Raw genomic sequence first — 121,896 nt, 5'->3', positions numbered from 1 at the left:
TCGCTGACCCTTCGGTGGAAAACGTTACTAGAGCTGCTCGAGTTCGAATGAAATCCTGACCCCTCTACTCACAGCCACCTGACCCGACCTTCCTTCCCTTCCCTTCCCTTCCCTTTCCAGTACAGGACAATATAACTGAGGAAAAAAATTGCGTTAGCTTGGCGGGTCTGTCTCCCACCTTCTCTCCCCGTTTGTTTTTAAACGTGGAGTCACACCCGCATCCCCTCGCTGGCTCCCGCCGCCTAACACACTCCGGCGCACGTGGCCCTTGCCAAGCTCGGTAGCGCTAGCGCAGTGGCATCTGGTTCCCATTAGAGGCCTAGGGAGTGTTGAGTTTCAGCGGTTTCTGGGGGTTGCGATGCCAGGCAGCATCCAAGCCAACATTTCCCCCCCCCTCTCCATTCTCGCTTCCCTTCCTTTCTCTTCTCTGGATCCCGTCCCGGGTTGGGTTGGGCTGAACCGGGTCCTCCCCCGTTTCTTCTGAATCGGATCACCAGTAGAGCCCCTCCCGTGAGCCCCGCGGTTTATGACTCATCGTGAGCGAATGAATGCTAGGGGAGAAAAAAGAGGGGCGGGAGGGGGTGCTAGACCGGACAGAGCTGGGATGGGAGTGAACGTGCATGCGTGTGTCAAATGGAAATGGAGCGTCTTGCCCGCTTCTCCGCGGCGAAAGGTCTCCACGTCGCCCACCGCCCGATCTCCTTTCTTCCTCCGTGATCCATCCCCGCTCTTCATCGCCCGGCGTGCTCTGCCTCCTCCCCGCCACCCATGGGGTGTCCATCATCCCTCATCTCTTGGCTCCTGCTGCCATGACAACGTGCCCTGGATGGTACACCAACAGCGGCGGCAGCCTAGCAAGGGGGGGTGGGGTAGGGGAGAAGGAACTAGGGCTCCGTGGCGGGGAAAAGGCCACGAGGTGCTCGAGTGGGATTCAGTGACGAAAAGACGTGGAAGGGGGGTGGGAGAAACACTAGGAGACGCAACCGCATATGCACTCTCTGGTTTACACACACAACGGTGCAACTAGTGTCTTTAGGAAGCGGCGATTCTCGTTTTCACCGCCAGAGGGCGCCTTCTGCACAATGTCGGTGCCCAGACGGCTGAAGACACTAGTGGGATGGGATGGAAAGGGTGTAAATAGGGAAAGGATAAACTAAGGGGAAAACAAACTCATTGCTCGCATCCAGCCATCTTCCGTTTTTCTTTCGCGAGGTCTGGAGCGTCCAACTGTTTCCTCAGGCGCCTTCCTTCAAATAAATGAGTTAGTTCAAACCAGAGCAAGAGACATCGTTATATAGACAAATGTGCCGCTAAATTAACGCTCCGCTTGTGCAATCCGAGCTTCGTCTCCCTCGGTACAGCTGAAGGTTTCCTCTTGAAGCCCGAATCCAGTTTTTACAAAACAAACGGAGAGCTTGAGGGAGCCCTGCACACACTCAGTGCTAGATAAAGAGTTCAGTCTAGTTGCCTCCCACATTGTACAGGGATCTCCCCTGTCCCGCGGCTGCCTTCCCTCTCGACTCTTTCAAGCACAGAGCTCAAGCTCAGCCTACATTGAAGCAACCCCGACACCCCGACTTTCCAACTGGCCTCAGCTCAAGGGTCGGGTCTGGATGAATGAATGCCCGGGCAATACCACTTCAGAGTCCGGGGGCGCCCGTGCACGGCGACTATTTGGCGGGGAAGAGAGAGAGAGAAAAGTCCCCTGCCTTTAACCGAGGACAGGGGCGGAGGCTCAGTCCCGGAGAGTCAGGAAAGAGAGATCCACTAGGGTGAGTGGAGAGAGGCTTCCACAGCCACCCTTGATGTTTCGCCTCCCCCTCCCCACCTCAAGTGGTTCTGGCCACATTTAAAGGGTTCAGACCGGTTGGGACGGGCGCAGACGCCGAGCGACCGCGGCGGCCGGTCGTCTTCGCGGGCGGGCGTGGAACCGGCTGCAACAGCGGCAGGTTAGAATTCGGATTTGCGCGAATCGCAAAGCAATCGGGGCGGGGAGAGTCGGAGCGCGGCGACGAATAGAGCAGGCGGATCGGCACCTCTCATCCTCCCCTTCTCCTTTCCGAGCAGACGCCGTTTATGAGGCGCCGTAAGCGGAGGAGCTGGTCGCGAGGGTCCGCGGTGTGCGGGGGTCTCCGAACGAGGCGGGCAATTCTTCCCGTCCCCGCCTGCGTTGGGTCTGTGGAAAACAGGGCGGGGGAGAGCCTGTGCTGAGAGCAGACGCCCCCATCTCTTGCCCTCTTATCTAGTGGTGTTTTTGAGGAGAGGGGAGTGTTTGCACGGTTTTCTGTCCCCCTCCCCATTCCCCTCTTTCGTTATCGCTACCATTCAAGAAGATCTCTAGTTTCCCTCCTGGTCTGGTTGGGAAAGAGGTTCTTATTGCAAGCGTGCGGCCGTCACAGGAAGGAAACAGGGCCGGGGGCGTGGGGAGGGGGCGGCAGGACGAACGAGACGAACAGGTAAGATAATATGTGTGAGAATGCAAAATGAAGAGGAGGCTACCGTTTTGAGCTGCTATCTCTGGATCAGGGCGAGGTGGTGGTAGTGGTGGTGGTGGTAGCGATGGGGAGAGCTTTGCTTTTTCCCTCCCCACAAAGGCTTGGTTTCTTATTCTGCTTGAGCCCAAGGAGGGGTGGAGAAGGCTGGCTAACGCCCATCAGACTCCAGCTGGGGTTGATTCGTTGTGGGGAGGGGGGCTGCTTGCTCGATAATATGCATCGCCCTACCACCACCCCTTTAATCTTGTGGTTTCTTGGGATTTGCCCGTCAGTTTGTTTCTTGGTATTTTGGTGCTTGGCTTTTGTACGCAAAGAAGAGGATCTCTCGCTACCCCATTCTTTTGTCGGAACTCCAGACCCATAATCAGATTTAGGAAAATGTTCACATGCCTTATCTTAATAGAGCTGTAACTTATGCTGGCAGCCAACATCGCTAGTGCCTTGCCATTCAGAGAAGGGAATTTATTTATTTATTCATTTCAAGAGAAGGGATCTTCTTGTGAGAATTGGGTCAACTTGATTGATGATGCGTTCTTGGAAGAAAAGAATTTGAGATGTTCTCGTTTATCTACAACTGAATATATTGCTAGAAGCGCTTTTTTTTTTTAATGCCATGGATCAAATGAAATTATCCCCATTTTACAGACTGGAAAAATCGAGAGATCAGCTTCATCCTGGAGGAGCCCTGCTTGCGAATTCTGTTGTGACACAGGTTGTCCAGTCTGGAGTGTTCCAATGGACTGCTATGAAATGCATGTGTAACAGGTTGGTCTCCTTCTCTGTCAACAGAAAAATGGGTAGATCTCGATTTTCCAAGGTGTCTCACTTGTGAATGAATTTTGGATTTTAAGGTATCCTTTCTTGGGGCGGTGTGGGGAGATGGCTACAGCTGCTCTTCTATCCAATGGTTATGCTTTTTCCAGGCCTCTCTGGGAAAGAGAGGAAAATATGATATATTTGGATAGGAAAATTTTACTGCAAGGTGGATAATAGAGAAGCTTGATTTAAATAGTGTATTGGAGAGTTTATATTCTGAATAGTGATTTTTCTACTTCTAGGAATTCTTTCTAAGTGGCCATGGGTAGCAGATCCATTTCACTGAATAAAAAGGGAAATTTGTATATATGGATTGGATTAATCTGAAGGCAAAGTATTGAACTTTAGACTAAGGTTCTAGTGTAATCCTATATAGTTATTTATCAGCATCTATTGTGAGAAACCATAGTGGGTGGGTGTGGAGGATTGAATATGATTGAAATGCAACAGAGGGTACTGTAGGTATGAATATATTCGTGGCAAGGGAGTATATTCTGTGTCTGTGTAGAGTATTGCAGTCTTAGTGGCAATGAATTTTGTTTGTTTTCTGTGCATGTTTGAATATTGTGGAGAAACCTCACAGTGGATCCTTCTAAATACCTTCAAACTTCAAACTCTTTCTTATCTCCAAATTTGTTCTATAGGTCAACCGTAGTGACTGGTATGCTTCTGTGGAAGATCCCATACTCTTGATTTATAAAATTTGATTAAACCAGATTTAAGGTGACTAGGGATTGTGTTCTACCAATTAGAATAGGCAAAGCAGAGAGACCTATCCTAATCTGACTTCTTCCCCTCTTTACTGAATGAGTTGTGTGGGGTGGGGTGGGGGTGGCACACAATCTTAGGAGTACACAGAAGCATGTTTGCATGGCTGACCTACTTCTGAAACTTTTGAGCTCCTTTACAAACTATGTGATGTACAAATACCTCTTGATTTTAGAGCATGAATTCTTTGTGTGGTCCATAGACCATTGATAGTCCAAGGAAATAGAGCCCCCGCCTCCCCACTCCATTGTTCACAGGCAAAAGTCCACTCATTGCCTTAATTTCTATCTTTCCACATACGCTGGTTTGTTGGATCATTGGCTGAAAATTGGGTCATTGAAGTGAAGTGGGTACTAAAATTCAGAAAATAGACTGTAACAAACATGTCTCAAGTGCAGCTATTAACTTCAGTCCATATTTGCTGTGCTAATAGCAATTTGGCATAAAGAACCCCAACATAAAAATGCTAATAAAATGATAAATATCTAAATAGATTTAAACATCCATTCACCTCTAGAGTATTGGTACTCAGAGATATCTACTAAAGAACTTTCTTGACCAGGAAATTTATTCTAACAGTTGTTAATAGAATACATACATTGAAGTAAAAATAAATAAATAAATATTTAATTTAGGATGTGTGCAAAATTTAGTTTTAAAAAGCTTTTAGAAACACCTTTTTGAAACTAAATTTTAAATGAGAAACAAACTTTAAATGAAAAGATAAAGAATGGGTGATTTATATTCTCCCTATTTTCCAAAAGTTTGTTCAGTGGTCCAGGAGCAGACTTGGCCTAAAGTGTTGAATTTAGAGAAAAAGAATATGAAAGCAGGATATTGCTATCTTTCTTGACTTTTGTGAAAACTTTTTTTTAATGTGAAGGAATGCATGATATTTACTGCATGAACTTAACTTTTGATAGGGCTTCGGGTGGATGGATTCTGAGCTACAGCTGTCTGTTTGTTGGTTCCTATAAGCTGTAAGTACATATTGTACTTTAATTACCAATTTGTAGGAATGCACTCCTGCGGTTCTCTTTCTCCAGAACCCTCTCCTGTTACTTTCAATGTTCACAGTCAGATTCAGTCGTCTTTGTAGATCTGAGGACAATGTGTATTGTGAATTAATGCAGTTGAAAATTTAAAAGTGTGAATTTGTCCACATTAGGTGAGGAAAGATTTCTTTCCAAGTGTTTGTGGAGATGGTGTAATACTGAGAAAGGTGAGAAGAGAAATGGGGAGAAAAAATATCTGAGTGGCATAAAGAGATTGTGAAGGCTATTAGCATGCACCTTGCTTGATTTCACATTATTTAACTATCTAGCTGTATGAATAAAACTAATTTAGTGGAAAGTATTGTTGGAGTGGATAGGAAAATGTGGCATTTTTTCTAATGGTTCATTCACACATGCAAAATTTTCCCTTGCTGATGGAACCCATTAAGCAATGGAGCTGTTTAGCTGAATAGTTCTTTGAGGTCTCATTGTAAAGTATTGAAGGCAACACCATCCCCATCTCCATTGTGATCATGCACATCTGCTAGTGCACATGCACAGCATTTAAAGTGGGTATAAACCTGTTGCAATATGAACTGCTAGCATGTGAGGGATCTGCAATTATGCTGCTGTAATAACGGTGCACATATGATAATTGTAGGCTGTGGGTATAAAAGTGAATGCACGATGTGCAGCACAAGAAAGTTCTTCCTACTTCATATATTTAAACGAAGACCCCGGTGTGTGTACTGAGAAGCCATGGCATTGGAGGGCTTGTAATTGGGACTATACATGTGCATATCTGTAGTACTGAGAAGGAAACAGCTGCTTAGGTGGGCCGTCTTTGCTCCTTTCACATGATGGGTGCCATTGCTGGGTTTGGCTTTTCGGAGTTGTTGCAGGTACGTGCAGGAGAAATGCAGCACTGGCTTTCCTTCTCACTCTTGCATGCCGATACTGATAGGTGCTAGATAGCAGCTGGAAACAGATGCTGTATGGAACAAGAAAAAGAGGGTTTTTTTTGAGGCAGTGCCTGTTCCTTTGGAGAAATGGGGCTCCCTAGCTTAAGTTTTATGGGGCTGTTATGATGCATTCAGAACCTCTTGGGGCATGTACCATGTTTCCCCCAAAATAAGACCCATCTTATATTTTTTTTGAACCCTGAAATAAGCGCTTGGCCTTATTGCTATGTGCTCAAAAGCCTGATTGGGCTTATTATCAGGGGATGTCTTATTTTGGAGAAAACAGGGTAGCTCTTTAGAGGAGTCCCAGATTGGTGGGATGAGCCCAACAGACCTTGTAGAATGGTCACAGTTTACTGAGCTGGGTTAAGGCTGTATATGCCATTCAGCCTTGAGAGCTATGCCGTGCTTTTTATTTTTATTTTTCACTTGCAACACACATTGAAGCTGGACCTTAATCTCTGTCTCCCTTGCAGGCTGAATGATCTGCCTGTGCCTGGCCCTGCCTGACCCCAGGCAACTCCCCAGTGATCATGTGGTGGCTGCTCCTTCCTGTCACCCTAGTAGCTGGTGTCCTGCTCTCCTGGCCACCCCCTGTTTGGGGCACCCGTGTTGTCTTCACGGTCACAGACATGGCCCTTACCCATCTGGCTGTGCACCATGAGACCGGGGAGGTCTACTTGGGTGCCGTCAACCGCATCTACAAGCTCTCAGCCAACCTGACCCAGATACGGGCTCACACCACAGGGCCAGTGCCGGATGACCCCAGATGCTACCCACCCCCAGGCGTCCGGCTCTGTGCCCATCGGCTGTCCCCTGCTGACAATGTCAATAAGCTGCTTCTGATTGACTATGCTGGCAACCGTCTCGTGGCCTGTGGCAGCGTTTGGCAAGGAGTGTGCCAGCTCTTGCGGTTGGAGGACTTGGCCAAACTAGGGGAGCCTCACCAGCGCAAAGAGCACTACCTTTCGGGGGGCCGTGAACCAGACGCCATGGTCGGTGTGATTGTGGAACAGCTGAGAGAGCCCAGCCAGTTCTTCGTGGGCACTTCAATCGGAGGACGTTCGGAGTACTTCCCTACGCTCTCCAGCCGCCGGCTTACTCCTGATGCCACCAGCCCAGAGATGTTCAGCCTGGTGTATCAGGACGAATTTGTCTCTTCTCAAATCAAGGTCCCTTCTGACACTCTCTCGCTCTACCCTGCCTTTGATATCTATTACGTGTCTGCATTTGTGTCTGGTGGTTTTGTGTACTTCCTCACTTTGCAGCTTGACACTGCTCAGACGCCCCTCGAGCCTGCCGGAGGTCCCGTTGGTCCCGGCGCAACGGGTGGGGAGCGCTTCTTTTCATCCAAGATTGTGCGCCTGTGTGCCAATGACACAGAGTTCTATTCTTACGTGGAATTTCCTCTGGGCTGCTCCAAGGACGGGGTGGAATACCGTCTAGTCCAAGCAGCTCAGCTGGCCAAAGCTGGCCGACAATTGGCTGAGTCGCTGGGCATTGCAGAAGGGCAAGATGTACTTTATGCCGCTTTCTCGCAAGGCCAGAAGAACAGGGCAGCACCACCCCGGGAGAGCCTGCTCTGCCTTTTCACGCTGGATGAAGTCAATCAACGCATCCGTGAGCGTATCCAGTCATGCTACCGTGGTGAAGGGCGACTTTCTCTACCGTGGCTTCTCAACAAAGAGTTGCCCTGCATCAACACGGTATTACACTATCAAGTGGTCTCTGCTTCCTCATTTTCTACCTAATAATTGCCCGTTTCCATTCCCTTCTAAAATAAGAATCCCAGCTATCCCGGCCCTTGAAAATTGTTTTCTTTCTCTTTGCTCTTTGCTCTTATCTTATCCTAAGACTGTAGCTCAAATCTGGGAACTTTTGTTTGGGCCCTTGTGGTTAATGACATACTTCGATAATGGGGGCACAAATATCTGAGTAATATACACAGACAGGGGGCTTGTTGGATAACACTGTGTACTTAAGTTACTCATTCCCATGTGATGCTGACCCTCATGTCCCTTGTTTTGCGTCTTTCTAGCCCATGCAGATCAATGGCAATTTCTGTGGGTTGGTACTGAACCAACCCCTAGGAGGGCTGCAGGTCATCGAGGGACGCCCGTTGCTCCAAGAACAGACCGAGGGCATGGCCAGTGTTGCTGCTTATACCTATCGTGGCCATTCGGTCGTCTTCATTGGAACCCGTGCTGGCAACCTGAAGAAGGTCAGATGTTCTTCTTGGTGCCTGGGAAAGGGTTTGGGGTAGAACCTGGAAAGAATCAGTGGGAGGATGAAGATGATGACTAAGGGCTGAACATATACAAATGTTCAAGGGCTTTCATTTCCCCAGTATTTCTATTTACCTCTCAGTAGGAGTAAAGAAACTTGTGTTTGTTCCCAGCTGGTGACATGGCTCTGTCTCAGTAGACATCATCACTGTCTGGGCTCAGAGAAAAATGAGTAAAAAAAATTTAGCAGCAGTGAAGCCCTATTACCTACCTGTCAAACCATTTATTTAATAGCTTTGTTTACAATGGGCTGAAAATACTAGTAATAGTAGGGTGGGCTGAGTAATATTATATTCTTTAAGGGAGCAATTGGATCAAATTTTATTTTCCTGCTACAACACATATGTCAGCATATGGATTTTTCCTCCTGTCTCTTATAATCCTCCAAAAAAGCTTCATAGGTGACTCAATGACAGAGCACACACTTTGCATACAGAAGGTAAAGGAGTCCCTGCGGATTTTACTCTGCTAGTCATTGCCAACTATAGAGGGCGGTACTTCTCTCTGTTTCAAGGCCATTGAGCCAGCACTGTACGAAGACATTTCTGCTGGCATGATATCACAGAGTGCAGTTTCCTCCCCACCGAAGTAATATCTGTTTTATCTATATACTTTTGCATGCTTTCAAACTACTAAGTTGCCAGGAACTGGGGCAAGGATGGGAGCTCACCCAATCGCGGGGTGCTCGGATCTCAAACCTGGTCTGCTGGCTTTCCAGCTGATAAACCCAGTGGCTACTGTGTCACAACAATGCTTACAGAAAATTCCAGTCTTAACCCTAAGTCTCCAAGTAAGCCTGAGCTTCTGCCAGTGAGTGTAAACCAGGTGTGTCTGATGTGGTGCCTTCATGAAGCACTGGGGCTACAATTCCCAGCTGGTGTGGCTACTCATTCTGGAAGCTATAGTACCATCATATCTGAAGGGGAAAACAGTTGAGTTAGATCAGCGTTTGTAAACCTGAAAATGAAACCTGAAAACACTCCAAATTCTCAGCCATAATTATACTGGGTAGGAAATTCTGGGCATTGAAGTCCATGCATCATTTAAATTGCCCAACTGTGGAAACCCTGAGCTAAATGGAACAATATGATGACTAAGGGGCGATGTATGATGATAAATAATATTAATAACCTAAATCAGAACTTTGTAAAAAAATTCATATTCCCCAGAAGCTTCACTTCCTGAGGGAGATCTTCTGATACACTTGGAATTCTGAAACTTGTGGGTGCCCTGACAAAATGGCTGCCGCAACATGAGAGGCTACTCAACAGGCGCTCTTTTTCCAGAAGGCAAATTGTTGAGGTTTCTCCCCACTGAACTTGTAGGTGGAAGGTGGCACGGAACAGCTGAGTAAGCACAGATAGTTTCTCCTATTCCCCCTCCCCTGACACCTTTGCAGAAGCCCCAGTGGCTCCAGTCTCAGAAGGTTCCAGAGGAACATCTGCAGTGGCACACTTGCTCTCAGGCCTTCTCTTCTCTTCTCTTCTCTGCTTGCTGCAAGCGAGAGAGGAATCCTGGTGGTTACTAACATCCCCCTCCCAGCTGCCATTAGTTACCACTCTGCACAGTGTTGTGCCCAACAGACTTGTCACATTAAATATTAACTGGGCAGCGAAGGAGTCGGCACTCCCCTCCCCTGTCTATCTGGGCAAAGGGAGAGATTGGGAGGGAAGATAAGAACAGCCGAGTGGGAGATGAATGGTGTGTGCCGCACAAGAGCTGGAAAGGGGGTGTGAAGTCCAGACATTGGGCTGGGAGAGGCTGAAGCGGAGGGTCATGGATACAGTTGGCAGAAGGTTCAGACTAAGAGGTGAATGAAATGGAGAACGTCTCTTTGGTTTTGAACCTGAAGCTGACTGAGGCAGTCTGGAGGCTCTGCCAAAGCATTCCAGGTTGGCCGCAGCACCTCCCCTCCCTCAGCTGCTGCCAGTTATGTCTCAGGAGACATGGCCCACTGGCTCATCTGCCCCCACTCCTGATCTCCTCGGCAGGCCCTCATTCTTCCTCCCTTCTCTTCTGCCTCTCTGTTGGCCATCGAGCCTGTTCTTTCCTGCATTGGTCTTAACAGCCAGAGACCACACCCCAGCAGGGCACATCCCAATGGATTAATTCCCTCTTCGTCTCCTCACTGTCCTGTCTCTGCTCAGCCATGGCCACATGGATATGTGTAGGCCTCTTCAGGCTTGGATTTTTTTTTCCCACAGAACTCTGCCCAGACCAAGTACTCCTTTGTCAACATCCAGATTGTAACTCCTATTTCGTTTATGGCACCCGGTCCCTCAGAAACTTGCCGACAAACTGTTCTTGAACCATCCCTAATTCAGAGCTTGCAGAGTTAAAATGCAATTTCCTTCTCCCAGAATCATTTTGCCCTGAACTCAGCATTTTCTAACCCGATTTTGCAGCTTTTGAAGTATGTATGCATGAGGCTGAGAGAGGGGATGGGAAATAGGTACAGAGTAGAATAGCCGTTTGGAAGAAGAGAGGCTGATGTGTTGGATCTGTCAGTACCGAGGAGGAAAAAGGAATGTGAGCTAAAACTGGCACAGAAATTATCCACAGTTTTCATACTCAGGATTCAACGTGCTCCGAAGTCTTGGATTTCCAAAGCTTCTTTTGGATGATAGATTCCATCACTGAAGCATATGAACCTATTTAGTGGCTATTAACATGAGCAGATGTATTTTCCCATCATTACTGTTCCGTTGTTTGCAGTCAAAGGTGTCTTAGAAAGCTCTTCAGCTTAATCAGATCAGCTTATCACAAGGCAAATATGAACTCCAGTATATCTCATTATAAAAATTAAATGCTGGCTTAGACGAGCATGCGTCTGGGTTTTTTTGTATACATAGCTTCTTTGACAGTCCAGATTTTAACAATTAATCTCTTAGCTTTTCATTCTGCTCAGTCAGATTGATCTCTAAGGAGGAGGACCAAGGTGCATTTTTTGGCTTCTTGATTGAACTGGTTTGGGAAAAAAGCAACCCAATTCCCATCCCTTCTACCCCTTTCATCCCAGCTGTGGATTCAGTTTTGAAAGTGGGGGGGAGGGAGAGTTTCCCTGGAGGCTGTGGCATCTGGTCACATGGAATTAAGTTACAGTTTGCTTATATGTGTATTGGGGGTGGAGGAGAAATGCTGTTTAAACTTTTGAACCTCTAGCAGGGAGCATGAGGGGAGGTCATGACCCCCTTCTGTTCCTCATGCAAATGGTAGAGATTCAATTAGGATGGCAGGAGGCCGGGTGGTAGCCTGCCCGTGTGTCTTTGCCATTCCCAGAGCTCCGTCAGTTGTCTTCAGTACACTAATTGCCTTGTTGCCGCCTAGCCTGGAGCCTTATGCTGGAGGTGACCTGCCTGTTCCCTCAATCAAATCTGAAAAGGACCATTATCCTACTCCTTGGGGTGGGGACAGGGGGAGCTGAATCCAAATTCCCAGCTCTATAACTGTACTGACCCAGAGGTCTTGTTCTTATATGTGTGGGAGGCTCAATGGAGCTTTGTTGGTCAGGATGAAAGACCCTTTGAGCTTTCTCTTCCAGGCCAGTATGTGTCTCCTTCCCATTGTGAGTACTATCACCTTCAAATGCAGACGAGGCAGATAAAGTCTACTTTCCATCTTAGTTGATGGAGATACCATGCCATGTAGGATCGGTGTAGAAAGTAGCTCCATCCTATCACCCATCTCCTCTGTAAGGGAAGCTACTTTCTCCCCAGACTTGCTTATATTGACTTACCTGAAAAGGTTATGGATAAATACTGAAGTTTTATCAAAATGGGGTCCTAGCCTAGAGCGCCACTTCCTGCAACTGCAAGGAGAAAGGAATGCAACATTAAGACAAGAACCAGGCAGAATTGCATGGCGTGTTAATATGTTAAATTAGAAGTATAGATGCCAATTTGGAAATATGTAATGTGAACGCCTATTATACTTTAGTCTGATGTCCAGAAGCTGACCTCAGATGGACAACTTCAAGTTCCCACTCTGTATTCTACGTTCTTTGTCTTTAAATTTAATTTGCACACATGGCAGCCCTTCAAAAACTGAACTGCCCTGAGTAAAGTAGAATAATATAATAGATAGTCCAAACCTGGGCTAAGAGGATTGAATTCTTAGTTTCCTTTAGAGCTCCCCACCCCCATTGTCTGTGGGTTAATTTTTGGGAGATTACCTACATGTTCAGAATCACAACTTCTCTTTCTCATCTAGCCTTAGTTAATCTAGTGCCCTCTATACATGTGTTGTGACCGAGGCCCAAGTAGTGATTACCAAACACAATTCAGTCCTGAACAAACTTATTTTATTAAAACAGCTGAGCATTCATTCATTCTCAGCTTAGTCCAAAACAAATTCTTCATAAACAGCCCTTCGGTCTTATCACCATCCTTTGTTGTCTTTGGCAACCTGCCAAAGGCTTTTCTCAGCAAAAACCCCACAAAGTTCAAGAGACGCTGTCAAGAAGCAATGGAATCAATATGGCTCATTGCTGCTCTTTTAAACCTTATGGGAGTGGCCAAATCTTCCGGCCTTACTCCCGAGTTGTCCTTTTTGCTTCAGCTGCTCTTGCCTTCTGGCAGCTCTTCGCATGCGTGCACTAGAAATAGGCTCCTCCTGTTCCTCTGCCTCTCTGCTGGAGGCGCCGGAGTCCACGCATCACTCCCAGATGGCCGTGGCCCCATCTCTGCCTCAGACACAGAACCCTTGTCCGGGCCTTCCCCTGACTCCAGGACTGGCCCATTGTCCTCCCCAGCCTCCTCACTGTCCGACTCCACTGCCAGGTCCGCAGGCTGCTGGCAGACCACAACAACATGTTGAGGTTACTAGATTTCTCAGACAGTATGCCTATCTTCACCACTGGCATTGCCTTCTGGGTGGCTGGGAGGTCTGCTGTGATCCCTACACCTCTGAAGAATTGAAGAGTCTTTTTTTAATAGAACAAAGCTTAGGAAAAAATGATGCTCCTCTTCTCTCCTCTTCTCTCCTCCCCTCCCCTCCCGTCTCCTTCCCTTCCCCAGCCATTAAAGCTGGACTTTTTTGATGCTGAAGAAGCATGTAATTTATACTGCCTTAATTTATTGGGAAGCTTTTTTACTGTTTAAGCCTTTCCCAGTTAAATTACTCTTTTGCTTTGTTGGAAGTGGTACCCTCCAGATGTCTTGGGATACAGCCGATTGGAGCTATTATTCAACACATCTGCAACATCACATTGTGGAAGGCTTTATTAACGTCCATCAAGTTTTGTTCCCATTTATCAGGAGCTGGATCTGTGCATTTGATATGTGTGTTAGGCACATCTGGGCACACAGCGCCACAGAATAGCTACTCTTCCCTCCAGTAATAGTTTCTCCAGCTCATCAACATGTCTGAATCGGATTAAGTTGCAGCTGTTCTGTAATATACGAAATCTTGGCTCTACTGCATGACTGCACTTTTTTTATTAAGTTTGAGAGAAAGGAAGCTATTATGTTCCATTTGCTAACACCCTGGTTCAGAAGACATTCCAGGCCTGGCTATTTATTAGGGTTGGTCATCCCTTTAGATCCAAAGGGAGAAACGTGATTTGGAGCACATTACAGACAACATTGTTTAGAATGCCTTAAACCAAATGGATATTTTCCCAGGATTGTTTGACAGTTGTGGAGGTAGGAGTCCAGAAAAAGAGGTAGTTGCTTTAAGGTATCTCCAATAGGTACTGCGTACAAGCTACATATGCCCACAATCAAACTTCTCCTTACAAATCTGGAAAACTCTATAGCTGTTTTATTGACACACATTTTAAAAGAATATAAATAGAACAGACAAGTAAAGAGATAAAACAGATCAACATAAAATTTTATGAGTAACTCCCCATGCAGATACCAAAGTTACGATTTTTTTGATTTTATAGTTGAGATGTTCACCAACTGCAGCCCAGTTATTCTCTAAGCATGTTGTGTTTTCAGTGCAACTTTGAATTTAAATAACCCTGCACAAAAGCTCTTAGGAGTATAATCAGGTGTTTTTGTACATTGAATCTAATCATAAGGATGAAATTATTTGTGTATTTTCAAGCTTGTCAGCTTCATATGTGTCCATTCTTTCCTGAAAAATTATGCAAGTTAGGAATGCATAAAATGCATTTCAGTTGTAGATACTTTCTCTAACAACTTGCCATTTATTAACACATGGGGTTTTGTTTAGAAAGCAATGCAAAATTTGGAGATGTTTTCAATCCATTTGTAGTCCAGCTGATTTCATTAAAAATACAGGTAATTTATGACCACAATTAACCCCATTTCTGCTGCTAAGTGAGACAGTTGTTAAGTGAGTTTTGCTCCATTTTACATCCTTTCCTGCCACAGTTGTTAAGTGAATCACCGCAGTTGTTAACTTAGTAACACAATTGTTAAGTGAATCTAGCTATACCATTGGCATTGCTTGTCAGAAAGTTGCAGAACGTGATCAGGAGGCACTGCGAGATTGCAAACATCATAAATATGATCCAGTTGCCAAGCATCTGAATTTTGATCACATGACCATGGGCATGCTGCAACAGTCGTTAAGTAAGTGTGAAAAACTTTTATTCCAGTGCCGTTGTAACTTTTGAATGATCACTAAACGAACTCTTGTAAGTCAAGGAATATCTGTATAATTTCTCTGTCATCCAAGGTTAAGGCAAAATTCTGAAATCGTACGTGGAGAAGTTGGACAGATTAAGGAAGGCTAGAAGGTCCTGAGGATTGAGCAACTGAGTCTGCTATTAGAGAACAAATGACTATAATATGCTGCACTGATAAAAGCACTTCTTCTGCCTAGTGTAATTTAGGAAGATGAGTAGGATGGGAGATTAAATAATGATCATTAGTGCGAGAATAAGGTATCCCAAGGACAAAAGTGGTTCTCGCAGCTATTTTATGCAATGTGGGAGGAGATAGTAGCTGCAGAGAATCCTCTCATTCCTCCACTGTTTCCCTTTGTAAGGGCTGGTTAAAAAGCAAGATATTTTGCTTTATAAGGTATTACGAAGCTTTAAAAATATTGTTCGGTGAAATGAGGTATTTCCTTACTGAACCCAAAACAAAATCAGATAGCTAAGAAATAAAAAAGCTAAAATCGGAGTTTATTAAGGCCCAGGAACTTGAAAGAAAAGTATTGGGTTGCCAGATGGTATCTGAGCTCTCAGCTTCCTGAGAGAGCCAGTGGAATGTAGTGGTTAAGGTGCCAGGCTAGAAACCATGAGGTCATGAGTTCTAGTCCTGCTTTGGGCATAAAGCCAGCTGGGTAATCTCAGACCAGTCTCTCTCAGCCCTAGGAAGCAGGCAGTTACAAATAATCTCTGAAAAACATTTGAAAATGCATGGATTGTCCATGCAAATTGCCAAGAGTCAAGATTGACCTGAAGACGCAAAAATAAAATAAAAAGAGTGGAGTCCCACTGTCAAATTCTGGGGCCATTTTGAAAAGTATCTGCTAAGCTCCATCTGAATTCTATGCAAAACGGGAAGAGGCTTTTGGGAATTTGCCAACTCTTACATGCATTCAGCTTCCCCTTTGTGATATATAGCCAGGGACTGGAAGATAACATTTTTTTTTACAAACAATGGTGTAAACCTGAGCTAACCTGTGTTTTTTCCCTGACTTTGGTTTAAACAATTAAACAGCCCTTTATCCAGGGCTACCGTTTTACAGGAAATGTGTGAAGAATGGATGGGGCCCCAACCGTTGGATTTCTGAAAATACTGGGATAGTATACTTCAGTGTCAAAAATCAATCTCTTGAATTTACCAGTAACTGCTAGAAATTCAGATTGTGTAAGCCTTGGAAAGAATTGATGTTTAATAAAAACCAGCTTGTTTTTCACTTGCCATGGAGCTACTTCCTCTCCAGAACTGGCACAATGTAAAAAAATGTGGGAGTATTAATCACCCCCTGTTGTCACACAGAAGTCACTTTGGTTAACTTCTGCAATTCTGTTAGTATCTAAATGTTTTGCTTATTTTTAATTTGCCAAGCCAAGCAGCGTGCAAAGAGCAAGATTGCTGGACTGAATTAAATCACACTAAAACAAACCAGAGAGAGAGATAATTTCACTCCGTTCCTGTCACTTCTTCTCCTGCTCCTCCCTTGTGCAACCATGCTGTTTCCCAAATGTCTAAAAAACACCATGGTGGGGCTCTTTAGAATAGCAATTTCAACTTTAAGTGTCTTGCCCTTCCTCAAAATTGCTTTTCATCACCTCTTAATGCCAACCCAAATGGTGGAGGCTCACTTTTTCCAATTGTTCATCTGCTATTTATCAACGGCCTCCTTCCTTATGAACACCAGATGTTGTAGGGATGATTCAAACACCTGTCAGTTCAGCTTCCATAGGATCAAACTTCAACCCTTCCCCACCCCCGCAAAAAAAAAAGGAAAAGAAAAAGAAAATTTGTCATGAAAGCATGTATAGTTTATTAAATAAAAATAAATAAAAGCAACAACATTCATTTATTTAAATAATCAAAAGTCAATAAAAATATGTTCAAAAATTGCAGATTGGTTATCTCACATCAGCTCAATATATTTTAGAGCTGTTATAAAGACAAATGCTATCTTGTTTCTATGAACAGTAAGGGTTGAGATTAGTGCTCCCAATTGCATTGATAGTTCATGCAATCCTTGAATTAGGAGAAACACACAATACACAATAACTTTTTTAAAAAGTGTGGTGGCGGGTGATGACAATCTTGGCTGCTTGCATGTTTTTCAAATGGGAAAGCTATTAAATGCACATGATGGTTGTAACTCATAAAGCAAAAAGTGGAGTGTACTTTGTGAACTTGTAAAACAGGTCATATAAAAAAGCTTGGAGATAACTAGATTGCCAAGGAGTGCGGCATACACATTTTAATTTAGATTTGTAACTTGTAAGTTTGTTTCACTTATTTATAAAGTGTTTTTAAAATAAAGAATTTAATTTTAATTGGCTGCCAGTGTCCTTGGATCGTACAATTTTAATCCATAACTTCATAGAGGAAGCCACTACACATCCCTCAATTGCCATCATATGCAATTTGTTTCATTATCACAACATTATTATTTTACTAAAATTTCTAACTCCTGGGGCCAGCTATAGTGAAATGTTTTGTGTTTGTGACAACTTTGTGAGGTAAATCATTGTTCTCATTTTAAGATGTGTAAAAATATAAGATTATGGAATCTATTTGTAAAGTGCAATTAAACAAAATGAAGAGTAAGCTGCTTTAGGTTTTAAATTTGATCCATTGAATCTATTCTTCCTGTATGATAGACATGGAAAAACTATGACCATCTAGAAGTTGTCAGAAATTATCAAAATTATAAGTCTTGCTGATGGAATAATGGAATTTGGGAGTCCAAAAATACCCCAATTATGTACTTGCTAAATCAGTCCTTTAAAAAATTTATAGTGACATACTACACACACACACACACACACACACACACACACACACACACACACACACACACACACACACACACAGAGATTTCATTTTCAATAATCCCTCCCTTCAGATACAGGATTTTTCATCAGGACTCATTCTTTTCTTAAAGGTCTAGACTATATTATTTTCCATTTGTAATCCTGTACTTTGCCAATATTTCATCTTTTTTTCTTTCTTGCCAAGAAAATGTTAGAAAGAAAAAGACAAAATAGCTGCACTATCTTTTGAAGAGTGGCTTTAGGAGCCATCTTGTCAAGAGACCCCCTATTCCGGTAAGGATGGGGGAAAACCACATCCTGCTCTCCATCTTTCCAATTTGGAGAGGGAAAAAGAGTTGTCATTATACCCTACAGGTTCGTGTGGACAATCCGGATGAGGCCCATCTTTATGAGTCTGTGCCAGTGATGCCTGGAGAGCCTGTGCTGCGTGACATGGTCCTGAGTCCTGACCAGCGCTACCTCTATTTGCTCAGCCAGAGACAGGTCAGCCTAAGGGATATATGGGACAGGGAGCAGCTTCTGTTATACCTTAGCTAGGAAGGAGAAGAATAAGCCACTGGTGGGAAATTGATTGATGACGACTGAAGAAAGTCTATCTATGTGGTCACTAAGAATAGACCTAACTTGATGGCACTTAATCAGGAATTTTGAGACTCTCCATGTATGCAGTATTGAATTTCAACTCCCATCAAACCCCACCAGTGTGGCATCTGGCAGGGAGAGGGAATTGTAATTCAGACCAACTAATAACTTACCTGTTCTGGGGGAAAGGGCTTTTGTTTTTGTTCATTGATTGATTGACTGACTGACTGACTGACTGACTGATTGTTGGTTGCCTGGCTAGCTGCTAGGTTTTATTCCAGGAGCAGAAGACAGAGAATGCCTGCAAAGAAATTGTTTGCTTTAGAGAGATTCCTGAATGCCTTTTTGCATGGAAAGGCAGGTTTTAAATCTTATCACTAATGATGTTGTCTAATAATAATGATATTATCAATATTACTGTTAGGCAACATCATTAGTGGTAGGATTTCTGCTCCACCTTCCCATTCCCATAAAACACATCTATTTATGTGTTTTATATATAGATATAATTACATTTTTAGAAAATCCATATCTGTGTAAATAATGGCATTTATTTATTGCTCTCTTTTAAACTTTTTTTTCTCTTTCAGCAGATTTATACTTGCCTTAGAAGAGTTAAAGCTTAATTTTAGTACCTGTTTTAATTTTTTTAATAGCTGCATTGCAACTCAAATGCGTTTAAGCTTTAGGGAAGTGTGTGCTTTACATCAGCAATAGAAATTGGGGCAAGATAACTGCATACATTTCAATGTGTTTAAAATGTGAAAATGAAGAGTGACTGTGAAGATTATTTCATTTTTCTAAGTGGGGTGGGAAAATCCTTTCCACACTGTTATGGCCAATTAAGGTCGGGAGCATAAGATAAGGTGCCCTGGGCAGGACTGAATACACCAATGAGATCTCTTCTCAATAGACAAGATGCCTATAAATGTAGGAAGTGAGGGATGCCGTGAATGTTGTATTTTCTTTACCGTGAATGAATTATTCAAATAGCAAAATGCAAAGAATGTATAAAACGCAGATGCTGAATTTGAAGGAAGAAGGTTGAGGGAGATTAGCAAATGTGAGACGGAGGGCTGCTGGGTATGTGTGTATTTGCTACCTGTTTTCCTAGGATAACCAGATCTGAGCTGTAAAAATCTGGAGAAGTACTTAATGGCAGCAAAAAGGGAGACGGGGATACCGAAGCCCCCTTTCTCTTTCCTGCCACATTTGTACAATTGTTCAAACTTGCCTCAGGCAGGACTCACTTTTTCACACCTGAAGCCCAGGCAAGAATTCAACAAGTGCCTTTCTGTATAGCAGGGATCTGTTTCTGTTTCCTTCATTTTGAATCTTTGTGTTGGGGAAGTAATCCCTAGCCCGATATACCTGGAGAGTGCCAGGCTAGTGAAGACTGTGGGGAAACTCCAAAGTGGATGAATGAAAGGGGGGGGGAGGGGGTCTGGGATGAATGAACAGGAGGGGGGGAAGGTCTGCAGATGTATACTGAGACAGCTCTTCCCTCAGGTGGTGCAGCTTCCTGTGGAGAATTGTGGGCAATATCTTTCCTGCGCTGATTGCTTGGGCTCCCGAGATCCACACTGTGGCTGGTGTGTCCTGCACAATAGGTGAGAGATCATCCTCCTTTCTACCTTCCACTATGCAAGCTGGGAGAAAGAACCCTTGATCTGCCATTCCTATCCCCCCCATCCCTCCCCCCCCATTCTTCTTGTGCTTTCACCCAAGTCTGGGGGCAAAGCAGGGAGGAGACAGCCAGTTGCACTCTTTCCTCTCCCCTGCCCCTTTTATCTGAACTCTGCAGGAGCTTTAATCCTATTAAAGCTGCCAGCACTCAGCTGACTAGGCGGGAAGAGTAAGAGGAGGTTGGAGGTGCAGGGAAGGGGGCCGAAGCAGCTCTCCTTCCCCAACTTGGAAAGAGAAGGAGGATTTTCTCTTTCCTTCTGCTCCCACTCCTCCCCCCACCAATCCTTGGCTGGCTATGGCATTGCAAAGGATGTGGAAGATGTTTCTGTGCTCCCTTCCGAAGGAAAGTTGGTCCTTGCTTCCTGCATCAATGGAAGAGGCAGTGCATAACATGGGTTGAGAGGGGGAAACAAGAGGCAAGAGATAAAGAAGCAACCTTTTCCCCTGCCCTGCAGAAGCCCCCACTCTGTGTTTCTCTCAGCAGATGTTTTTCTCCCTTCTTCCCACCCTCCATCTCCTCTCCCTGTCTCAGCACCTGGTGCTGCAGCTTGCACCTCCTTCCTTAATATAGACTATGTGATAACACTTAGAAGGGGGGAGGGCTGAAAGCAGAGGTGACACTTCTCCCCCACCCCCCAAAGCAATGGTGCGGTTGGGAGAAGGAGCAGGAAGCGTGCAAAAAAGTGAGAAGTCCTTATGCCTCCCATCATCAGCAGAAGCCTTTCCACTTTCTTTGCAAGCCGTGGACTTTCACCATCCTTTCCTATCCCAAGGCCAGATCTCATTCCATCCAGGATGATCCCTCTGATGTTGTCCCTTTTTATTGGGATGGGCGGGTGGGGGGAGGAGAGGATAGGGATTACTTGCATGCTGCCCTTCCCCACCCCACCCTGCTTGCGAGAATGTATAGTTGCTGTCATCATTTCTCCAGGCAGGCGCCTCAGTCCCCAGATCCCTAAGCATCCTTGGTTCCTTCTAATGTTAACAAGCCTCCAGGGCCCCTGAGCGGAAGCAGCAGGTCTGCATTACAGTCCCCAAGCTGACTTCCTCCCGCATCCCCTGGTGGGTGCACTCTCACATGCTTAAATTACCGAGCCTTGCTTTTATTGCCCCCTCCCTTTTGATCTCAGTTCTGCCAACTTTCCCACACAAGATGTCCTTCCTATGCCTGGATTTAGTTATGAGTTGGGCTGGCGGTCTGGCGATTCCCCCCCCCCTTCCCCCCCGCCACCCCGGGGGAGATCTCCGATATACATGTCTGTCTCACGGTCCCTGCCTCTGCCTGACCCCAACTCACAGGAGCTTCTGCGCCCCACTAAAGAAGAAGCTGTTAAGAGGAACAGAGGAAGTTGTAAGGTTGTGCAGACTTCTCTCAAACCCTTTTTGGTTTCTGTGCCCTCAGGTGCTGTAGAGAAAGCGAGTGTCCCCGTGCTGCAGAACCCCACCGCTTTACAGCAACTCTGACACAATGTGTGCAGTTGCTGGTTGAGCCCAGTAATATCTCAGTGACAGAACCTAGCATTGTGGTGAGTCTCTGCTCCCTCCTGCTGGCCTTTTTGAACATCTGGCTCCCCCCCCCAATCCTGCTGGCTAATTATTCTTTATCTCCTTTTTGTTTTCTCTAACTGTATCTTCTCTCTGTTATTGGTCTCTTCGTCTTCTGCGTTTTTGGTCAATTGAGCCTCAACATTCTGAGGCCAGCTACCACTCTGAAAGTGGAAATTTGACCCCACACCAATCTATAAACAAAACAGGCTGTGAGTATTAGGAGATAGGAAAGCTAAGTACTTTTTTAAGGTGAATTTTGGAAGACCATGACCTCTAGCTGTAATCCATATCAGCAAGTCACTAAAGAAATAATTTTTTTTTTGCTGCTGACATCCTGTAAGAAAGTCAATCATTCAGTGTGAATATAGAATTTTACAGTCATTTTGGAACTGAATTGAGATACTATTATATCTCTTGGATCTCTATATCCAATTTTTTAATTGGATATATTCAAATTAGTAAATTATTATGGAAGACTGTAAGCATTATATTCTGTGGACTCATGGACTATGGGGTTATATTTTGAAGATGCCATGAAAAATCACTCATTAACTTCAGAGGATCTTTGATTAGTGATAAGATTTCTTATGTCTTGCAAACTACCTTGAGTATAGAATCCTTTGGGAAACAAGAGTAATTGGTTTAGTGCTTTAAATTGTATTTATGTAGGTAATTACTGCTCTTCTTCAAGGTCATCCCCAGCCTTCATATTAGCGACTAAAAGCATAGCGGAGGATAGCTTTGATCCATAATCTATACCTCTGCTATGTCCGTGGTAGGGATAGAGACTCCATGGCCCTCTAATTTAAGGCAGAAAAACATGTGGCCTTCCAGCTATTGTTGGACTGCAACTAATCACCTCTCATTACTAACTATGCTAGCTGGGACTGATAAGAATTGACATATAGCAATACAGGAGGGCTGCCTGTCTATCACTGCTCTAGATGAGGCCCCAAGGGCCCTCGCCACGTGCAGCCATTGGTGAGGGAAGCTGGGTGTTGCAACTCAGAGCATCTGGAAGGTCACAAGATCCTCCCTAGCAAACAGAACCATAATGATGAGTAAGCTGCGCCCGAATAATATGATATTCACTATACCATTCAGCTTTGTAAGAATAACCGTTTTCCTTCGCTTTGTGTGCATGGTTTTTTTTTTTTTTAAGTAACTGTTCAGCTTTATGATTGCCAAGATATGCTTGGATAATGGCTGGTAGGAATTCAGAAGCCAGATAAACCGCTGAGTAAAATTTCCAGTAGTCAAATTTCAGTGTTCTGCAGGGTTTTTTGTTTGTCATTCGTCAACCGTGGCTATTGCAATGTAGGAAAAATGCAGACTAAATCAGATTAACCACGATCATTTTATCCGTGTCACTGCATTTAGGCTACTGTATGTCATAAAACTTGAGAAGTGTCTTATATTTATGTGTACATAGCACACGTTATGGCTTCCCTTCTTTTGGCATAATTCTCAAACACACTAGTCCATCTAATGACATCATTCTTCTGTGCTACGTTTCCAGCTTCAGCTTACAGTCCACAATGTCCCAGACCTTAGTTCTGGTGTGACCTGCTCCTTTGAGGGCCTTGGTGAGAGCGAGGGACAGCTTCAGGTAGATGGAGAGATCCACTGCCTTTCACCTACTTTGAGGGATGAGCCCCCTGGAGAATATGGTAAGTGCTTGTTGATGGGAAGGGAAGTAGTAGTGTAGTATTCAGATGGAACAGAGCTAGAAAGCAAGATATAGTCCACCTTTCTGACCTTACCTTGCCTCTGACAGAAACTTGTTGATGGCTTCAAAGAAATTCTCCTCAGTCCTGATCCTCTCCTCATAACAAGCCTAAAGTTGTATGCAATTTTTTTTAAAAAGCAGATGATGATGCTCAAGATGGAATTAGAATTATGAGTCAAATGGTGCTTTGTCAGAGATTTTGGCCTCCTGCTTTTTGCTTTCCTGTTTCTCCCATGGTCATTAACCAGATTGGTTGCCACTCTATGATGCTGGGTTTTTGCATGCTTATAACTGACATGTTGAAACAGTGGTTTCAATGCTTCTCTCTCTTCTGCAAAACTATGTTGATGGGGGATCATGGAATTCTAATTTTGCTTGATGATTCTGAATGGGGAAGCAGAAGTTGATTGTGTTGGAATTCAGGAATGTGACCGTGTAAACACACCATGACTGTTACTTGCTCTTCCTTCTTCCTGTTTCCCTATAACTGTCTCAGGTGATGTACGGACTGTTAGGATCCAACTTCTGTCCAAGGAAACTGGCATGGAATTTGCCAGTACAAACTTTGTCTTTTATGATTGCAGCCTTCTACGCACGTGAGTTTTGAAACTGGACACAGGCTGTTAGTGGGGGAGGCGGGGAATGGCTTTCTTTTTCAATCCCCATCAGTTTATTTACACCTAAGATGTGTGATCCATCATTGTTTACAACTGTCGCAAAATAAGATTTAATCTCAGCTTCCAACTACTGTTAACTACTTTCAAAAAAAAAATATTCTTCATCTTTACACTTTGCTTATAGTTAAAACATACACACTTGGTTTATTTAGTGATTTACTGTCATGTTTTTTCCTCCGTTAAAAATAACCCCTAATCAGGATTTCATTAATTCAAAACAAACAGCATACAATTGACAGTTAATTAAATTTCATTCTAGCAAAAATGAGAAATCCAGTGGTGGGATTCAGCCAGTTCGCACCACTTCGGGAGAACCGGTTGTTAACGTTCTGAGCAGTTTGGTGAACTGGTTGTTGGAAGAAATCATTAGGATAGAGAACCGGCTGTTAAATTATTTGAATCCCACCACTGGAGAAATCTGTCAAAATCCCTATAAAAGAGCATATTAAAAATTGATGGCCACTCGTGCACCTTCCCCTAACCGGCAGCAGCCACTTATCTGCCTACTGGCCTGCTTGGGAGCTGCCTGGGACTCGTGACTCCCTACTGGTTTACTCATTTTGTTTGTTGGAAGCAGCAAGGAAGTCCTTACTTAGCGACTCACAACCCACAATCCTTGCTTAATGACAGCACCGGGGAGTGCCAGGATAGCTCTCGCTAAGCGATGCAGTCATTTGAAACTACACTTTACAACCGCATCACTTAACAACGGAAATTCTGACCCTAGTTTCCACTGTATTATGAGGACTACCTGCTCTTCATTAGCGTGAAAGACATTTCCAAACTATATGAGGAAGACAGATCTTATCCCTAAGGTAAGAGATGGAGCAGCTTAAAAGGATAGGTTTCATCTGAGATAGAAACAGTGACACGTTCACACTCAGTTGCACTAAAACATGATCTTGTTAATTGCAACTTGAATGCAACATGCAGTATACTAAGCCATCATTAAACAAACTTCACAATTGCTTAAGGTGGACGCGATTATCCAGCTGCTGAATGATTTAGGATAGTTAATCTATCCTAATCCTGAATGATTAGGGATAGTTAATCTACCTGCCTTGTAAATAGATTTTCAGATTATATGGCAGTCTCAGTGTATACTATGTGCATCAGAAGAACCTGATCATCATCAAAAGCAAAGGGGCAAGTTGTTCACCTAGATTTTCAAGTCTGGCACCAGCTGGGATCCCAGGGCAGGTGGCAATGGTGGCACTTGTCATCCAGGAACCCCCCTGACTTTCAGCAGCAAATTGCTGCAGATAACCAGATCAGGGGCGGGTTTCAAAACCCGTCGCTACCGATTTGCTTGTGGGTGCTCACGCGCTTGTGCACTGTGCACTTGTGCACATGCGCAGAAGCATCTGGGCAGGTGGGCAGAGCCTCTCGCCGCCGCCGTTACCGGTTCGCACGACCTGGGGCAAACTGATAGCAACCCACCACTGAACCAGAGGTAAGACCCTGGAATTGAAGTTGGGCACTAGGAAACAGCAGAGTTGCTTGCTGCTGTATTGGCCTCTGTGCTGTACCATGACATCCCACCCTGAGTTGTGGAAATAGCGGGTGGAAAGCTAGTTCTGGGAGATTTTAACCTGATTTGAGTTGGAGATGGCTTGGGAGTTCATTCCATACAACAACCATGGTTCTGACCGAGAATATTCAGGACCTAATTAATGCAGGTGGCCACATGCTAGGACTGATAAGAATTAGTTTTCCAGGGAACTAGGAGTTAAAATGGCAGAAGAGAGGCTTAGAATGCCATTTGAGGAAGAAGAAGAGAGAATCTGATTACACATGACTAAGAGACCATGTTAGGGACTATGTCATAGTAATAAGGAAGACCCACAAAACATAACTATTTTTCCACTCTTACTGTGTTCACAAATAGCTGAGCAGTGGCCCTTTTCAGAATGACCTGCTCTCTGCTGGGAAGGGATGATCAAGAAAAGCATTTCCAGGGCCACTGGGAGAAATATTTCAGGTATCTGAAAGATAAAATCATTTGTAGTTGGACTCTGACTGTACTTGTCCTATTTGGTTGCTGTACCAAACCGAACGTTATAGAAGTAAAAATAATAGATTCAATAATTCCTCTGTAAAACCATATCAACAGCTCCTGGGGAGTCTGAATAAGTCATCTTAGATCCTGAGCTGAAGCAGGAAAAACATTCTTTGTTGTGTCTTTTTAATGAGGGTTCTAACGTTAAGCATCCATTTCAAGTCCTGAAGGACTTGAAGGACTCTACTGCTGATACCATGCTTTCAAATACAGTAAGAGGAGGTAAAATAGGAGGGCTCCTCCTAAAATCAGAGGTGGGCTTCAGCCAATTTGGACCAGTTCGGACAAACCGGTTGTTAAAATTCTGCCCAGTTCGGCAAACCAGCTAATCCCACCACTGGCTGGCCCTTCCCCCGTCTGTTTTTTGGCCCGAAAAATGGCTGGAAAATGGGCTGGAAAATGCCCCCCAAACTGTCCATTTTGGGCTGGTTTTTGGCCCATTTTTTGGCCATTTTCAGGGCCATTTTCAGCCATTTTGGGTGGCAAAAATGGCTTGGAAATGGCCCAAAATTTCCCAAAAAACAGGCCAAAGAAGGAAGGAAGGAAGGAAGGGGTTAATCCATCTTTAGCTTATTCTCTCACAGAATTGCCTGCACAGAAATATTTTCAATCCTTCTCCTTCTGCTATTTATTTATTACTTTTGGGGTTTAATTGTAAATTGCTTCCGAGGAGTCAGTGGGATTTATTGACTCTGTACCTCAGGTGTGAAAAGTTGGCTGTTATGACAATATATTGTCATACTTTTAATAAGCTCAGCCTCCAATGTCTTACTTTCCTTGGTGATGGGAGAAGAATGCCTTGCTGGTCTCTCCCCATCCTTTCACTGGGGGGTGGGATTTGCACCAGGAAACTGAGGCTTGGTTAACCCTTTCATTTCTGGAGGTGTTGCCTATAGGCCCAAGGCCTGGGAAAAGGGAGTGGCTGAGAGGCGGGGCTTGGTGTGATGAGTGATGTTGAGTTGGCGACACCCACCCAGTCACATGACCACCCGGACACTCCCACTCAACCAATCACTAGGGCAAAGAACCCACCGTTAAATTATTTGAATCCCAAAACTGCCTAAAATCCACTCTCACCTCTACAGTTTTAAGCATGTTCAGCTCCAGATTGTTATATGGCTGTATCCCAGGGCCATTTGTTCAGCCTCCCATATATATGCAGACTCATCACTGTCTTGAATGAAGCCAATGCAGGGGTGAAATGCTCCTGGTTTGGACCAGATCGGCTGATCCGGTAGCGATGGCGGTGGGTGGTTCAGAGAACCAGTAGCAAAAATCCCTGCCCCCACCCTCTGCTCATGCCCAGCTGAGCCATGTGATCATCAGAGCCTTTTTTTTACATTTAAAAGCATTTTTACAACCAAATATGTTGTATAAAATGCTTTTAAAAGGTTAAAAAAGGCTCTGACGATCACAGCTGAACTGCGTGATCATCAGAGGCTTTTTTTTTACTTTTAAAAACATTTTTTCTACAACCTCTTGGCCGATAAAAAATGTAAAAAAAATGCTTTTAAAAGGCTCTGATGATCCCAGTTGAGTTGCCTGATTGTCAGAGGCTTTTTTTTAACTTTTAAAAGCAATGCTTTTAAAAGTTAAAAAAAAGATTGCGCACCACAGCTGATCACACCCCCCTCCCCGCGCTGTTCTACTTACCGCATGCCTCCTTTTGGCATGTACTGCACATATGCACCTTGCCTTTGATGTGGGCATGCGCAGCCAGTGAACCGGTAGTAAACCAGTTCAGATTTCACCACTGAGCCAATGACTGTTGATATTGTGGTTGTTCTCCTTTCTCTTGGCTGGTTCCAATAACTATTGCCTGGAAAGGAGAGGCTGAAACCTCTTGATTTGTAGAGTACCACATCCTTCCTGTTTAATAACTATATGAAGTCACTGTCTGAGTCATTTGTTGACACGGGGTCAGTTATCATCAGTGTGTGATGATACCCAGCTGGTTCCCAAGTCTTAGCCAACCAAATGATGCTGTTGAAGGTCTTGTCCCAGTACCCAGAGGCTGTTAAGGTCAGATGGGGAGGAATGGATTTAAGCCTGATCCTAGCAATTCTGAGTGTTAATGGGTTCATGGACCATCCTGGCCTCAGGAGTTCCTATTTTTAACTTTGAATGGAGTTCACTTCCCCAGTTAGAACTGGTATACAATTTGGGGGTTCTCCTGGACTTGCAGGTTGAGAAGGAGATGGTAACTGTAGCCATGAAGACCTTCACGCAGATTCATCTCATCTATTAATTGTACCCATTCTTGGACCTGGAACACCTTTTCATTGTCACTTGTGCTTTGGTCAACTTATGTGTGGACTTTGCAGTACCCTGTACATCAGTGGTGGAATTCAATTTTTTTTACTACCCGTTCTGTGGGCGTGGCTTGGTGGGCATGGTGTGGCTTGGTGGGCATGGCTTGGTAAGGATACTGCAAAATCTCCATTCCCAATCCACTCCAGGGGAAGGATACTGCAAAATTCCCATTCCCTCCCCACTCCTGGGGGAAGGATATTGCAAAATCTCCATTCCCATCCCACTCTAGGGCCAGCCAGAGGTGGTATTTGCTGGTTCTCCGAACTACTCAAAATTTCCGCTACCGGTTCTCCAGAACCTGTCAGAACCTGCTAGATTTCACCCCGGCTGTACATGCAACTGACCTTGAAGACCACTTATAACTTTTAGCTGGTGCAGAATATAGTGGAATAAGGAATTATGAATGTGTCACAGTACATCTGCGTAACACCTTTGCTCTGCATGCTGCACTGATTATTATGGTAGTAGGCTTCCAAGTGCAATTTAAGATGTTAGGTGTCATCTACAAAGCCCTATATGACAAAGATACTATTTATTTGAGGGATTCACTCTACCATTGTTTCTGCCCATCCCATAAGCTCAGACAGAATCAGCATGCTCTGGGTCCCTTCCATTAATCAATGTCATCTGATAGGATCTAGGAAGTGTGCCTTCTCTGTTGAGCCCATCTTCTGGAACAGTGTTTCTCAGAGTTGAAGTCCACATATCTTAACAATGCCAAGGTTGTGAAACCCTGCCCTAGAGATTTGAATAGTCCTGACTCTGCTCTGCTTTACAGGTGTTCTGATCTGATGTTTTCCCCCGGCTCTCATCTGGGCTGGAAAGTGGGCTGCTTCTGTGAAAAATTCTCTATAGGCATTTAGTGGATATGTGTTTCCCTGGACAGCCATCTTACATTTCTGTCTGACTTGATGTTTTGCACCACTCAGAGTTGTTGATGAATTGGGAGGCCTTAGAAATATAAACAATTAATCAATTAAGTCCTTGCCTGGGGAGATTGCAATCCCATTTATTTCCTTAGAGGAAGTTTGGAAGAAGAGGCAAAAGATTTCTAGATTTTAGTCCCAGAATAAGTCATCCATGTTGGAGGCCTGACCCTAAAGGTGGCTGGACTTAGGAACATTTTTTTTTACTAGGACTTGCAACCTAGATGAGTAGGCAAGGCCTTTTTCAAGCCACAGCCCATGAGCCAGCCTTATATTCTTCTTATCGGAAACAAGGTCTGATATATCTGCCAAGGCCCAAGTAGTGATTACTAAACACAATTCAGACAGTCCTCAACAAACTTATTTATTAAAACAGCTGAGAATTAATTCATTCTCAGCTTATTCCAAAACAAAATTCTTAATAACCAGTCCGTTGGCCTTATCATCAACCTTTGATGTCTTTGGCAACCTGCTAAAAGTTTTTCTTGGCAAAAGCTCCACAAAGTTCAAGAGACGCTGACAAGAAGCACGGAAATCAACGTTGCTTTTCTACAAAGAACCCAACGGCTCATTGCTGCTCTTTTAAACCTTATGGGAGCAGCCAGTCATCTCCTGGCCTTACTCCCGAGTCGTCCTTTTTTCTTCAGCCGCTCTTGCCTTCTGGCAGCTCTTCGCATGCGTGCATTAGGGACAGGCTCCTCCTGTTCCTCTGCCTCTCTGCTGTCCTGGAGGCTCCATAGTCTGCGCATTGCTTCCAGATGGCCCTGGCCCCATCTCTGCCTCTAATGCAGAGTCCTCATTTGGGCCTTCTCCTGACTCCAGGACTGGCCCATTGTCCTCTCCAACCTCCTCACTCTCCGACTCTGTTGCCAGGTCTGCGGGCTGCTGGTGGATCACAACACTACCCTTCCAAATATGGTGCCCTGGGTTTCCCACTCAGAGCATGCATGTACTTTTCCCTCACTGTTATGTAAAGTAGAAAATGCCACACACCATGTGGACACCTTCATCTCTCAGTTTTGGGGCTCTCTTAGCTTATATCAGCTAGTCAGTAGGTGGCTATAGTTTAGGTTTGCCTCCTTCTGGGCCTTGTCTCCACAGTAAGCAGATGGGTTGGACAAGATTTGAAGATCTCATTCAATCAGTGTTTCACTTCCTCCGTTTCCTTCCCACGAATTTCATATCCTTAAGCAGAACAAAACCTTCAGAGGAATAAAAGTGAAGGAAACAAGAGGAGAGAGAATTGACACCTGTGGATCAGGACATGCATTCTTTCCCCCTTTCCTGTTTTCTTTTTTTAAAATTTTCCTCATTCTACAGGTGCTTGTCCTGTGTCAGCAGCCACTATCCATGCCACTGGTGTAAATACAGGCATACGTGCACCCACAATGTGGCCAAGTGCTTCTTCCTAGAGGGCCGAGTCAACACTGCTGAGGTAAGAAAGTCCACTGGAGTGCTATCATCTCCAGAGAGTTTCCTGCCAGCCATTAGGATGATTTTTGGACATGAACACTTTTCATCTTTTGTTTGTGAAACCTTTACCACTGGGGAAATCAATGGCAGTTTTATTTCCCTTGCTGACCTGCAGGGCAGAGGGAGTTGGGAGAGAGATTTCCCCATGTGCCTTGAATCTACTCCTCTTCCCAGCTCAACTTCCTTCCTTGCATTTTCAAGAGCTCCCTGTTTCTGCATAACAGCAGAAATAGCTGTAGTATTTCATAGCCTACTCTTCCAGCATTGGAGTGAACATTTGGAAGCCAAGTTTCCATTTCCATGTTAATGCAAGTTGTGCAACTGCATGCATACATTTAACTGGAATATTTTTCATGGTGTCTGTGCAATATTTTGACCCTGTGCAGAGTTCAAACTGCTTTGCTGAGCACTGTATAGTGTTAAAAGGGAGAAAAAGCAAGAAATAAGAATCATGAGAAGGGAACATTCAAGATACAGTATATCAGTACTCTCTTTCCTTTAAAACTCTTATCTTCCAACTCTGGCAACATCACAGTATGTTTTCAGAAACTTGGTTCCACTCGCAGACTGAAAAGGAAAGGCTTCTGGAAGTCACATGTTTAGGTTTACCCTTATGTGCAGCGTCCCCTACAGGCCTTGTATAGAAGGAATCTCAGACCGGGGAATCCCAAGCAATCAGAAAAGAGTCAGCAGGTGGCAGATCAACAGCATGGGGAAATGATAATAGTACTAAAGTGCCTTTATTCGGGTGGGAGGCTGGATCGATATGGGGGAGGCCAGAGTGTTTGCTGGTAATGGGGCCAGTGGCTCACGATCAATCGTCTGGCCCAGGCAGCGGGATCAATAGACCTAGAGACGCCCGGGGCTCGTTGTGGGTAGGTAATTGATAGCAGCTCCCTTAGAGGGGCCAGCGTTTGCGGTTGGATGTGGTGGCTGCAGTGGGAGGAGGCTGGACAGCAGTCTTTGAGGCTCTGGGAAGTGAAACGTTGCCTGTGACTCTTAGATTAGGGAGCCAGGGCAAAACTGTTGTCCTCGGGACTTCTAGATCAGTCTGTGTGGACTTTGTTTTCAGTCTAGACTCTAAAGAATGAAAGAGCTAGAAGGGAAAATTGCTTGGCGCTTCCAGGCTCCTCTTCCCACAGGCTGGGCCTTTTGTCTTGACCCCATTGTCTTAAGCCTCCGTAGGAAGTTGCACCCGGGGTTTAATTGTTCTCCAGGTCAGGACTACGTTTCCTGTATTGCTTGCCAGCGTCATGGCCACCCTGTGTCTTTGCTAGCCCCATAAACAGAGCAGCCAGCCCAGCAGGCCTCCCCCGCCCTACCTTTCCTTTGGTACCAAGGAGCAATTAACCAGACTCTGGTTTCCATGGAAACTCTGAGCGCCCAGCAGGCTCTTTCATCTCCATCTCTCTCAGGCGGTCACCACAGGCAAAGGAGAAGCCGGGAGCCAGACTCCTGGGCTTTACCCTTGTTCACTGTGGAGCTGTTGGGATATGAAAGGTTAGGCAGCTGTTTCCCCCTGGGGGAGAAGGAACCTCGGCCCCCCAGAAGGGAGCGACTTGTTTCCTATCCCCAAGAATGATTATAGGTGTCTTCACACAGGAACACACACACACACACACACACACACACACACACACACACACACACACACAAAAGGAAAGCAATATCACTTTAGGCAATGTACTTCCTTCTGGTAAGCATGGGTAGGATCAGACTGTTTTTTAGAAAAAGTGTTTCGTGTTCCCTTTACGGCTACTTTGAAAGCAGTGCCAGCCTCATTTTGGGTTTAGGACTATTTCCCTTTGCAATCCTGCCTTGAGAATATTCCTGCCATAAACAAACAAAACACACGCCTGCCTGCCAGCAAACGGCACAAGTGGCACTTGCCAAAGCTTTCAAAGCTTCTGAGCACATGGTTTGAATCTTTTCCTTTGCACCAGGGCTGCCCAGAGCTCCTTCCTGGTGGGGAGATCTTGATTCCTGTGGGAGTGTTACAACCCATTACCCTGCGTGCCAAGAACCTTCCACAACCTCAGTCGGGACAGAAGAATTATGAATGTGTCTTGGGAATCCAAGGTCGCCAACAGCGGGTGCCAGCTGTACGCTTCAACTCCAGCAGCGTACAGTGCCAGAATACCTCGGTGAGAATCACATCTTTTATAGCCATATTTGTATCACAACTATTCTGCAATCAGGAGGACTGAGAACTTCCTGAAAACAGAAAATAGCGTCTCAGCTTTCTGCAGGTGTTAACAGTTCTTCCTTTGGTTTCAACTTGCCTATGAATTACGAATTTTTAAACTTTCTTGAACATCTGTGGTGTTACTTGTTAAGGGCAGCCACCAGAATTTGTAAGCACATCGCAGATCATAGTAACATGGTGGTTGCAGTGTCGGATTCAGTTTGAGCCATAGACTTGCTTAGATCGCTACTAATCGTTTACGTGTAATAAGGGAATACTGACCTAGATTACAGTTTTTCTGAATGCAAGAATTCATTGAAATATTTGGTACCCTCAGTAGTAAAGTCTTGTATGGTTCCATAAATGAGTTACCATATCACTAGATTTAAAGAAGCTGGGTGTTTTAACTGAAGTTCCCTGCTTCCCTGACCCTTGCAACATTTAGTTTATTTTCTTTATCTAATTTTCTAATCATATTTTCCAGGATAATGTTCCTTTTTCCTAATTGGAAAAACAGAATGCAGAGAGTTGTCAAATCAGTCTGCAGCTCATGCTTATCTACATAAATACCTAGCGCCATGTTAAACCTTGGTTGAACGCACTATGTGCTGAATGTAACTAAATGCAGACTGGAATTAATAATAGTCTGACTGGGTCAAAGAAGAAGCCATTTGTTCACCCCCCCAAAAAAAAGCTCTACTTTTGTTGCTTGTCAGGGTCTCAGAGCTCATATTGTGGATGAGAAAATGGGACTTTTGCCTTGCTAGCTCTTAAGGCCACACAAAGGGCATGGGGGTCCACATGTAGCCCTGCTACTTGTACAAAAATACTCTGGGCGATACTAATGCTCTGTAGTATATTCTTGCTTTATGAGGATAAAGCTTCAGTGGCTGTACGGATAGACCTCAACTTACGATCACAGCTGGGACCATAATTTCTGTTGCTAAGCAAGAGTTGTTAAATGAGTCACAGCCTATTTTTATGAACTTTTTTGCCATGGTTGTTAAGCAAATCACTGTCATTGTTAATTTAATTATGCAGTCATTAAGCAAATCTGGCTTCCCCTGTTGGCTTCGTGGTTGGAAGCCAGCTGGGAAGGTTGCTACCCCATGACCTCAGGACACTGTCCTAAACACATGCTGGCCATCAGGCAACTTAATTTTGGCTAGGTGACTGTGGGGATGCTGTGACAGTCATAAGTGCAAGGACCAGTTGTAAGTCACTTTTTTCAGTGCTGTTGTAACTTCACTAAATGATTGGTTGTAAGTTGAGAACTACCTGCAGCTGCATGTTATTTCCAGTAAAAAGCAGAAGCTGTCAAGTTGTCAGTCACTGGAGGAAATGGTACAAAATACTATTGTGTTGCAGAAGCATCTGGTTCAACTCCATCGGAACAAAATTTTGAATTAGCTGAGCCTTCATCATAACCCTTTTTTTTCATTCTCACAACTATCTTGGGACACGATCATAATGGGGCAGATTAATTGCATTTGTCAATTTTTTGGTAGCGGTGGTAAAAAAAAACATTTCGGCATTAAGATGATTGAAAGGGACAGAAGATTAATAGTATTAACCAGAATACCTGTTGAATTATCCAAATGCTATATTCTTGTCTTCTCATATCTAGAAGATATTTAGAAATGAAAATTAAATGATAGATGAAATTGAAGTAGACATGAAGCCCTCCAGATTTTATAGTACATGTAATCTTTCATGATTCCCCATCTGAAGAGCTGCATGTGGCCTATTCTTAAGTTAAGAGACATGTTAGTAGGAGAAACTAAATATATATATATATTTAAAATGTCTGTCAAGAGAGTTTACCGCCTTCCTTTTCTCTCTCATGTAATAGTGTGTTTGAGACCAACTAATACAATTGGTTATGGAAAAAAATGGGGAGGGGGAGAGAGATAAAGTTTTTACCCCTCTCACGTTATGCTAGAATTATGGCCCATTCAATTAAATGGATGGGCATGAGATCTGAGGCATGCTGAAGGACATGCCTTTTTGCCCAGTGTGTGCACTGATGAATTTTATTGCCACAAAATGGTGGTGAAGGCCAATCACTTAGATGGCTTTAAAGCAGTTTCAAAAAAGCTTGTCTCTGTGCATTTACCAATGGCCATTAATCATCGTGTTTTCATGGAACTACCCATGTTCAGAGGCTGCGTGCTATTGAATATGGGGGCCAGCACAGCACAAGGTTATTTCTCCTCATTCTTGTAGGCGTCAGGTTGATCCCTGTTAGATTCGAGGTGCTGGAGTACGAGAGCCTTGATTTGTTCTTTTTGCATATGATTTCAGATGCTAGAGACAAAAAATGAAAGGGAAGTCTCCTTTTGACCTCCATATGAATTCCCAGATACATCCCAGTGGTATGGCAACTTTGAATTTTAGGAGTTGTGGTCTTGTACTTCCAGATTACCATCCCTGCCCCCAAAGGGCAGAGATCTGATCTAAACATTGATTATTAAAATTAGATTTGCTAGGAGTAAAAAGCCTTGAATCGCCCTGGCCCTGCTCAGTTTTTCATCTTTACTAAAACTGCACTATTGTAATCTGATTCTTCATCAGATTCTTCAATGAGATTGCCCTCTGCTGTCCAAACCAGTATTACATCCTCCTCTTTTGATTATTAATCTTTCAGATTGTAAATGAGGTTGAAATTATTCAGGTCACACCCCAAGAGCAACAGGGCTAAGAAGAGCTCTAAACATTGTTGAGTTTGACATAGTTCTTCTCCATGTTTGTTTCTTCTCCATCTAGCCTTCTTGTTTTTTCAGCTGCCAAACATATCTTGCTATCTGCACCATATCATATCCTGGAATTCAAAACATAGTAACTACAGGTAGCTTGCCACCTACAACCATACTGGTCTCATGGTGCTTTATGGCCCATAACAAATTTATGGCTGTAAAATGTTGCACTGCCCACCACCATCACATGAGTGAATTTGGAGCACTTGGCAACTGGTTCTATCAGGCATGAAAGATCAGGTCCACACATGAAGGTCTAATTAAACTGATTTGTTGCTAATCATGCCTATGCACAAGAATGTTTCAACTGTTAACATCTGCTTGGGGTTAGATAAGGGTCAACAGAATTCAAGAGAAAGCAGGCTTAATTTGGGGATTCTAGGCTGATCCCTCTTTTAACTCCGCCCTCAGGTTTTGCCACTCCTCCTCCTCCAGGTTCACATTTAAAATTGGTTGCCAAGTTCATTTTGATCGTGTGATTCCCATTTGCAGTCTTCTTTGCTGACTTATTTATTTATTTAATTTGTCAACAAGTACAAGAAAACAAGTAACAGAATAGACATAGACATGAACACATGAAAAAAATTGGCACAAAAAAAGGATATAAATTGGCAAAACATAGCCATAAACACATAGAATGATTACATATAATTGGGACAGGGACGGTAGGCATGCTGGTGTGCTTATGCACGCCCCCTTAGGGACCACAGTAGACAGTTTAGGGTGAAAGGTATGGGGATTAGAGAGACTAACAACAGGATCAGGTAGAGTGTTCCAGACATTTACTACTCTTCCGCAGAAGTCATATTTCCTACTATTAAGATTAGAAACTCAATGGGGAAGTTGGTGGAGAAGGCTGCAAGTGGAGGAGATGTTGGATTTGAGGTCCATTCCCTCAGGGTGCCAAGATAATTCCCCTTCCTCCATGTACAGTGGGGAAATCCTCCTGTGTAATGGTGGAACAGACCTCAAATCTGGCAAAACCACTACTAAATGCCGGGGTTCCGAGCCTTTGAAACTCAGGCGTTCACTAGCATTTTCCCATCCAGAGGGATGGGAGACAATGACGTTCACTAAAATTCTAGCAAATATCGGCATCCTGAGCCTTTTAGAGTCCTGGCATTCATTGGCATTTTATTGAATGTCATTGTCTCCCACTCCTCTGGATGGGAAAACTAGTGAATGACAACTTTCTGAGCCTTCCAGAGCAATGTTGTTTGCTAAGCAAGTACTGAAGCCATTGGAGGAATGGACCTTAAATCTGGTGCATGCCATTGTTCTCATGATCATTTTCCCTGTTGGGGTGAAGAGATAGCTCTGTGTTGTGGTCCGCCAGCAGCCTGCGGAGCTAGTAGCAGAGTTGGCTAGTGAGGAGGCTGGGGAGGGCAATGGGCCAGTCCTGGAGTCAGGGGAAAGCCTGGAGGAGGGTTCTGCGTTGGAGGCAGAGGTGGGGCCAGGGCCATCTGGGAGCGATGCACAGACTCCAGAGCTCCAGAGGCGGACAGAAAAGAGACAGAGGAACAGGAGGACCCTGTTCCTAGTGCACACATGCGAAGAGCTGCCAGAAGGCAAGAGCAGCTAAAGCAAAAAGGACTACTCGGAAGTAAGGCCAGGAGATGATTGGCCCCTCCCATAAGGCTTAAAAGAGCAGCAATGCTCCTGTTTCTGAACTTCGTGGAGTTCTTGCCAAGAAAAGCCTTTAGCAGGGTGCCAAAGAAGACAAAGTTTTGTGATAAGGCTGAAGGACTTTTTCTGAAGGACTTTGTTTTGGAATTAATTTGGACTAAGCTGAGAATGAAGTAATTCTCAGGTGTTCTAATAAAATATGTTTGTTTAGGACTGATTGTGTCTGGTAATAACTACTTGGGCCTAGGTCACAACAACCTGACCTCCAGGGTGTGGTGAGAGGCCTGGGCCTCTCTCTACCCTGCCATGCTTAGGAGGCCCAGGCCTCCTCCCCAGCACTCTGCTCAAAACCCATATGGTTGCTCAACTCACCGCAGCCAATTTGCTGCAGCTAACTAGCTGCGGAACAGCTTGCCATGACCACCTCGCCATGGACAACTCCCCGCAGAAGAAGAGTTACACTAATATTGAATAAATAGTCATACAGAATCATTAAAGAAAGGATACCAAAGGAGAGACAAAATAAAATGTGAATGACAAAAATTAAAATAATTTAAAAATTATTTTAAATAATTAAATTGAATTGTCCCGCAGTGTGTTGTCCCATGCTGAGTTGTCTTGTGGCAATTTGGCTATGATGAGTTGGAAAATTGGCCGGGTCGAGTTGGTTGTAACGAGTTGTCCCATTCTGAATTGGGAGAGCCAGGATTGTGGTTATTAAGTGAAGCAAGACATGTGGTATCTTCCTTAATAACCACTTCAGTTAATGACTGAGATTCCAGGCCCAATTGTGGTCATAAGTGGAGGACTACCTGGACTTCTATATTTACCCATATTGTACAGTTGACTGTTGAGGCTTCCTCCTTGGGCTTTATATTATTGCTTCTGCCTGGATGAAGCAGATTGGATTATACTTGACCCAACAATATTCTTTCAAGTTCTAAGACCACTAATTAAGTAGACGAAAGACTCTACTGTTGAAGGTTCCACTTCTTAAATAGCCACCCCACTTAGCCGATAGACAGTGGCCCCCAACTGGGTACCAGGGACCAGTTCCATGAAGTTTTTCCACAGATGGGAGGGGGCATAGTTTCACATGCTGCCTGCATCCCATGGATGAGTCTTGTTTGTGCAGCCTGGTTTCTGGCATGCTGAGACCTGGTGCCACTCCACAGACCTGGGTTGGGGACCCCTGTGATAGACTAAGAGCTTCACTACTCCACTGACATGGACTAAGGGCTCAAAGAAGACGAGATGCTACAGCTCAGTGGTTAGTCTGGCTGTCTATCTTATAATTTTGGGTAAAGCCTGAGCATATCTGATAGACATCTAATTGAGGAAAGTTAGTCTAAGTTTAGCTGGAAAACTCTTGCTTGTGGTCTCCTCTGGGGTGGTATTCCTATTTTGGAACTTCCTTCCAAGGGAAATACAGCTGAGTCTATAATGTCTACATTTAGAAGAAAGCTTAAGAGATGCTTCACCCAAGCGTTTTCAGGGAAGATACTGCCCCACTACCAGATTGTTTCCAAATCAATTGCTAAGTAACATATGTTTTAATTATTAAATTTTTATTTTATCTTATTAAATAAATAAAATAAAATGCTGTTGATTGTATTGTTTTATTGCAAAGTTTGGGTTATTACAAAACCCAAAAGTTTGGGTTTTGTTTTTATTATAAATTGCATTTTATTACTGGGGGGATTATCTGCATACAAATAAAAATTACTATTAATACAACTGTTGCAGCTGCTGTACTACTAACAACAACAATAAAGATAGTCGTAATAATAGAAGTTATTGAACATAGAATAGAAGATTAATTCGCCATCAGTCAATTATAAAATGCAGCTTTACTCGGAAAATTTTACATTCTGCAACGATACCTCTGCCACCATCTGCCTATCCTGGTGCTTGAGAAAGACTCAGTAGGTGGATAAGAATCCCAAATTCAGTCTGAACTTGACTGATTGTGATGAACATGATGAACATCTATAACAGAAGGATTATGTTAGTTCCCTATTCAACTCCCTGTTTTGTGTGTCGTCGTTACTTGGCAGACTGGACTGAACACATTTTCTACTGGTGTAATAATTTATTTCTGTGATTTGATGGAGGTGGTCTTAGGGTTGAGCCAGGGGTGAAATGTAAAAAATTTTACTACACGTTCTGTGGGCGTGGCTTGGTGAGTAATGTGACTGGGTGGGCATGGCCAACTTTAAAAAAAAACTTTTAAAAGCATTTTTTCTACAACCTCTTCAGCCGAAGTGGTTGTAGAAAAAATGCTTTTAAAGGCTTCTGACGATCCCAGCTGATTTGCCTGATCACTAGAACCCTTTAAAAGCATTTTTTTAGCCTCTTCAGCCGAAGAATTTGTAGAAAAAATGCTTTTAAAGGCTTCTGATGATCCTAGCTGAGCCGCGTGATCATCAGAGGCTTTTTTTTTTACTTTTAAAAGCATGTTTTTGCCTGAAGAAAAAATGCTTTTAAAAGTAAAAAAACCCCAAAACTCTGATGATCGCGCGGCTCAGCTGGACATGCGGGGGGAGCAGGGATTTTTGCTACTGGTTCTTCGAACTACCCGCCACCATCGCTACCGGATCAGGTGATCCAGTCCGTGCTGGGAGCATTTCACCCCTGGGTTGAGCCATGCTTGCTGGATTGATTTTGAGCTTCACAAGTTCTGTTAGGAATATTGAAGCTAAATTCTCACAAGGCAGGCAGTAATCCTGGACCAGCCATTTGACGTAGTTGCTCATAGATGTCCTTAGCTGCTGATTAGAGCTGGCCAGTTGCTTGGTAAAACCACAGAAGCAACAGGAGAAGCAACAAGGCTACCAACTAAAACAGAAAGCAGCAAAAAATGGTCCTAGGTTTGATAAAATAGCAGAGCGGAGCTCTGTTGACAGTGATGGCAGCAAACAAAAATGATTTTTCTGCCGCCATTGCTTTTATGCAGAGCCATCCAGGGAGCAATTTTGAAGAGTGGGAAATCTGCTGCATGTAGGTCTCTTGGGTGATTTTAATGAACCAGTGAAATTTTTCTGCCAAGCATTTTCCAATAAAACAATCATTTTCATCTGCACTGACTTAGATGCCATTTTGGATACTGTACAAATACCAAACGTTGGGCTTTTAGATTTTAACCTTTAGCAAAAATGCGATGATGCATCTTAATATTGGACCATTTGCAGAATAATTTTGAATGCATCTGTGGAAGAGAATGGTTTTCTCCCGTCCCTTTTGATTATTCTCCCATTGAGTTGCTTCTTGAGGTTTGGCATTTTCTCCGGGTGACTTCTGTTTCTGCTAATTTCAGTATTTGGCAAATAACTACCTCACTTCTGCACATTTTATTATTATGAGGTTAGACTCTCGTTTTTCTGTGGGCTTTTACACACTTCTTCACAGTGACTCATACTTTTCTGCTGTAACTGCTGATAAAGCATCTTCCGTCTGAGGAATGGCAATCAAGCCAAGAGAGCTTACATGTCATGCATTTGAAGTTACATTTTGATCTCCTTGGTGCTTTACAGTAAAGGCAACATGGACCGATCTGATTGGTTGGGAATATTCCGGGGAATATGAATGGGGGATGAAGGCTGAAAAGATAGTGCCTGAGTATGATTTTGTAAACTTCCCCTTAATTGCAACAGGAAGATAAATGTCTTTTTCTTTCCTTTTCTCAGTAGCTCTCTTTAACAAGTATATTATAGTAATAGTGTCATTCTTTTTTTTGTAGTGTGAAATTTTTGTACCACGATGTAGCTTGGCTCATTCGTTTAAGCTGCTCTCCCAATAAGCACTTTATTGTGGTTCACTTGTTCTTGACATATGGAACAGTGAACATTTGGTAAAATGAATCCTGCAGTATCTAATTTGCTTTACTTAATGATTCTGTAGTCTGGGATAATGCGTTCTGACATTTTGAGGATGGTACTTGGAAACCAAACCTTTTTCTTGCATTCCCATTGCCATCTCTTTAAGTGCTTAGTGAATATTTCTGCACATTTATTTATTAATTGGTATTAGAATACTGATGGGATGTAGGATTCTGTTTGCCTTAAATAAAGATTGAAAGCTTTCCTTTTGCACTAGATAGACATAAATATAGAGATTTGTTGCTGGCATTTGTTCTGTTTACTTTTAACATGCATTAATAATGTGAAAGAGGATAGATGGACTCTGAAGGGGTTCAGATGTTTTGGAGGTAATGCAACATAATTCCAAATGACCAGGCATAAACAAAGCGAGAGGTACATCAATAAAAAGTCAAAATCTGTTGATCAAGAAGCAGAATGTCTGACAGTACTTTGTATTAATATACATGCAAAGTACTGAGAAAGAGACATCTCTATTATATATCTGGAACCCTGATCAGCAACTGCTGTAGTTTTATATGATAAGTGGTTTGAAAGAAGCCTTTCCCCATCCAGGCCTAGGACATGATGTGTTTTTATCCTTAATATTCATTTAAAGATCCCTGTGTTGGCTGCATTATTGATTTTCAATTAGGGGAAGAAGATAGCAGAAGTTTAATATAGATCATATTCAGCAAAATATCAATTGTATATGGAGCACCAGTCAAAAATGCAGGAGAATATTGGAGAATGTTGGGAAATGATTAGAATAGCAATTATGAATCCTGTACTGTGGAACAACTATATCTTTTTACTCTGGACTGTCTGAATGTGACACTGATAGAATATACATAGTGAGTACCAGGTTAAGGAAGGTTAGTTTATAACAAGGGGAATGTATGTTCTACATAATTTTTTCCTCAGTTGAATTCTATAATCATTTTGAAATAGTCCATAGGGGTGAAGAAACCAGGCTGAAATAATTTATTATTTTGGCTGCTAGAACTTGCTGAATATTTTCTAGACATAGATGCTCGATTCCAAAAGTTTTCAGCCGTCCATTAGTAAATGTGTTGTGTGTAGCGCTAACCACCGTCATAGAAAAATGTATCTGATCAGGAAAAGCCATACATTTTTCCATTTATTCCTTTTGTGTTATTTCAGTCGAGCTTTTAATTAGGCTACAAACCTGAGAGTATTCTTCTTAACAAACCACAGTTTGTAAGCCATGTTCATTAGGACTCATGAGGGTAAAAGACTGCTTTTACTTTTCTTCTGCTTTCATCCCATCTATTAATAGCACCGAGAAGGACCATCTAACACAACCTAGCCATGTGTGCAATATATGTGCATATAATAAATGTGACATAGAAACTCCACTATTTCTCTTAGCAACTGTGGGGTTTGTCTCTGCAGAGGCCTCCTAACAGGCTAAGAATACACGAAGCACCAGGAATAAAGAAATTGAACACGTAGTGATAAAGAAGTTCATAATGATGAAGCAATTTGCTTATCCCCCAATTTAATCAATTACCAAATACTGTAGCTCTTTCTCATCTATGATCCAGACAAAGAGCATATCACAACTTGGCTGACTCAGTTCAGGGCCCTGCAGATGGCTGTTAGGTGAAGGGATACTTAAATGTTTGCTCTGTTCTCAGGAAGTCCGTTTTTATCCTTTCCTTGCTTTTTTCCCCAATAGGGAAACCCAGTTACTGGGTTCCCTGTAATTACAGATCAGCATTTTAACTTTTCATCTTCATAATTTGTTACCCATCTATTTCTTCTTTAGTATTGGTACGATGGTGAGGAGTTGGGTGAACTCCCTCTGGACTTTGATGTCATTTGGGATGGAGATTTTGCCATTGACAAGCCACCAGGATTCAAAGGTACCAGCTCTGGGTATCCAATGTTTGTAGGTTTTAAGGACACACAATTCCTCTTAATTTATCATTGTAAAGCTGGTACTAATCGATTTTGGTTTACTAGTTCCCTGGAATTAATTTTTTTTAATTTTAAGTAGCCTAATGAAATACCAGGGCTTTAATGTGTCAGGACAATTCTGCAGGTCAAGAATGTTTTGCTATTTAAAGCAAAGACTAAGGTTACTTCCATGTCTCATTGTTTCTGTGGTCCAGTCTCTCCAAACAAGTCTGAATCAGACCTGCCTATCTTCTTTTCCCTTGTTGATCTTGCAATACCAAAAACACAATAAGCCCATTAATGCTATGTTTTCAGTTGACCAATAGGAATCTGCAAAAAAACCCTCTTCAATTGTTGCCTTATGAAAACAACTGGAGCAACAGAAAAAAAACAATCATTTTTTCTACCACACAAAAATAAATGAAAGAAATTGCTAGTATATCCCTTCCCTTTTTCTTCCTTCCCCTCCTCCCCCCGCATTCTCACACACACATTTTCGGTATATGCTTTTTGCGTTGGTTGTTTGGGGGGGGAAATGAACAGTTGTAACAGGATGAACTGCTTAGCTACCAAGCCATCATTCACCCTAGATTAAAAATGTTATGCTGAGCAATGAAGGTGGCACGATAACAGATCATCAATTCTGCAGCCAGGCACTTTTCTTAATAAAGTAAAGGAGGCAGCTGAAGTGAAGGAGAGGAGGTTACAAGTTCAAAACAAAAATGCATACTTTTTAGACTACAGGAATTACAGTAATATGTCTAGTTTGCTGCTCCCTCCATTTCCTTTTGGGGGAAGTAACCAAAATTCCACCTCTCTCAGGGAAAGAAAAAAATAATAATTCCAGCAGCTGCTTAGTGTTTGGCAAGCAGCTTGTTTCCTGCCAAAGAGAAAGTAGAAATAAAACTCTTTGTCAATTTCAACCTGCTAAATCAAGTCAGCATTCTGCTAAAAGGATCAGCTTGTGGCTGATGCCCATGGCGGAGAGATGATGCAAGCATTTTCTGCAGTAGGGAAAGGGGCTGTTCACAAATTCTGCACACTTTTATTGACACCAAAAAAATATCAGTTCTTGAATTATTTTTTCTTATATTTGGATCATTTCAGATTAAAGTTTTTGAACTGAAAATCACCTGTATCACTGAGCTCAGTCAGCTGCACAGGACAATAAAGGTCTACAGCAGCTTTCTGTCCTCACATAGCAATATCTTAAACCTTCCCCTCTCCCAACAAGTCCAGCCACTTCAGTAAGACACAAATCCATCTGTCCCCATACTTCACTTTCTGTGATGCTCTTCAAAATGGGTCACTTCATTCTCCTGCACAACTCCAGTTCATTCTGCTATAGTGAATACCAGCCTGGATATATTCAAAACACAAGTTAACATGAAAACTGAACATGCAAATAGTCACTTTGTTTTCTTACAAGTTATCTCAGCACCGTCTTCAATAGGATCAGTATAGTAATGATTATAGGTTAATTACCAGATAGCATCTGGTGGCAAGCAATCAGCAGATTCTTTATTATTTTATCTCTAATTTTTCCCCACATTTTCCTTAGCTCTTTTGTACAAGTGTTCAGCCCAGCGTTCTAGCTGTGGATTGTGCCTCAAATCAGATCCACGTTATGAGTGTGGTTGGTGTGTACCTGAACGCCGTTGCCTTTTGCGTCCTCACTGTCCAGCTTCCAGGCAAAATTGGGTGCCACCCGGTCGGCGTGGGGCTCGTTGTACTCACCCTCGTATTACACAGGTAAGAAGCCTATCAGCAAACCTTCACATTCTACTTCTGGTTTTTTTTTAAAAAATATGTTCTTTAGGAAAAATATAACCCAATTTTTCTCAGCCTGTATCATCCCTCAGCAACCACGGTTGTGGTACATGTTGAATGGTGAATGATGGGATTTGTTATCCAGCACATCTAGCAAATTACAGAATGGGGAGCACGGGCTTTCCACATCCTTCAATTAAAAATTAGGATGGTTCATAAATGATTAAAATGATAGAACCATGAATAACACCGTAGTCCTTTTCCCCCATCACCAGGCAAAGAACCCACCTAAATTTGAAAAAAATCAGTAAAAGGTGCAACTGTTTCTTTGAACCTTTCTTTGAATTGGCAGCTTTGCCTTTATATTCTGAAATGTTACAAAGACATGAAATGTAATGAGGAGAACCTATAAAATATAGAAATGTGAGCAACCATCCCACTTTGCCATCACTTCTGTTCACCGAATGTCCTGTTTGCACTGGTTTGCGCTGGCATCCGCTACCATTTTGTGGTATACTTCAAGCTTACACATCTTGGGTGTAGTCTTTCAGTGGTTGGGAGGCTAATATAAGCCCAGTTCCACTCTGATTATGTATCTGATGAACATGGAAATTGATTGCATCAGCCACTTCCTAATTTGGATGATTACTTTAGGGATGCTTTCAGTATGACTTTTATGAATGTCAAAATCTTCTCTTGTATCATAGATGGATGGGAAGGAAGGAAGGAAGGAAGAAAGGAAGGAAGGAAAGCTATTTCCAAGATTCTTCTTTGTGAACTCCTCATTTCCCTCCAGTGAATGTCTTTTCCTTCTCTTCCTGTTTCAACTCCTTCTTTCCGCAGGTATTGCCACTGACTGGTCCCAAGGAAGGTGGGACTCGGGTGACAGTTTGGGGTGAAAACCTAGGACTTCATTTCTATGAGGTCGGTGTCCGGGTAGCAGGTGTCCGGTGTAGCTCTCTCCCTGCAGAATACATCAGTGCTGAGAGGTAGGTGAACATTGGGTGAGGGAAAAAAGTGGGTAGAGTAAAACCTGGGATCAGTCTAAGAACAGACCAAGGGAATCCAGAGAGGAACCGAAAGATTATGAAAAGGCTGTGTCATCTGTTGGTAGGGTCTGATTTGCTACTCCTGTACAGTCTATCAGCACAGTTTCCTGGGCCCTGGTGGAATAGGGAGTGCTTTTTTCAGATGGATGGAACCTGACTTTATTTGTAATTTGTAATAATAACACTAGTTATTATGTGAAAAATCTCTTGCTTTCCATTTCCTCTTTCACTGCTCTTTATTCTGCCAAAGAGTGCTGCAAAAATCTACTCCTGGATGTTATATTTCAGCTTCTTCACTATAGCCAAGGCTGAAGTTGTCAGAGTTTGTTGCAAAATCAAATCCAGAAAGCACACACAGGTAAACAGATTCAGCAGGATTCATTAACTTCTCTTTATATACATAATAACACATGAATAGATGTACAATACCAACAGCAGATTCTTCCAAGGTAGCAGTTACAAGCAAAACACAAGCAGAGTACAGAAGACTAGTTTCAGTTTCAATTCTGCAGATAGACAAGTCCAGACTTGTTTTGTTCTCAGCACAGATCCAGATCTGAGCCATGCCCAGCCTTCTTGATTTAAGTTTCTGTTTCCAAAACAGCCCTCATTGGCTGACACAGTTGCTATGCTTATTCATTGTTTGAGCTTGTTACCATGTCTTCCCGTTCCAGCCAGTCCCCAATTGCTGACCTGCTGCCATGTCTGTCCCAGTTCATGAATATTCTGACAGAAGTCTGTTAGCAACGAAGTGTTGCTTTGTTCCTGGACATGATGTAGCGCCTTTTGGCTAACATTTCATAAGAACCTGTTGCAGCAACTACTACAAAATAGACTGAGAAATATTGGAGTATTGAACCTACCAGTAATAGAGGGCATTTAGTGTTTCTAGTACTTCAATTTGTGTACAACACTTTATAGATGTTATCTTAAGGCCAAACAGTCTTGCGTGTATAATTTCCTTGAGCTTTTTTTTTTATTTTTCCCCAAACAAGATTTGGCTCAGAGGGATCAAATTTGAAGTTAAGTGCTGGATGGAGAACCTTAATATGTTCTTTGCCCCTAACTTTTCTCTTCAAAATTCCCCTCCCCCCAACCCCCTCACAGTTTTGCTCCTGCTTTTTACATTTGAAAACCAGCATGCAAAACGTCAGGGTGTGTTAAGCACATCTATGCGTAATACCTTTTTTGGTCCTCAATGAGCCTTATAAATAGCACTGGGAAAGGCAGGTTGGTTTTATTACCTTAAATGATGTAGGAAGAGGCTGCTGGACCTGCCCAACCATGCAATATGATCAAACCTATCTAAAACAGAAATGATCGTGATGAATAGATGGTAGGAATTGGTTCACTGTACCAATGCGTTGTCCTTTTGCAGAGTGGAGAAACCATTTGTGTTCTGCTTTACCTAGCTTGAGCACGCAGGCTGGAACCATGAGAAGCATAATTGAGACAGTGTCTGTGATGAGAATATGCCCCCTTTGCTCTTTTCTTCTTAATGTGTGCAAGAGGAAGCCTCCGTATCCTTTGGCTTAATAAGGAAGGATATAATTCTTTGAGCCACAAATTGTGGCTTCTTTTAGCTCGCCAATGAGCTCATTGTTGAGATGAGGTTGGGATTGGAGACTTGCCTGTCTTGCATTCTTACTCATTGTGCCTTGCACTCACCTGTTCCTCTTCAGTTTATCTGCAGCGTCTTTGAAAGAACCTGATTTAATTCCTTGATTTTCTTTTCCCCTATGCCACATATTCAGTCTCAGAGTTTGTCTGAGGAGTCAGTCCTTGAAATGCAAGAGGTACTACCTATTTCTCCCACTTGCCACCCAGAGAGGGGAGCTGCAGATAGGGAAAGAAGGAGACATGCAGACATAGAGTGTTAAAATGACTGAATGGCATTTGAGGGAATTTGACTTAATAGAAAAAAGGAACATTTGTCTCATACTTCCATTTACATCCTTCATTTTGAAAAACAAAATAAACCCAATTTCTTTGCTATCATAGTCTGGCATGCTAGGAAACACAAGTGGGATTATGAGGAGCTGTTCGTGTTTTGTCCACCTTGGATTGTCCCTGGTTGCTTTACACATATCTACTTTGTCTTCTTTCACAAGTCTTGCTTCCCACCCCGTAGGATCTGCAGTTTGGAGGGACTGTCTCATGCAACCTAAATCTCATAGCCTAAACTCCTGGGAATATTCAATTCCCTCTGTGCAAAAGCGTAAGAGGCGAGGTGCCATCCCATCTACCCTCTCTCACAGGCAGGCTTTTGGGGTCTCCTCTTTTGTGCCAACCTCTCATAGAGTTGAGTGAGGAGCATAGTAAGTCTAGCAGAAAGTATTCCTGGCATCCTCTTTCTAAACCGTTGATGCCAAAGGGTATACTAGACACCTATGCTAACGGTAACAGTGCCAACTGTTCCAGAAGCCCCCACAACATTAAGAGAGAAATTACAGTAGAGATTTACAAAAGCTACTCTGGGGCAAATCAGGACTTCTGTATGTCCAGCCTGCTGAAGAGAGTTTCCCATTCTGGAAGAAGGAATGGTGGATAGGGAAGGGCTTATGGAAAAGGTGGGCTGGGTTCATTGGCCTTGGCTCTTCTGACAGATCTCACCCCTTCCCCTTAGGCTGGTGTGTGAACTTGAGCCCTCACTTTTGCCAGATCCTCCCCCAGGTCCCGTGGAGCTCTGCGTAGGGGACTGCAGTGCAGACTACCGGACCCAGTCGGATACTCCTTTCACTTTTGTGGTAAGCAGCTTTATAGGCTAGAGTCATTATTACTTGGATAGTCCTAAATAGTGCAAGCAACATCTCCCAGAGAGTGGTAAAGTGGGTTTTGCCCAGGAGGTAGGTTGATTTTCTTGGGGAACGAGAAATTTTTTGAAGTATATATCCTAGCAGGCAATTCATTACTGATGTTTGTCCCCTGTTAGACCCCCAGCTTTTTTGGGGTCGACCCAGAACGAGGTCCCACCTCAGGTGGGACAAAAATCAGCCTCCTTGGAAATCACCTCGATGCTGGGAGCAATGTCACAGTTGCAATTCGGGGAGCACCATGTCGCCTAATCAGGTATCATTGGGGTTTCAATAGGAGGGTTGGATCTTTCTGATCAAACTACAAAACAGTTTGCAGTGTTTGGGTTTAGCATTGTGCTGAGCATTTTCAGTTTAATGTAATGTATGAAATCTAGACACAGGCTTGCAGATTATGGTTTATGGGCAGCTATATTGTATGAATTATGGCACTACGGTTTATTCAACAAGCCATAATTTAGCAGACTGTATGACCCAATGGTATTATTACCAGCACTGGTCAATCAGTTCCTTTAATTTTAATCATAAATCCATACTAGCTAAAGATTAGGGGAAATGGCTCAATGTGTCAAGAAAACACAATAGGAAGATATACTTTGGGCCACTTAATGTTCATAGACATTGGTCTACTTGGAAAGCAAATGGTCTAAAAATCAGTGTAGGATTGTAGGAAAAGTTGGGAAGGCGCAGATACAGGCCCTACTGCACAGCCTTGGAGCTCTGATAAGGTATTATCTAAGTAGGAGGGAAAATGGAGATCATCTGGTGTGAAATGGGGAGTAGTGACAGTGGAGCCTCAGTAGAAAAAGTGCAAGACGGAGGGAGACCCATTTTACAGCTTTATTATGAGGTTGAGGCTATTATTAGGAGTCATGCCTGTAATGCTCCCTTCTTCCTTGCTCTCCCAAGGCGCAGTGCAGGGGAGATTGTCTGCCTGTCTCCCCCCTCGGCATTAGGCCCTGGTCCTGCCAACCTCAGTCTTCGCATTGATCGTGCCAACATCAGCACAAATGGGACAGTCTTCTTCCGCTATAGTCCCGACCCAGTGGTCACGGCCGTAGAGCCTGCTTGGAGTATTGCGAAGTAAGTGATAAGCCTCTGACTTATGTGGTAATGATAGGAGAACGTTAGCATGTTTCCTCAGGGAGCCCCTGTTATTTCTGCTCTGAATAAATTGGATTCCCCTTTAAGCAGGAGTTTTGCAACAGCATCCAGAGCACGTAGCAGACTCCGGCTGATTTTGGAAAGCGCTAAGCAGGGTCAGACTTGTAGAGAGGGCCACTGAGAAATCCCCGGTTGTAGGCTAGACTGGAAAGTCCAAATTATCATAGAAAAAGATATTAGCAACCGACTTCTGTATTGCTAGAACAAAAGCAACATGAACGTAGTCACATAACTACCAGGAATCACATCTGATCTGAAGGAGTCCTTTGGGTTTGGTTTCTTTTTTTTAAGAAACTTGATAATTTCTTGTATCTCCTTATACTTCAGGGCTGTTGGAAGGACCCAGATCTCTTCCCTGCTCCTGAAGATAGATTTCTCCTAGAAAAATGACTCATGGTTGTTGTTTTTTGCCATTGATCTCCTGCTTCACTTACTCATTTAGGGTGATGTGGAAAACATTATACATTCAATTATAACTTCCAGTTTCTTTCACTGGAGTAAATGTTTCATGTTCATGGTAATAGATGGATACTCATATTCACACATATATTATTTGTGTACACACACACACACACACACACATGCAGTTGTGCACACAGATGTCTTATTCCAAATGCAAGGAATGGTATTACCAATGCATAAAAAGATACCCCAGTATTATAGATGCATAATGCAATTTACAGAAGCTGGAAAAAATAATACTTGGCAATTGTAAGATCATCTATTGACTTGAAAAATATGAGTATTTTTGTATTTTATGTAATAGGGATGCAGGATAGACAGGCCCATGTATGCAGGGGCATTTGTAATTGACTTGTGGAATGTAACATTGTTATTTTCCCACATCACCTAAAAATCTGAACTTTCAAAGTATTCTGGTGAAAATTGAATTATGAAGTGAAGGAGGCAGGACAAATGTTGAAGAGCCTTTCTTCCTGTTCGGTTTATTAGATGCAAATTTCTTTTACTCATTTGTTTTGGATTGTATTTATGCTCTGCTAAGTACAGTTTGAATTCTAGATCTGAATGCCTCCCAGGTACCGTGGTTATAGAAGTACCTGGTGTGATGGCATCATGAAAATGCGGACTAGCCGGCCCTGTGGGTTCTGGAAATGCTAAATTTCTCTTCTCTGACTATGTTTTCCCTTTAGTGTTTGTAGACCAAAATCTCGGTTTCTTTTCTGCCCATCTTTTTACAGTGGTAGCACCAGCCTCACAGTGAGTGGGACCCACCTCTTAACAATTCAGGAACCACGGGTTCGGGCTGCTTATGGCGGGTTAGAAACCATCAATGTGAGTCTTCTATGGCAGATGAAAACCTACTGGAATCAGAGTTTAGATCTTTGCATAAGGAACAAAGAGAGAATGAGAGAGGGTGTTTCCAGGAATACTGTAGATTAATTTGTTTGAGGGGGAGAGTTGCAGAGTCCATATTTATCACAATATTCCAAGGTTCAATGTGACATCAGACCATTTTGCAGTACTGGGCAATTTGTACCTCCTGGGTTTTTGTACAACCCACTGCAGTTAAAATCAAAATTAACTTAGGGAATCGCTGAGTAGAAGGGTAAATGGAACACAGGTTGACCCTGCAGTGTGCCTTCTTATTTTGTAGCCTCTGATTCACGAGTGAAAATGGTCTTGACCAAAAATTATTACCTGTCCATTGTGTACAACCAGCTGCAATTACGATCAAAATTAACTTAGTCAATCTCTAGAAAGAGGGTGAATGGAAGACAGGTTGGCCCTGCAATGAGTCATAATGGCATAGTGGTTAAAGTGCAGTATTGCAATCTGACTCAGCCCACATTCAGAAGTTTGATCCTGACCAGCTCAGCCTTCCATCCTTCTGAGGTCAGTAAAATGAGGACCCAGATTGTTGGGGGAAATATGCTGACGATGTAAGCTGCTCACAGAGTGTAAAGCAGTATGGAGAGGCATCTAAGTCTGAACGATATAGCACTGTTCTTAGTTTGTAGTCACCGATAGCTTATTCGTGAGTGACCAAAAATTATTACCAGCCCATTTTCATACATTTGGAATTCCCTGGAAGGGCAGACAAGAAATAAAAATGACAAAACCTAAAAATAAGATTGCTGTCTTATTCCAAGAGAAAAAAGAATATATTTCCAAGATACAATTAAGAGTGGGGCAGAGAATGTGGCAGCTCCCTTTAGGATCTAACTGATTATGTTGAGGTGATCCATGTGGTGTGGGCCCTGCTAAAGTATTGAATGGTGCATGTATAAAGTCAGAATTGTATATATTCAGAAGGCCATGTGATTTTCTTGTTCATGAATACCTAGTTCTACAAGTAAATGTTACTTTTAAATAGGTTTCAAATGCAAAATGCATAGAGGATGCCCAGAGCATTGGACTGCTGGGAACACACCTCTCTTCCCAATCTTTGAAAAGACGCATACTGTATAGTTGAAAGCTAAGAGCAATGCAAAGATCAAACCGCAAAGATGACTATGTCTATTTTTTTGCCTAAGAACGGGCACAGGATGAGGGCTGATCTTAGAAGGGCAGAGCTGATGGATGCCCTCTGTGGGACTTGTGTGTTTTTTCTGGTTTGCTTCCCTGCAGAGTTGTCAAGTGCTAAATGACTCCATAATGTTGTGCAAGGCTCCGGGCATTATACCTCGGGAGCAGGCACTGCCCCTTGGAGGTGCTCACCCTGATGAGTTTGGCTTCCTCTTGGATGATGTGGCTGCCACCCGGACCCTGAACCGTTCTGCTTTTACATACTATCCAGACCCGACTTTTGAGACCTTTGGGCCCAGCGGCATACTGGAAATTAAACCCGGATCCCATGTTGTCCTCAAGGTATTGAAGCAGTCTGTGTTGGGACTTTGAAAATATAATTGTAATGAGGTTCTCCCAGGGTTTTAAAATGCAAGTCTTTCTGGAACCCGCTTATTGGAAGCCATGCTCACGACAAATGCATTTTTTGCAACGTTATAGGCATTAAATCATTTTGGTGAGAGATTAGATGGCTCAGAAAAATAGAGGGTCAGTAGGCTACTATGGCAAATACCTCTTGTTATGTTTGAGCCACACAAGTGCAGAATTTAATGGGGGGTGGGTATGAGTTTTAATGTTTTGTGTGGTTTCTTCCCTTTTCTATAATGCAACTTTTAAACCTTTGCCCAGTGGTGGGATTCAAATAATTTAACAACCAGTTCTCTGCCCTAATGACCAGCTGGGTGGGCGTGTTCATGTGGGCATGGCCAGGGGGTGTGACAGGCAGCACTTGGCCCCCTGCACCCCCCTGGGAGCAAAAATGGGCTGCGGGGAGGGCACCCTGGGCCTAGTAGGCCTCCCTGCAGCCTCCTGGGAGCAACAATGGGACACGGGGGGGGCTGCACTGCATCCCCTGCACCCCGTTTTGGGCCTAGTAAGCCTCTCTGCACTTACCTGAGAGCCAAAACGGGGCGCGTGGGGACTCCTGGAACGGGAGGGGAAGGGCCAGCCAGCAATTTAACAACTGGTTCACCTGAACTGGCCCGAACCGGCTGCCTTTGGCTGCATAAAGGTGTTGTGACTACATAAAGACATTTTTTTGGGGGGGGGAAATAAAATTAAAAGCTGGTGCAAGATGTCCTGAAAAATATTCTGAGAATCGAGGACTCTGCTCTTCTGTCTTTCTCTCTCTCTCACTCTCTCTTTTTTTTTTGGCCAGTTCCTGGCATTTACTTCCAATTTCTGGCAAAAAATGCCAATTGGATAAAATGGATTCACTTAACAACCGTAGTGTTAACAAACACTTAACAAACGCTACAAAAAATGCTGCATTTTTGGTGCCTTGACTTACAACCGCAACGACTTATGATCGTATTTCTGGACTCGATTTTGGTTCTAAGTTGAGGACTACCTTTATCAGTGGAAAGGTAAAGCTTGCAGGAAGGGGCAAGCGATGTTGCACTGTATGTCCCTTGCTGTCAATTCACAAGGGAAAAAAATAAAAGTTCTCTAAATGGCTTACAATCAATTAAAAAAAAATGCTTGCTCAGAGGGACCAGCTACTGTAAAAGACATAGCACAGAAGGAAAACAGGATGCCAGAGTGGAAGTATGGATACAAATTCAGGCACTAATTTGTAAAGATTCTTAACAATAACCACCAGAATATAGTTTTCATGGAGGAGGGTGCTGATATTGTCTTTCAGCACATATAATATCCTGTTTTCCCCTAGTTTCTCAGTGACTCTTAAACATTAAATTAGCTCCCAAATTTAAACTGAGGGTGGTATAATTGTATATTTCCTATATTTTTCTTCTCAGGGCCGGAATCTGATCCCTGCAGTATCCGGCAGTACACGACTCAACTACACAGTGCTGATTGGTGGAGAACCTTGCACCCTGACAGTCTCAGAAACCCAATTGTTGTGTGATTCGCCAAGCCAAACTGGAGAGCAACCAGTCATGGTACACCTGATTTGGGGGCAGGGTTGAGTAAAAGACTTCAATGGCTTGAGCCATTCACCTCCATTCTGGGGAGCGTCACTAATGTCATGGGCAGATCAGAACTTGTCCAGTTAATGACATTTTACATGCCTTAATATAGGTAGTCCTCAATTAGTGACCACAATTGGAACTGGGGCTCTGTTGCTAAAGGACCTTGGTTCCTAGGTGGAAAATCACATGATCACAAGTTGTGATTTCACCTCCACATTCTCCACTAACTCTGCTTGTTGAAAGCCAGTTGTGAAGCGCACTTACACTGATCATTTGATTGCGGGATACTGGAATGAATATAATTGTGCGCTGATTGCAAAGTGCCTGAATGGTTATCATAGGAACACAGGATGCTGAAACAATTGTAGATGTAAGGACTGGTTTAAAAACTGCTTTTTAGTTCACTATTGTAACTTCAGATGCTCACTAAATGAAGCAGTCAGTTATTGAGGACTACTTGTATGATATTTTTTAAAGTTGATAAATCTCTGGGGAAAGAAAAATTTCCCCAAGACATATAGTTTAGATTCAAAATTGACACAAGTGATTTTAATCATGTCCAGCTTTGTCAAATACAAACAACTTCCAGCTACAAATTCACATCTTTACTTGAAACTTTTGGATGTGGAGAAGATGCAGAGTTCCATAAGGAAGCCCTCCCATATGAACAGGCATGAACACCAATGGGAAAACCTGAGGTATTCACCCAAACTGTGGGTATTGACTCCTGACCTGGTTGCTGGTTGAAAAATGAAGAGTGAATAAGAAAGGAAGACTTAATGACCTGCTTGTGGGATCCAGATGGTATCTCACTGCCAACCGCTAGAATTTGAAAGCGAGCATAGAAATGGGACCTTAGTTCTATCCAGGTAGATGATTCTCATGGAAAGCCAATCATTCTCTCTCAGCCCAACACACCTCACAGGGCTGTTGTTGTGATGGAAATAGGAAGAAGGCATGTTTGGTGTTTTGTTGCCTTGAGTTATTTGTAAAAATAATACAGGAAGGGAGGGAGATAGATAGATAGATAGATAGATAGATAGATAGATAGATAGATAGATAGATAGATAGATAGATAGATAGATAGATAGATAGATAGATAAATAGATAGATAAATAGCATTGCTTTCTTTTCCTTGCAGATCCTGGTGGGAGGTCTATCATTCTCTCCAGGCACCCTTCACATCTATCCTGAGGCAGCCTTGCCTTTGCCAGCTCTGGTGGGCTTAGGGGCAGGAGGAAGCCTCCTTCTGGGGGCTATCATTGGGGTGCTGGTAGCCTACAAACGGAAGACACGGGATGCAGACCGTACTCTGAAGCGCCTGCAGCTGCAGATGGACAACCTGGAGTCACGGGTGGCTCTGGAATGCAAGGAAGGTACTGACCGGAATGGAAATTGGTGGAAGTGCTATAAAACTGCCAAGAAGTGGTCAGAGACAGAGGGAGGGGCATTGTCTTTGTTTCCAAGGCTGAAACGTTTCATCAATGTCTCCATTGGCATACAGCCCTGACTAACGTCATATTCAGAGATGCAGTTCTCATACATCATATAAATAAATCTAGAATTTTCCCCAGCTCTTTGTAACACCAGGGCTTATCACCGAGCTAGTTTTGTTTGCTTCTTATAGACTAGAGGGATCCTTTGTTTTCTCATTCTTACATCAAAACGTATTTTGTATAGCCACAAAGTCATGGAAGAATTCATAACATTTCATTCCCTCTTCTGCTCTCCCAAGAGTTAAACTTTGGCAAGGGAGGAAGAGAGGGCACCTTGACTTCCATGCATTTGCATATGTATTTGCATATGCATATGGAACAGACCAAGTTGTGACTCACACATTGGACAAATCCAAGCCAAGATCCTTTTCTCTGCAGTGTGGCAGCGCCTTACGTTTTGGACGAAAAAAGCTCATACTGAAAAGTAGAATGCCAATGGTTGTACAGTACTTTATTTTCATGCCTCTTAGATGTATGAAGATAAGGGTGTGTGTGTGTTTGTGTGAGTGCGTGAGCACACAAACTCACACACATACACTATCCCAAGAGAATACCCTACAGGACTAACCTAAGGTACGTAATGGCCAAGCGGAGTGCATTTAATGGCATTTTCACTTCAGTTGCATAGTATCCAAGACCAATTGTTAAGGCAATCTGAGACGGAAGATCCCACAAGCCTCCTTACCTCTCAATAACAAGAAAAAATACACTAATAATGCCTTAAAGATGAGGGGGAGGGGGTGACCATGACACCCCAAACCAAGTGGTTTGAGGCAGCCCTGCCTAATGATAAAACACTATTTTTAGCCCAGAATGTTTTAGAGCAGCGGTCACCAACTGGTGGTCCGTGAGAAAATTTTGGTGGTCCACAGAAAAATTATTTGCATTTTTAATATTGCACTAAATCAGGGGTCCTCAAACTACGACCCCTGGGACAGAAACATGCAATGATTGTTTGTGTTGCTGCAGACAGTCTCCCCCTTCGGGGTCTTTTTGTGTGGGTCAGAGGAGGGCAGAAATTCCGACTTGGGGTCTGCTTCAGCCTCTTGGTGCAGGGCTTTGGGCAAAGGCTGGAGGGAAATGCTGCTGGTGGCGAAGAGCCCGAGGACCTTGTTCCAGTGGGACTGCATCATGGCCTGGAACTGGCTGATCATCTCAGCCCACTTAGCCTCCAGGCGCCTGTACCTGGCTTTGCACTCCTGCAGGTCTTCCCTCTGCTTTGAAAGCCTATGCTCATAGTCCTCAGTGAGGTGCTTCTACTGAGCCTCCTTCTCAGTCAGATCCAATTTGAACGGAGTGGTTTTGCCAACTCTTTCTCTTAGCTCCAACTCCTGCTTCCTGTTGGGGCCCTAAGGAGCCCCGGGTGGGGAGGGGAGGGGCGAATAGAGGCTAACAAGGCACTCTTCAATGTGAGTGGCATTGAATTGGCCACGCCCACCCAGCAAGTCATAAGACAGATCATATTAGTGGTCCATGGGATTTAAAATTATGAATTTAGTGGTCCCTGAGGTCTGAAAAGTTGGTGACCCCTGTTTTAGAATAAAGGAAGGGCATGCAGAGAAGAGATTTGAAGAATATTATATCACATGCTTTGAGCCATTATTCCAGTCTGAAAAGATAGGTTTACTTCAGCCAGTTTCATATACATAAGAGGAAGGATGGTAGCTTCAGAGATGTGATGTGGTTCCAGTTGCCAGCTAGCCTCAAAGGAGAAATTAAGAATTTAGATTCTGTTACAAGAAGGCTTAGCGTACACTGGTTACATGTTGCCAAAAATGCACATGTAGTGTGTAAGCATGATGATCTGCAGTCTTTTCCACATGGAATATACCTGTTCATTTTTGCTGCCTGATCTGCTGAGGCAGGGCTATTGACTTGATGGTTAATTCTTTGGCTCCATTACGGTCAAAAGGAGCAAACAACTCAACACTTTTAACAGTCTTCTACCTTCTTCAGCTTTTGCTGAGTTGCAGACAGATATTAACGAGCTGACAAACAACATGGATGGTGTGAAGATCCCATTCCTGGATTATCGGACATATGCAAGGCGTGTGCTCTTCCCGGGGGTGGATGATCACCCGGCACTTCAAGAAACCAGTGTGAGTGCTTGTCATGGAAAAATGAGACCTGCGTGACATGCTGTCTTAACAATAATATTAAGTTGGGGAGAAATTGAGCAAGAGAGGTTGGTTTACCCTGAGGTTTGGTACACCGAGACCTTTATGTTTCGATATCTCTGGTATCATTGTCTCCTGAACTTGTCAACTCAGATGCTTGTTCCTGAAATTATTGAGGCTGACTCTGCTCCTGATATGATGGATCGAGGAGTTCCTTCTTTTCACAGACCAGCACAGAGGCCCCTTTAGTTTGTAGATAATGGCCATCAAGCTAACTTCTTATTGATCTTCATTTCCACTCTTGTTAAATCGACAAAGGTTGCATTCAGAAGCAATATTTCTAATGGTATCAAAGAGTGGAAGCAAACAGGGAAAACTACCCCATTTTATGAGATTATCTATCTTTCTGCCTGTCTGTCTATCTATCATCTATCAATCTATCATTTATCTTATCTATCTATCTATCTATCTATCTATCTATCTATCTATCTATCTATCATTTATCTTATCTATCTATCTATCTATCTATCTATCTATCATCTATCATTTATCGTCTATTTATCATTTATCGTATCTATCTGTATTATCTATCTGTCTGTCTATCTATCTATCATTTATCATTATTTATCATTTATCATATCTATCTATCTGTCTATCATCTATCATCTATTGATGTCTGTCTGTCTGTCTATCTGCCTGTCTGTCTTGGGGCTACTGGAAATGAAGTGGTATGGTCCAGCAAGACAGTCTGCATGTTCCAAAGTGCCTAGAGGCGGAACAGATATGTGAAGTCAAGGGCAGATAAAAAGATTTTCCTGGTTGTGAGCAACGTTCAGCCTATGGCATGTGGAAAGCTGCAAGGAATATTTTTTCACTGCCCTTGCTAGCCATGTTGCCATATTGGCTTAGGGAGCGGTTTCTGTTTTCTTGCCTCTGCAGACACCACCAAGCACAGAGAAAGGGCTCCGTCTCTTTGGGCAGTTGCTACACACTCGGCCTTTCCTGTTGACCTTCATCCACACCCTGGAAGGCCAGCGAGGTTTCTCCATGAGAGATAGAGGCGCTGTTGCTTCTCTGACGATGGTGGCCCTGCAGGGCAGGCTTGACTATGCTACTGGGGTGCTGAAGCAGCTGTTGGCTGACCTCATTGAGAAGAATCTGCAGAACCGCGCCCACCCCAAGCTGTTGCTCCGCCGGTGCGAGACCTTCTTTGATTCCCATGCTCCTCTCCTCCTGGTCCCAATTAAATGTTGCTATTTAACAATTAAATTGGCAACAGCGAACAGTGCATGAATCTGTATTATCAACAATATTATCTTGGGATAGTCAGAACACAAATTTCAGACACGATGTTAGAAGAGTGGAAAGATCCAGATCCTTTTTCTTCCTTTTCACAAAACACTACTGCAGGCATAGGGGACTACTACTTCCATCTCACAGTCGCAAGCAACACTCCTCTATCTTTCTCTTGTTCCAGGACGGAGTCAGTGGCTGAGAAAATGTTGACTAATTGGTTTACTTTTCTGCTGCATAGGTTCCTGAAGGTAAGAGTGCCTGAAATCTGGGTTCACGAGTCCCTGAAATTTGGGCCACCTTTGGCTCTTCAGACTTACTCTGTTACAACCCTGGAATCCTTAGCTTCATCAATTTAATGATACTCTTCGCCCAGTGGGAAATTTGAGTGAAAATGTTGGGCGTTGTTATTCAGCGATAGAATGTAAGCCTTAAATGTGGAAGACCTTAATCCTTAGGGCTTCCCTTAAAAAAGAACAGATAGATTTGGTGAGAATAGAATATACAGAGCCAGGTTTACCTATCATCTCATTTGCTACCTGCAGATTCCGAGGTTTTCTGCTTCAAGCTTGTCTCTTCCTTACCTAGGAATGTGCTGGGGAGCCATTATTCATGCTGTTCTGTGCCATCAAGCAGCAGATGGAGAAAGGCCCAATAGATGCCATCACAGGCGAGGCACGCTACTCGTTGAGCGAGGACAAGCTCATTCGCCAGCAGATTGATTACAAGACCTTGGTGAGCTCAGGGAGTGGCAACAGAAGCAGCTAGGGAGCCCAACCACATATTCCACTTCAATATATCATGGCTCCATGTGGAAGAAGGGGCTTGTTGCCTAAGTCATTCTAAGCTTGCAATTCTGGCTTGGAGGCGTCTGCGCCACCAGATTAATGAAGCATTCACATTTTGTAACAATTGGAAACCTTCCTAAGTGGGTTAATTACTTAATTTCAAAAATGGGGGAACCAGCCTGGAAGAAGCAGAGCTGTAGATAGAACTGGGAATTATGGGTGATGTACCATGAAAGATTACATTGTGCAAAATACCATAACGCTACAGAGAATCGGGATTTGATTGGTACTCTGCAAGGTATTTCATGCTGGGCCTCAGCTAAGGTAAATGCAACAGGTGACAACAACTGGTTGGGAAGATCTAAAGGCTCTTCAACAAAGTAGCCAAATATTTTGTCCTTCTGTGAATTGGCCTCATCTAATTTCGGTATTACAAACCCCAAATGCAATTCTGTTATCTACATCCATATTTGGCAAACGTTTTTTTAACACACTGAACATTGAAACACTCGTTGGGAGCTGCGTTAAAATGCAGAGGCCTAAATGTGTAGTTTTTCCTTAGCTATGGAAGTTGAGAGAAGTGGGATAGTTACTTCTCATTCCAAATATCAGTTCTGCAGATGTGCATACATGTGTATCTTTACCGTGACTTAAAATGAGATTTATTTTCCCTGCTAGACATTATTATGCACCCCTTCTGAGCCACCTGGGGGACCTGCAGTGCCTGTTAAAGTATTAAACTGTGATTTGGTGACACAAGTGAAGGAGAAGCTTCTAGATGCTGTATATCGAGGAGTACCCTATTCGCAGCGGCCACGAGCGGAAGACATGGAGCTAGGTATGAAGACAGGAACATGGCAGAAAGTAGGAGGGGTTGTGAGCATGGAATGGACCTGGGTAATCAGCCACTGGCTTAAATTTGTAACAAAATAGGAAGAGAGAATAATAAAGCCAACTGTCTTCCCACTCGTCTTCCGGTTTATCCCAGAGTGGTGTCAGGGTGCTGGGGGACGGACCATCTTGCAGGATGAAGACGCCACAAGTAAAATTGAGGGAGACTGGAAGCGGCTCAACACGTTGGGACATTATCAGGTATTTGCCTTCCTTTTCTGGACTAATCAACTGTGAGGTTGGAGGTTCGTTCTCGGAGTTCAGAACCTCCACCTCATCCTCCACCTGAGCTAAGGCAGGGGTGAAATGCTACCGGTTCGCACAGGTTAGGGCGAACCGGTAGTAAAAAAAAGCTACCGGGTCATCCAAACTGGTATTTCCAACGATCAGCTGTGATGTTCGATTTATATTCGCTGGAAAGCAGGAAATCCTGCTTTCTAGTGAATTTAAATCACGTGGCACAGCTGTTCCCTCCCCTCACTGTTCTACTTACCTTCTTCGTATATAAAAAGTTTTATTTTTACAATCATATCAAATAATTCATCCAATGTACAGTTATATACAATTAGTCGGGCTTGCCCAGTCACCACCCCCCTTTTTAACACTCTTCCCTCTTCTACCTTCTTCTACTTTCCAGACCTTCCTCTCCTTCTCTTATCTACATCCTCTCCTCCCTCCACCCTACACCTTCCTTCTCCCTCTTCTACCCCTCTTCCTTCCTCTTCTCCTCTTTCCTACCTCCTACTCTCTCTTTTCTCCCTCCCCACCGTTCTAAAATGGTAACTGGGCAGACCCGACCCTGCACTAATTATATTTATACATCTTCAATAATCTCTGTACATTAACCAACACTCCATCTCTACCAAACCCCCCCCAATTCCCCTCCCCCATACCCCCCACCCCGACTTCCCAGAACAAAATGCAGGGTATCAAAACTAACAATCATAATCTAAAATAATTCCTAAATTGTAATCTCTAGTCACACCACACTTAGTCACACTCTCAATTCCCCTCTCCTTCAAAAATATTGTTCTACTTACCTTCTTAAGCCTCCTTTTTCCACATGCAGCATGCATTTGGCGCTTACCATGCATGTGCGGGCAGCAAACCGGTGGCAAACCACGGAGAATTTCACCACTGAGCTAAGGATATTCATCACCATCCCTAATTAACTAACTTAATATGTCTGCTTCAGTTTGGGACTAAAAACTTCAACAGTGTACGTGAACGTATAGTTTTAGCTTTCTTTTAAAGTTCTGAGTAGTTTGTATTAGAGTAGTTACGCTTACCATAATATTGCCAACAGTCAACACATTGTGAAGATTCCTTTAGTTACCAATAGAGTAGAATCCACTGAGATTAAGAGGGGGAAACTGAATTTCGCTGAATAAAGACACCCCCCCCCCCCAATGGCTCTTGGTTTTGGATTAAGGCTTACCTCAAAGTGCTGCTCTTAATAGTATTGGGTTGCCTCAGAGGTCCTCCTCATGTTGGCGGTTTGTTCTTGTATATTTTTTTAGAAATTAGTGCAATTTATAATTGCTTAAATTATAAACTAAGAAGCTTCCTGTTCAGCTTTTGGCTGGATCATGAATTTGATCAGAGGGCTTTGCCCAGACTAGCTTTCTCTTAACCACTCCAATATTTACATGAAGGGCAAATACTGTGATGATAGGAAGTTAGTAATCCCTTTAGAGCTATCTGCAATCCAGCAGTATTGTCACCTACCACAGGCTACTGTGGTAAACAACAACAGCCAAAATGAAACTCAGATCACATTATGTAGGTCATAGTATTTATTGAAGAGTATTTAAGAATTGATGTGTGGGCATATTCTCTTGACTGTATGATTGTAGATAGTTCTAAAAAGTTCACAAACTTTCTCTCATTTCTATACCCTTACTCTATGGGAATAATGATTCTCCTCTAATTTATAGAGTTTACAATGACTGTGTAAAATGCATTAAAAGTTCGAAGTGTACTGATAGAAGAGAATATCAGGGTTAAATTGTGGGGGTCCTTGGTGCTCTCTGAGCTTGGTGGTTTTCTTGCAGAAGTTTCATTACCAAACTAGTTGCTGGGATGGTGACATCATCAGAGCACTGATAATGTTACCCAGTTTAGTAATAAAACATCTGCAACCAAACCACCAATCTCAGAGAACACCAAAGACTGCAGAGTTTGAAGTATACTATATTAATGCTAAGTATTATTATTATTAATGTTGTTAACTGGTCAACATTCCTCTTTCTTCTCTTCCCCCATCCCAATCCATTTTATCTTTAAACCCACTTTCTCCCCCCCCTCCTTTCCACTCCTGCCATCTCTGCAATTTAACACACAGGTAGCAGATGGCTCCACGGTGGCCTTGGTTCCTAGGCAGGCATCAGGCTACAATATTGCAAGCTCCTTCACTTTCACCCATTCGCTGAGTCGCTATGGTAAGGAATGGCACCTCCGCCCCACCCACCCATCCTGATCTTCACCATCACAGAGATGCATGTCTGCCCTGAATGACTTGCATATCCCAGATTTTTCTCCAGCAGCATCACCTAACATTGCAAAGAAATGCTTACTTCAGTTCGGGTGTGAAGGTACTCTAAAACGTAGCAGGGCTGTTTGTGTTGCCTGGATCTCTGCCAAAGTAGCATATGAGATAGGTTGTCCCTGTTGAAGCACTCTTGCAAAGAATTATTTGTATTTTCAAAGGGTTCCCAGGCAAGGGAAGAATCCATGTTTCTTGCCCAAGGAAAAAAGCAGCATGGGTAACAGAGGGAGGGATATGGATGTAGATGACCTCAGAGTAGAGTCTTCAATAGGGTTTCCAAGGGAATGGGGCCACCTCATTAAGATTTAAGTAGATGGATAGAGACTAGGGCTATGCAGAGATCCAGATTTAAATAGAATAGAATAGAATAGATAGAATAGAATTTTTATCAGCCAAGTGTGATTGGGCACACAAGGAATTTGTCTTGGTGCATATGCTCTCAGTGTACATAAAAGAAAAGATACCTTCATCAGGATACAACACTTACAACACTTAATGATGGTCATAGGTACTAATTTAACACTTAATGATACAACACTTAATGATAGTCATAGGCTACAAATAAACGATCAGGAAACAGTCAGGAAATATTATTTGGAGGGCATAATATGTGGGCATGCCCTTTGCACCTATCAGGAACACCTTTAAAGCAGCCATGCACGTTTCTGGGACATGTTCCATACATGTGGGGTAACTTGCAGGAACTCTTTGAAAATGCATTTTAGAGCAGTCCAGATTTTCTGATTTAAGGAGCCGAATTCTACAATCTGTGTTTACCTTGTGCAAATGTTCATCCTTTCTCATTTTTTTGTAGTTTTCCAAACACTGAAAATCTTACCTGCTTGCAGTTCACTTTACATTTTTAAGGCTGTTGTTATAACCATAAGCTGCAGAAATTTGCTTGAAAGTAAGAAAGAAGTCGAAATGCTTCATTTTCAGGGCTTGCTCTTAATTCCTGCTGAGTTGCAGCATGTTTGTCCTCCTTGAAACTGGAAGGCCTACTTTTGAAGTTGTATATTCTGACATTTGGGACTTGTTTTCAGGATAAAGCCTTTCCATCTTTTGTCTGAGCCCTTATAAACTGAGATTATAGCCTTGTGCAAATAAGTCTCTGTCGTTGCCATTTTATGTGGCTTGGCATGCAGAGGCATGTCCTATCTCTCTCTCTCTCTCACACACACACACATAGGCTTTATATGGTGCTGTGGATGCTTCTTTGCATGAGAAAGGCCATCCCTATCCTATGTGTTTAGCAGCCCCGCAAACCTGAAATCTAAGTTATCAGTATTTCCGTGATCAGTCTTTGACAGGCAGCTCTTGCCACGTCTGAATTTTATTCCCTGGGTTTCCTCCCAGCATTATCCTGGCCTAGCTGTAATTTTGCTTGCTATTCCAGGCACGAAATGTCTATAATTTTACAGCCACTCCCACTTTGTGGTTGGAGCGGAAGGGGTATACTTTACTTGGTCTCTGGAGGGGTGAGGATGATGGTAATAGTGGTTCTGCTCAGATTTCAGGCTCTGAGCCTGAAAGAAAAAAAAACACCCTTCCTCTGGATATAGAAAGGGTTTTCTAAAAGTTTAATCAGGGCTGGAAGGAGCTGCCTGGAAAGCAGGCTCTTTGGCCCAGGATTGAATTGAGCAAACTCAAAGTGACTTCGTTTCTCTCCCCTCCCAACCCCTGCAGAGAGTTTGCTGCGTACCTCCAGCAGCCCAGAGAGCTTGCGCTCAAGAGCTCCCATCCTCACTCCAGATCAAGATTCAGGCACCCGCCTCTGGCATCTGGTCAAGAACCACGAGCATCTCGGAGACCCCAAGGAAGGGGAGCGAGGGAGCAAGATGGTTTCTGAGATCTACCTCACCCGGCTCCTTGCCACCAAGGTATGGTTGGAAGGGAACTGGATCTCGGAGTTAGTAGACAGGTTTAGTCTTCACCCCACATCACCCTACATAAACACTACAACCTGGAATGGAGGCATTCAAGCAAGATAGTCTAAGTTTAAATCAACCCTTTATTTATTTGTTTATTAAATGTCTATGCTGCCCACCTCACTGATTCAATGACTTTGGGGGACTTACAATAGAATAAAAAACAGTGCTAAATAGCAATTAAAATTAGAAAATTTGAATAGAAAAGTTAAAAGTTGATGGGTGGCCTGTGGATGAAAATCTTCTCTACCCTGTCAGCCACCCCCCAACATAGCAAGCCCCTGTCAGGGCCCCAGGCCAAGCAGCAGAGCCAGATTTTTAGGCTCTTCCAGAAGGCCAGGAATGTAGGGGAAGACTTCAACACCAACTGGAGAATATTCCAGACGGCGAGGGCCACAGCAGAAAAGGCTCTTCTCCTGAACCCCGCCATCCAAATTTTTTTGGTTGATTGATGTCTTTCATTGGAAGATAAGGTATTGCAGTTTCAGAACCAGTCCTTTACAAGTCGACCAAGAGATTTTTCAGCCTTTGTTGGCTCTAAAACTCTTGCCTTCAACAAAACTTTGGTAAAGAGGCATTTCTCCAAATTTTCTCTCCAAAATTTCAGTTTTTGTTCAATCTTGCCAAGTTCTTCACATAGAAAGCCCAAATGTCCCTTCCGAACAGAACATTGTTTAACCTACCTCCTATCTAGCAACAGGAGCAGGAACATTGGTTCCCTTGCTTTGGATTCTGTGCTATTCTGCCGCATTTCAATGCTTGCCAGCTGACATCTAAATAAAGTTTCAAGTGCTTTATTGACACTGCAACATCAGATCTGACAAAATCAAAGCTGTAAATTGCCAGGTAGTGAAGAAGAAAAGCAAGTATCATTTGAAGCCTGAATTGTAGTTGTGTAAATTTGTGTTCCGTCTCTCTGTGCGTGCTTGATTTAATTACACTATTGTTGTCTGGAACTTTGTGGTAATATTATTTGGTAATATATAGTAATGCTATCAAGATCCTCACAGAGCAATCATTCTCATGTACCTTGGCAATAGCAGCAATAATTTAAATTGATGTGAAAGTCGCTTCTGTTGAAATGTAGATGCAATTTAAGCTTGTGGATTTTGAAGGGATTAATGTTATAGTTCCAAATCAGGGCCATTTGATATAGATTTATAGTCAAACTCTAGTAACAAGAGTATGAGAGCAGCTGGGAAAGAATATCTGAAACAGAACATTGAGCCTTGTTATTTTTCTGAGAAATACTGCAATTAAATTTATTCTCTGACAGTTGTTTACAGTACTCCTTTTATTTTCTGTGGGATTCTAATAAGGACCTTAGTTTTTGCAAAATTAATGATTCTCCCTTTGCATAATTTAGCATACTATTTTATACACATTGATCTAGACACCATTTGGCAGTTTTCAGTTGAGGAGGCAACTGAAAAATGGGCCAGTTTGGGCATCTAGTAGAAGTAATGGGGGACAAATAAAATGCACTCCTGACGATTGCAAGATTGGCTTTGCCAAAGCAGGTCTGTACATTTTTCTCCAAGGTTATGAAGGCTTAAAATCTGGTAATGAAATTGCCATTTTCAGGATCTAGGAAGAACTCCTCAGATAGATATTGTGAGCCCCTCCAGAGTTGTTTGCTGAGATGGACAGTTATAGAAACGAAATGAAATGAAATGAAATCAATCAATCAATATTGCTAGATTCAAATCACAACCTCTACTCTGCCAGATGTTCCACCTACCATTATTGATCACTTCTGTTTGGTTTTGTTTGGTGGAATTTTGGTACTTCTTAATGAAGGGCGGGGAGTTAGGAAAGGTCGTTGTGATATCCCCAGATTAACAAGTTGTTCTTTCCAACCTCCTGAAAAGAAATATTCCAGAAGTATTTGTCTTTTCCAGGGTACATTGCAGAAGTTTGTTGATGATCTGTTTGAGACAGTATTCAGCACAGCACACCGGGCCAGTGCCCTTCCCTTGCCCATCAAATACATGTTTGACTTCCTGGATGAACAAGCAGAGCGGAGACAGATTGGTGATCCTGATGTTCGACACACCTGGAAAAGCAACTGGTGAGAATTCTGCATTTTGTTTAGTTGTCAACACACACTACGGCTGTATGTCTGTGAACCACAGCTGGAAACCCACAGCCTAGCATGGCTGAGTACCTACGGTATCAATCTGCTTAACTCAGAACTGAGCAGGTGTCTCCTAGAGTTCACACAGCTTTAAGCAAAACAAAACAACTGCACTCTTCAAAAGCATCTAATGAAAGAATGAAATTCAACATCAGCCTTTAACTCCCTTTCATTTTCTCTTCTTCTTGTGACAGATCATTTGGCTCAAGTGATGACAGTTCTTCCAATATCAATGTCTCATACCACTTACCTCTTTCTCAATTCTAGTTTGCCCTTGAGGTTTTGGGTGAATGTCATCAAGAACCCACAGTTTGTTTTTGATATTCACAAGAGCAGCATCACGGACGCTTGTCTCTCCGTTGTGGCCCAGACCTTCATGGACTCGTGCTCCACCTCTGAGCACCGCCTGGGCAAGGATTCCCCTTCGACAAAGCTATTATATGCCAAGGATATCCCTGTTTATAAAGGCTGGGTGGAAAGGTGAGGTGCTGGATAAGCGGGGAGAGCGGGGAATATGGATGATGGCACTAATTGGCAGATCACTTCCTCTTCTAGGAAATGGCAGTTGTACCATCTCCAGATCATAGACTTCATATGCATGGCAAACTCCTAGTTAACAACACACAAGTGCTCTGTTCACAGTACATGTTGTATCCAAACAAATAAACTCTCTTACTTAATGATATGATGAGCTAGTTTACATAACATGCTAAAGCAACCGAAGGGTTTCCACAACATGCTGAAATACACACTAGCCAACTGCATTTAGCTTAATCATCTGGTGTGAACTCAAGTATGGCTAACAAAATCAAGCCTGCTTGATTGAATCACTAAAAGATGTGTGGGTATGTGGCCTCCTCTTCCTTCCATTACATCAGGGGTGTCAAACTCGCAGCCTGCGGGCTGGATGCGTCATGTGCTGGCCACACCCACCTCTGTTTTAGTGAAGGGGAAAAAAGTCACGATACATCACATGACGACGTGACGACACGAATTTGACACTGCTGCATTACTTAGATAGAAGAAGGAATGGGTCTCTTTTCAAGTAGCAATTAAGGCAGAGGGGCAGGAGAACCCAGGTACTAGATTACTATGTATGTATCACTAGTGATGGCTAACTTTTTTGCCGTCACATGCCAAAAGTGGGGGGAAGTACGGGGGATCGCGTATGCGCGTGCCCACACCCATAATTCAATGTCCCCCCGCGCATGTGCTCATGACACCACCACCACCGCGCACCCCATTTTGGGCCTAGCAGACCTCCCTGAAGACTCCGGAGGGCAGAAACAGCCCATTTCCCAACTTCCAGTGGAACCGGAAGGCCCATTTTTTATCCTCCAGAGGCTTTCTTGGAGCCTGGGGAGGGCGAAAATGCCTTACCCACCCCTCCGGGGGCCGAAAACGCCCTCTTAGAGCCTCCGTGCGAGCCCTGTACTTACCTGGCATCCAAAATGGCCCGCGTGGAGACTCCTGGGAGGGGAGAGGCAGCTGAAAATCAGCTGGCCGGCGCACACATGCACACTGGAGCTGAGCTAGGCCAATGGCTCACGTGCCCGCAGATATGCCTCCGTGTGCCACGCGTGCCATAGGTTCGCCCTCACAGCTGTAGGGAGTCCTTGACAGATTATCATAGTTGAGCCCCGAATTTATGTTGCTTAGTGAGACAGTTAATGGAGTTTTGCCTCACTTTACGGCCTTTCTTGATGCAGTTGTTAAGTGAATCACTACAGCTGTTAAATTAGTAACACGATGGTTACGTGAATCTGACTTCCCCATTGACTATGCTTGTCAGAAGGTTGAAAAAAGTGATCATATGAGCCTGGGACACTGCAACCGTCATAAATACAAACCAGTTGCCAAGCATCCGAATTTTGTAAGTATGACAAATAGCCATGTCGCTTTTTTTAGGACTGTTGCAACTTTGAACAGTCACTAAACAAATGGTTGTAATTTGAGGTCTATCTGTACAGTCGGACTCATGTCTTGACCCAAAGAATGGCCAGCAGTACTGCCTCACACTCAGTTGATGATTCCTGGGTAATCCTTGATATTTTATGTAAACTTGGGCCATTACATGATTTCACAGAAAAAGGTAACAAGCCATCAAGTTCGTTTTTTCTAAGTTTGTACAGAATATTATCCTGTGAGAAATTTGTTTACAATACACTTTAATCCAAGGGACTCTTTTCCTAAGTATCACATGTGGCATTCCGACTCCTTCAGCCATAACTTTTAAGGATCAGTTGTATGACTTCTTGCTGTTTTGAGGTAAGAAATATGAAGGTTATGCTGTATGCTGTAAAATGGGCCAACCCCACAGCCCCCCCCCCCGACCTATCAACTGTTCTGTGTGCTAAGAAAAAGGAAGTCGTAAGAAAAACAGTTGACCCTGCCTCATGTATGCAACCTCTTTAGGTTCATATGGGGGTTTTTTTCCACAGTTTTTTAGGAACTTGGGCTCGTCACATGCTGCTAATTAAGCTTTTCTGCATACAAAGCTTGTCGTCTGCCAGTGAACTAAGGCCATCAGCACAGATCTAGTGGTTATCCCATTTGAGGAGAAAAGAGTTGGCAAAGCAGGAATCGACCATTCTCATGTTAGAAAGAACTCTTATGTCAGCACAGATGAAGTGCTTTCTGAGGCCATCAAGAGAAGGCCAAATATCTATTGACTCAGAAAAGAAGGCGCAAAAAAGCCTAGAGTTTAAATCTTGGAGTATTGATTGATATAACCTTTGATTTATCTATATATATGGCTTCAGTCTTGTCCGCAATAGAGATTAATCTTGCCGAGTCATGTTTGTGAGCTTTCAACCAAATCAGCCAATTATAAAATAAGGAGTTATTTGTCTAGAGAGCTAGGATTTACAGCTATGGGTATCTGAAGCTTGACACTGTCCAGAAATTATAGCAAAAGAATTTATCCACGTAATCCATGATAAATCTGCCCAACTTTCTCTAATCTAGGTTGACCAATTTCCAAATTTCCCAACCCGCACAGACATTGCTGAAAATTTTAGAAGTCTTTCCACGTATTGGGAGAGTGTCATGATTGTGGAAAGTTAATTGATTAGGTTTAGACATTGTTTTGGTATTCTTTCTTACAATTTTCAGTTTGAGATGGGGAGTGAGTTGCCATATTAAAAATAGAACACACAATTCATTTCTTGGACTTATCTGGAAACAGTTGTAATTGCATGCTGTAGATTGTGTCCAAAATTAAGGAATCATAGGAAATAATGGGTCCATGTAGTAACCTTCCACATTTTTTTTAGAGTATTGCTCTTCATTATCCAACTGCCCATGATCAAAGCTGATGTCATCTAATATATGTAGGGAGGTCTGAATGAAGATTGAATTATTCCAGATTGTGGCACTCTAGTTCCTTGATGCTCCTTTTGATTGCTTTTCTGCCTTATCATCCCAAAGTTCCTGGCATTATAGCAGCTCTCTCTGCCGGTTACCAAATTTGGCATCTATGTCCCCTCCCACCGCCACCTGAAGTTTGCATGCCAGACTAATGATTAAAATTAATATTTATCCAAATGTGCCATTTATGCAATATTTGAACTAAGTATTTCAGAAAGTACAGCTGGGTGTCAAGGATGTTAGTTTGCTAAATTTGTACACCGGCTACCCATTGGTGTACTCAAGGCAAAAATCAACTACAATGAATCCAGAAAAATAGAATTGCATCATATTTATGTTTATAAGCATTATGTTTAGGATTGTGCTTGTTTTTTCTCTACTGAGATGAGACGGAGTCATCTACCATATCTGCAGGTATATGAAATCCTAAAACAATATTTGTCTCTCTATGTTCTAGGTACTACCGGGACATCACCAAGATGGCTTCCATTAGTGACCAAGACATGGATGCCTACCTAGTAGAGCAATCACGTCAGCACGCAGGGGAATTTAACACGTTGGGTGCACTGGGAGAGCTCTACAGCTATGTGGGAAGGTACCGTGATGAGGTGAGACCGTGGCTAGGTTGCAACTTTTCCTTTGCCCTTCCCCTTCTGAACCAGTCTGCAAACCCCCCACCTGTCCTCAAGGGAGTTGCCAACTAGACATCTTATAGGGCAGAGAACCTGTCTTGTTCAGTGGAGGCAGGGTGGCATCTGATTAGATGTGTTCTCAGCCAGCTCCACTGGCAGTCTCTACTTTTGTTCAGCTCCGGGGCCTCTCATAAAATTAGTCCAACGGTTCAATAGCCAAGGGGTGATTTACGGCTTTGGAGAAGGTATTGTGACAAATGGAGCCTTAACTTTTAATATCTGTGCCACCCTTCCATCCATTTTCCTCTCCTTTTTAGTTTCCCCCTCTATGCCTGTCACGTTTTTACCGCTTGAAAATAGGTATGTCAGTTTTCGGACGAACGGCCCTGTTTTACAAATGGTTTAATCGCAAGGAGCCAAAGATCTGTGAATCTGTCCCAGGAAAGGAAGCCTCTCATTTCCAACACTCTTAACTCCAGCCCAAAACGCCATCCTAATAAGTGGGCAATCATCTTGCCAGCCTTTTTTACTCCTTGCCGTTGAACATCCAATTTTACTGGATATTTTTCTCCATCCTGGTCCCTGGATCTTATACCCCTTTTTGCCCCTGGGAGTTTAGTGCTTAGCTCCTCCTGGCCTCTTTTGCCTCTCTCTCCCTTTCTCTCTTCCTCCTCTTGGACTGAAACTTTTGCTTCCAATCTCTCCCCACCCCCACCCTCACTCCCGCCTTGCTCTGCTCTCAGATCCTGACTGCGTTGGAACGGGATGCTGCCTGCCGGAAACACAAACTGAGGCCGAAGCTGGAACAAGTCACCACTCTTGTTTCGGGAACAAGCTGAGGATGCTGGAGGGGGCAGGAGGGCAAAGGGAGCGGGCAGCAGGCATCCCGGAGAGGTGTCTCCTGAAGGGACTCTACCTCCAACTTGGCTTGTGGCCCCACAAAGGGGAACAGACTTGATCTTTTTAACCTCCTGGGGGGGCAAGAGACCTGTGACCTTTTCCCCTGGGGTGGCAGAAAGTCACTGTGGTGCCTCCCCTCCCCAGCCTTCAGTCTGGAAGCAATAACAAGCACCCGCCCCTCCTCTGCCTCTGCCTTGGGAGGAGCCACCCAGAATAAGCAATGAGGTTGGGGTGCAGCCTGATCATGCCCCCTCCCCCTCAAGCCGGCAGCTAAATGGAAACCCCCCCCCCAAATGTTTGTGGACCCCTCCCTTCAATCATACCGATCATCTTCCTAATCCCCCACTCCTTGTTGGTAGCTGGTGGAATCTGCCCTTGTTCTGTTTTTGGTAACCATGGCAATTGGATATTTTTAATCTTACCTGACAGTGCTCCCCCCGCCCCCCCAAAAAAACAACATTCACTCCTACCCCACCTGTTGTGCCCTCACTGGGTGCAGTGCCTTACTCATTAATTTATTATTGCATCTTGTTAAGATTATTGGCTGTAAATGATTCCATTCCCTGGGTGTAGAGATTTCAGTGTAAAAAGTCCTCCATCCCGCCCCCCCCTCACGCCCCCCTTGACCCTTTTGTTCTTAAGAGTCTGTGTAAATATTTGCACTGCAGCCTGGAGGGATTCAGTCCGTCCCCCCCTTCCTCCCAAAAAAATAAAATAAAATAAGAATAAGAATAAGAATCCCCCTTCAGGGATTAAGGAATTGTGGTGGGGTGGGAAATGCCCCTGCAGCAGCATGGGCTTTTTATTAGTTCATTTTATAATTACTTTTTCTTTTGCTAAATAAAAGCCTGGAAAAAAATACTGTTCTTGATATGATGTGGAGGGACTGGGGGAAATGCCAGAAAATGGGTATTCCGCGGAAACAGGCCCCCATCCTCTTGCATTCTGATGTCACAAGGAGATACTTTGGACATGGTATCCCCCTTGGGCAGCCTGGCTGTTCTTTTGAATTGCAGCTAAAGTGTGGGACAATGCCAGTTCATTTAGGCATTACAAATGTTGATATATTTTTTTTAACAGTACCATTCTAGCTGATTCATCTGCCTGCATCAACTTCTTCTTTTCCCCCAAGTGTGTAACCCTTTTTAGTCACTGAATGTGTCTGCCACTAATCTGCTTGTGTATACCGATCAAGGAAGACTTATAACCTTAAGTACCCATTGTGGACTGAGCCAATTTGGGCTGCTTACTCACCATTCTGAATGAGTCTGTCAGAAACCTTAAGGATGCGTACTGGTCATGAATGGGTAACGTGTCTGCTGCACAAAGCAGGGAGCCTGTTTAACCTCGACTGGGGCAGGGAATTCCTCTGTTGAAGTGCCAGACTGACCTCCAAATACCCAAATGAACTGGGGAGAAATGAGATGTACTGTACCATTTCTGAGGATTGTTCAGCGGTGGAATTTACGACTGTGTTTCCCCGAAAATAAGACCCTGTCTTATATTTTTATGAACCCCAAAATAAGCGCTTGGCCTTATTTTCGGCGAGGTCTTATTATTTTGGGGCGCGTGGAACAAGATGAGGCTCCTCTTGCCATCTTATCTGATTCCCAGCTTTGCGTTTAAATATTTTCAGGGAGGGCTTATTTTTGGGGGGAGGTTTATTTTAGCACATGTGCTCAAAAGCCCGATTGGGCTTATTATCAGGGGATGTCTTATTTTCGGGGAAATGGTAACATCTTTCCATGTATAAAACATCTTTCTATGAAAATATAACATTAACATAACACAGCAAGGCAAAAGTCCTTGCTTAGGCATCTTCCAACTGGGCTTATTTTCTATTTGCAAAGAATGGTTTTAAAAGGGAGAGAGAAAACGGTTTTAAAAAGCGTTAATCTACCTCAAATCTGTTTTGTTGGGTCAGCTTTCCACCACTTGCTGGATCACATGGGACCAAGTTGCTTCCATTCTTGTATAGGGATTTGATATCCGTCATCTCACTTACTTTCTGTGGAGACCCAGACGATAAAAATTGCCAACATTTCAGTATATTCAGTATTGCCTTCCCACTCTTTAAAGACATTTTAGTTACTGGGTTGTTGTTTTTTTAATGTGATTGCCTTAGCAGCCTATCTAATATGTGAACTGATGAAGTGGTGTTAAGTTTTTCATGCTTTTGTGCCTTTAATTAGCAGTTTCCCCTTTACAGCTTCTGCTCCTTGTTTCAATGTGGGGATAACACCAGTGAACAACAGCAATAATTTATTCCCTGGAAGAGATTAAGTCATGGTTGACTTCTCCATCTCTTCTTTTGTTCACTTATAGTGTTATAATGAAATTATTATTATTATTATTATTATTATTATTATTATTATTATTATTATTATTATTATTATTATTATTATTATTATTATTATTATTATTATAGCTCCCCCAAACAGAAACAGACAATTAATATATAGATAAAATCCCACTGTTAATGCAGCAAGTCACCAGGAGGAAACTTCTAATTAAAGCTGTAGAAACTGGGGTTGTGAGAGAATATAGTACAGTACTAAATTAAACGTGCTGTGGAACCACTGTTTTAATTTCAGTTTTCATGTGCTGAAAAACAAAAAAAAGCCCTCTTAGTAGCACTAGGGAGGTCAAGTGTGAAAACCATCCAAGTTATTTCACTTACGTAGAAATGTAGCACTGCCTAATGCTTCCTTTCATCTCTTAACCACGTATGTTTGTGCGCTTCCATATGTACTTCCTTGCTGCTTCAGTGTCCATTGAATTAAAAGTTACCTGTTGCTGCTGGGGTGCCATTTGCTTCTGTTGTTGAGTTGTTCTGAGACAGTTATCCTGCTAAAATCCAGGCATTTTTTTAAATGTTAAGCCCTCTTAAACCTTTGGGGCATCAATTAAGCATCCTGCATGGCACTGCTAGCTGACTTGTGGCATGCTCCTTTTTACTTGGTCCAATATTTGAGCACCAAAAGAAAAGACAATTTATTCTGGGCCCAACTAACTATGAGTATGGGATAACAGAGCAAACTTTGCAAGAACAGTTAGCAATAGATAACCTTAATGAACTAACAACTCCTCTCTATGCTTCATATCAGAGATTTCGTTATGTATCCCAGTATTCACAGAAAACAGAGCCAGGGCAGTTGGGAAATTGTAGTCTGTGTAGAAGGCCGAGAGCAAATCTATGGCCTTGTTTCAAATGGAACGTGACAGAAAGATGTATCACTTACACATTTACCTTGACAGTATGTATAAGCAGACTACATCTGCTTATACAAACAGGGACCAAATATGTGTGTGTGTGTGTGTGTGTGTGTGTGTATATATATATATAGAGAGAGAGAGAGAGAATTGTCAGCTCTTGAATTAAAATGTTCTGATAGTTGAATGGCGCCTAAGGCAAAATTGCTCAATCTGTTAATTTATGGCATACATTTTGAAGGGATATTTTTTTTTAGGAAATGGGAGAAAACTTTGTCGTCTGGTTCCTCCCTCCTCCTACTCCTTCTACTCCAATCGGCTGGCAACCCATGTTACTCAAAGAGCTTTTTCTGGAGCAGCTCTTGCTCTCTATTCTTCTGTTTGCTATTACAGTACCTTACTGTAGACAGAATAGCAGCAAGTCTATGAAAATCTACGTACTTTGTTGCTTTCCCTACTTCTCCTTAACCACAGCACAAACATGCCCTGACATATATTTCCTCCTCCCCCCCTCCCTGCCCTATATAACTGTTGTCTTCACTTTATCCCTAACTCATCAATGAGACAGGCTGAAGGCATCCTTAGGTGTACCTGTGCTAAAATAAAATATGGTCCAGACACCCTCCAGGTGCAAAATCTTTTAGGATTTGTTACCTGATGACTTGAAGTAAAGTTGAGATTGGCAGAAATAGGAAACACAGACAGGATTAAAGTAGGCAATAGGGAAGAGCAAATTTCATGCCAGAATAATTTCCTGCTGACTCAAGGGAGGGTGGGAGGGAGTGCTTCAAATCACGTGTGCCCAGTAGGGCTGGCAAAGAGGCTAACAATCACCTCACCTGCATGATTGAAAGGGTGTGAGTGGACATCATTTTAAGTCGCGTGTTTAGCCCATTCTTTCTGGATTTGGAGACCTCCAGCTTTATTTGATTTATTTGATAGTTCATTCAGTGACCATTCAAAGCTACAACAGCACTGAAGAAAGTGACTTACAACCGTTTTTCACACTTACAACCATTGCAGCATCCCCTTGGTCATATGATCAAAATTCAGCCATTCGGTAGCTGACTCACATTTATGACGGTTGCAGTGTCCCAGAGTCACGTAATCACCTTTTGCGACCTTCTGCCAAGCAAAGCCAATGGCTAAGACAGATTCATTTAACAACCGTGTTACTAATTTAAGAACTGCAGTGATTCACTTAACAACTCACTTAACACAGGTTTCACCTAGCAACAGAATTTTTAGGCTCAGTTGTGGTTGTAAGTGGAGGACTACCTGTACAGCCCCCATCACTTAGAAGACACCCGTTTGGAGACTGCTGCTATAGAACTTGGTTTGGTGCCTCTGAAGCTATCAGCAATTGAGGCCTTCTAGGAGAAGGGAAGAGTCGAAAGCATTTTAAAATATTTAAAAAAACCTGGTAGTGAGGAAGTGGGCCCATTATTGTGCTGAAGAATGCATTGTAGGTTTCCTCAGGCACTGGTAGAGGTGGTGGCAAGGATGGAAGAAGATGGTGTGTATTTTGATTTTTGGATGTGGGAATGAACAAACAAGCAGCACCCAGGAAGGCGGCTGTAGGGGAGACAGAAATGAGATAAAAGGAAATTGTTGGTGACGGTTTATGAATAAGTCATGGATGCATCAGGAGCCTCATTAGCAGAAGCTCCAGGGTACGGGGAGAAGACTGTGCTTCCAAAGTATCATTCTGCCTTGCAGAATTACAGCATTTTAAACTCGGCTATAACGTGAACATGAGGAAAGAAGGGATATATATAGTCTCTAAAGGCCTATAATGTAGAACTTGCCTTCTCAAATGTATACTGCAAAGGCAGGTATGTAATTGTCAGTCATCTTCCTTTTCTTTGTTCACAAAAGGAGTGAAAACTTGTGCACTCCAGTGATTACTTATTTACCTCAGAATACTCCTTTTTTTGTATATGTTATGATGAGTCATTTGTTCTCATTTTTCTTTTGCTCTTTTATCCTAGTGGCATGTTATGTTTGCAACTTGATGTTAGATTGGGCTACATCCATGCGGGATGGGTAGAAGAAAGAAAAGGGATGATCAAGCAGAGAGAGAGAGGGGTGGGTTGAAAGCATTCCAAACTACCCACCCTCCCTGCCAGGGAAACCACAATCTTGGCTGCATTGTGCAATTGCAATAGCACTTACATACCACTCCACACTGCTTTACAGCAGGGGTCCCCAACCCCAGTCTGTGGACTGGCACTGGTGTGCTGCATGCCAGAAACTGGACCATACAAATAAGCGAAGCCCCATTCGCGGGATGCAGGTGGCATGTGAAACCACACCCCCTTCAGTCCACAGAAAAACCTCTTTCCACGGAACCAGTCCCTGTTGTCCAAAAGATTGGGGGCAACTGCTTTACAGCACTCTGTGAGCTTTACAAAGTCAATGTACTGCCCCCAATAATATGGGTCTTCATTTTACCAACCCCGGAAGGATGGAAGGCTGAGTCAGCCTCGAGCTCCATCAGGATCGAACTCCAGACTGTGGGCAGAGTTAGATTACAATACTGTATTCCAACCACTGCACCACCAGAGCTAATCGTGCTCATTAGCATAGAAGGAGCTAAGTTTCGTTCCTTCATTTCCAATGACCCCATTGGGAAATGTGGTTTCCCTGCTATTATAATTGGGGGAAACAACTATCTTGTTAGAAACACTGGAAAAGGAAAGAAGGAGAAACTTTGAGGATTGTGCTAAAGAGGAAGTTAGGAGATTTTAGGCTGCATCCTCTTCCCAAAAATGATTGCTTGTCAACAGTGGTAGTTAATGGCAGGAAGGAGCAGTTGGTGAAGAGTAGGGGTGTCAAACTCAAGGCCTGTGGCCTGGATCTGGCCTGCGGGATGCTTAAATCTGGCCTGCAAGGCCAGCCTGGAAATAGCAAAGGACCAGTCCGCGGTGCCTCTGGCAGCCAAAATGGGGCACGGGGCACGCATGGACAGTCTCCTGCAGCACTTTGCTGGCCAAAACATCCTCCCTTCTCCTCCCTCCCGGCCAGCCCGTGGAGGAGAATTACAGTGCTGATCCAATCCTCGAATAAATCCAGTTTGACACACACACACACACACACACACCCCGGTGAAGAGTTATAGATATTTCAGCAGGCCATGGAGAAGCTACCAAGAGGTACATGTAGGTGGTAAGCCATTCCTCTGGTTGAAGTTAAGAAATTTTTCAGTGCTGTTTCAAGTTTCACGCATCAAAATCCATTATCTGCGTGAGCTGGCCACAGCCTATAGGTCTGGGGAGAAGGGAGTTTGAGTTCTAAAATGACTTCCAATTTCTTTTACAGCAGATAGAAATGAAACTTAAGTTCAACTCTTAACTCTCAAATTACAAGCTTAACATCCATTTTATCATCTCTGAAAATTGCTAGTCATCAAATCCATATGTCATAATTTCATTTTTTATATTTTTTGCAAAAAAGTCCAAAAGAGGATTCCAATTGGTTACAAATTTAGTCATTGTCTTTTCTCTAATCAAAGCAATCAGTTTCACCATCCCAGCCAACTCATCAGCTTTAGCAACTACTCTTTCATTGCAGGTATTATCAAATCTTTCCAACATTGGGCATATATAATGCCTTTCTGCCGTTATAATAATAGGAAGGTACCGTGCAATTTTTCCAAGTTTTTGTCCATCCTAACAAAAATGAGTCTGAACTGCATATTGGCCTCAAGATTTTTTTTATTTATTAATATACTGTATGTAGTAGTTTTTAGCTTTTTTACAAGTTCACCAAAGATCTTGTCCCTTTTTGCTGTTTATACTTCCAATTTATATTTGTGGTCCCCTTATACATTTTTAACAATCTTTCCAGTGATAAATACCATTTATACAACATTTTATGAAATTCTGTTTTAGATTATATATGTAATCCATTTCAATTCCTTTGTCCACATTTTTCCCATTACTGCAATTGTATCTTACTTCCAAAATTTTTAGTCCATCTTATCATGCAATTTTATAACTTGTTTATCTTCAGTTTCCTGTTTCAACAAAAGTTTATACATTTTATCAATAGGATGTTTATCATTACTCTATAATTCCATTTCAAATGTTGTTTTATCAGATTCAAAGCAGTGGTGGAATTCAAATTGTTTTACTACCAGTTCTGTGGGCGTGGTTTGGTGGGCATGGCAGGGGAAGGATACTGCAAAATCTCCATTCCCACCCTATACTGGGACCAGCCAGAGGTGGTATTTGCCAGTTCTCTGAACTACTCAAAATTTCCGCTCCTAGTTCTCCAAAACCTGTCAGAACTTGCTGAATAGTACCCCTCATTCAAAGCTATATTCTTTTATCAATTTTAAATCTTTCTTAGAGTTGCATATATGAAATCACTGAAATTTATATTCTAGCAGTACACCATACCTTCACCATTTCTTTCTACCGTAGTTGCCATTTCTTTTCTATAATATAGTTCTTTAGAGGCAGAAATAGTTTTGGTAGCACTTTTTGTTTAAACTAACATAAATTATATACTTTGGTAAGAACTGTGTGATAAAATAATGAATAAAATTGATATATACATCACAGAAAGCTCTAAGTATTGCAAATGGAGACTGAAGAACCCCCTGTGAGATTAAAAAAAGAATGAGATAAGATTGCCCATTATTTCCACTTTTGTTTACACTGGTCTTGGAAGTGTTGAATACAGACATAAAGGAAGATGAGAAAATAATGGGTAAAGATTAAGAGACACATAAATTGAGAACATTTGCAGATAATGTTATGTTAATGTTGGAAGATCTATTGAAAGGAACAGAAGTGTTCAAGAGAAAAGAATTTTGTATGTTAGCTGATTTTAAGATTAATAAAATACAAAGATGTTAATACAAAATAAAACATGAGATCAAGCCGAGTTGATTAATAGAATGGGCTCGAGACTGAGAAAAAAGTAAAATATTTGGATGCTACCTTGACTAACAAACTATATGTTGTTTAACTATTAAGATATGGAATGAAGTTTTTAAAAGGTATTTTAAGATTGGATGAATTATAGTTGCCATTATAGGGAAGAATCTTTATGATAAAAATGAATGTTTTACCCAGAATGTTATTCTTTTTCAAATAAGGACTATTTTGACTACAGATTTACAATTTGAACATCAGCAGAGAGCGATACCTAAATTTGTTTGGCAAGGTAAAAAAAAATAGGTAGGCATAAGTTCCTGCATTACTCTAAAAGACAGAGAAGAGCTAGCCTTAGCAGATTTGAAAATGTACCTTACAGCTTGTTGCTTAATTTGGTTGAAAGAATGAGTTATGCTAAGGGACAGAAGATTATCGGACTTAGAAGGGCACAATTTAACACAGCTGTTTATGATATAATAAGGTTAAGTTTGAATATAGATTTCAGAAATCATTTTATGAGATGGGCCATTCTGAGAATTTGGAATAAATATAAACCTAGAATATGTCCAAAAGTATCTGCAAGTCTTAAGATACCTATTCTGTTCCTTAACATCTGCACAAGAAAGGTGCCGCCTTCTTATCTGTGTATAAATGTGTGTTTCCTCCTTTTTTTAATCTACAAGGTAATTATATAAAACACAGGTAGTCCTCAGATTCTGACCACAATTGATCCCAAAATTGATGTTGCTAAGTGAAACATTAGTTAAGTGAGTTTTGCCTCACTTTTTGATCTTTCTTGCCACAGTAGTTAAGTAAATTGTTGCGATTGTTAATAACGGTATTATTAAGTGAATCTGGCTTACCCATTGACTGCTTGTCACAAGAAGATCACAAAAGCCCATGACCCATGAACACTGCAACCTTCATATATATGAACCAGTTGCCAAGTGTCTGAATTTTGATCATGTGACCAAGGGGATGCTGCAAATGTAAGTGTGAAAACACCTTTTTCAGTGCCGTTGTTACTTTGAACGTTCACTAAATGAACTGTTGTAAGTCGAGGACTTTCTGTACTTCGTTCAAAACGAGAGAAGTGTTTTAGTTTTGATTTTCAAAGGCTGCAAAGGGAAGAGGTTGTTGATTGTTGAGCTAAAATCCTGTGGTTATGTTTGGGGGGGGACAACTCTATTCCATAAACATGTATGTTTAGCCTTTCTTTACCCCTGCAGCTTCTAAGAACTAGCAACTCCCCTGCTGATTCCATCCTTCCGAATTCTCTTCCCTTCCTGTCTGCCAATCCCAGGATCAACATTAAGTATGCAGATTTCTGAAACCTGGTTTCCCCCAGCTCTGTTGGACTTCCCTATAAGGGAACCTGACTGGGAAGGAAGGAAGGGATAGCCAACACCTATAGTATTGGGTACAGATGGTGATGCTCCCCTTAACCCTGGAAATGATTTCTTAGTAGGAAACAGACTTCATTAGATTGCTGGATTCTCTTCCACTTGCAGTGCTATGAAAAGGACTGCAAAGGAACATCGGTAGCTATCTACCTGCCTTGTTTGAAAAAAAAAAAAAAGGTCCATGGATGTGTGCCATTTCTTACCCTGGGGCTTTACAGGAGAAAGGGGGGGGAGCCGTAAACACCACACTGCACCACCCATCCTCAGCTAATTCAATCTGGCTCCATCAGCTTTGACAGCGTAGCCCACAAAGGGCCACTCAGGGAAATGAAATGTTCAGTCCCATTAAACTTGCTCTGCTGACAGGCTGCAGCTGAATCCAGCTACTGCATGGCTCATGCCCTCCCCACTTCAGACCCCTCCCCGGTTATGCATGCAGCGCCTCCTCAGCTCCTCCTTTGCTGCTTCCTTCAAGGTCTTTTTCTCTTCCCCCTTGCTTCCTGCCGCCCAATCATCCGTAAAATAATCCTTGGAGCCGAGAGAATTTAAATCTTCTATGTTCTTTCTCATCTCCAGCCCATCAGTGACAACCCTTCCCCCCCCCTTTCTGCTTCACCCTGGCATTTCCCCCCTTCACAAGATTATCCCTTATTAAGGGGAAGCAGCAGTTGTGCCTTTAATCCTGCAGGAGCTGTCTGAATCCAGCCTCTTTGAAGTTATTTTCTGTGTAGCCAGTGAAACCTTTCGCCTTGTGGCAAAGGGAAGACCCCCCCCCGCATTAGCTAAAGACAGGGCTGAGCTCCCGAGACTTGTCTCTGGTGCCACCAGGGGAAAAGGCAACATTGGGCAAGCATGGGTCAAGTGCTCTTCCTTTTTATGCAGGAACTTCTGTTTTGAAAGGGAGCCGAGAGGTTGGCTAACTGCAGTCCTGCTTGGAATTGCATTTGGGGTGAGGAATGAGGCCAGCCTAATAAAGAGTTAAGACCTAACCCTTTGGAATTATGGATTGTTATAAACTCCCGGATTCTCATCTGTAAAATGAGCATGTCCGATTTCTTCTCGCTAGGGTAGAAGAACCTAACCTGGCTCCGCATGGGCACAAGATTGCTCAATCTCTTCTTGGCCTATTTGAAGGTATACTAATCATAGCTAATCATTTACTTTTTAAAAATGCAATAGCATCATTAATCACATCAGAGGTGCCTCTAGATCAGGGGTGTCAAATTCAAGGCCCGCGGGCTGAATCTGGCTCATGGAGCCATCTTGGAAATAGCAAAGGATGGACCCATGGTGTGTCGTGTCCCACCCCCACTCCGACAAACGAGTCAAGGAAGTCCGTAGCAAACTTGGCAACAAAGCCTCTGCAGCTTGCCAAGTTCCTTCAAGGTTTATCAGGGCAGGCAGGAGTCCAAGTTGTGACTTCAGCGATAGGGTCTGATATCAGCAAACTAGATAAGACTTTGCTTGACTCAAGGTTGGAATGCCAAAAGCAGGTCCTTTATATAGGCTATGGGGTGTGGCTCCATGACTCAGCATTTATCCAGGCCTGCCCCACCCATCCTTCTGCTGGCATCGCCTCTCAGATCTCCAGAAGTGAGGGTCCACCCACATTGAACTGTCTTCAGCTGGATCTGCTGTCAGCGTCTGGGAAAGGGAGGGGTCAGAGGGAGTAGGCCCGGGTAATTCTACTACCTGGCTGCCTTCCTGCTCTGAAGGCTGAGCCAAAGGAACATACGCTGTATGAGTGAGGTTTATCGGACTTCTCCTTTCACTCCTTGACTCCTCTCCGGGCATGGGGCCAGGGCTGGGGGCTGGAGTCATGACAGGCTGTTCATCTTCATTATCAGACTCGGAGTCTGATAAAAGGTCCAGTTGGAGACGGGAGGGGCCCGGCTGAGGAGAGGAGGGAGGACGAGTCACAACACGGTGCCTCTGCTAGTGAAAACAGAGTTCAGGGGTGCCGTGTATGGCACCCTCTTTGGCCGTGACGGCCTCCTGCAGCCCTCTGCCAGTGAAAACGGAGCTCCCGAGCTGGCAGAGGGCTGCAGGAGGCCATTGCAACATGAATGGCATCAAGGTGGCCATGGCCCCTGGCCACGCCCCCCCACCCCCGAGATCAAACACAACCCTGATGCAGCCCTCAATGAAATCAAGTTGGACATCCCTGCTCTAGATAAATATAATTTGAAATACACTCAGCAGCATTTACAGGCAGTCCTCGACTTACAGCCACAATGGAGCCCATAACTTCTGCTGCTAAGTGAGACATTGGTTAAGGGAGTTTTGCCCCATTTTATGACTTTTCTTGCCACAGTTGTTTAAGTGATTCTGGCTTTGCTTGTCAGAAGGTCGCAAAAGGGGATCACATGAGCCTGGGACACTGCAATCCTCATAAATATGAGTCTGTGGCCAAACATCTGAATTTTAATCACATGGGGATGCTGCAACGGACATAAGTGTGAAAAATGGCCATAAGTCACTTTTTTTCAGTGCCATTGTAACTTTGAACAGTCACTAAACAAACTGTTGTAAATCAAGGACTATCTGTACTAGTTCGGTTCTCCAAGAGGTCCACCAAGCAGAAGAAGCCCTATTGGTCTGTAAAAATGATGACCTTCAAAGATGGTTAAACATGAAAGAAGGGAAGCCATGTACTTACGTTGGGAATCTGTGCCCATGTGTTTACATTCCTGTACAGCTGGGATCCCTCTTCCCAGCAAGCGGCTCCCAACTTGCCTTCTAAAGTTCAAGATTTCATTCAAGGCTTTTGCCAGGAAAATGGTCCCAGAAATCTGAGACTATCTCTAGTGTTGACATGTCAAGAGTTGTAAGATTATATTTGAAATGTCACCGTCACATTAGGCTTATAATGATTTGCCCTGGGCATCCCTGCATGTTTTCACTAAGATTTACAGGGATTCGTCTATAATCTGACAACAAAGAGCATAGAGCTATGCGGAGAAGGGTTCAGTAACACAGGTTTTCCATCTGAGAGGGCGGCCTCCCCACCCCCCACCCCCGGGCAAGTGTTCCCTATCAACATTCAGTTCGCCCCACACCTTAAGAGCCATAGCTTATGTGGAGAGGAAGACCTGGGAATCCCATTGCTGACTTCATCCATTAACCTTGTGTCAGCTGTTTACTCAAGGAGGGGATGAATAATTAATTATCAACTGAAGCAGTGACAGGTTAGGAGCTGAGGGAGGGTGCAGTGCTGGCTCCATCTGCTAGGGTCACACAAGGATTGGGGAGATAGAAGGAGCTGAACATGCACAAGGCCTCAAAGAGCCAGTCATTATTCAATTATTACTAAGCAGGCGCCATCCTCATTGGTCTGCATCTCAAGGATTTTTTCCCCCTTAACTGTATATAATTGTGCTTCTCTCTATGTGTGTGGTGCTATTACCCTTTTTTTCAAGGGCTATGCTGTTTCAGCTACTTAAGTTTCCATATTCTGAGAAGTTCACTTCCGGAAGAAGATAATGATGGTCTCAAGGCTTCAGTGGGATTCAAAAAGTTGAAGGACCCCTATTGGCATCTAGGAGGCTGCAGAGATTCTCAGTCATCCAGGTCATGGTTGTCCCAAAGGTGCTTTTTCAGGAGGCAACTGGACTTCCTTGCTTTTTCGCTTGAAGACATTTTGCTTCTCATCCAAGAAGTGTTGTGGCTCCAGCCCCCGAACCTGGCCCCATGCCCGAAAGTGACTCCGAGAGTGAGGGGGAAGGGCTGGTAAGGCTTACCTCAGAAGCACCGATTCCTTTGGCCCGGCTCCAGGAGCCAGAACCAGGCCAGTCGGAGGACGTAATGAGGCTGACATCCCCTGATTCCTCCCTTCCTCAGGCTATGCCCTCAGACGCAGCTGATAATCTTACTAATCAAGCCTGGATCGACCCGCGCTTCAGAAGATTAGAGAGGCAGCGTCATCAAAGGGAAGGGTGGGGCAGGAGCCCCACCCCACAGGATATATAAGGAGCTTTGGGACTGCTCTCAGTTCCACGGGAAGCAAATTAGCTGAACCGTGTCGAAGTGAGCTGAAGTCTTAATCTGTTTGAACTTTTTGGCAGGCAGCTGCGTTTTCTTGGCCAGGACTGATAGGAGCCGTGAACCCACTGGCTGTAGGCCAGCTTGTTACTCCAGAGTGAGGACAGAGACAGAACAAGAAGCTTCTTCAGCTCTGACAAGATACAATCCTTCCATTCCCCACTGTCCTTCAGAGCTGAAGAAGGTTCTTGGATGAGAAGCGAAATATCTTCAAAAGAAAAAACAAGAAAGTCCAGTTGCCTCTTAAAAAAGCACCTTTGGGACTATTGGCATCTAGTTGGCCATAGTGAGAAGCTTTCCAGCAAAGCCCTTCTTAGGGTCTTATACCATTATTACTTTTGCTTGATAGAAAGGCTAAGGAAATCATTAAATCTGGATGCAAAAACCAAAATGTAGGTAACAGAACAAAGGGATTGTGCTGTATTTAATGGAGTATTAGCTGTGCCTTTGGTTGCCCTATTGAGAGTTTTAAAAGCACACCTGGAGCTAATATTAGATAGAAAAAAGGGGGGTTCCTAGGAAATACAACCCAGTGGCTAAACCGGTTATGTTTAGGAAATGCCAGCATGAAGGCAACAAGATGATCTTAGGGCTTTCATTCTCTTTATAATTCTCCTACAGCACTGCAAAGTTTCATCTACCCCAAGACAGGAGATCAACCAGTGGTGGGATTCAACCAATTCGCACCTATTCGGGAGAACCGGTTGTTAACTTTCTAAGCAGTTCGGAGAACCGGTTGTTGGAAGAAATCTCCCCCCCCACACACACTTTACAGGGCTAATCCTGTAAGGGAGGCAGGAAGGAAATATTCTGGTGGTGTTTCTAGCCTAATCTTTATTGCCCTGCTTACAGAAACTGCCTCTCTGGTTAACCCTTATTACATTGTAACAGTAAGGTGAAGTGTCCATCGATGTGACTGACATTGAGTTGGCCACACCCACACAGTCACATGACCACCAAGCTATACCTACCCAGCTGGTCATTAGGGCAGAAAACCAGTTGTTAAATTATTTGAATCCCACCACTGAGATCAGCCCACTGTTAAAAATAATACTGCAGTGACATACAAGTAGTCCTTATGACCACAATTGAGCCCAAAATTTCCATTGTTAAGGCGGTTAAGTTTGTCCCATTTTACTACCGCTTTTGCCACAATTGTTTAGCAAATCACTGCAGTCGTTAAGTGAAACATGCAGTCTTTAAGTGAATCCCCATTGACTTTGCTTGTCGGAAGTCAACTGGGAAGGTTACAAATGGGGATCGTGTGACTCCGGGAAGGTGTAATTGTCAGAAATACATGCTAATTGCCAAACGTCCAAATTTTGATCATGTGACCATTGGGGATGCTACAAAAGTTGTACATGTGCAAACCGGTCATGAGTCATTTTTTTTCAGTGCCATTGTAACTTTGAACAATCACTAAACGAATGGTTGTTAAATTGAGGATTACCTGTATTATATTTCTTCCGAATCATGTACTGGTGGCAATAGTGTGTGCTGAATGGCAATTAAAAGAATGCAGAGCTCATTGAAAAGTCACACTCAGAGGATTTTCATCAAACTTTAGCAAGGATCAAGCAGTGGGCAACAAGTTTTAGCCCTTGGCCAGTGATTTGGATAAGTAGGGGAAAGGGATGCTGATCAAATTCCAGATGGGTCAAACTGGATGGCATAAAGATGCCTGAATAGAGTAAAGTATCAAACTATCTTGCTAGGTTGGAGAAATGGACTAAAAATAAAAAAAAAATAGAATTTAACAAAGATACATGCAGATTTCTTTACTTCGGGAAGCCGCCTGGAAATTACAACTGGTTTAGAATGTGGCAGGACCCACAGTGTTGGGGGTGCTGCTAGAGTCACCCATGTCACATCTCTGTTGAATGAACCACACTGACTCCTAGTTTGCTCCCGGATGCAATTCCAGTTGGTAATTATCACTTTTAAAGCCCTACATGGCACAGGACCAGATTATTTGCAGAATTACCTCTTCTTGAGATTAGAATCTGGCCATTCCACCAGATCTCATAGAGTAGGCACACTCCAGGGGGCCTTCCTTTAAATACTGCCACTTAGTGGGGCCTAAGAAATATGCCTTTTCAGTGGTAGCCCCCTACTGAACACCCTTCACCTGAGATCCATCAGCCCTCCCTTCTCTTAACTTTCCAGAAAGCTGTGAAACGGTGGCTCTTCCCCCAGTCACTGAAACTGAATGATTGAGAGTTGGATGACATTGCTGCTGGTTGCATCAAGAAAGATTGATTGTGGTGCCAGGTTCCTCTTGTTTTTATTGGCTTTTGATTCTTTTTTAAATTTATTTTTGTATGATATCTGGTTTTATATAATTATGTGTGGTTCTAAAATGGTTGGCCATACAAGTCTTAATCAATTAAATGCAAATGCCCAGCTATAGAATGAAGGATACTTGGCACTGGTGAAAAAAAGTGCAATAGTTATTGGTTGCAAGCTAAATTTGAATTAGCAGCGTGATTTGTTGCTAACAAATACTATTCATCATCAATGTCAAAAAAAAAAAAAGTATAGTTTCTAATCATGAGAAGTAGCACTTCCATTATATTCTGCATTGGTTAGACTCTCCGATCTTGAATTTTGTGTCCAGATATGGGCCCCGGTCTAGATTCAGACAGATTGGGACAGATTTATAGAGGAAAGCAGCAGGAATATCAAGGTACTACAATTAAAAAAATATGAAGATAGATTGAAGAGCTTGGAAAGTTTAAATCTTCAGAAGATATGAGGGAAGTAGGCGGCAGATACGGTGACACTCTTTAAAAACTGAAGGAGTGCCACAAAGAAAGAATTCAGGACTTCTTCTGTTCTAGAAGGCACAACACAGAATCACGGCTATAAAATGTAAGGAGACAGATTCTGGAAGATTGTTAGAAAAAAATATTATGAGCAGTTAGAGAGTGCAACCATTTGCCCAAAGCGATGGTGGGCTTCTCTAGCTTGGATATATTCAACGGAAAACTAGGCAGCTATCTGTCGGTGATGCTTTAATTTAATTTAATTTCTGCACTGAGTATAACGTTAAGATTGTGTGGCCTGAATTTTTCTTTCTAATGCTGAATTGCCCTGTCCCTTTGGAAAAGTAAGCAAAATGCAAAAAAGAAGGCATAACTAAGAGTTGCTTTGATTTGCCCAACTAATGGACAAATTGAAATTACTTCTTGTATGTTTTAACCCTCTCGGCACCAATGAATGGACATACTCGGTAACATTCAGAAGGAAAAATTACTATTTAACCATTGTTTATTGATGGGGAAGAATGATGTTATTTTAAATATCTAGAAATATGGTGTTTCAATCTGTCTGCCAATTTGTTTAAACATTGGATTAAATCAAGATAAGAAGGAAAATAGAGGAAAAAGACAAAAAGACAAAATAGCAAGGCTAGTCTTTTTACAGCTGACCCTACCCTGCAGAAGTTCCTGCCTGCATACTCATGTCCTAAGACTGATACAATTCTGAAGAGTTCCCTACCTCTCCTAGATCCAGCAGGAATTTTGCAACGGATCAGTTGTGTAGCTGTAGAAAAGAGGACAGCAGTAGTAAACAGGGTGTTACCATAGCTTAGGAGTAGACTAAATGTAGCAGAAGGAGAAAATCCTAGGTTCACCTCATCACACCATCAGCTAAGGCTGGCTACTCTAATACTCCAAACCTGAAGCTGATCATGTGTTACATTTTAAATATGTATGCAGGTAGTCCTTGATTTACAACTGTTCACTGAGTAACCGTTCAGAATTACAACGCTGAAAAAGTGACTTTTGACTGTTTTTCACACATGGACTGCTGCAGCATCCCCATGGTCATGTGATCAAAATTCAGACGCTTGGCAACTGACTCATATTTTTTTTAACAGAGTAACAGAGTTGGAAGGGACCTTGCAGGTCATCTAGTCCAACCCCCTGCCTAAGCAGAAGACCCTACATCTGGCCTCTACCTAGGATTGAACTCTCAACCTCCTGATTGTAAGGCAAGAGTGACAGTTACAGTGTCCTGGGGTCACAACGTGATCAGCTTTTGCGACCTTCTGGCAAACAAAGTCAACAGGGAAGCCAGGTTCACTGAACAACCATGTTACTAACTTAACAAATGCAATGATTCACTGATTCACGTAGAACGAGGCAAAACTCACTGAACAAATGTTTCACTTTAGCAACGTAAATTTTGGGCTCAATTGTGGTCCTAACTCGAGGACTACCTGTATTACAAATGTTTCCATGCCACTTCAAAACAAATTTTGAAGTGGCTTAGAAAAGTAATAAAACACCATCATCAAAAATAATTCAAGTGGATAAGAATAGCCATTAAAAGGGAATTCTCCAGTACATTTTTTTGTTTTTGTTTACATTTATACCCCGCCCTTCTCCGAAGACTCAGGGCGGCTTACAGTGTATAAGGCAATAGTCTCATTCTATTTGTATATTTTTACAAAGTCAACTTATTGCCCCCCCAACAATCTGGGTCCTCATTTTACCTACCTTATAAAGGATGGAAGGCTGAGTCAACCTTGGGCCAGGCTCGAACCTGCAGTAATTGCAGGCTTTGTGTTCTTAATAACAGGCCTTACCAGCCTGAGCTAAACCGGCCCTTCATCATCAAAATTTCGATGCCCAACTACCTGCCTAAACAGCCAAGGAGTCTTTGTCTTTCCAACTATTAAGAATTCAACTTCTTCAGAATGTTTGTTCTCCCAGTCACCTCCCACCACACCTCAAGGAGATAGCTTGGTGTCTTCAGCCACAACCTTGGTCAGGCAGATTCTACTTAGAGCAACCAACTTACAAGTCTCACAGGCTTGTAAGTTGCTGTATGGAGACTGTATGGAGGTTTATAAGTTACTGCTCACACACTGAACTGCACCCAGAAACAAAATGGCAGGTTTATTTACTTACTTATTAAATCTGTATGCTGTAATACTGGCGTATTTGACAATATAGTGCCATCAGAACTTCACTTGGCCTCCAGGGGTAGTCCAAAGCAGAACAAATCATAGTAGTCCATTTTGATATTAATGCAGATACAGAAGCTGTCACTACCATGACTAAACATGAATTAAGGGAGTGTACATACTGTTGGTTATATATAGTTGATGTAGTAGGCATGTGTGCATTGGGAATGAGAGATCAGTCTGGGCTGTCTTGAGTGCTTAGATTCAGTAGTTAAGCAGGATATAAATCACACAGCTGAAGAATAAAGAAAGACAGATGTTTGGTTAGCTGAATGAAGTGTCCTGCTTCAATTGGTAAATTGAAGTGGAACAGAAATTAAATTTTGAGGCAGAAAGTGCACAAAAATAGTAGCACAATCTCCACAATAGGCTTACTTTAAAAAAAACCACACACAATAGTTTTCATTGCTGCTAGCTTTCTTCTAAGGCAGGGGTCTCCAACCTTGGTCCCTTTAAGACTTGTGGACTTCAACTCCAAGAGTTCCTCAGCCAGCCTTGCTGAGGAACTCTGGGAGTTGAAGTCCACAAGTCTTAAAGGGACCAAGGTTGGAGACCCCTGTTCTAAGGCATATCCTTATTAGTTCCTGGATAAGTGAAGAAAATTCAGCTTCATCAAGCTGAAGGATCCTCTTTGAGGACTGTGCTTGTCCAAGGGCGCTACTTAATCACAGTGTTGGGTGAAAAAACTGTTTCAAATGCAGTCCAGACCTTTGAGAAGGTTTTTTAAGTCTGGCTATTCTGTCTCTCAGACTTTCTGAGTTTGGACTGATTTAGAAAGTGTTCTCTGGAATTTGGAGTTGCCTGCTTCTCTGATTTATATAGTACTCCCTTTATGAGCCAGGCCTTGCCAGAGAAGATTGGAGATGATGTTGTGAAGAGCACACTGCCTCCGTCATCTGGGTCAGCCTTTGCATAAACACTTTCCCTAAACTCACATCTGCCTTTCTACTTCATCCAAGGGAGTTGGGGGCGGGAGAGGGGGGGAAGGTAAGGAGAGAAGAGAGTTGCTGTGTAGTTACATTTCCCGAATTGCCACGATGTGTGATTCATGCCGTCACCAGTTGCTGGTGTCCATTAGTGGCTGGCAGCACCACACATAACATTTTATCAAGAGCAGAAAGTAGGGTGGCTGGGTGTGTGTGTGTGTATGTGTGTGTGTGCATCAATCCTACCCAAGGCTTGTCATAGCCCTCTTTGCCTCTCCCCTCACCCCAGCGGTGATTTCACCCACCAGCCGTTACTAATGGCCTCGTAAATGAAATTTTATTGTTTCTGTCTCAAAAAAAAAATCCAGAGAGAAAAAGAGCCAAGATATAAATCCTGCAAAGGGGTGGGTGGGTGGTGAAGGGAGGGGGCAATGATCTCAGAATGAGGAGAGGGAAGGAAGAATTGAATTTATTCCCCTGCTCTTCAGTTACAACTCATTTTAGGAGAGGGTGTTATGGATTGCCACGCTTCCTGCCTGCTCCCAACTTGATTGAGACAGAATCCCAAATTGGGCAAAAAGGCTTAGCTTAATCTGGATCAGGAGAACGATCTGATCTCGCTGTCTTTCGTGCAAAGCATCCAGGGCTCCAAGTGGAAACATCCCGCCTTGCAACATCTTTGCTCCTTGGCCTGTAATAATCTCTAAACAATGCAGTAGCAATCCAAATCCTGATGAAGCTCAGATTTCTAGAGCTATAATTCAGCCTTCTCCCTCCCAACCCCGGTCCTGGCAGTCTAGTGGGAAATGCAAATCTAAGTCAGCAAGACGCCACAATTATTATAGCGGATCTCAGTCTGAAATGACCAAATACTTCACTGCAGTGAAACTGACTCAATAAAAGTAGATTCTCTTGCAGGAAGCGGGGACCCTGAGCACAGAGGTAGGGAAGTGAGATGGAATTCTTCTCCATCTGCCAAAGGAAGCAAAAATGTTTCACAAGAGGATTTTTGACCTGGAGGTAACAGCCAAAGGAATGGTGGGGCTTGGAGGCTGAACTCCTTCTTCCTGCCCATTCCTGCCTCAGTTTCTCTGCTGTTCTGCTATTCTTTCCTCAACAGTTAATCATCTGTTTCACAACCACAATCTGCCAAAACTCAACTGCTCCTTTGCTCCAAATAAGACCACCATTCCAGAGAGAGTGACTTAGCAAATATTGTTAATTGTTGTTACTCTTGCCTTCCAGCCATCAAAACCAAGCAAGGGGCCAAGACTAGGTACACTGTATGCATTTGCTCTGCAAAATATCACCTGTTGTCTAAATTGGGTTGAGCATAGTGTCTCGCATCTCCTCAGATGTCAGTAAAATGGTGATGAGAAAATGAGACAAAAGGAGGCTTGAAAAAAGTAGGTCTGTTTACAGCAAGATGGTCAGGACTGACCCAGCAGGTAGCAAATACAAAGGCAGACAGAGAATTTAAGCATTGCATTTATCTTCCAGTGGAACCCCCACCCCCTCTTCCGCCTGGTTGCCTCCACTTTTTGTGTAGTGGCTCCTTTGATAGTTGCTCAAATTATGGTAATATGGCCCCAGGCCTATTCACAGTGGGGCATCCCATTGGGGGAAGTGAGACATTAGTAAGTCACTGACTTCTATTTTAGGGATGCAATCCTTTGCACAGTGGTGGAAGTATTCTGGAAGAAGGGAGGGAAGGGAGGGCAGGGGAAGGGAAGGGAATGAGAGGAGAGGAGAGGAGAGGAGCAGAGAGGAGAGGAGAGGAGCAGAGAGGAGAGGAGAGGAGAGGAAAGTTCTATTTACACAAAAGGAAGAAAAAGGCAAGAAAAGAGGAAAGGGCCTCACTTTTTAAAAAATGAGGATATAATTCTTCACTGAGGAAGCACGCAAATAAGGTATTACTAATGAAAATGCCAGTAGAAAAAAATAATAACCTTCCCACATTGACATCAAAACACCAAGGAAAAGAATACCAACTAGGTATTCTTTTAGGATTCCCATAATCCTAAAAGCTTTAACCAAAAACTTTCTATCATTGACCTCACCCCATTCCTAAGAGGACCATAAGGGGCGTGCATAAGCGCACAAACGTGCCTACCGTTCCTGTCCTATTGTTTTTCTTTTCTTTTCTTCTTCCTATATATATATTGATGCTTATACCTCCTAATATTTACTCATATATATGTTTATATACTATAAAATCCTTTTTATATGATGTTGTGACAAAATAAATAAATAAATAAATAAAATAAATAAAAATAAACAACTGCTGGTAAACTTGATGTTCTCCATCTTTTCTCCAGCAAGGAAAAATTGCCTTGTCTAATTTATCTAGAAAAACAACACTGGTAGTCCTAGACTTATGATCACAATTGAGACCAAAATTTCTGTTGTTAAGTGAGACATTTGTTAAGTGAGTTTTGCCCCATTTTACAACCTTTCTTGCCACAGTTGTTACATAAATCATTGCAGTTAATAATTTGGTTAAGTGAATCTGGTTTTCCCATTGACTTTGCTTGTCAGAGATCTCAAAAGGGGATCGCATGACCCCAGGACACTGCTGCCGTCATAAATATGAACCAGCCGCCAAGCTTCTGAATTTTGATCACGTGACCATGGGGACGCTGCAACAGTTGTAAGTGTGAAAAACAGTCATAGATCACATTTTTCAGGGTCATAATTTTGAACAGTCACTAAACAAACTGTTGTAAGTCAAGGACCACCTGTATGTCTCCCTGATGAGGTATCCTTGTTACCTGCCCAGTGTGCTTTCCAGGGGCTGCTGCTTGTTCGATATTTCCAAGACTCCTCCCTCTCACTCTTACGATTCTTGATCTTTAGCTTAGACTTGGAACTGGTGCCTTCAGATAAACACGTCTTCTCTGCAAACAAGACCTCTGGTCAGTGGTGAAATGCAATTTTTTTTGCTACCAGCTCTGTGAGCGTGGCTTGGTGGGCGTGGCTTGGTGGGCGTGTCATGTGACTGGGTGGGCATGGCCAACTTTTTTTTTTACTTTTTAAAGCATTTTTTACTATCTATTCGCCTGAAACAGTAGTAAAAAATGCTTTAAAAAAGTAAAAAAAGAGGTTCCGACGATCACGCGGCACAGCTGTTGTTGTCGGAACCGTTTTTATTTACTTTTTAAAGCATTTTTTTCACTATCCATTCACCTAAATCGGTAGTTTTTATCACTACCAGTTTGCCCGAACCGGTAGCATTTCACCCCTGCCTCTGGTTTTTGAGGGGATTAATATGGCAGAGGAAGACTTGGTGGAAGATTGAAATTCCAAGCTGGAAAGGGGGGAATTGTGAGAACAACTGCAGATAACTAAGATTGCACTGGTGACAGGAAGGGCACATCTACATGCTGATTTGAAAGAGTAAGTCAAATCTTCAACTCCAAACCTCAGCAGGTGAAGCTAAGCAAGATCACATCAAATACCTGTACAATTAGCACAGGGGGCCCCCAAGGCTGTGTGCTCTCCCCACTTCTCTTCTCTCTGTATACCAATGACTGCATCTCCAATGATCCATTTGTTAAGCTACTGAAGTTCGCAGATGACACAACAGTGATTGGTCTCATTCGAGACAATGACGAATCCGCATATAGACGAGAGGTCGAACGACTAGCCTTGTGGTGCAACCAAAACAATCTGGAACTGAACACACTCAAAACCGTAGAAATGGTGGTAGACTTTAGGAAAAACCCTTCCATACTTCCACCTCTCACAATACTTGACAACACAGTATCAACAGTAGAAACCTTCAAATTTCTGGGTTCTATCATATCGCAAGATCTCAAATGGACAGCTAACATCAAAAACATCATTAAAAAGGACAACAAAGAATGTTCTTTCTGCGCCAACTCAGTAAGCTCAAACTGCCCAAGGAGCTGCTGATCCAATTCTACAGAGGAATTATTGAGTCTGTCATTTGCACCTCTATAACTGTCTGGTTCGGTTCTGCAACCCAACAAGAAAAACACAGACTTCAGAGGATAATTAGAACTGCAGAAAAATAATTGCTACCAACTTGCCTTCCATTGAGGACCTGTATACTGCACGAATCAAGAAGAGGGCCGTGAAAATATTTGCAGATCCCTCGCATCCTGGACATAAACTGTTTCAACTCCTACCCTCAAAAGCGCTATAGAGCACTGCACACCAGAACAACTAGACACAAGAACAGTTTTTCCCGAAGGCCATCACTCTGCTAAACAAATAATTCCCTCAACACTGTCAGACTATTTACTGAATCTGCACTACTATTAATCGTTTCATAGTTCCCATCACCAATCTCTTTCCACTTATGACTGTATGACTATAACTTGTTGCTGGCAATCCTTATGATTTATATTGATATATTGACCATCAATTGTGTTGTAAATGTTGTACCTTGATGAACGTATCTTTTCTTTTATGTACACTGAGAGCATATGCACCAAGACAAATTCCTTGTGTGTCCAATCACACTTGGCCAATAAAATTCTATTCTATTCTATTCTATTCTATTCTAGGGCAGTATTACTCAACCTTGGCAATTTTAAGATATGTGAACTTCAACTCCCAGAATTCCCCAGCCACAGCATTTTCTCCAACCCCAGCCTGAATTGGAGTCAGGTTATCTTAAAGTTGCTAAAGTTGAGAAATGCTAGTTTAGGGTATGCTGTAACTTAAGATTTAACCGTAAAGAAATAAATTAGCTATTGGAACAAGAAGTTCTTTCAAAAGGTACGTTTGCAAGTCTTTTAAAAGTAGTAAGAGTATCCCAGAGACTTTTTAGTTGCCTTGGAACAGATTGAAACACTCAAATGTGGCTTTCGACTACATTTGGTCTCATTTTACATGAAGAAATAAGACGCCTTTTATTCTTCTTTGGGACCCTAAGGAGATTCCTTGAGTAGCACAAGCTGGAATATAAAATAAAGCAATAAAGTCCAAACTGCAAACTCACTGCATCAACATCAGCTATGTATATTCAAAATATTGTTAAATAAACATAGCAGAAAGATAAAATGTGGGTGCTGAAGCAATAAATTGAGCTGTCATAACTGCGTATTCACATATGTTTCTGCCGGAAAAGGCCAGAGGTAGGCTATGCTTTCTGTCTGCACTTTCCCATCAATGAATTTCCAGGCAAAATGGCACGTGACTTTTACCTACTTACCGGATTTGAAACATATGTGAGTGTACTTGCCTCGAAACATATGTCCCCCCCCTTGATTAAGTGACTGCCATCTAACGTACGCCTTGTCAAAAGCACAATTCCCAAGATTGGCACTGTTTCACAAGGCTGCCTCCTGAGCTATTGCATAAATATGCTGTAATGTTTTGCATCGCAAAGGTAGAGACCACTATTAATCTGCCCCAGGTCTTTGACCCTGGATTGGTGCAGGATGGTAGCATTCAGCAGATCATGGAGAAATTAGGAAACATTTCTTCACATGCTCCTGCTTCCATAACTCCTCCAGCCCTTCTACTGTGGCGCTCATCAACTTTGTAGTCCTTCCCACAGCGCATTTCCATAAAGGAACATAAATAAAGTCTGGCAATTAGAGAGTTTGTTGCAGATTTACTATATATTATTTTAATGCCTGCCCCTCTTCCTTAACCAAGTAGCTACTGTATATTAACAAGTCAGCCTCTACAGTAACAGCAAAAGAAGGAAGGAGCTTATCAGCATTGGCAGGGTAATATTTTTAAAGGCTCACAAGCTCAAGAAAATCCTTGCATTCTGACTTTTGCTTTAGATGTATCCTGTAAGATCCCTGATCTTTTCAGCTATATTTTATTGGACAGCAAGCATGGTTCTTCAAAGGATGGCCTTCTGCTCTATCAAAATCGATAAAAACCTTAAAAGTAATGAGATAAAACCAAATAGTTCTTTTCCTCTGGACTATACACGTCAGCCTTTGCAAATTATTATTATTAATTTAAAGGTGGGAGTTTTATCCTAGGGTGAGATATCATATAGCCTTTATTTTATAATCTGGAGAGCCTCAGATGGGATCAAAATGGAGCTAAAGGCTTTTTTTTTTAAAGTGAATTAGGGAAATGCAGAGTTTATGGTTCATCTTGGGTGGGGGATTGTACATTTATATTTTTAGTTTAGAATAATTCAAAGAATTTAAAATAATTTCATTCATGAACAGGCATCACTCCCTTCTTCAAAGATGGTAAGGTGATAGAAATACATAATTTGTGAGGATGTTTGAATTTTAAGGGCTCATACAAATGAGCTCCTCTCAAGTAGTAAGGCCGTCGTTATAAATTAACCAGCTTTCAGGGTTTGTCTTATTCAGTCTTTCTTTGCTCCAGGTATGTTTGACCCACCAACATACTTGTCCATAAGTCCATAATTTTCAGGGTGAAGAATTAAAATCCCCAAACCCCCAAAACTTTAACCTTAGACTGTCTACTGTTGACCTCACCCCATTCCTAAGATGTCTGTAAGGGGCGTGCACAAGTGCACCAGCATGCCTATCGTCCCAGTCCTAATGTCCCCTTTTATTTGTATCCATTTCATGTATTCTTAATCATGGTTATCCTTTTATCTGTTATCTAATACATGCTTGACTAAACAAACAAACAAACAAACAAACAAAAGTTGACAGTGGGATTCATCATGTGTGAGACTTTGTTGAACTGCAGTCCCAACAGCCCCTGCTCGCTTATCCTGTTGACTTTAAAACTCAGGCACCAGAGTTTGGCATGGAACTAATTAAAACTTAATCTCCGAATTTGGAAGAGAGACTAACTTTGCAAAGTGGCTTTTTCACCCCTTCCAACAGCATCAATCATAACTACTTCAGATACAAAAGAAAAGCTTTTTCTTCATCTACTGTATATAAAGGTTAAGTCCTGATGTAGCGTATAGACACAAATGATACATACATTCTATATCTGTGATGCATCAGAAAGAAACAACTCAAATAATAAGGTACATTAGTTAGAACAGGGGTCCCCAACCCCCAGTCCATGGACCAGCACCAATCCATGGCATGCCAGCAACCAGTCCACACAAACAAGTCCCATCCGCAGGATGTAGGCAGCATGAGAAACCAGGCTCCCTCCAGTCCGTGGAAAAAGCTCTCTCTATGGAACTTGTCCCTGGTGCCCAAAAGATTGGGAGCCATTGAGTTAGACCATAAGAATTAGACAATAGAAATCACTGATTTTATATAACATCCCACTAGTGACAAATTTATGCTTTACATCATCCCCCTTTCCCATTTAAGTTCGTATCTTGCTTAATACTTGCAAATATATTCAAGGTCTTCCAGAATAGGCTAGCTTTTTACACATTAAAGATATGGCTTTTGCAGAAAAGAAAACATGGTCTCTCAAACTTCAAAAGGAAGCAAGGATGCCATGCTAAAATGTTATTATCACCTTTATCAAAAAGCTAAAGAAAAAATCCCAGGTTAACAACCCGATGGTGAAAGAAGCTGGGAGCTGACATATCTGGAGTCTCAAGCATTTCACCCATGGCATCTATGCTCTAATGTACATTGATAGAGGAGCAGGAAGCCCCAGGTGCGAGAAAGCTGGCTTTGGATCAGAGACACCATTACTGAGATTGTTTTTACTGCACTTAATTGTTTAATGTAAACCAAGAGACAGAAGCTTGGACTTGTAAAAGGGAGTGTTCACAAAACAGGCCTACTCATGGCTAATTTGAACTAAAGGCACAGGGTGGGTTTGCACAATATTTAGGATTGCAATGCGGTTAGTGAACCTGTGGTTTAGTGTCATGCAAATACAGCCTGTGCCCATTGCCCATACTTGAATGACCTTGTATTTTCTGAGCTAAGGAGTCTGACTGACTTGCAGATGAATCCTGCCACTGCCCTCCATTTGCCACAGACGCCAAACCACACGTACTGCAACTGTACTTTCCTGCTTCATTAGGCCTCACCTTGTGGGCTCCTGGAAGCATTAATAAAGGCTTTAACATGGTTAATTGCTTCCCTGCCTGAGAAGAGGCTCTGGGAAGCTGGGGGAGCAGCGGCTAGAATGAAAAAGAGTGGCTGTTAACAATCTAGCCTGGGCTTCTGTTATAACAGAATAAAGATTTCTGTGCTTTTTAAAAAGCTGGGGTGGGGATATAGTGAACTGTGGTAATCTAAACCAGGAGAATGGTGCTCTGGGCCCTGGGACAGGATGTGTAGGTTTGAACTCCAACCGCAAACAACCTCACAGTCGAACATATGTGGTATTAAGCCATACTGGCCTTGCAACACCCCTGAATGACATTATGCTGGCCTGGAAGGGAAATGAAGATGGAAATGAAAATGATCATAAAACCGTATTTCAAATACATACACTTCTTTGCCAATTCAGCTGGATTAACTATGGGTAGTCCTCATTTGGTGACCACAATTGGGACTGGCAACTCAGCCGTTAAGCAAAGCGGTCACTAAGTGAAATGAGGACTGTTTACAGAAGGTCGCAGATGCAAGGATTTGTCATAAAGTTACTTTTTTTTATCGCCACCATAGCTGCGAATCATCTTCACTAAACGAGGCAGTCGCTAAACAAGGACTACCTGCATTCCCTTTTGAGAAATCTAGGATTGGGTTACTGATATTTTTAGCAGTCCATTCTGAAATAGCTGTCTGCTTCCCACAACAGTAGTTCCTCTCTATGAAGGAGAATTAAATAGTAGACTTGGTCTGAATTTTGATCACTTGGGTCTAAAATGGAAAATTATTTTAATGCCCTTCTCCCTCCTACTGCAAAGGGGGGTGGGGAGGAGAAATTGCAAATAAGGAAAAAGTTTCAGTTCTTCAGTTATTTAGGCAGCCTTATGTAAATGAACTTTTTTTTCACTTCTTAGAAAGAATCAACATCATCCATTGCCTGTGTTTCAACTTGCAATGCAGCACAGGAATAGCAATAGCACTTACTTATATACTGCTTCACAGTGCTTTACAGCACTCTCTAAATGGTTTACAGAGTCAGCATATTGTCCCCCAACAATCTGGTCTCATTTTACCAACCTCAGAGGGATGGAAGGCTGAGTCAACTTTAAGCCAATGAGAATCGAACTGCCAATCTGCAGGCTGCAGGCAGCCGGCAGTCAGCATAAATAGCCTACCGTACTGCATTTTAACCACTGCTTAAGGGTTGATTTAGAGTTGTCCGCAACTATACGTAGGCGTCACAACATACCTACACTGTACTCATTGCTCATTGGCTCTGGGAGGCGCGATAAGTACCAAAAACGATAAGTACCAAATAATTTTTTTCCCACAGGGAATAATATAGAAAGTCACAAGGCAGCCAATATTGATAAGTTCCTGCTTGTGCGTTATCAAACAAATGATGAGTACAGAACAAAATGTTTATGTCAAAATGCATTGAGTACCAAATTCGAGTGGTTACCACTGTACTAGGTATGTTGGTCGCCTTGATTTATTTTTCAAAAAAATAATGCTGGGAAACAAACAAACAAGCATATGTCATTGTCTACCATTGCTGGCCATTTACTGTTTCTGGATCAGTAGCATCCTACCTCTGAATATCAATCTCCCCACCCCACACCCCACCCCACCCTGGAGAAAAGCAAGGAAGTGGTTTCTCTGAGGCATATAGCTGGGCTGGACAGACTGTTACATTCATCCAACACAACATTCCTTATTGGAGAGGGTTTTTCTGAACAAGAGGACCTGTGGTTTGAACAAAGAGAGCCACTCTAGTCATGTGGAGGCCCCAGCCCCATTGGCCATTGCATAGGCCACAAGAGAGCTTTAAGATGAAACAAACAGGAAAAAAAACTTAAGTAGCAAAAGATGTAGTAAGCAACACCCCTAGCCTAAGCCCCACAGTTCTGGAGTGTGTTTTGCCACAAATAGCAGGCAGGGAGGGGTAGGATGGGGAATAAACTCCTAAGTAGTTTCCCTACATTATTTGGAAGGAATCTTGAAACCCAAACCTGTCCCTAATAGGACCAACCCTCTAATCTTTCTGTATTCTGGCATAATGAGAATAGCAATTCCATATCTCTGGAAGACTCCCATTTGACAAAGCCCCCCACCCACCCACTCGCTCTCTCATCAGTAACCAGGGTGTGGTCCCAAAGGAAAAAAAAACAAACAAACCCAAATGGCGTTTAACACTTCCCTCTAATTTCAAAACAGTCTAGCACTAGGCCACAGACAGTTGTGTGCCTGTAAAAATCTCCATCCCCAACATCTCCCCCTTCTCTCCCCTTCACATGCCCCCCCCCATTTCTGCCTCTGGGTAGAGAGAAGCAAAAGATTATAATGTGAATCGGCTAGAAGTTCAGAGCAGCCTCATAAAGATTAATTACAATCAGGGGCCTTTTAGAACATTAATTGCGTACTGCGCTGGCATTGTGTGCCAATTGTGTCTTCAGCCAGGGAGAGGTGGGAATGGAAGAGAGAGAGAGCTTAACTCCCCTGTCATGCACCTCAGATTCAGAAACAAGGGCAGGGGGAAGTGGGAGAGAGCAATACAGTATCCCAGAAGCTGCAATCTGGAGTTCAAGGGCTTGATTTGGGGGATCCAGGAAAAATTCATCCGGTTCAGCCAGAGGGAGCCCAGCCAGGATGAAAGCTGATCAACAAACCAGCATGTCAAGGCGGCAGAGGGGCAGTGCTGAATCCTTTCCCTGCTCTGCTCTTCCCCCAATTAAGCCCCAATCTGGTTCCCACAGGAATAGCTGTTCTAGTAGGGAAGTCCTTGAAGAATAAGAGCTGATTATAAATCCAGGGATGGGCTCAGATGAGGGAACCATGATCCCCTTTCTTGTTTCTTTTGTCTTCTGTTGTTATTTATTGCTATTATTAAGGGCAAGGTGAGAGACAAGGAAGCATCAATAATAAGAATCAGAGACAAAAGGCTCATTTTGGGGTGATGCAGGGTGATGTCAGTCTCCGTGGCCCCAGCAGCCAGTTCTGATTTCTTCTATCTAGGGCGTTTTGGGTAGTAGGTGAAGATAGAAGAGAGGGAGGTGGTGGGATCCGAAGAAGGAAAAAGATCAGGGAGGTAAATCCTCTTTTCCCCTAACCCCTCTTGCTATGTATGGTATTGGAGACCTTCGCCTGAGGAAATGGGTTGCAGATGAGGGCTGAAACCCTCGCCTGCTTCCAGAGAGGCACGTGCTCCTCGACCCTCTGCACCCCCTCCCTTGGCGGCCAACACCCCCTCCCCCCACTCAGGGGGAGGGTTCTAGAGCCGGGAAGTCATGATTCATCCCTTTCGAGAAAGCAAAACAAAACAAACCAAAAACGGAGGGAGGCTCAGAAAAAATTAACCACCCAAAACAAGAAAGACGTTTCATGGCTCCCTGGGACACAGCATTTCAGCAGCTGAGGATGATGGGATGGGATGGGATGGGATGGAAAAGGTCTTGGGCTGGTCGGGTTCCCCCCTCTCCCGATACTGAACTGCAGCTTTCCTCGACGCGGGAAGAGATCCTGCGAGCTAACCGCGGCGGCGCGGCGATCGTGGGGGCTGGTCGTCAGAAAGGGGCGCGAACAAACGCGGGTCGATTCCCGCGTCTGAATGAACCCTTCTCCGAAACCCTAAATTAGGGCTTCGGAGAGCTAAGTCTATTCGGCGAGGCAACGGCGCCATCTCGTGGCCATCGATCCATTTTGAGCAACAAGCAGGGGAGCGCCTTGAGCTAATTTTGCACGCCGCCCCTCCCCGGCACAAAAAGATGTTCCACACCCTTTCATCTGTCGCCGAACCATCTAGCAACCTTCATCGCCCTCCCCTCTTCCAACGCGCTCCTTTTATAGTAAGAAAGTGTCTGCATCCCCAGCCTATTCTAATCCCTTTTCTGGAGCATCAGATCATCCATTTCGCACACCCACATTTCCAAGGAACTAGGAATCGGATTCAGGAATCTGCCCCCTCCTCCTTTGGTCCTCTCCCCCCCCCCGAGATAATCTCTATCAATAGAGGTGCAAAAGCGGTGTGAAGCTAAACAGGGCATTTCCTTTATCCTCCCATCCCCCTCAACGCAGGCATCCAAAAGGAATGAACAAGGAAAGGGAGGAACTCCCATTGCTGCAGCCCAAGCGGGAGAAGCGGGAGGATTAAAACAAAAACAAAAAAAACGGGCGAGCTATAATTGGCACCACGGAGAGACCTGGTTGGGATGATTCAGAGGGCTGGAATTCTGAGATCCTGCCATAAACCCTTTTTAGGAACTGGCAAATTTTGTTTTGTGTGTAAAGACCATTGAGTGACTGTGGGCAAGAAAACCCTATTTTCCCCACAGCTACTGTAAATGCCATCATTGGCCTCTTTCTGAGGGACAGTACAATACATGAGACAGCATGAGACTCATTTTTTTTTTTTTACATTGCAGTTTTGCAAAGAGATTGTTACTACAGGCAATTGTTTCACATTTCCCCTGAAATGTGAAAATTATCATAATTTTGCCTATTCATATATTCAAGGAAAAGCTGAAAACTTGTGTGGCTTTTGAATGCTCTGCTTGCTGGTCAAATGGGCTGATAAAAGTGCCTCGCAGATGATTGTGGAAACCACGTTTGAGACAGCAGCCTGCTTATTCAGGCCTGAAGCTGTGACCAAGATTTGTACAAGAGCAGACAATTGTAGGTGCCTCTTAGGCAGATGGGAGGCTTCCCACAAGTGGAGCCAGAAACAGCAGTTCTGCTGCTTCTCAATCATTATTATTATTATTATTATTATTTATTGAATTTTTATACCGCCCTTCTCCCGAAGGACTCAGGGCAGTGTACAGCCGGAGATAAAATACAAAATATGTACAATTAAAACAAATTAAAACATATCAAAATTACAAAAACGGCTAATAATTAAAATTAAATTTAAAATATTTAAGAATGTTAATAAAACCCCAATTTAAAATCAAACTATTATGCCAGTCCTGCTTGAATAAATAAGTATGTTTTTAGCTCACAACGGAAGGTCCGAAGATCAGGCACTTGACGTAGGCCAGGGGGGAGTTCATTCCAGAGCGTCGATGCTCCCACAGAGAAGGCCCTACTCCTGGGGGCCGCCAGCCGACATCATCCCCGAATCTTTATTCTTGATCACCTTCCTGGGTCCACTCAGTCAGGAGTGTGGCTGTTCATGACTGAAGGCTGCCCTCAGTTCAGCACAGCGCTTATTAGTTTAATGAAATGTAGATGGCTAAATTAACCTCTTTGATTGGAGAAAAAACAATATCTGCATTTATGGCTGACTGGAAACCTCTACAGACTTTTTTGCATGAAATGAAAAAAAAAATACACTCATGATGTACCGTTTTGACTGGATAATAAGAAAAAGTGAGCTTTTTTTTTGTAATCATAGATAATTTTGCAATTGTACTTGTATTTGCTGGAAAGGAAATTGGAAACTTTTGTTTCTTTTTATTCTTTCTTTTTGCACTTTTTTTCCTTTATCGTTTTTTACTCTCTGTTAGTTGATTTTATGATCTTCATAAAACTTTATAAAATTTATTTTAAAAAAATTAATTAAATGTAGAGGTCCAAACCTTTGAAGAGCTTCAGAAGATGATGCAGTTTAGTGGAGAAATCTTTTCCTAAAATACGCTGGCAAAAGTAGGGTACCCGCTTTGGGAAACCTTATTCAGGGCCCCCTAACCTTGGCAGTATCATTTAGGCAAGCCAGTAAGAGTTGGTCCTTGCAAGCTTGGCTGCTCTTTTCCCTCTTTAGCCTTTCTTTCTTTCTTCCTTTCATATCATGTCTATTAGACTGACTCTAAGCCTCTGGGCGGGAACTATAGACTTATAGACTTTTCAATCTATAAAGTCTCTCTGAAGTCAGACTCAGTTTCTGGAGATTTCCATGTCCATGTCCATGCAGCTTTCTTGACAAGAATACAAAGTGGTTTACCGTTCTTGCAGGATATTTTTTAGCCTTCTCAGTCTCTTCTACTCCCTTGATGCTTCCTCATGGTCTCCCGTCCAAGTATCAACCCGGTTTGATCCTGCTTACTTTTTGCCAAGATCAGATAGGTGCTATCACCAAATATGAGTTTTAATCTGTATTCTGCACATAGCACATCTTAAGCACTTTATAAATAATTACCCTAATAAATACCAAAGAAGAGTGCTTTAGTTTGGATCTCAGGAGATGAGCCTTAATAATTCAGCGCAATCAGTGGGTTGACCTGCTCCTCCCAACAAATTGATTTTATAAGGTTGTCCTTGTTTTTTCAAGAGGTGGCTCTTTTGAAGGAGAAGAGGTAGAAGAATCCAGCAGAAAGAGGAGATGGTAGAAAGATGGAATGCACAGGAGTGGGTGGAGCAGAAGGGTTGGGCAGCAGAAAGTATTCAAGACACAACAAAGAAAATGTGTCCGGTGTATTGCTTGACTTGGCACAATCTTGACCCAGTCTAGACTCTCCCCCCTCCCCACACAACACTTATCCACATTCCACCCTGGAAAGAGATAATCACACAACTATTTTTCCGGGCCTGATCCAACAAAAGGCTCCCCATGCACCAAAAGATACTTTCAGCCAGCAGACTGTTTCATCCAGCTTTTCCACTAGCTGAGCAAAAGAGGAAAATTTTCTCAGGTTTCCCCTCCCACTGTAGATTCCTGAAATCACCACAATAACGAGAAATTGCTGGAGCCTGCCAAGGAAGAGAGAAATTGGGAGAAGGATCATGGTTCCTTTTCCATCAGCAAGAGAGTTCCAAACATCTGCTTGGGTTGACTTCTGGCAAAATAAAGATGCAGATTCTAGGCCAGTAATTGCCTTGAACTGAAAACACCAAAGAGAAGAAAAAATACTGTGGAGGTCAATTCTGACAGGCTTCCCTTATGCAGAAGTCAGTTCTGACAGGCTTCCCATATTCCCTTAGTTCCCCATTGCAGTTTCCTTTAGTCACAAAGGCTTGATGGCCAACCTGTGTCATGTCCGTAGTTCTTTGACCAGATGATCCCTCACCTGTTGTTTGAAAATTCCAGTGGACCTGGGTGATGAACATTGTTTAGATCAGTGATAGTTAACCTTTTCTGGACTGAGTGCCTAAAGTGCGTGCGTGTGCACACAAATGCGCACATGCGTGCCCAAACCCCCAAAATGCAACGGACAGACAACTCCCTGCATGCGCACCCCACCTCCCCAAAATGTGTGCACACACCCCACCCTCATGCATCCACACGCACACCCTGCATGCGCCGTGCCCCCCACACATGCGTGCACAGCTCCCCATCCGCATCCCACTCCTGCACATGTGCACATGCCCCTTGCATGCCCCCTGCCCCCCTGTGCATGCATAGCTGAGACCTGAAGACCAGGTGGGAGGCACATGCGCAGTGCAGCTGAACTGAGGCAACGGCTCACGTGCCATCAGAGAGGGCACTGTGTGCCACCTCTGGCACGTATACCATCGGTTCGCCATCATGGCAGGACTGGAATCTACTTACCTTCCCTACTGGTTCAGACATGCTCGCTCTTTGTCACATCTGATTTTTGACCCTCTGCACATGCGCAAAGCCTTCTGTGCATGCACAGAGGGTCAAAAACGGGTTACCTCCCAGTTAAAACCAGGAAGTAATGACATCTGGGCAGGTGGGTGGAGCCTCATGCTGCAGCCGCTACCGATACGCCAAACCACCTGCCGCCGCTATCAGTTTGGGCGAGCTGGACAGAACCAGCAGGATTTCACCACTGCATCACGGGTCTAGATCTAGTTCAGGCTGAGCTCTCAAAAAGCCAGAACTGGATGGCAATGCTATCACACTTAGAGGTTGACTATTCTAACTCTATCAAAGAGCATAAAAAGAGCTAGGAGGTCTGGAGATTAAATTATATAATAATTGCCTAAGGAAACTAGATACGTTTAATCTAACCAAAAGGAGGCTTAGTGGAGACATGATAGCAATCTTCCAATACTTGAAGGGCTGTCACAGAGAAGAGGGCTCCATAGCACCTGAGGGCAGGACAAGAAACTGGCTGAAAGCTCATCAGAGGGAGATTGGACCTGGAAATAAGGAGAAATTTCCTGACAATGAGAATGATTATTTAATGGAAGTAGCTTGCCTCCCAGAGTTGTGGGTGATCCATCACTGGAGGTTTTCAAGAAAAGATTGCGCAACCATTTGTGCAGGATGGCATAAGAACCTCTGCCTTGGGCAGATGGTTGGACGCGCCCCCCTCCTGTATAAGATTGGAAATGAGGGGGGCTTTATTCAAGGTGCTTGTTATCACCTTCAAAGCACTCTATGGCTTAGGACCTGGGTATCTACGGGACCGCCTACTGCCACCAGTGCGCTCTCACAGAGAGGGCCTCCTCCGGATACCGTCAGCCAAACAATGTCGGCTGGCGACCTCCAGGGGGTGGGCCTTCTCTGTGGGGGCTCCTGCCCTCTGGAACGAGCTGCCTCCGGGGCTTCGTCAACCTTCCGCCGCGAGCTGAAGACGCTGTTGTTTCGATGTGCAGGACTAGCTTGAACATAGTTTTAATTTAGGGTTTTAAATTAGGGTTTTAAACGGGTTTTAAACTGTATTTAAAATTTTTAGGCCATTATTGAATCAGTTTTTTATATAGTTTTTAATTTGTATTGTATGTATTGTGTTTTTTACTGGGTGTGAACCGCCCTGAGTCCTTCGGGAGAAGGGCGGTATACAAATATAATAAATAATAATAATAATAATAATAATAATAATAATAATAATAATAATAATAATAATAATAATAATAATAATAATAAAGGATCTTCCAGATCTCTTCCAACTCTATGATTCTAGGTCTAGAATGTCACAAAAGACCTTTTATACTTCACATCTTACTTTTCTATTATTAAAATTTGTTTTATGTTGTAGAACAAATGTTCAATTACTAGAAATCCAAGACTTACAAAGCTGACCATCTTACAAATACAAGGTTAAAGCCTGCAGGATCACAACAACTTAGGAATAATTTAAAAGTACAATCACAGAATTTAAAAGCACGCTGATTAAAAATGAGAAGGCTTAGTCAACTTTGAAGTCTAATAATGCAGCACTCCAAGGATTACTCTTAGTCTCGTATATGTAAATGAATGTGCAGCCCATAGTAATAAATCGTGCAATAAGACAGTTGGTCTTGCACAAATCACTCTCTCTGCTAAAAATAAGATAAATGCTTATGCTAAGAATGAGATGCTAGAGAAATTTCAGCACATCTTAACTACATGAATACATTCTGAAGCATTACCGCTACTGTGCACAAACAGTTCCTGTAGGAATTTAACCATCAAGAAATGAATTTAGATTGTGGCCACATGATAGAAATTGGTAGACCTTTTCCTTACTGAAAGTCACATATATGCAGAAACAATCTATTTTGAGCTTCATGGAGAAACAGACTCAGGTAGTCAAGCGCTTTTCAGGGCCAACATACTTGTTCCAATCGTCACTTTTTTTATTTTCTAATCTTTAGGGTAGATGCAGAAGCTGAAGGATGGTATGAATATGGAGTAGGAGTGGGAGTGGGAGCAGGTTGGTGGATCTGCAGCTTCCATTGAATTATCCATATGAATCAGCGACCAACTTCATTTATCATGTTGGACCTTGTTTAACATCAGCTTTCTTTCTATATAAAGAATTGATTATAAAGAATGCAGGAAAGAGCAACAAAAATGATTAGGGGGCTGGAGGCTAAAACATAAGAAGAATGGTTACAGGAATTGAGTATGTCTAGTCCAATGAAAAGAAGGACTCACTAGGGGAGATAGGATAAGAGTGTTCCAATATTCAAGAGGCTCCTACAAAGATGAGGGGGTCAAACTCTTTTCCAAAGCACCAAAAGACAAGACAAGAAACAATAGATGGAAGCTAACCAAGGACAGAAGCAACCTAGAATTAAGGAGAAATTTCCTAATGGTGAGAACAATTAACCAATGGAACAACTCACCTTCGGAAGTTGTGGGTGGTCCATTACTGGATTTTTTCAAAAAGAGACAGGACAATCATTTATCTGAAATGGTATAGGGTCTCCTGCTTGAGCAAGGGGTTGGACTAGATGACCTCCAAGGTCCCTTCCAACTCTATTATTGTATGCTCTAAACTTCTTGACTTCTGAGCTTTATATTGGAAGGTTTTTGGGAGATATTGATGGTGGGCGAGTGTTGACCCAGGTGGCACCTTTATTTTCCCAGTTAAAAGATGGGAACTCTACACTAGGTGTGTGATATGGGCCAACCTATCTTGTTAGATTTTTACCTCCATCCCCACTCCCTGCTATCTTAATAAGAACCAGGTAATTAGTAGTTGGGGTGTGGAGTGTGTATAGATTGGAGGCAGCTAGAAAGATAATGGGGAGCTAGTTAGCTGGTACTGCTGACCAGTGGTGGGATTCAGCTGGTTCAGGCCGGTTTGGGCGAAGTGGTTGTTAAATTGCTGGCTGGCCCCGCCCCTTCCAGGAGTTCCTGCCCTTTGGCTCCCAGGCAAGTGCAGGGAGGCCTGTTAGGCCCAAAACAGAGTGTGTGGGGTGCGGTACCCCACCCGCACCCCACCCCCACCCCCACCCCCACCCCCGCGGCCTGTTTTTGTTCCCAGGAGGCTGCAGGAAGGCCTACTAGGCCCAAAATGGGGCACGAGAGTGTGTGGTGCGCGCCCCCTGTGGCCCGTTTTTACTCCCAGGGGGGTGCAGGAGGCCGAGTGCTGGCTGTCACACCCCCTGGCCATGCCCACCATGGCCATGCCCACCCAGCCAGTCATTAGAGCAGAGAACTGGTTGTTAAATTATTTGAATCCCACCACTACTGCTGACTAAGGGGAGACTGAGTGCTCATAAGGAGCATCCCTGAACTTAACACCTGATGTTGATATGTCTGGAAGTTCAAGAGGTTGGACAGCCCCCGCCCCCCTAAAAAAACCCTGAGGCTGGAAGGGAAACAGATGGAGTGGAGGGGGGTTGGAATTAATGGGGTGAAGAGGATAAAAAAACTATAGTGGTAGCGCAACCATTAACATTTCATCCAACTTTTTTTAAAAAAGCTTTCAACTAGGGTTTATATGCTACCAAGTGGCCTTTATTAAAGATGCCAGCCACATCTGTCAGCTACATTTGCAAAAAAAATTAATTCAAAAAACTTTTAAATGGATTGGCAGACCATGGAGGTTTGGGAATATTAGTTTTGCTGTAAGATTTGAAAAATTACATGGTTAAATAATTGTGAGAAATGACTTGAAACTGAACTAAATCCATATTAGTAACTGGGGCTTGATGAAGGTTACAAATGGAAGCTAGAGGGCGCTAAAGGGCCAGGCAGAAAAGAGCTAAAATGGCTAAACCAGCTACAATATCCTTTTTCTTATCTTAAAGAGGTTTTTCACATGGATTGAAGTATTAATAATTAGCATCTCAGAAAGTATACTTATTTCAATGGATAAACTTTTAGAAGATAATGAGAATTTTTTTTAAAAAAAAAACTTTAACCTGACATAAATGTTATAGAGTTTGAAGGCATGGAAGACAATAAAATTGAGATTACTAAAATGAGATTACAAAAGCCAAATCCAGAAAAGGTTCTGGACATGAAAAAGCTGCCACAAGAAATTATGGGTGATGCCTCTCTGGGATTTACAAAGAAAGGTGGTGAAAACTCTAAAGGCTTCTTTAAATACCAGAAAGTGATGAAAAAGGAAATTCTGTGATGCCATATGAATGATTTAAAGCAGGGGTCTCCAACCTTGGAAACTTTAAGACTTGTGGACTTCAACTCCCAGAATCCCTCAGCCAGCAAAGCTGGCTGAGGAATTCTGGGAGCTGAAGTCCACAAGTCTTAAAGTTACTAAGGTTGGAGACCCCTGATTTAAAGGGCAAGCTTCTGTAGGGCAAAAAGAAGCAATACTGTACAGTTGGACTATTTGACCAGGGATACACAATTTGTTTGATATTTCTGGACCTACTCCTAATGAACGTTTTGCTAAACTAGGATTGAAAAGATAATTTTTGGACTACTTATACAGTAAATAAAAATTAAGCTATGTGGAGAAGAGTGAGTTTTTCTATTTATAACTTTAAAAAGGGGTGAAAAAGTATATTACCTTACGTCGAGTATGGTGGAGCTTGGAAGTCACTTCTTTATTATTTTTCCCCTTCTTCCCGCACTTTTTTCTTTTAATTTGTATTGGTTTTTTACTATTTAAAGACCTCAATTTTTTTCAAAGAAGGTAGATCTTTCTGCTGTGAATGTATTCAACCCACCTTTAAAATTGAGCGGGCGACCCATTGGTCAGGTCTCTCCTTTGTCCTTTCTAAATGTCCTTCTACACAGCAAATTGTCATTATCACTCTGAATGGCAAAGATTTGGAATTAAGACTATGGGCCAAGTGTGATTCAAAATCAAGCCATGTATGTTCCGCATTGTGTAAACCAGGGGTTCCCAACCCGCGGTCTGTGGACCAGTACCGGGCCCGGCATGCCAGAAACTGGGCAGTGCAAACAAGCAAAACTCCATCTGCGGGATGCAGGCAGCACATGAAACATGTTGGTCTGAGGAAAAACTTCTCACCATGGAACCGGTCCCTAGAACCCAAAAGGTTGGGGGAGGGGCTCTGGTGTAAGCAACTAGAGCGAAGCAGAGCCACACTTGTTATATATTGGAAGGCTATATACCTGTCAAAGGGGGTGTCTGACACCGAAATGAGCTCTCTGTATTAAGTAGTTTGATTTGTGCCGGATGAAAGGATGTGTTATAAGAACAATCGTATCTATGTATCATTGCCATGAGCCCGTTGAGAAAGTAACTGCCCAAAGCATTTTCCCAATATTTCTGGCAATGGCTGCCATTCATATCAATGTCTGTTCATATTTTTGTTGTGTTATCCATGATCTCTGCTCAGTTTTGTACTGTCTCACATTGACTTTGGGGGGACATTGATTTATTCACTTAAGAGTTACACAAACTGCTGGGTGCTTTTGGCAGAAGTGCAGACAAATAATGCATTGTCAGTTTTAACACTGTGCAAACATACATGGGTTTTAACTCCATTAAATCCAAACGGGATTACTCCTAGATAAATGGGATTAGGAATTGGCAGATTTCCTCATGTTAAAAACTATCAATCTCATATTGTTGTGTGACCTTCAAGGAAAAAAAATATCGTAGCAAGGGAACAACAGAAAACAGAAAACTAATGTTTCCAACATATTTTGGCTTTGATTTGGAAAAAACTACTCAGATGTCAATTTCCTTTTTACATTTCAAAACAGCCCTATCAAACCAGCTGGATGGAAGAACCAATCATAGATCTGTCCATTTCATTTACTGGAGAAATCACCAGTCATAACTTCATAAGCCTTGCAGGACATATTTAATGAAAAGAATAGATGATGTTTCCTGTTTCTATTTTTAGATCACAGATGGCATCCTCTTCTGAACACTCTATTAGCGTCCCCTGATGTTTGCATCATGTTCATAAACCTTTTAATTCAGGAGGCCACCCCAAAAAACATATTTCTTAAGATTTTGTTATGACCCATGTCATTTGTCCAGCAGTTTTCTCCCATAGCCAAAAATATTTTATTAGTAAATGCATACAGGGTATAAGATGAACAGGATAATGTAATAAAAATACATATCATATAAACATAACTTTCATTAAAATTTATCTTCCCAATCTAGAACCTTAGCCAGAAGCTTGTGGAACTTGAAGTCTAACGTATCTGGAGAACATCAGGTTAGTGGGGGGAAAGGCCAAGGCAGCTCTAAGCTTGCCTACTTCTTGGTGCACCATGGTTTATCAGGTTCTTGAGCACCATAGTGCAAGTACACATCTGTTTTCCATCCTGACTCCAAGAAAGGGCTGTCCAATGCCTCCTCTGAAATCAGCCATGAATGGCCAAGTCCAATATCCAACAAAATCCATAATCTTTCATGATCTGGTGTAACAGTTTATCAAGACATGGGTGGTCCAAATAGATCCATAGTTTCCACCACCAAGGAGAGATGGTCCAAGAAGGAGTTAATGGAAACACGCAGGATCCTAGCTTCCTCTGCTCTCCATTGCCTAGAAAGTAATAGTAACACAAATAATGAATGACTCATTGTATAAGACTGGTCTCACATCAACACCGTACTTTCTACAATACCAGATATTAAGATTTATTGTCTGAATGTGTAGATCTTACTGATTCCCCTTACTTTTTACACTTATAATTTACCTTCCTTTAGGAATTCTAGGTGACATATATAATATCTCTCAAATTTTATCCTCCCAGCAACTCTATAAAATAAGTAAAGCTGACCATCCTTGGCTCAGAGAGCTTTATGGCTAATCAAGAATATGAACCTAGGTCTTTCCAGTCCGAATAGAATAGGAATAGAATAGGAATAGGAACAGAATAGAACAGAACAGAACAGAACAGAACAGAATAGAATAGAATAGAATAGAATAGAATAGAATAGAATAGAATAGAATAGAATAGAATAGAATAGAATATAATTCTTTATTGGCCAAGTGTGATTGGACACACAAGGAATTTGTCTTGGTGCATACACTCTCGGTGTACATAAAAGATACATTTGTCAAGAATAATAAGGTACAACACTTAATTATAGTCATAGGGAAAGTCAATATAAATCTTAAAGATACCAGCAACAAAGTCACAGTCATACAGTCATAAGTGGAAAGAGATGGGTGATAGGAACAATGAGAAGATTAATGCAGACTTAATAACTAGATTGACAGTATGGAAGGAATTATTTGTTAGCAGAGAGATGGTGTTCGGGGAAAAACTGTTCTTGTGTCTAGTTGTTCTGGTGTGCAGTGCTCTATACCACTATTTTAAACCTTACAGCATGCTGGGTTTTTCATCAAACTAGCCCTGACCACTAAACTCTGTTGCTTTCAGGTCTCCAAGGATGATGTTCTATTCTGAAAGCAAGCTCTGTCAACCCTATCTCAATGGCAAACTCAACATCACACATGAAATTGCACTAGCAAGCAGAAACCAGCCAACCCCTTCTTCTGGTCCTCTAAGGCTGTTTCTCTTGATAGATCATGCCCCCTGCCTCTTCTAGAGTTTATGCTATAGATGGAGGCCTATGAGTCACACTCACACATGTAAAATGTTGTCTGTCACGTTCAGTTCTTTGGTGATCCCTCCTTTCCGAGGCTCAGGATCTGGGGCCAGGGAACCCAAGGCAATCTTGGCCAGTGTTGACGATGGAAAAGGAATTTTCAGTTCACTGATGTTGAGATAATCATAAGGAACATAAAATATAGAAAAGCGTATACAGGGCAACTCCCCACTTCCTCACACTATCACCTCACATCATACATTCTCCCAATCTTTAAAAAGGAAATATATTAATCTCTGTTTAATCAATGGTTTTCAAGCTCAGTTCAAGGGATAGACAGGCCTCTTCACAGCTTGTGATCTCAGTATCCACCAAGTCTTTCATCCTGAACCTCAGGAAGTGGATACCAGCCACAGGACTTATTTAATTATAGCTTTCTGTCTGTATCATTTCCTTGGGGAAATTCACCTGGCGCCAACATGATTTCCTTTCTCTTGTTTTTCTTCCCCTACACCTGAATTTCTCAGAATCTTTTAATTATTGCTATCTTAATGCCCTCATATTATGGGGAAGCATTTTTAGCTTATTTTTAACTTTTTTTATTATTTTATTTTTATTTATAACGTTGCATTCATTTTTTCCGCTGTGTTTTAAATTTTTATACTGTATTATTAAGCCATATCTCTTAGTAAATAAATGTTATCTTTGTACTACATAGACAAATAAATAGGTGGTTAGAGCTTCTAATACCTACCAGTGTATGTGTTTAATAATGCCCATTTTGATAGCTGAGTTTATAAAAACTAAGCATAGTTGGACTAGTTAGTATGAGGATTGGCAAACATCTGAAGATAAGTGTGGGAAGATTTAAAAAAAACCCAAAACGCTGTAAAATAAGGTCAAAGAAACTGTTTTCATATTATGGCCAAGGAAATTACAAATCCATGTAGTCACCAGGAACCCAAGTTGACTCAAGGGAGCATTTTTTCCCCTTTTTTTAATGGATGGAAAAGACCAAAAAGCAAAACGCCAGGACACTAGGGGCCCTCTTGTTTGACCTCAGCTCCACTTATTGCTTTTAAAATGTTGTAGGTTATAAGATATTAAATATTTTCATTAGCGCCCCCGTCTTTTAGGTGGGACATTGCTCCGCCCATAGCTTCGGAAAGCGTCACGAATAGCCGCCCGAGATGTTTATCTCTCTTCCCGCCAAACTTTTTAAAATTGCAATCTAGGTTTTATTTTAAAGTTGCTGTTTCAGCACAGATCTCAACAGCAAACACGCTGTTGAGGACTTGGACGCACCATAATTACACGCGTTTTGACCGCCATCGCCCTTGCCTTTTCCGCCTCTTATTTCCCCGCAAGCAATAGTTTCTAGCCACGCTCACCCGCGAAGGGATGGCATCGGCAGGCTTATGAGAATGAGGGGATCGTCCCTGCTGAGTAAAGGAAACTTTCCCTAAATGCTCCTGTCTTTGGGGGTGGGGGGGAAATAAACCCAGGCGCCCCGGTCCTCCGATACACACACACACACACCCCAGCCGTCCTCCTTTCACGGCTGCATCCCGCTCTCGCCCGCCCAGCTGAGCCCAGCCTCGGATCGGGTCTTTCTCACGATCCTGTGTCCCCTTTCTGGATACAAGGCAAGGCCAGACCCCGGAACAGCCATGCCTCGACGACGCTCCTCCCAGCCACGTGGGTGGAAAGGGAAGGCTCTGGAGATACCGGCTGTCAGGGGCGGAGACAGATTTTTTTTTGTACCGCTTTAATTCATATTTAATTCATATTTATAACCAGGTTATCGTGGGCGAATAACCGCTGTTTTTCATCCTCTCAGTAGTGGAGCGTACGTTCGTGTGTGCGTGGAGAGCTAGAAGATCTTTAAAATATAAAAGCAACAAAACGCTACTTTTAGACTCGTTTGATTTTTTAAAAAAATTACAATATTTTTATCCTGTTTCTCCACTAGGGAGCAAATTGGCTAACCAACTACGTTCTACTTTAATATTTACAAAATGAGATACGTAAATTAAAATATAGAGATTAAATTTAAAAAAAGTAGTAGGCGGGTTAAAAAAGGAGAGCTAGAAAGGGTGCAGCCTAGAAACGAAGAGAGTGAGTTCTAGTTTTGCCTTTGGGATGAAAGCCAGATCAGTTCCTGTCTTTCAACCCAGCCCACCTCAAGAGGTTGTTGTGGAGAAAATAGGAGGCAGGCATATAAGGTACATTTGCTGCCTGGAGTTATAGAAAGGTGGGATTAAAAAAATTCTAATAATAAAAATACTAGAAACAGCAGTCCAGGATACTAGCTGCTTTCTGAAATGCTAACACCATACCCAACCTCATAAGTTTCAACAGTTATTCTCTGCCATGTCTAACTCAGCTAAATCTTTTCAATTGTTTTGGGCAATAAATCCGTCTCTTTCGGAGAACACCGGAAGCATCGTGGTGAGACGGATGGGGGAAAGCGAGCTCGGCCAAGCTTTGCGAATCCTCAGGCTGACGAACTGCTATTTGAGGGGTCTTCAGACCGGAACTGTCCTGTAGGGACGGTGAAGAAAAAGAGGCACCTCGGACAACCAAAAGAAACCGGCAAGTTCCTCGGAGGTTGGAGGAAATGTCTTCGACTCAACAGCGGGAGAGATGGCTATGGCAGCCATCACTAAGCTGGGGCAACCGGACCAAGTTATTGAGCAGGAGCGGTGAATTGGATGAAATATTGAAGCCGGGTGAGTGAATACCAACTCACAAAAAAGCACTCTAAACATTTGCAAAAAAAAAAAAAAATTGACGGTGGAACAGCAGCTAAATTAAGAAAGACTGTAAACATTCCAAAACAAAAAAAATGGAAGCAGTACCTAAAGACCCAAGAGAAATTTAACTTTTAAAATTGAAGCAGAGACCCCTCAAATAAAAAAGAAAAAATAAGGGAACCCTTAATCAAAGCCGGAACATTTGGAAAATTTGGAAACTTTACAAATTGGTTACAGACTATGAAAAGGAAAAAACAGAGGATTTAAAACTGCAACGTGGTAGAATAGCTCTGGTTTTCTTTTTCCTCAATGAATTTGAACTAAGTAAATTGGAATTCAGATTTTAAACGGGACTAATTGGAAAAATAAAAAGTTGAAGCAAAAGAAGGCGCGGCTCTAAGAAAGGAAACAAAATGGATAACTTCACTAATTGTGGATTAGAACTGTGGATTGGAAAGTGACACCCTCAGGCAGAAGAGAAAATTACATGAACTAACATTTATTGTCGAAATCTTTGCTATGGCAATGATAAGGCTGGTGAGAACCAAAAGGGACGGTTTTGTAAATAAACTGTTTGATTTTGATAATAAGAACTACAACTCAAAAAAAATGGCACAGGGAATAATTGAAATGATGAAAAAGATGCATATGACTTTTAAGCAAGAAATAAAAGAAATAATCACAAGACTATATGGAAAACAGGATTCAGAAGAAACAAGGGCTGCTCCGGAACTGACAACAAACAAAGACTCCATGAAGCAAGAAGGGGCATTGGAAGAGGAAGAAAAAAATACCGATGATGAACTATTAAGCGATTATGTAATTTTAAAACAGTTTAAGGTGAGAGGAATCTCCAGGAAGGGGGAAAATAAAAAGAGAAATAGCACAAAGAAGCTGATGAAAGTAAATGAAAAAATACTGAAAACAAGAAGGAGGGGAAAAAAGAACAAAGTGGGAAGGAAGGAACAACGGAAGAAAGAAGGGAAGGGAAAAATACAAAGTCAAAGGACTAAGAGAGAGAAACAAAAAATGGGGGAAGAGGAAAAAAGGAGAATGGATAGAAATTTAGGACAAGCAAAGAGAGCAAGGAATTTTAAGGAAAAAAAAAAGAAGGGAATTGAAATAAATTAAAGGTTGAAATATTAATGAGAGGGGAATATATAAATATTAGACACTTTGAAATGATGGAAATGCCTGCTTGTTTTTTATTTTCTTTATAAGATTATGAATAACAATTTTAAAATTGTCTTTGAAATGTAAAGAGATTAATGATGCTGATGCTATGGAGATTGAAAAGAAATTAGAAAATGGGAATATAGGGTTTTAACAAATGGGAAAAGAAAAGAGAGGGAAAAGGGATAGATTTGGCTAAAGATTAAAATTGGGGGTGGAAGATTAGATTAGAATTTTTAAAAGATGCAAATAGGGAAATTAAAAAAAAGGGAAAGGAAAATTTATTGATAAAAGCATATAAGAGGTGTTGGAAAAAACTGAACTGGATGTAAACATGTACCTGGCTGATATTTTGTTCAGAAAAGATACATTGTATATTATTGTTTGTGTGTAAAAAATTAAAAAAAAACACGTCTCTTTCAGGTAGGACCTATTTTTATTTATTTAGATTAATTATAACTGTCAACCTCACAACTGGGACCCTGGACAACAAACAAGGATCAAACAGCATCAACAATGGCATGTAACCCATGGCACGCAAGATAAAAATGGTAAACCCCAAATCATAAAAACCTTCCCTCCACATTTCTTAAGGCTATAATCCGGAAGGCAGAATTTCTATCATGTTTTGCATTTTGTTACTAGTCCATCCAGTCACTGTGACTCCCAGTGACCACAAAAACAAGTATCTGCAGTTTTCTTGCCAAGATTTCAGAAGCGATTTGTCCTTGACTGCTTCCTAGGTTGAGAGCGTGACCAGCCCAAGGTCACTCAGATCTATGAGGCAGGATTAGACTCACTGTCTCCTCGATTCTAATCTAGCATTTTAACTGCTAGACCAAACAGGCTTTCATTTTATATTTTTGTGCAGGATTTTAAACGTGGCACACTGTATGGCAGCATGTGGAAGCCTTCGTAACATGTAACTAATTTAAGTTTTCCCTAGACTGCTATCTTCTTCATGATCTTGCTATCAATTGCTTGAGTTTTCTGACAACTTGTCTTTTGAATATGCAAACTGATTCCTTTGGACATAAAATACTGTACTGAAGGCAATTATGATAATTCAGTCCGTCTTGGCCATGATTTCTATACCCTTGTCAACTAGCCCCAGAGATGCTGTTATCATGTACTAAGAAATTAAACGGTAGATACGTCTACGTGAACCAAGACAGTCGATGAATGAATGAGTGAGGACAGATAAACAAGGCACCAAACAGACTTGGGACCAACCTACATTTTTCAAACTGTAGCTGTTGTAGTTTACATTTTCATGTTCTAAAATAAATCTGCCTTGATACCTAGGCACGAAGGACGAAGCAGAATATAAATGGAGTTTTATCTCTTGGCATCAATGTGTGTTATCTTTAACAGGAAAGCACCTTCAAAAGGCATTTGTCACTTCCTATTTTGAGATCAAAATATCTCTGACTCTGTAACTTGAATCTTTGCCATTAAAAAACAAAATAAAAACTTCCCAGCATTTTAGGAACTATGCCAAACCATTTCTCATCATCTGATTTTTCTAGCTAGTTGGAATGATGACAGAATCAATCCTGCTTAATGCTACGTGATTTGAGGCCAAGGATTTTGATGGATTCCCCACCCAAACACAATGTTCTGAAGTATCAGTTTTCTGATTTTTGTATCTCTGTTTACCCATTCCCATAATTCAGGTAACAAGCATCCATTTATGAATCCCCTTCTGAGGAAACAGAATATATGAATAGGAAATGCTGGAAAAGTTTGCCTTTGAATGATTGTGAGGCATTGTACAAGTTCCATTTGTGGTAATACATCTATGATGGCCATTCACATACGCAAGTTATTCATAGATATTGCAATTAAAAATCAGTTCTTTCTTATTATGGAATGTGTGAATTGTTAGAAAATATTAGGCCTCACAGGAAGTGAGTTGATACAAACATTCTGTCTGCAGAGTTAGACCTGTGCAGATCTACAGTAGCCACAGCTTCAAGTCCTAACTGGAAACACAAACACGTTTGTATGGAAATGAGTATGTAGGTTCCATGGACTTGATTTTGAAGTGACTTGAAAAAGTGACTACCTCACTGAGTGATTTGGCATCAAAGTAAAATTGTTAAAATCTGGGTCATATTGGTATAACAACCTGAAATTGTTGGATTTTTGCCTTTAATTTTTCTCTCTGAGCATATAAGCATTTAGGATGCAATCAAGGTTCTTTTTGTGACTCCCGTCCCACCCAAAGGCTGAGCCAAAATTATAGTTTCAAAGTTACTTTAGAAAAATAGCTACCAAGGTTGCCCAAAATCCAGGAAAAGCTCCTACAGCTCGTGTAACTGAAGATGCAGCTGCTTATAATTATCCCATCCACTTACTTCATATTTCAACTATTTTTAAGCCACTTTTTTTTGATCCCAGGGCAAAATTGCCTTGATTTCGTGAACCCAGTACCCGCAGGAATACAGTTCTTATACAACTATATCATGGCACGATGAAAGGTCAGAACAAAAAGTGTTAGGTTCCATTCTGAATATTATTTTAAATGCTTCTTTTAATCAAGGCATGAAACAAATGCTGCATCTCCAAACATTTGCAGCCATGTTTTCCCTTCCTGCTGTGTGGGTGCACCAGGAACTGTGAGTTCTAGTCTTGTTTTAGCCATGCAAGCCAGCTGGGTGTCCTTGGATCAGTCATTCTCTCTCAGCCCAATTCAGGGCTGCTGTTATAGGGAAAATAGGAGGAGGATATGTTTGCTGCCTTAAGTTATATGTAAAAATAATAAAGGCAGGATAAAAATGAATAAATAACCCATTAGCACAGATCTGATCTCAAAGTGCAGAGCAATCACAGCACTGACACACTACAGAGCAGGTTGTTTTGTTCTAGCAGGTAAACACTGAGGGTCATATATTAAACTAACCATTGCACAGGAGAGTTATCCGGGTGGCCAAAAACTGGTCCCTTAGGAGAGAGAGAGAGAGCCCTCCAACTTTATTATGTGCATCACCTGCCTCTAGCAAAGGACTCTTTATCGCATCCACCCAGTGAAGTACCTCAAGTCCTGTAACC

The 121,896-nt window shown here is 42.7% G+C and overlaps 2 protein-coding genes across 7 annotated transcripts; one reads left to right on the top strand and one right to left on the bottom strand.

Moving 5' to 3' along the window:
- The first annotated feature begins 1,814 nt into the window (after nucleotides 1-1,814).
- Nucleotides 1,815-73,135, top strand: PLXNA3 (plexin A3). 5 transcript variants are annotated; one of them, XM_058172529.1, is made up of 34 exons: nucleotides 1,815-1,949; nucleotides 3,141-3,260; nucleotides 5,003-5,059; nucleotides 6,513-7,742; nucleotides 8,075-8,257; nucleotides 18,118-18,246; nucleotides 19,855-19,955; nucleotides 21,434-21,557; nucleotides 23,099-23,249; nucleotides 23,805-23,904; nucleotides 30,604-30,718; nucleotides 32,700-32,900; nucleotides 42,973-43,069; nucleotides 44,665-44,855; nucleotides 45,717-45,862; nucleotides 48,549-48,669; nucleotides 48,855-48,991; nucleotides 49,645-49,818; nucleotides 51,099-51,192; nucleotides 52,489-52,728; nucleotides 54,186-54,329; nucleotides 55,501-55,735; nucleotides 57,812-57,954; nucleotides 58,912-59,168; nucleotides 59,450-59,516; nucleotides 59,854-60,000; nucleotides 60,732-60,891; nucleotides 61,042-61,145; nucleotides 63,289-63,385; nucleotides 65,179-65,372; nucleotides 67,322-67,491; nucleotides 67,825-68,037; nucleotides 71,384-71,534; nucleotides 72,302-73,135. In XM_058172529.1, exons 4-34 carry the CDS (start codon nucleotides 6,570-6,572, stop codon nucleotides 72,395-72,397), a joined length of 5,655 nt encoding a protein of 1,884 aa, XP_058028512.1. In that variant the 5' UTR covers nucleotides 1,815-1,949; nucleotides 3,141-3,260; nucleotides 5,003-5,059; nucleotides 6,513-6,569; the 3' UTR covers nucleotides 72,398-73,135. The 5 variants fall into 5 exon arrangements, with proteins under 5 accessions (XP_058028512.1, XP_058028514.1, XP_058028516.1 ...); XM_058172531.1 differs by lacking the exon at nucleotides 5,003-5,059; XM_058172530.1 differs by lacking the exon at nucleotides 1,815-1,949 and having other exon boundaries at nucleotides 3,002-3,260.
- A 40,050-nt stretch (nucleotides 73,136-113,185) lies between these two features.
- Nucleotides 113,186-116,689, bottom strand: LAGE3 (L antigen family member 3). 2 transcript variants are annotated; one of them, XM_058172669.1, is made up of 4 exons: nucleotides 116,453-116,475; nucleotides 115,668-115,799; nucleotides 114,953-115,081; nucleotides 113,186-113,900 (listed from the first exon to the last, which is right to left on the bottom strand). In XM_058172669.1, exons 2-4 carry the CDS (start codon nucleotides 115,691-115,693, stop codon nucleotides 113,789-113,791), a joined length of 267 nt encoding a protein of 88 aa, XP_058028652.1. In that variant the 5' UTR covers nucleotides 115,694-115,799; nucleotides 116,453-116,475; the 3' UTR covers nucleotides 113,186-113,788. The 2 variants fall into 2 exon arrangements, with proteins under 2 accessions (XP_058028652.1, XP_058028651.1); XM_058172668.1 differs by lacking the exons at nucleotides 115,668-115,799; nucleotides 116,453-116,475 and adding an exon at nucleotides 116,557-116,689.
- Between the last annotated feature and the right edge of the window lie 5,207 nt (nucleotides 116,690-121,896).

The sequence above is a fragment of the Ahaetulla prasina genome, chromosome 2 (genome assembly GCF_028640845.1).
Source record: "Ahaetulla prasina isolate Xishuangbanna chromosome 2, ASM2864084v1, whole genome shotgun sequence".
Lineage (NCBI taxonomy): Eukaryota > Metazoa > Chordata > Lepidosauria > Squamata > Colubridae > Ahaetulla > Ahaetulla prasina.
Note: the sequence above shows the minus strand (reverse complement) of the source record. Positions and strands in the feature narration are given on the sequence as shown.

Bases quoted from the DNA above. Each gene is read 5' to 3' on its own strand.
- PLXNA3 (XM_058172531.1), top strand. From the start codon at position 6,570: ATGTGGTGGCTGCTCCTTCCTGTCACCCTAGTAGCTGGTGTCCTGCTC. The intron at 18,247-19,854 runs GTCAGCCTAAGG...CTCTTCCCTCAG, and splicing joins ATTTGCTCAGCCAGAGACAG to GTGGTGCAGCTTCCTGTGGA. The intron at 19,956-21,433 runs GTGAGAGATCAT...CTGTGCCCTCAG, and splicing joins TGGTGTGTCCTGCACAATAG to GTGCTGTAGAGAAAGCGAGT.
- LAGE3 (XM_058172668.1), bottom strand. From the start codon at position 116,585: ATGGCTGTTCCGGGGTCTGGCCTTGCCTT. The intron at 115,082-116,556 runs GTATCCAGAAAG...TCTCAACATCAG, and splicing joins CCGGGGTCTGGCCTTGCCTT to TGAACTGAAAATTCCTTTTC. The intron at 113,901-114,952 runs GTGAGTGTGACT...ATTACTTTCTAG, and splicing joins ACAGACAACATTTTACATGT to GCAATGGAGAGCAGAGGAAG.